Source organism: Sphaeramia orbicularis, chromosome 22 (assembly GCF_902148855.1).
Source record: "Sphaeramia orbicularis chromosome 22, fSphaOr1.1, whole genome shotgun sequence".
Lineage (NCBI taxonomy): Eukaryota > Metazoa > Chordata > Actinopteri > Kurtiformes > Apogonidae > Sphaeramia > Sphaeramia orbicularis.
The window spans coordinates 24,078,207-24,220,744 of NC_043978.1; the positions used below are offsets into that span (position 1 = coordinate 24,078,207).

Below are 142,538 nucleotides of genomic sequence, written 5' to 3' on the forward strand. Positions count from 1 at the left end.
GTATATTCAAGGATTTGGTTGTTTTAGTTCCATATCAGCCAACACAGTGGACGCTTATGCATCATCCCATACACTGACATTCATACCATTACTGTAACTTTGCTGGTCTAGATAAACCTGATCTGCAGTAAGATGTTTGAGAGTAAAAAAACTGCTAATTGCTATTAGACTGTAATTAACAAGTTTTTTTGGTTTTTTTTGCATATTATCTCCATGCAGGTATGTTAAAATGTGAGAAAACAGATTAGCAGCATTAAAAATGTTTTATTTCATAGTTTTGGCACAGTATATCATTAAATACATGTTTCTTTGGTTCTAAAACTAAATGCATGGAGTCCAGCTGAGTGGACATTTTTGTAACTCCATAAAAATAGGCTAACAAAAATCAATAGAATTATTATTTTTATGCCTAAAGAGGGATAAAAACACTAAGGAAAAAAATCGTGATTAAGGTTCTCATAATTCATGCATGAAAGGGTTAAAAAAAAGAGCAGCAAGGAAAACACAACCCTAGGGAACATTTTAGAGACAGTAACTGGATTATTACATGTAAAGTTATAGTGTTAAACATCAGTGCAATTCTTTGAGTATTAGATTAGGGCTTTTTAAGAAAACGGAAGCAATTATTTATCATAGGGCCATATATAATGAGATATCCTGATTTATATTTAAGAAACACATTTTTACTAAACAAGTACATCTTAAACTAATGACCCTTCCATCTTCACTAATAACAACACTCAGTTACCAAGTAACAAAAACCCAGGGATTAAACGCACCATCAATAATCAGGATGGAAGGATGGAGGTTAGTGACTTTCCATGGTTTGTTCTTATCATTTTGTTCTTTAAGGGGATTACGAAGAATGCATCACAGTGGCCAGTGAGTCAATGAGATCATTGATAAGGTTGATACCTAATCCAGGAAGTGTCCAGGTGGACACTGGTATATAAAGACGGAGGCAGAAGTCAGAGCTGGACCTAGCACTCAAAGCTGACCTCAAAGGGAACGGACCTCTCATCATGGTAACATTTCATCTTCATCTATGACTCACTTGTTAACAGTGGTTTCTGATGTTCTCTGTGTTCTGTTTCTGCATTGTTAGGTGACCACTGCTACAATGGGCTCAGTGAAATCAGCTGGACTGTCTGTTCTTCTGGTGTCTTTTCTTCTCTACGTCGCCAATTCTTACCCCAACAGTGACTTTTCAAACAGTAAGATATACTTATAAGTACAAATCTCTGTACCCAACACAAAAAAAGTGGGACATCTCAGGAAGTATTAAATCATAATATAATTTCCATGAAGAATGCCAGAAGTATTTACTGATCTAAAACATTTAATAACTTTTCAACCACTAATCCTATCAATATGTTTAACCCATAAGGACTCAGTGTTACTTTTGTGTCAGTTCCCAAAAGAACTTTTTTCTATGTTTAACCTTCCTTAAGCGATTTATCACCATATATTGTAATATTATCTTCTGTATGTGTGTTTTTCAGTAAAAATCAGATATTTTCCTACATTTCATTTACTGATCATGAAGATGTTCATAAAAGCTCTGACAAAAGTTGATGGTTATTATATCAAAAACAGAGAAAACTGAAGAAAAAGTGACATTTTCAGTCAAATCTATTATTAACTGAACATAAACCCAGTGTGTCCATCCACTGTCATTGATCCAACTCTATGAGTTTTACTGGTGAATCAATGTTGTAGAAGATGATGGTGTTTCCACGCTCACTATGGAGCCTCTGAACTTCGTATCTGATGACCATCAAAAGATGACAAACTGTATTTTACACCAATTATTTACATGTATTAATAGGATTAGTGGATCAACAGGTATTAAACAGTTTAGATCAGTAGATGGTTTTTGTCATCTGTCACTGTTTGGGTCTTTATGGGTTAAACAATTCAGGTAAAATACAGTTTCTCAGCTTTTCATCATCATCCCATCATATGACCCATTTGGACATTCAGAGACTCCGTCATCTTCTACAACATTGATTCACCAGTAAAACCCATAGAGTTTGACCAATGACAGTGGTTGCGGACACTTACTTTTTGTGTTCATTTATTGACATGTTTTGCAGAAAAAGTGATTTTTTTCTTCCATTTTCTCTATTGTGATATAATGTTTGAATTTACTCTGAGCTTTTATGAACATTTATATGATCAGTAAAATTATATACAGGAAAATACCTCATTTTCACACCAAAAATCTAAATAATGGGGCATAATAAATATAATATAAATAATGTTGATAAACCACTTAGGAAAGGACAAAAATCTATTTGGAAGTGACCTACAAAAGTAGTTCTAAATCATTAAGGGTTAAAAAACAAAACAAAACAAACAAACAGCAATAAGTTCTGAAGGTCACAGATTAGGATCTCAACATGTAGTGGAAATAAGAATACATTTATAAACAGCCCTTGAAGTAAAAAAAAAATTCTAAATGACAATTAAATAGTTCTGTATCTGTTCACCTGTCATTGTTATTATGCATTAAAGCCAACATATATATATATATATATATATATATTATATATATTATATATATATATATATATATATATATATATACAATATATATATCATATACATATATATATATATTATATTATATATATATATATATATATATATATATATATATACATATATATAATATAATATAATGTGTGTGTGTATATATATGTATATATATGTATATATATATATATATATATTATTATATTATATATATTATGTATATATATATAATATATAATATATATATAATATATTATATATATATACATATATATATATAGAGTTGCTGAAAACCATTAATTTTGGCTTCTCAGAACAACTGCATCTTCACTCTGGCTGCTGCTGCTGCTGCTGCTAATAATAATAATAATAATAATAATAATAATAATAATAATAAAGGTTGAATGATCATTGCAGTGTAACCTTGTGAAAGCCAGTGTACAGTCATTTCAACAGAACTCTTCATAATATGATATTTACATAACAAAAGCGGATGGATTCACATGTTCTTATCCTAATTTTTTATCACATTTGGATGCTAAGTTGCTTGTGCTCATGTAAAATCCAACATGTGGGGCATTGTCTCCCAGTATGTGGGATGTAGGACAAGTCTTTCGTAAAGTGGGACACCTGGTCACCTTAGTTCAGGTATCCGTAGTTTTGAAAATAGTTAAATATCAAACCATCACGTTGAATATTCTCAAGTGTCTTGTTCTCTTAATGTTTTCTAGTGGGCTGTGAGGAATGCACCCTGAAAAAGAACTTCTATTTCTCAAGGGATCGTCCAATTTATCAGTGCATGGGCTGCTGCTTCTCCAGGGCGTATCCGACCTCTCAGGGCCAGAATGACCATGATGATTCCCAAGAACATCACGTCGGAGGCAACGTGCTGTGTGGCAAAACACGGCTATGAGGTAAAAGTTAAGCCAACGTATCAACAGATGACTAGATCTGCAACAATTATTCTAGCAATCAATTAGTTGTCAGTTATTACATGGATCACCAACTATTCTCCTTGCTGCATTCATTTTGCAGACGCATATTCATAAACTATACTTCAAATACTATATTATACATTATCCCATATCCAGAGTTGATTCTATCTCCCCATACTGCTTTGCACTCCACGTTTGATGCAATCTCAAAATAGTTCATTGCCTTGTGTCTGTGACATGTGCAATGACAATAAAGTTGAATCAATTAATCAATCAGTCCATAATCAGTAATAAATTAATCAGTGGGAATTGTCTAATAAAAAAGTTTGAATATTTTTGTGGCAATAAACTGAATATCTCTCTGGGGCTGTGGACCAAACAAGACATTTTCACTGTTTTCACAACATTTATGTATGTATTTATTTATTTATTTATTTAACTACCAAACTAATTGATTAAAAACCTGCAACTTTATTTATGGCAACTGCCAAATTATTTTTTTTCCACATTTAACCTTTTTCTGGTGATTTATCAGTGTTTGTCATAATATGCATTTTGCATTTTTTTGGTGGCATCATACACAGTCGCAGAAAAAATATAAGACCACCCTTGTTTTCTTCAATTTCTTGTTCATTTTAATGCCTGGTACAACTACAGGTACATTTGTTTCGACAAATATAATGATAACAACAAAATAGCTCATAAGAGTTTGATTTCAGAGCTGATATCTATCCATTTTCCATGTCTTCTTGATAATAACCAAAATCACTTCAGTTCTTACATCAATAGCTATGGCATTGTACTGACAAAAACAGTGCTTTTGGGCATTCCATGTTTTCTTTTGTGTCTGTTTTAGTCACATGATACACACAGGAGTTAGTACATGATTGCATAACCATTGTTTTTGATGACTTTTGATGGTTTAATATTTTTTTCTGTGACTGTATTTTCCTATATTGAATTTACTGATGTAGATGTTCATAAAAGCTCAGAGTAAATCAAAATGTATTATTTCAAATAGAACAAACTACATGGGTTTTACTGTTGAATCAATGTTGACAAAAATGACAATGTTTCCACATTTGCTACGGAGCTTTTTAACATACAAATGGGTCTTATCTGATGTTGCTAAGAAAATGAATTTTATCTGAATAGTTTACATGTAGTGATAGAATTAGTTCCCTCAAAAGTTATTAAACATCTTAAGTCAGGAGATGCTTTTGGTCACTGGCACCAGTTTAGGTCATGTAGAATTAAACAAGTGATTTTGTTCAAAGAATGTAACAATAAAGGTATCACACTTCCAAGTCAAATCACATTACACTTTGTATTTGTCTGACATCACACAAAATGTGCCAAAAATGATTTGGTTATTTGACAAGGGATATTACATGTTCAATTTGGTTTTAGGATATTTTTTAATGATACTGAATAGGTGGAGTTGCTTGTTTTTATTTGCATTTATAGTGTTCTACAGTCTGTTTTGCTTTTTGTTTCAAAGTATGTGAATTTAACCCCACCACACGTCTACTGATAAGCAGAGATATAATGACTCTTCCTGTTTGCAGCTGGAAATTGACATGATAATGCTTACTCCTGCACATCTTCTTGCTGTTTTTATTTCAGACAGAGGTGGATGGCATTCGGGTGAAAAACCACACAGAGTGCCACTGCAGCACCTGCTATTATCATAAGATATGACAGATGGCAACTGGAAACCATTTTGCAGTACTCAGCTTGGCAGCAAATTGTGCACATGCTCTCCTCTGTTATAAATTAATTATCCTTGCATTGCCAGATAATATTTTTGTAGCAAATCTGTGTCCATGATGTGAAATTAGTCTACATTTTTGCATAGATAATGTTTGTATAGATTAAGCAATTAAAATGTGCAGCCGGAATTTGCTTTTTTTTTTTTTTTTTTTGTGAATGTGTCTCATATGTTTATGTGTGTGTTAAGAGATTTTGTGCTGATTACTGTGGTGCGTTAGAAATCAGTTAAAGTGCATTAACTCCCTCTGAATGTGTAATTTAACGAGGGGTGAAATAAGCCACAGCCAAGAGAAGGCAAGTGATTATAACTTCTGCCATTACACACTTGATAGTCACTCAATCAAACATGAAGGTTAGACAATAAACAACTTCAAGTATGAATTTGATTTTTTTTTTAGATTTATATATACAGTATATAAATGCTTATTTCTTGCATGTGTGGATTGAAACATTCACAAATGCTCATATGTTTTATTGATGAACGTGAGTTTAGGTATCTTAGGCTAAAGTAGAAACGTCATTAGTAATATACCTTTAACCCTATACAGACATATCAACTTATTTGGCCCAAAATAAAGACTTGACATCAGATTTACAGTTAATTTTTAAATATATGACAATTAGCATACAGTTATTAAAGTCAACAGATATTTTTCTGAATTTCAACATTTGCTTTGACATTGAAACAGCATCCCATAAGTTAATGATTTAAAAACAAATGTAAAACTGCTACTTCACAACTGTGCAAAAACCTACATTTTCAGCCACTTGAAATATACATTCACACTCAGAAAACGCACATTTTGTCTCTGACTGTGAACACATATTTCAAGTGTCTGTAAATGTATGATTTTGCCCAGTGCACTCTGTAGCATAGATGGGAATTTACATTATTGCTACCACTGTAACATCTTTTTCATCCATTTCCTGCTGTGTGAAAACAGCGAGTGTAAAAGTGCTGGTGCTTGAGCCATTTTTGTTTTGGGAATATTTTAGTTGCTGGGCAGAAAATGAGTGAAAATAATATATTCCATCGTGAAAATGTTTTATTTTGCCTCCGTTTAATGTATTTCACTCTAATTTTATGTTGTGCAAAATGAAAGGTCAAAATAAACTGCCTTAACCTTTTTCCCACACCATCTGTATTTCCACATTATTTTAGCTTGTAATTCTGTCTACGTGATTAAATTTGTATTCTTAATATTCTGTTGTGATCAGTTTTGATGAGCATAATTTTTTTGCTCTATGTCATTCAAACTATACTCAGGTTATACTTTATATTTTACATTTTTTGATTCTGCAAAAGCCCTTCTAGCATTAGTTACAAACACTTACTTACTTGGGGTTGCTGTTCTCAGTTTACCTTTGTATATATATCTGTCCCTATCAAATAAACCACAAATAAATAAATAACTACCCAACATTCAGCTCAGCTCCATGGTTCTGTAGTGGTATTATATGAATCCCATTCATTCACATTGTTAGATGTGATAATACGGTAATATAATGCTAAAGCAATAGAAAATAACATAACATGATGTGATGATTGATATGTCAGTGTAATGTGTGTGTAAGATATGTAACAGAACACTTTACAAATTAGATTTATTCTATAATCTGCATTGAAGTAATTCCCCCAACGCTGGCCCTTATGTTACACAGTAGACAGTCATGATTATTACAGTTATTACGCTTATGACATTTGTAAAATAAGATGCTTACTGGTCTGTAAACTTTCAGATCAGGCAGATAAAGCCAACACGTCAGCCTTGTCAGCAGATGTCTACTCTGTTCAACATTTCACACTGCAAAAAAAGTGAACCAAATTGGATCTTTTCGCACAAAAGCAATTAGTTTTAAGATTTATTATCTAATCTCTCAGTCTGGAAAGTCAAGTCAAACTTCTAGTCTTAATGGAGATGTATTATAACTGTGCTGGAGGGAGTCACTGAAATACTATGAAGTGTAGTTCAGATGAAATAATTCAGACTAAAATCTTCACATTACTAAAGAAAAAAAAACAAAAAACAGTTACCAGCTGTAATAAATGTCATCTGTTGTAGTCATCACAGAATGAGCAACTATGTCACTTATACAGAATATGTAATAAAACTGTAATAACACTTTCTTTAAAATCCAAATTAAAGCTTCCTATATTTTCTACGCTGATGCCTATAAAGTTGGGATAATTTTGTTTTCAGACACATTCCTCGTTTTATTCCTATTCATACACATCAATAGCATCCTTTGGCAAGGTGCAATGATCATAATGTGAGTCCCAGTTACACTTTATCTATCCAGAATAAATCACACTGTCACAATCATTTTAATATTTGTAAAAACAAATATTCCAACTTTATGGGTGACAGTGTATGACGTGTTCTCTCTGTATCTGCAGACATCAACAGTAAATAATGGACTTAAAGTTGAGTTGAGTTGACCCAAATAGCAAAATCATTATGGCTTACATCTGGCCCAAACTGGCATGCCATTTTGCAAAGTTCTGATGCATGGGCCCTAAATGGCCCAAATAGGTAAGCCAAAATCAAACCAGAGGAAGTCAAATTCACCCAAAGCTAATTGCGGACTTCCAAAATATAGCCAGGAAAAGCCCCAAATCCCCATAATCCAGCCAAAAAGTAGCCAAAACTGACCCAAAGAGAGGCCAAACGGAGGCCAAAAATTTACCCAAAATTTGTGTTGATCATGCTTTTAAAATGAATTGGGGTTTTCTTCTGGGCAGAAATTCCCCGCTCTTTGTGCAGTGTTTGGCTTTACAGTAATATGCCAAAACACAACCAAAAAACATCCATATATGGAATAATTGTTGCCGTTCTTTAGTCAATCCTCTGGCTTGCCATAAACAGGCCATACCATCCCTATACTTGATCCCGCTCTTTGCCCAGTCTTTTGGTTAACCACACATATGCCAGAACTCAGCCATACATTGCTGGTGCCTCCATATCTATTATGGATAACCTTAATCATACCACAGTTAAGCCTAAAGGTTTTCATAATGCCAAAAGAAAGCCAAATGTATGCCATAATACTGCCAAATATTTGCTATCTGGGGAGTTAGAGTTTGGGAACTTCTGCTTTACATAAATAAAGACATTTCCATCATGAGCTGACACAAAAAAGCCAAAAAAGGGATGTTTTAAAAATCCACCTGAATGTTACAACTGAAGTGTGTGATGCTCAAAATATCCAGGATGATCCCCAGATGCTCCAGTAAACATGTCCTTCCAGTCTTCAAACAAACCCATCCCTTGGGCCTGGACCTTGGTTCCTGGTTGAGGTTTGTGTGGTGGGGGTCCCTGCCTGGAGGGAGACTGCCTTTACATACATGATCTACAGAGTGAGGTGTTCACGGACACCCAGACATGCCAGACACTCTGCTAATGAGCCTGTCACCTCCAGATGCAGAGTGCTTTTGAGACCCTGTAGGGTCACTGATGTTTTGTTGACATCGGGGGTATGTGGAGCACACTGTGTGCTCTCCCCTCCCCCCTTTTGCGTGCGCGTGCGTGTGCGAGTCTGGCAGCGTAACATCTGTGCGTACGCGGTCGTGATTGTTGTGAAGATGGCGGAGGGGGAGACAGAGAGGGAATATGACACACGGAAAGCTATCGAAGAGCTCCGAGAGCGGTTCCAGGGTTTGACCACAGTTCTGAAAGAGAGTTCACAATCTCCGTTGGAAGCCTCCCTGCATTTCTGCCAGGAGTTTTGCCAGGTTAGCCTGTTCTCCTGCTGCTCATCCCGGGCAGCCTGCAGCCCCTCTGGCTTCCTGGCCGAGGATGCGCGTCTACGTTTGCTATAACAATGTAGCTATGAAGCTAGCTGCCTAGCTAGCAGCCTGGCATTTGAAGATGGGGGAAAAAAAACTCCAGCGAGCTTTTTAGCTTGTCTCTCAGTGATGTTCGTCTCTGGCATGCATTTATTTGCAAAGTGTGACTATACACCAGACGAGAAGTCACACCTATGTGTACGCACCGTGCACGTATTACTCGTATTTTCCAGGCCAGATAGCTAATAGCAGATGAATGTTGCTAGCTGGTATGCGGGGTCCCCCTGTCCTGTGCAATGGTCATGCTGTGCAAAAAATGGATAGCTACGTTAGCGAGATTTTCCTGGGCGATTGCATTAATATGCACTGCAGAAAACACTTGTATCTGCTGTAGAAAACACCATTCAGACGTTATAACACTGCATCTCTGCAATTGTGGGAGTTTAACTTGGTGTAAAAATGGGCTACTTTTGTGAAGCTGCTTTATTGTACGGAGAGATCAATGATTTTTTTTCAAGGTGCTAGCCCAGGCCTTTTGCACTAATTAATCAGGCTAACCACATCAGCTCAGCGGAGGTATCCACACTGGTCATATAACCAGCACCATTAAAATCTGTTAGATTGATCTTTAATTTTACAGCTGCCGATCTGCGACAGTGATTTAAAAGGGAAAGTGTGGCAGTGGTCACTGACTCCATTACATCTCCCCCCCCTCTCATTAATTTACCCTGACCACGTAAATATAAAGGCGAGGACTGCATTTACCTCACACATGCCTGAGATACAGCACAGATTACTGTCATTCCATCGCGATTGTGTCAGATTATAGTTATGTTTTCACGCTACATTAACCGGGAGTGAGGAATTCATGAGCTTGAAAGTTATTTGAGAAAGAGGGGACGAGCCCGGACTGTATCTGCTGTACTTGTGTGGGTTTGATGGAGAATGGGCTCACAAAACGCACCGATGCAGTCAGCAATGAAAGTATGAAATGAATGTGAAGCATTAGTGTGTGTTAGTGTGTGGAAATGAAGGGACTTTAAATCGCAGACGGTGGTAACTTCTGAGTATGAAAAGAAAAGAAAGGGAGGATAAAGAGGGTTTTTTTCCACTAGAGGCATATGTTTATTTGATGCTTTGCAGGCTCGTATTCAGCTGAGCTATGTAATAAATACTAAATAACATGTCAGATTTTTTTCCCCACATTTCAAGTGCAGTGTAATTTTAACAGTAACACTTTTTAATGTAAGCTTTATTATACTTTTGTTGTGTTCATTCCTCAAGGACGATGAAATAAGTGTGAAACCAATGCTGTCTGCTTCCATTTTGAAGTTAAAATGTGCTCTGCCTCCCACATCATTGATAAATGTGTTTTACTTTTTACCAAGTTTGTCCATATGTAATTATTTTCCTGCAATCTTTTGTAAACTACTATTTAGACTACTCTATTATAACTTGATTTTCTCCGGTACAGGGTTCAAATTTTGTTAGCACAAAACAGGATACAAATAAGATTTTTTTATTCTTTCATTGTAAACTTTTCTGAAATCAGTGAAAATAGAGCTGGGCGATTATAGGCAAAAAACTAAATATAGATTTTTTTCAATGTTATGGATGCTTTAGTGTGTTAATCTTTTCTCTACATGACCTGAAGATAAACCTTGCCTTAAAAAGAATCTTTATTTACTAAAACTATAAGCCATAAACAACTGGAAAACACATTCACACTTAATATTTTACAAGAACAAAACTTTTTGGGAATTTTGTTGAGCAAGAAATGTCTGCAAGGGAATAATCTCATTTTGTGATTAAGGCATTTTTCTTGACTTTCATAAAGTAAACCTTAATTATTTGCATTAATTCAATATATTCCCAAGCCATTACTGAAAATAAGGTTTCCGACACAACTGCCCAGAGCCCCATGGGGCATCTTAAATGACTTGTTTTATGCTTTCAGGTGTCTGATTAAACTTAGAGAAAGGCAGTTCAGCCTTTTCACAGAGGCACTGAGATGACTTTTTGTAGCTCCCACTCTTTGGGTATCAGCTGATATGATCTGCTACTAATGTGTAGTTAGTAATCTATATGGCTCACTGGGTTCGTCAGGCATCATTCTTTCCATGTAAAACAATGTCAGTTTTGTCTTTAAACATTGCTGTGGACAATGCCAAAACAAAACATCAGAAGTAAATTAACATTAGTGAGGCATATTATAGTTTTAAAAAGCATCATACACAACAACTAAAATTGCTCTTGGTGTAGCAAAGATGAAAAACCTCCAAGTGCAGATACTTGTTGTTAGTGTAAGAGGAGATGGATGTTTTTATGAATGTATTTTGTTGAACACTAATTTAATCAGTTACATATTTTGATTATTGGTCATTATTAAATTTTTAAGTTGGAATAGTATTGTTTTCAGAGTGTAATTTTTTTTGGCGATTGTTTAAACTGGAATAGTGACAAATTACACAACATGTAAGCAGAGAATAACAGATACAGTATATGAAGAGACTGACCTGTGGATCGGTGCCATTGTCACAAAACCCGATCCAGTTGTTTGGGTCAATATCAAACTGATATCAATATGGATCAGAGCTTTTTTTCCATTTGAAAAGCTTCAACATCAAGTTCTGTGGATATTTGCATAATAATCACTAACAGTTCTTTAATGAATTAGTTTTTCTTTTTAAAGACTAACGTGTAATCGATAAACTGTTGAACCAACACTCACACAGCACTTTTACAAACTGTCATTGTTTTCTGTTGTATTGTCAGTCTGATAGATTTTGTGAATGACTATAGTTTTTCAATGGTGTCCAGGTCCTTGTGGAACATGCTGGTCGTTGGAAAACCGATGAGGATCCGCTGCCTTTGCTCGAGGTCTACACTGTGGCCATCCTCAGCTTCGCAAAGGCTGCCTCCTGTCTCTCCTCCGAATGTGAAAACGTGCCACTCCTACTTGAAAAGTTAGCACTGTGAGTAAAAACTGTTGTCTTTGCCAAATTACATGACTTTTATTTTCGCAGTATCAGTATCTCTGTAATGAACCTAAGTATGATATAAAGATGCTCCCTCATTGTAAATAATCGGTTTTCTTTTATCAGAGTTCCCGCAGGGTCTTTACAAATCTACATTTAATACCTTAAAAAAGTCTTTTAAAAGGTATTACATTTAATGTGGTAGGTCTTAAGTTATGTTGCCACACTGCAAAAAAGGCTGGTACAAAAATAAGAAAATTAAACTCAATATTGGGTTTAAAATGTCTTATTTCAAGTAAAATAATCTACCAGTGCAGTAAGAAAATTGCACTTATCAAGTTTTCTTAAATAAGACAGTATTATCTAAGGATTATAGAATGCTAAAATTCTTATTTTAGCACATTTCACGCCTTCATAGTAAGATTGTTTTATGTATGGTATACATATGTGGTCTTATGAAGATGTAATGACTCAATAGATATGTATCGGCAAAACTGCATAAAAAAGTAAATATTTCTTGAGGGCAAACAGTTCCTGTGTCCTCCATATTCATTCCCCAACAATGGAGCTTGTTCTGTCATAAATATTACTTAAAATTAGTTGTAATATCAAAGTGGGGTAGCTCAAGATGAAAATTCTGGAAGAAGTCAAATAATCTTAAGATTAAGTCTCAAAGAGTAAATAAATCTAAAAAAAAAAAAAAGATCTTTCAAGATAAATATTCCAGATTCAATTCAGTTTATTTAAATCAGATATTCCTTTTTTGTAGTGCACAAATTTGTTCGATATATTGTGTTTAAATGTGGCCAGGTAATTACTGGAAGTGAGAATCTGTTGTTACCTGGTTGAATAAAGGTAAAAATAAATAAATAAATGTGTTTGTTAAATGTCAAAGCTGCAAAGAAAGTAACATTATTCTACTCAGTTCCACCGGTTACAACCCATCAATTTATATTGAAATTAGGACCCAATTATTGCTAACTTTGCCTCCACCGGTTAGAAATGGGTTGGAACGGTGGGAATCAAGACAGAGAAAATAATTTTTTTTCCTAAATTCAAGAAGTCACAGATTTTTCCAGTATTGCCGCAAAATGGGCATTAAATTCTAAAAGACTAAGTAGTCTTGAAAAGGTCTTAAAAAGTATTAAATTTAACTTGTAGAAACCTGTAGGAACCCTGTTTATACTTTAGTTGTAATAAGTACACATTTCAGAATGATCAGTAAGCAATGCATTTTGCACGGTAACCAAGAAATTTGCAACACCACATCACAATATTACTTAAAATATGGCTCAACATGCATCCCTGGATACAGGTTTTAGATACACTGAGATTAGTAATTGCTAAGATGCATACATATTATCTGTAATATGCACTGTATTGTAGGAATAAAAGAAAACACAGCCAAATGCCAAAGGAAATTAGAATATGAAGAATTTTTAAAGAACACAGCCCACAGGAAGTACTCAGCTATTGGTTCTCTGTTCTCCTGATGTAGTTATGAAGACAAAGTCCTTGAGGCTATAATACAGAGTAGAAATGTAGGCTACCTCTTAGGGAGTGTCGACATATTTGGGATGAGGATGCGTTTCTTGAAGTGGAACATGTACACAAGTGAAAGCACCATACGAGAATCGTTAATGTCAAGGATAATAATGAATGAATTATTAAAAATATAATCAAGCTAGTATTTATTAATTGTTCTGTTTGTGCATTATTGTTTTCTATTAATAGCCTCTGAAAACATAAGTGTCTGCTTTGGAAACACCTGCTCTGAGTTCTGTCCTGTTGATAAATCACTTTTTTTTTTTTTCTATTCACAATCTGTTTTGTTTCCAAACTGACTAAACAGCACCACAGGTTGTGACTATTTATTCTTAGCCTTAATTTGTTGAAGTGTGTGCCCATCCTTGACCTAAATCTGGCTTTAACAAATGACTGTGTTGAATTCACAGGAGCTGTGCGGAGCTGCTGCTCTTACTTGCCCCAGCATGTCCCTGGTGCCTTATGGGAGGAGTTTCAGTCCTCCATGAAGGTCAGTATCCCAGGGCTGTTAGTAGACTTTTCTGGCTTATCTCTGTAGCGATAAACAGTAAAAAAGGTTTAGAAATGTACTGGGTTTCATTCAGCACTGAAATATAATCATATGGTTTTACATGTTTATGCTTGTGGGTTCTCTCAACAACAAGTTTCAAAGAATGCAATGTAAACTTTGCTGACAGATTTCACATTATCTGTTGCAGTTGGCACACAGCCTTTTGCAAGAAAGTGGGAGCACGCAGCTTTGTCTGCTCTCAGTTCTGGCACAGCAGGATGGCGTCTGGTCCAACACCACACTAAGCAGCATCTTATCCAATGAAACCCTCAAACTGAGCAAGGTTGGTTCTCTTTGGATGTGTATTGGTTTGAAGACACACACTAACTTGTTCAATTTTAATTTCAAAGTGTCTCTTGTCTGAAATTGTCTCATCCTTTTGTTTTTTTTTTTCTTTTTTAGTTCATGAATATCTTGAGTTGGAGGGTCCCCACACTCCTCACCATGCGAATAAAAGCACCTTATCAAAGTGGACAGCTCTGACAAAGCTGCTGTCCTTGCAAAGATGTGCTCAGAGTATCCGGGATACGAAGGAAAAGGGAACTTCAAACAAACCTACTTGCTTTGCATCTGCATGACAAAAAGTCAGGAGCAGCTTATGGAAGAGGTAAGGAATCATGCGCTCTAAAACATTTGTCATTTAGGGCCTGTCCACACCAGTATGGGTATTTTGAAAGATAAACATTCTGGTCTCCATCTGGACCTCTCCTCCAACACCAAAGGATGTTTATCACCTAAGCAAAATTATCATTATTTTTTTTTTTCCCAAGTGAATTTTGTTGTATATCTATATAGATAATTTAGGAAACAATTACATCGGCTCTTATATGCAGTTGTCTGGCGTTGGTTTGTGTAATGAGCATACAGCTTCAATAGCAGACAGATATTTACTGGCTTCTTTACATTTGGCTGGGTCTAGTAAGTACAGGTTTACAATGTAACTCTGCTCAATAATTCACTGAGAATCACAAGGTCTATTGCACCAATAAACATAAGCAATAGTGTGTGCAACAGTTTAATTGGAGGTTGACTGGTAGTGTTTTATGGAAAGGCTGATTGAATAATGATTAGTTGACTGATATCAGCATCGCTGTAAAATACGATCAGTTTTTACTATAAGAGTGATTAATTTAGTTTATGAATTGTTAGAATCAGTTTCCACCATAAGAGACCAGATAATTATAGAACTGAACATGAATCCAAATCATTGAATATGAAACTCACAGTGCATCAATAATATGGAACAAACTGTAAAACATCTTGGCAATTTGAGAGATTTTTTTTTTCCCCTTCAAAGTCAGTAATTCCATTTGAAAGGCCTGATATTAGCCACTAGCAGAACTAAAAATGCTGATGCTATAATTTGAAAAATGTGCTATCAGCAACATTAATGTGGCTATCGGTAACTTTAAACAAACAGTATGCAGTTGAAACGCGTATTTCATACAGCAAATCTTAAACTGGCTGTGACATATTATAACAGTACTCTTAAGTTAAACGCTTTCTAGCAGCAAATGGACTATTGGACAGGACCCAAGTGATATCACACATTCTACCATTATCTCTCTCTTACAGATTGCGTCAATAGACTGTAAAGATGCTCTTGAGATGATCTGCAACTTAGAGTCAGAGGGAGATGAGAAAGGAGCACTCTGCTTATGTTCAGCTTTTCTCAAGCGACAACTTCTCCAAGGAGATGTTTATTGTGCCTGGTAAGTGTTGGTGTTTGCTTTGTCTCAGAGCACTTAGAAAATTACTCTTACTACAGTTGTCATGGAAAAATTAATTAGATTTACTTTTTTTTCTCAAACTAAATATGTTGTAAGCTCACCATTTCTGCTTATACTTGTCATGGCTGCAGATTTTGGGTCATTGATTTTGTGTGTTAAATATGCTGTATGCATTTTGTTTCTCTTTCCAGGGAACTCACACTGTTCTGGAGTAAGCTATTAATGCGTTTGGAGTCGTCTGCTGATGCATTTCTTGGCCACAGCAAAGACATGGCTCTTCTCAGCAGAAGTGTCTGTCACATTCTATTTCTCATCAAAGTAATCCAAAATGAGGTAAACACTAGTCTCAAGCTGAAAGTACAACTGTTAGACATCGCTATTCACGTCATTGTAACTATGTTGCTGTGTCTGTTATCAGTTCCTTAATGTTACTTTTTTTCCTTCTCTCAGGTTGGAGAAGTGGGACTTCCAGTGTGTGTGGAAATGTGCATTCAGGCTCTGAAAATGACCTCTAGTGACCATAAGGAAAGCAAGTCTACTATTGCAAGACCATTTCCTGCCTCTTGCCAACGGATCTTGAAGTTAAACGTGCATGCCAGTTGACTGAGTTTCTCCTCCAGCCTACAGTTGACTCATATTATGCTGTGGAGTCTCTATACAATGAACCTGACCAGAAACCTGAGGAGGACGGAAGTCTACCAGTGCCCAATTCTTTACGCTGTGAGTTACTGCTGGCCTTGAAGACACAGTGGCCTTTTGATCCAGAATTCTGGGACTGGAAAACACTGAAACGCAACTGCTTGGCACTGATGGGTGACGAGGCAGCTATTGTGTCATCTATTGACACACTAAACGATACAGATGAACAAGATGTGGAAAGTGCACTTGGCAAACTCCCTGAATACAAAGACTTGGAGGATTTTCTGTTAACCACTACAAACGAACTCAATGAAATCACAGATGAAAGAGAAAAAAACAGAGAAGCTAAAAAACTTCGGGAGCAAGGTTTTGTTTCTGCACGCTTCAGAAACTGGAGAGCCTACATGCAGTATTGTGTTTTGTGTGACAAGGAGTTCTTGGGGCACAGAATTGTTCGCCACGCTCAGAAGCATTTCAAAGATGGAGTGTATCTATGTCCAATTTGTGCAGACAGTTTTGAAAGTAGGGAGGTTTTAGAGCCACATGTAGCATCACACGTAAAGCAGTCTTGCAAAGAGAGGCTAGCTGCAATGAAGGCTGCAAGGAAGGTAACCAAACCACCTCAGTCGCCTAAAAGCCCATCAAAAAATACAAAAGTCGCTGCCAAGATGTGCATGAGCCCAGTCAAAATTGAATCTAAAATTGGCAACCAATCTGTAGAACCCACTGTTAATTTAGAACAAACTACATCTGACACACAGATGAGTCAAGACTGTTTCTGCCCTGTTAAAAACTGTTCCAAAGCATTCAAATTTTTCCGTAACCTCATGGCTCATGTAAGATCTCACAAAGATGACGAAGAGGCCATGCGGTTTTTAGAGATACAAAAACAGAAAGTGGTGTGCCAGTACTGCAGGCGGCAATTTGTTAATGTCCAACATCTTAATGATCATTTGCAGATGCACTGTGGTACTAAACCGTACATCTGCATACAGCTGGATTGCAGGGCCAACTTTAATTCAAATTCTGAATTGCTCATGCACAGAAAACTGCATCCAGAATTTAAGGCACAGTGCATGTTCCCTAACTGTGGCAAAATTTTCAGTGAAGCTTACCTGTTGTACGATCATGAAGCTCAGCATTACCTTACCTACACTTGCCAAACAGATAACTGTGGCAAGGTATTCTACTCACAGTCTCAATTCTTGTCTCATCAACAGAATCATTGTACAAACAATACAGTGAACAACTTGCCTCACACGAATCAAATTCCTCCTATCACTCCAGATGTTCAACCATCAGTTGGCAGTGCCCCAAGCAATGAAGAATCACTTTCTGCAGTAACTTGCCTTGAACGAATTAACACAGACACAAAGGAGGCATCAAAAGCAAACACCTCACCTTGCACATCACCCGAGGTTGCTATAGAACCCATTCCTGTGAGAGTAAAGCACTCGATTGAAAGTATGCTGAATCCTGCAGCAGATACTGAAATCAAAGAACCAGAGAAATGTTACACTCCACTGACAAACCCCATTCCAGCACCAGTTGAGCTGAAACCAGCACCAGAAGCTCAGCAAACTGACTATAATATAACAGAGGGAGGAGAGATTCCCCCCGTCTATTCTGTTCCAAGTGCAACAAATCCTGTGGCAAATCAACAGGGAGATATGCATAACAATGTACAAGGTACTGAATTTCAGAAAGCGTTTCCACAACTAATTTCCCCTATTCAAATCAAGACAGAAGTTCCTTCTTCGCTGCAAGGATATCCTCCCAGCACGCCTGCTGTAACTGGCAATGAAGAGAACTTGCATTGCTGCCCATATAGCGACTGCACAAGGGCTTACAGTACAAATAAAAGCCTGTCTAGGCATGTGAAGAAACAACATCCTGAAATATTTGAAGACTGGAAATTAGCAAAGAAATATAACAAAGTAACCAAGATTACAGCAAAAAAGACACCGGGTGGATCAGCTCCACCTAGTCATCCACAGAATATAGGAAACAGGCAACCAAATCAGCCAGGACTACTATGCAACAAACCTGGAATGCAGCAAATGGATTACCCAATGGGATGTTCATCCTCACCTGCCCAGTGTTATCCTGGCTCAATGGAACCTGTGCCTATCACTCCAATGGTTAACCCAACACTGTAACCCGTCGTGGGGAAGCCCAAACAATTCTGGTGGATTAATGCAGCCAGACATGTCCCAGTCATGGTCTTCACCTCCCATGAATAACTATCCAGATGCCTTCAACATGAATGAATATCCCCCCCGCAACTATCCTCCCTGGCAGGCAGACCCCTATCAAACCCCAGCCCCCCTCCAAACTGAAAGAGATCATTCAATGGCAGTAGTACAAGGCCCAGGTATGTCTCACGCTCCTTCAGATTCAAGTTAATGTCACAGTATGTATCAAGTTCCCTTATGCTTGACAATGGAGGGCAGATGCACAATGGAGGGCATCAGTATGGACTTATGCATCCTGAGGGCGGCAGAGACGGTGAGGATGTGAGAAAAGGCAGTGAAAGTATGACAGGGCAGCTAGATAATGGAAACAGTATTTCAACAATTGACAGCCTACCTGAAGGAAGCTACCACACTCCATATGCTCAGAGTGAGAACTCTTGTCTTACCCCGAGCTCTTCAGTTGATATTCCTATGAAATGTCTGAGCCCAGAAGCTCAAGTTGCATTAAAGGCCACAACTGAAATAATTAAAACAGAGAATATGGCAACTTACGAACAGATGGATAACTCCATGGATGGCATCATGAGTCCGCACAGTATTATTCACACAGATTACCCTTATGAAGAGGATTGCCCAAATGTTGAATGCGAGGCCTCAGATGACAAGAACAGTGACCCCGACTCACTGAAAGGAAAACGCAGCAGGTTGAGCAAGCGAACCAAATGGCCAGCAATCATTAAAGATGGAAAGGTCATCTGTAGGAGATGCTTCAGAGAGTTCACAAGCACCAAGTCTCTCGGAGGTCACCTGTCAAAAACGCTCACAGTGCCGGCCATTAGATGAAATTGACCTGACCGCAGATCTGCCAACATCTTTTCTTGATTTTCTTAATGATCCTCATGTCCCTGACACAAATGGAGCAATATACAATATGTCAAATGGTGATTTCTCACAAGAATCATGTAGCTTAACCACTTTGACTGCCCCTATGACGCTGAAACAGGAACCCTCAAAATACATACATAATGGACTATTCAAACTCCTCTGTTTCTCCTGAAAACCAGCAAGAGAAAGCAGTACAGCTGGGTAATCCAGCCCTCCCTGTACCTTATCAACAAGAGGATCACTTGATGGAAATTTCACATGCCTTTCAGAGGTTGGATTTGATTGAGGCTCAACAAGAAAAGATGCAGAGTAATCTGTGCTTAGGACAAATGGTTAATCAGTGTAATACAACTTCTGGCATTGATAAAAGCAAGTTACTGATTAAAAGCGATGACAGGCCCATTGAAAAGGTGCCTAAACCTTTTAAATGTGACCAGGAAGATTGCGAGTATTCATTTATGACAAAGGAAGCCTTATTCAAGCACTTGACTAAAATGCACGATTTTTCAAATGAAATGATTGAAGAACTAAAACGAACACCATCCAAACTTTCTCCATATCCTTGCCAGATTTGCCCCAAGACTTTTACCAGAACAACAGGTTTAAGAATTCACTATGAAAAAGTCCATAGATTATCAAAAGCAGAGATGCAAAAATTAAAAATTAGTGCCCGAAATAGGTGCGCATTCAGACTTAACAAAGATCAAGTAATCACAAGCCGTGTTACCAAGGATCCCAATGCTAGTCACATGACACAGTCAGCAACTACTATAAAACAAGAACCAGTTGACATTGCCATTGCACCTCAAACAGGCAATGAAAGCATCTCAGAGGTTTCTGAAATGACAACACCTATGGAAGTAATAGGACAAAGCTTCACACATGAGGTATCAACTGTTACTCGGCTGCCATCACCACCAAACTATTTGACTGACGGTCCTGTTGGTGAAGTGGCACCGTCAATTCCTGAAAATCCTCTAGAGCAGCCTAAAGCAGCTGATATGAACAAGAGTCCAAATGTGAAATCCAGCTTGAAAGAAAAACTCAGCCCAGGCGCAAAGGACAAGCGAGGAAAATCAGATGCATCAGCGAGCAAATAAAAGAGCCAAAGTCCAGCCCTCCATCGCATCCATATCCATGTCGCCGGAGAAACCAAGCAGCTCCAAAAACACACCAACAAAGGATGACCCCCAGAAGAAAGAAAAAATTCAGAAAAGGTTGGGGCTCAAAATGTGCGACGCGGACAATGCCTACAGTCCATATAGACCATATCGCTGTGTTCATGAAGGATGCTCTGCTGCATTTACCATTCAGCAAAATCTGATTCTGCATTACAGGGCTATGCATCAGGCAACCCTGCCACCCAGCAAACCAGAAATTGAGGTTGAAAAGCCTAGTGTTACAAATGGACAGGAGAGTATGAGCAAAGACAATGAAGTAAGGTGTCAAGTGAAAAACTGTTCAAGAGGTTTCATGGGAATCACAAGGTTAGTACAGCATTACCTCTTACTCCACAAGTTACGCGCGACAAAGCCACGGCAATGATGGCCAGCATGAGTATAGGGACTTTCAACTGTGACCGGCCAGAGTGTGGCCTCCCCTTCAATTCTGTAGAAAATTACATGAGCACATTAAGAATTACCACAAAGAAATTGCCATCTCTGAAAGTGGTTCAGGTTGACCCCCACTTCAAGTGTGAGTATGAGGGATGTGACCGTGTTTACACTACAAAATCAAACCTCCTCCGTCACCTGATAAAAAAGCATGAATATGTTTATGATCCTAAAGCTAGTGATGGAAGAAGGACTAAATCAGTGGGACTCTTCCCAGGTGTTAACAATGGGAAAGAGAATGTTGAAAACAAGTTTAAAATGAAGAAGAAAAACACTAAAAGAAAGACGGAAGTCCATTGAACATTGGACTAGTTTTGGAAAGCCAACACTAAAATCCCACGAGGAGGCATCAGCCATGTGCACCAAGAAGTCTGCCTTGCAGTATCCATGCATGATAATAGGATGTGATGCAGTGGAGCGGGCAGAAAGAAGCATATTTAAGCATTACACCACTCATGGCCTCACAGAAAGATACATTGAAGACCAGAGGAGCCAGTTCATTTTTTGCAAAAAGTACTCACGCGCAAGATTCAAAGAAGCAAACAAATCAGAGGGTGTGCCAAGTTCTTCATCAGAGGAGACGGAACCGGAACTGGAACCAGAACCAGAACTAGAACCAGAAGATGTCGAGAATCCAGTGACCAGAAACCGGAGGAACCGGTGGAGAGAATAGGCCAAGAGGACACCAAGCAGTCCAATGAAGAGAATGCAGAATCTCAAGCTTCCACCTGTCCTGGAACAGAAACAGGACCTAAAAGAGGCCGTCCTAGAAAACCTGCACACCCCACACCAGCTTGTCCAGAGCGGATGCAGACTCTTAGGAATCGTTCTACGGTCAACAACTCAAGAGAGAACTCAAATCCTGGGACTCCTACAGCCCAAGAACAACGTGAGGAAACAGTTGTACCAGGGTCTTTCAAGCCATTAGGACTTGAAGACTCTTTCCTTAAGTTCTTGGAAACGTCAGAGTCAACCCACACTTCCAAACGCAAATTAAATGACAGATCTAGTTCTGAACTGCCGTCCAAAAGACAACCATCTCTCAGACAGAAATCTACGAGATCTAAATTAATTTCTGAATCTAGAGGCTATGAAAGTCTAGTTGACTTCAGAAACCCCCTTAATCTCAAATCAGTGAGTAATGTCAAGATTGTTATGGATAAAGATTTTCAGACGGTGCTGATCTTTTGCTAAAGCAGCTACAAGATATGAAGCCCATGATCCTAATAAAACGGTGGCTCTATAGCGGATCATAGCCCGAGTCTTTTTCAATTTAATCTCACTCAGGATTTGAGAAGTATGCTGCAGAATGGTTCATTTGTTAATGCATCAAATTTCCAACTGTTAACACTCACGGTCACAGTTAACAATGAAATGGCCTATTTTGTACTTTAAAAAAATGTCTTGGATGATTTTAAGTATGTATGTTAGTTATAATAACCAGGTAATCTATAGGGCATAGATTTTAGACCACGTTTGTATTTATGCTTAGTACTGAAGATGTTTTTTTTTCTTTGCTAAATGGAGACTTTTAAAGAAAACTATGTTTTTATATATCCCTATGGGATTTCAAGTTCTGTTTGTATTTATTTCATCCTTTTTCAACACTAGTAGACCTATCTGTAATATTACATGTCTTCCACAAAGTGTTCAATAAAATGTTACTGGTTCTTTTGTAAAATGTCTAGATTTTTTGTCTATCAGTACTGTTGCACCAACAACCTGTAAAAGGGCTTGCATGGAAAAAAAAAAGCTTGATATTTTTGTACAGTATATAATATTCTATAGAAATTTTATATTCAATTTTGTTCTTATTTGTATAACAAGAATTGGAATAATGCAGTAAAAATTGAGTTACTGATTGTATTCTGCAGTATGACGTCAATTACAACAGCATATATCATTTACAGTGTGTTTAATACAGCCATGAATACATTAAAATCCTGAACATGAAAAAGTGTAAACTCCCAGTTCTGACTCATATTATTATATAATAATGAAGTATAACAACAGGGGCATTATGGTTTTTTATGTGCAAATATGAGGCAAAAATCAAGTTTAATAAGGAAACTAATTAAAGACGACCAAAGCCCAGTTTCTCAATAAGAAGTAATGTTTTTGAAATGTGTTGAATAGCAACCTAGGCACAATTAAATAAAATTTGAATGATTGATTGATTGATTTGATTGGTTTTCCCCTGTAAGTCACTTTGGAAAAAGTGTCTGCCAAATGCGTAAATGTAAATAATATTCAAGGACAGACAAAGGTCATGTTGAGGCACAATTATATTGAATTTCTACACAAAAATAATATGATATAATAAGCAACAATTAAAAGTAATTTACGATATACATAATGAAGGTGTGAATATTAAAATGAAGTTCTTAAAAATCTGATTCCCAAGTCTTGTACTGCGGCAACGGGTTCAGCAGTGGAGAAATCAAACTGATTAAAAAAAGTAAAGTCGCAAAAAGGAAAAATCAATAAATACATGGGAAAAAATAACAATGAAGTTAGATTTTTATCATACCTTTTAATTTTTTCCCGAAAACAGGGTATTTTGACACTGCAGTATGTTGTTGGTTTTTTTTCTTTATCATCACCAGAAATTTTGGGAAGATATAACTTTGGAGACTACAGGGTGTCCCATAAGTCTCCATACATAGGAGACATAATACATTCCATACATATATGGTTCTAACATGTATTTCTTTATATTTCTTCTTTATAGTTCTTCAGCAGTGGAGGACACGCATTGAAATGTGTTCCCAACAAAATGGCAGTCATATAGAGCATATTATATAAATAAAAATGGTTTATGTCAAGAAACGTTTATTTTTCCTATGTATGGAGACTTATGGGACAACCTGTGTTTGAGAACCTTCCACATGGCCTTTGGCTGTTTGCTCCTTATATATTCTGTTGTTTTTGAATTATTTTTAAACACCAAATGTAATAGAACAATCTGTTTGTAACATATTATAGTAGTATAATTAGTTATAACATATGTCATAACTATTGTCATGTTCACTGTTGGAAATATGTTACAAACAGATTGTTCTATTACATTTGGTGTTTAGTAAATAAATCACTACGTATACTCTGCACAGTCAAACAGTTCAAGCATCTCGAATTTCATGATCAGTTGATAAGAATCGTGAGCGATATAGCTGGGTTATTCAAAAATATTTTTTTGTAGGTTGGAGTCCTAGAACCATCATGAAATTTTACATTTTGTAAGCATATGTGATGGTCTTTCAGAAATAAGTTCTTTTGGTTGGTACTCCTTGTCATACCTGTGGTATTTGAAAGTGAAAATTAATGAAAAATGTTATTTTGCGATTTTATATATCATATTGGTTTGTGTTTAATTGGTCAATAAATATGGGGGTTCGTAAAAGTTTCAAGTTTATTTTCCAGATTTCACAAGGTCATACCACAGTCCCAATAAAGACAATGTTATTGATAATATACATATGCAATCTATATATGGTAGTCATTCTTTGCTGAAAATTTCATGCATTTAGCTAGAAAACTTACTGAGATATTGCACTTTAAACTTTGCAGCATTTTAAGACGATCGCGAAATGCACCAAAAACGGCAATAGGGGTACCCTGTTCATGAATTTTTTCTTCAAATGTATTTGATATATCAATCTGAAATTTTGGCTGAGGTGTTTTTTTAGTGTTGAACTTTATATGGTAAAAATTTCAAGCAAATCTAAGATGGTCGAGCAGGAGGCACTTGTTGAATTGAGGTGGAATGACCCTGTTCTCTTTTTTCTTATAGTGGACAATTTTTTGGCTGTTCTCTTTTTTTCTTACAGTGGATAATTTTTTGGGCTGTTCTCTTTTTTTCTCATAGTGGATAATATTTTGGGCTGTTCTCTTTTTTTTCTTATATGGATAATTTTTTGGATTGTTCTCTTTTTTTTCTTATAGTAGATACTTTTTGGGGGTGTTCTCTTTTTTTCTTATAGTGGATAATTTTTTGGGCTGTTCCTTTTTTTCTTATAGTGGATCATTTTTTGGACTGTTCTCTTGTTTTCTTATTGTGTATCATTTTTAGACTGTTCTCTTTTTTTTCTTATAGTGGATAATTTTTTTGGCTTTTCTCTTTTTTTCTTACAGTGGATAATTTTTTGGGCTGTTCTCTTTTTTTCTTCTAGTGGATAATATTTTGGGCTGTTCTCTTTTTTTTTTCTTATAGTGGATAATTTTTCGGGCTGTTCTCTTTTTTTCTTATATGGATACTTTTTGGGGGTGTTCTCTTTTTTTCTTATAGTGGATAATTTTTTGGACTGTTCTCTTTTTTCTTATAGTGGATCATTTTTTGGACTGTTCTCTTGTTTTCTTATTGTGGATCATTTTTTTGGACTGTTCTGTTTTTTTTCTTATATGGATAATTTTTTGGACTGTTCTCTTTTTTTTTTCTTATATGGATAATTTTTCAGGCTGTTCTCTTTTTTTCTTACATGGATACTTTTTGGGGGTGTTCTCTTTTTTTTCTTATAGTGGATCATTTTTTGGACTGTTCTCTTTTTTCCTATAGTGGGTAATTTTTTGGACTGTTCTCTTTTTTTCTTACAGTGGATCATTTTTTTGGACTGTTCTCTTGTTTTCTTATAGTGGATCATTTTTTTGGGCTGTTGCACCTCTGGGCCATTGCATTGGAGGGATATACATTATGTAAAATTTTGAGAAAAATGTAAAATTCTAATTTTGTTTGTAATACAGTATTTATATGGTAATGTCCATGCTTTTGACCACTCAATTTTAGAGAGGGTTGAATTCCATAATGCTTTACCTTGGGGGGGAAATTTTCAAGAAAAAAAAAAACTGTTGCAGGACTGTAGACACGTTGTGAAGCTGCAGAGATGGGACGTTCAAGATCAACAATGTTCAATACGCTCATCTCAGTAAACTAAAGAAACGTAACGTAAATCATTATTTGTGCATCCGGCCAGATACGCAGTTGCGTTGTTTTTAGTGTGGCTATGGCAGTTCATACACTTTATCATCCGTGGTAACTTATTAGAAATTGAAAGGACACACCCGGTTTGCAGCATTTTTATAAACACTTTCAGGTTGTGTTCTTGAACACAGCATTTTCCGCTTACGTCAATTTGGCGGGAAGTGAGTCTGTTGTACAGCGGAGCAAAATCTAAGGCGAAACATTTACTATTTCATTTACAGAGGGTTTAAAAAAAACAAATACTGGCATGTCTACATCATCTGTGTCTAAGGTACTGTCATATTTATGCGACAGCTTGCATGTTAACACACTTTATTCACAAACGTAACACAACACGACCATGTGGAGGTGGTGTTTGTGTGTTTGTTTCAGTAATGGAGGTTATTTTCTGCATTTTTCAGGGCTGTTTTGTGTTTAAACCGAGCACTAAAAAGAAGAAACACCTCGGACTGGGTGAGTAGTGTTTATTTACGTTCAATGTGCTGTCAGATAAGGTTGTAGTGACTTCCACACCTGTTGCCTTTCCCCCACAGAGGATCACTTTACCGGTGGCTGTGAAGGAGCACAGAACAGTGGGAAACGATACAAACTGTGCCAGGATCTGTGGGACCAAATAAAAACAGACACAGAGGTGAGACAGAAAGAACACTAACAGGGGGTTACCTGCCTTTAGAACACAGGTGTCAAACATGCGGCCCGGGGGCCAAATCCGTCCCGCCAAAGGGTCCAGTCCGGCCCCTGGGATGCATTTGTGAAATGCAAAAATTACACTGAAGATATTAACAATCCTTTTAGTTCAGGTTTCACATTCAGACCAATTCAATTTCATAATAACCTTTAAATACTAACAACTCAAATTTTTCTCTTTGTAAATGTAAATACAACCTGAAATGTCTATAATATTCTGCCTGTTACTACACTGAACAAAAATATAAACGCACCACTTTTGTTTTTGCTCCCATTTTTCATGAGCTGAACTCAAAGATCTAAAACTTTTTCTATGTACACAAAAGGCCTATTTCTCTCAAATATTGTTCATAAATTTGTCTAAATCTGTGTTAGTGAGCACTTCTCCTTTGTCCTTTGCTGAGATAATCCATCCACCTCACAGGTGTGGCATATCAAGATGCTGATTAGACAGCAGGATTATTGCACAGGTGTGACTTAGGCTGGCCACAATAAAGGCCACTCTAAAATGTGCAGTTTTACTGTATTGGGTGGTCCAGGGGGGTCAGAAAACCAGTCAGTATTTGGTGTGACCACCATTTTCCTCGCACAGTCTTCTTCATGAATTCTCTGAAACAGCTTTGGAGATGGCTTATGGTAGAGAAATGAACATTCAATTCACAGGCAAAAGCTCTGGTGGACATTCCTGAAGTCAGCATGCCAATTGCATATTCCCTCAAAACTTGTGACATCTGTGGTATTGTGCTGTGTGATAAAACTGCACATTTTGGAGTGGCCTTTTATTGAGGCCAGCCTAAGGCACACCTGTGCAAAAATCATGCTGTCTAATCAGCATCTTGATATGCCACACCTGTGAGGTGGATGGATTATCTCAGCAAAGAAGAAGTGTTCACTAACACAAATTTAGACAGATTTGTGAACAATATTTGAGAGAAATAAACCTTGTGTGTACACAGAAAAAGTTTTTAGATCTTTGAGTTCAGCTCATGAAAATGGGAGCAAAAACAAAAGTGGTGCGTTTATATTTTTGTTCAGTGTAAATATTTTGTGTATCTGTAGATCCACTGGGACCTGTAAGTTATAATGTACATGTGTAAATGATAAACTAAAGCATAGTAATGTTAAAATTACAAATTTTTATCGTTTTTTTCATGTTATTCACGTTGTTTGAAAGGATAGTTTGTAGATGTAAACATTTTCATCATATATTTTTACTTTTTTCACTGTAAAACATTGAGAAAAGTTTGGAGTTGACACTACGTATTATTATGTTATTATTTCACTGGTTTGGCCCACTTCAGATCAGATTTAGCTGAGTGTGGCCCCTGAACTAAAATGAGTTTGACACCCCTGCTTTAGAAGGTCTGTACTGCAGCACACAAGACATGTTGGAATTGGATTTATGCAAAATAATTGTGAAAAGCATCCAGTTTTATTTTTATTTATTTATTTATTTATTTTTGTAGATCATAAAAAATGCAGGATACTAATTTTGATCACTTACTTAGCAAAGAAATGCATATTTTTATTTTGGAAGAATGACTCCCCTCCATCTTTAAGATCTTCCATGATCAACTGTCTTCTTTTTTACCTTTAGAGCGGGGTTGTCAAACTCATTTAGTTCAGGGGGCACATTCAGCCAAATTTGATCTGAAGTGGGCCGTACCAGTAAAATAGTAACATAATAATATAGAAATAATGTCAACTCCAAACTTTCCTCTATGTTTTAGAGCGAAAAAAGTAAATTTACATTATGAAAAGGTTTACATCTACAAACTATCCTTTCAAACAATGTGAATAACATGAACAAAGTGAAAAAAATAAGTGTAATTTTAACAATATTCTGCCTCAGTTTATCATTTACACATGTACATTATAACGTACAGATCACAGTGGATCTACAAACACACAAAACATTTAATAACAGACAGAATATTGTTAAAATTATGCTTCTCTTAAGACATTTCAGGTTGTTCATATTTGTTCAGGTTATTCACATTTTTTGTGAAATTATACTTTGTTTTAGTGTAAATACATGAAAATACATTTACATTTACAAAGAGAAAAAATATGGAGTTGTCATTATTTATATGTATTATGATAGTATTTGACTGGTCTGACCCACTTGAGATTGAATTGTTCTGAATGTGGAACCTGAACTAAAGGATTGTTAATATCATAGAGTAATTCTTGCATTTCACAAATTCATCCAAGGGCCAGACTGGACCCTTTACCGGGCCAGATTTGGCCCCTGGGCCGCATGTTTGACACCTGTGCTTTAGAGAAACTGACTTTGGATAAATACAATCGGGGCCATCTCTTTAAAGAATTTTGGTTGCCTTTACTTTCTGGTATGGAGAAAGTTTGAGTTTGTAGATCATGAATACTGCCCTATTATTGCTATTTATATTACAGCATGCATAATTATGCTCATGCTTATGTTGTTACCCTTATTAATGTTATTGTGAGGATGATGTTTTTTTTTATTTTTATTATTTTATTTTATCATAATTTCTTCTTATTATTATTTTTATTTTATTATAATTTTTTTTTTTCTTTAGACATGTATATTTTTGGCCTGTTACTTTTGTGTGTGCTTAATTGAATTATTTCTTTAGGGATGGGAGGTGGGAAGAATGCACAAAGGAGAATTGTAAAAAGTAAGATCCACTATGACTATGTTTGTACTGTATCTGGAGGATTCTCTTGTGTGAAATAAAAAGATATTAAAAAAAAAAAAAACAAAGAAAAGCATCCAGTTAAATGACTTATCTCCCATCTGACTATTATTATTATTTTAGGTGTTGTTGGTTCATTTATTATCTTCACTTGCTTCATAACTTCTTGGGAAGGTGTGTACAATAACCATACTGACTGTTTTGCAGCATCTACGGGGGGTGGGGGTGGGGGGCTGAAAAGTTCATAGCCTGACTAAGAAGGAGTTATTCCACAGCAATCAAACTTGACATACATTAAATTCAACCTTTCCTGATACTAACTGCATGGTTTCCTTCCAGATAAACCACATTGGATAAATAATTTAGGACTTTGAAAAGTAGTACTACAGACATTTCATGAAAATGCTTGCTTTTCACCCCTCCCTCGTTCTCCCTACCCATCTTGAATTCAGCTTCCCAGTTTTCCATTCTTCACATTTTCTTTATTTTCATGACTATTTACATTGTAGATTCTCACTGAAGGCATCAAAACTATGAATGAACACATGTGGAATTATGTACTTAACAAAAGTGTGAAATAACTGAAAACATATCTTATATTCTAGTTTTCTTCAAAGTAGCCACCCTTAGCTCTGATGACTGCCTTGCACACTCTTGGCATTCTCTTGATGAGCATCAAGAGGTAGTCACCTGAAATGGTTTCCACTTCATAGCTGTGCCTTGTCAGGGTTACTTAGTGGAATTTCTTGCCTTATTGATGGGGTTGGGACCATCAGTTGTGTTGTGCAGAAGTCAGGTTGATGCACAGCTGACAGCCCTATTGGACAACTGTTAGAATACATATTATGGCGAGAACCAATCAGCTAGTAAAGACAAACGAGTGGCCATCATTACTTTAAGAAATGAAGGTCAGTCAGTCTAGAAAATTTCAAAAACTTTGAATGTGTCCCCAAGTGCAGTCGCAAAAACCATCAAGCGCTACAACGAAACTGGCTCACATGAGGACCGCCCCAGGAAAGGAAGACCAAGAGTCACCTCTGATGCTGAGGATAAGTTCATCTGAGTCACCAGCCTCAGAAATCGCAAATTAACAGCAGTTCAGATTAGAGACCAGATGAATACCACACAGAGCTCTAGCAGCAGACACATCTCTACAACAACTGTTAAGAGGAGACTGCGTGAATCAGGCCTTCATGGTCAAATAGCTGCTAGGAAACCACTGCTCAGGAGAGGCAACAAACAGAAGAGATTTATTTGGGCCAAGAAACCCAAGGAATGGACATTAGACCAGTGGAAATCTGTGCTTTGGTCTGATGAGTCCAAATTTGAGATCTTTGGATCCAACCGCCGTGTCTTTGTGCGACGCAGAAAAGGTGAACGGATGGATGCTACATGCCTGGTTCCCACCGTGAAGCATGGAGGGGGAGGTGTGATGGTGTGGGGGTGCTTTGCTGGTGACGCTGTTGGGGATTTATTCAAGATTGAAGGCAACCTGAATCAGCATGGCTACCACAGCATCCTGAAGTGACATGCCATTCCATCCGGTTTGCGTTTAGTTGGACCATCATTTATGTTTCAACAGGACAATGACCCCAAACACACCTCCAGGCTGTGTGAGGGATATTTGACCAAGAAGGAGAGTGATGGAGTGCTGCGCCAGATGACCTGGCCTCCACAGTCACCGGACCTGAACCCAATCGAGATGGTTTGGGGTGAGCTGGACCGCAGAGTGAAGGCAAAAGGGCCAACAAGTGCTAAGCATCTCTGGGAACTTCTTCAAGACTGTTAGGAAACCATTTCAGGTGACCACCTCTTGATGCTCATCAAGAGAATGCCAAGAGTGTGCAAAACAGTCATCAGAGCTAAGGGTGGCTACTTTGAAGAAATTAGAATATAAGAGATGTTTTCAGTTATTTCACACTTTTTTGTTAAGTACATAATTCCACATGTGTTCATTCATAGTTTTGATGCCTTCAGTGAGAATCTACAATGTAAATAGTCATGAAAATAAAGAAAATGCAAAGAATGAGAAGGTGTGTCCAAACTTTTGGCCTGTACTGTATGTTTTATATTTTATGCTCATTTCTGTTGCATGTCATTTTTAAATGCCACTTTTTTGTGTTTGTTTTTGATTTCCTTGTTGAATTATTCTATTTCAATTTCTATACTTATTAAATTCTCTTGGCATTCAGTATGGATGGCAAAGTAAGTTTTCATTGTACAGGGAAATGGCCAATGACATTCATTTTGTCTTCTGTTAATGTAATTATACCTTTTTTTTTTCCTTTTGTTAAGACAAGGTATAGTTTTTAGTTCTTACCTGCTTCTGAGGAAGACTGGAGTCACAGTTGAAACTGTCAAGCAGGTAGCATCTAAAAACTTTACCTTGTCTGAACAAAAGAAAAAAAGAAAAATATTATTGTGCAGGGAAACCTGTTTCTTTACTGTTCACATGACAGTAAAACACTTTGAATCTACTTGCACACAGATATGGTAATAATAGAGGTCCACAAAGATGTGAAGTTCTTTGTTATTATTAAAAATAAAAGATATTCTTGCAGGAGACCCCAAAACCATCTCTCCAGGACGTTGCTATGTTGAAGGTTCAATAATTAATGTAATTTCAGTAGTTTGTTCATACATTTATCCACTTTCTTTTACTGACACTTGACACATAGCTGGATCGGTGGAAGAAAATGGATAGATGGTTGAATTTACATAAGTTGCTGCAACTTCTTGGAAGCACCATTATACTGTTCAATGGCTAATTGTACTCTTTGCTGATAATTTTTGCATATTTTTTTGTTCAGTAAGGTTTTGAGTGCAGAAGTTTTACCTGAATTGATGCATTTTAACTCAAATGAAGGGTGTGATTCCTTCTTTCCACTGCTGTCTGAAGTCCCTGCAGGATGAACTTAACAGGAGTATCCTGGACAGTTTGCTGGACTTCACCAGGAAGTGCTCGTCCACCCGTCAACATGGCGACTGGGCTTCACAGATGCGGGCCAGTGAGATTCCCACAGCGGCTCTAGTGCTCGGTAATTTGGTGATGACACACTGACACCCGACACTTTAATAATTTTATGGTTCTATGAATAATCTGATAAAGCGGCTCAGATTCTCTTTTCTGTATCCTCATCAGGTGTGAATGTTCCAGACCATGACATGACCTTCCAGAGTCTGTCTGAGCTCCTGCAGCAGTTGGTCACTCCTCATGTGGCTTCTCTGCAGGCGAAAGAGTGTGGAGGTATGAAAGGGTTGAGGGTTTTTTTTTTAAGGAAGAAAGTAGTTTAGGAATGTTTTTTTCTAACAGTTTCTGCTTTCATGTCAATATGTGTGATCATTACTAAGCTCTAAACTTAAAACCATTCATTCATTCATTCATTTCATTTATTTGGTTCATGGTTGTGCATTTCATCAGCAGACATTCAATAGTCATCAGATGAACAAGCATGTACACACCCATGCTCGAAAAGGAGCAGGATGAAGAAATCTTGTATTTCCTGCCCCTTTCTAAATAATAACAGCCTTAATGGTTAGTTATACACAACTAGCTATAAAGTCATACTGTATAAAGGCTTTAAAACTTAAAGAGAGCTGTAACAGTCCATGATCTTTCTGTTGGACATTAGACCGTAAGAATGAAAGTGTCATCTTATATTGGGTCCAACTTGGTACAGGTCATCTAACGGTAACCATGGTCTATCAATGCTTAGATATGCATATAAAATGGTAGTTTCAGGACACCTCTTTTATGTCCAGGAGCGCCCATCAACAATGACCCTGTTTATTAGGGGTTAAATGGTACCGGTAGCCCATGATTCGGTCCGTACCTTGGTTCTCGGGCCACGGTTTCAGTTCAGTTTCAGTACATGTTTTGTGCATAAAGAAAAACTTTTTTTGTCTCCCAAAATTATATTTTATTTTGCTTGTCAGCAAAACCTGAATTTCACAGTAGGAACAAATTCTATCACTGTACTGAATAAAGTAATACTTTCTGTACTGAACAATAGAACCCTTTCTTATTCCTTGACTACTTGTATGCGGGGTGCGGGTTTGCAGGCAGACTTGTCTCTGTCCACTGTCTCTCCCTGAGGGGCTGCATGCTCACATGCATGTCCAGAGAGAGGGAGAGAATCAGTCGCAAAACCGAGAACCCGTAGTCCATAAGAGGGCGGATTGTCCCGTGAAAGGTGGACCAAACGTTACACGGTTTTCCCGAGTACCGTTACATCCTACTGTTTATATCAACATAAAAATCAGATAAGTGGTGTAATCGGATAATTGTAATAATCAGATCTGGCACTTTCCATGCACTTAAGAAAGTGATAATCAATAAACCCTGGTTTAGACGCTCCAGTCCATTTCGGATTTCTTTCGGAGTACATCGGAGCAGAGTCCGCTGAAGTTTGACTGCGTAACTTCCAGTTTCTACATTTTTGACTGTGTTTAAAATGTAAAAGAACAAAATAAATCAGATTAACCTGTATACATGTGGGAAGACATTAGAGCAGGGGTGTCCAAATCCTGGTCCTCGAGGGCATATCCTCAGGGATCCTGCATATTTTAAATGTTTCCCTCTTCCAGCACACCTGACAGTCATTATCAGGCTTCTGCAGAGCTTGATGATGGGCTTATCATTGAATCAGGTGTGTTGGAAGATGGACACATCTAAAACATGCAGGATACCAGCCCTCGAGAACCAGGGGCCTCATGTATAAAGACTTGCGTGGATTTCATACTGAAACCTGCCGTACGCCCAAATCCAGAAAAGTCCGAACGCACAAAAAAATCCAGATGTATAAAACTGTGCGTACGCCCGAATCCAAGTACACTTCCTTTATACATCCTAATCAGCGTGGAATTGAGCGCATATGTTGGAGTACCTGACTCCTCCCTCTCCACGCCCACATTTAAATATGCAAATCAGTATAAACGGGGTCTGCAGGTGGGGTTCCCTCTGGGATTCCCCTGTCTGCGTGATCAGACGATGACGTTAAGGTGGACACGAAGCGGAGGCCAAAACAGGCGGAAGGACAAGAGACGAACTCAGACCGTTTGAGGAAAGAGTCGCCGATATTGTGACACTTTTCTTACAGGGCTGATGCGGATCACCCCCAGATAAATATATATTTAGTATTTGTTATCTCACACATTAGTTCATTCTATGGGCCATACAACAGTCTGATCACAGCCAAACAAGATAAAGGTTCATGTGTAAGCATGTCAGGATATCAAAGAGGAAATCAATGACTTTGACTCATGTTTAATCACTCAAATTATTATTTCCAACAATGAGACAGAGGACTGTCAGACCCAGTATCATCCTCCTGTCACAGAGGCTTCTGTTGACTCCCCAGCGTTAGCCGGTCCTCCGGTCCACAGCCCACTGCTGATGCCCGTCCAACCGACATGGGTCTGTACTGACCCGAGTCACATTAGGACATCGAGAGGACAATCGGCGGAGTCAATGAGCGACTGGACCGACTAATAAATGTTCTCACTGACATGAACACTATACTTATCACCAATGAATTTTGTGGCCTTGTCTCTTTAGATGGTTGTTGCTTAATGTCCTCCCGGGCAGGATTGGCATTGATGGGTCCAGGGTCTGGTTGGTTCTGGTTCTGGTGGTGGATGTGCTGCTCTGACAGCAGGATGACGTGTCGGTGTTTTCACTGTTCATCTGTGTATCTCCGATGTGTCCATCAATCGGAGGAATGACCTTTTTCACATTATTAACAGTTTCCCAGTATCACTCTAAGTGTCGCCAATGGTTCCAAAGCACTAGAAACGTGCGTACGCCACTATGGAGTTGCGTGGAGGACCGCACATTTCCACGGTCATTTCACTCTTTATACATCTGAACGTGAGCGTGGAAAAGGGCGTACGCCAGGTTTTTTTTGCGCACGCATGCTTTATACATGAGGCCCCAGGATTGGACACCCCCTACATTAGAGTATTGAGGAGAAATCCAGGTGTGTTGATCTGATTTGTCATAATCGGACTACTGTCATTATCTGATAAAATTATCAGATTATCCTCTTTACATGGTCACCTGAATAATCTGATAACTCCAGAAATTGGATATTGATCGAGCAGGTGCGACACAGGTGTGCACATAAACAGGCTCAGTGGCTTTGAAAAGGAGAAAAATGCCAGATTTTACCATAAGTCAAATTTGTTGATTCCAAGTCTGAAATCATTTTGGATTTTGAATTATGCGCAAATCATATATAGCTTGTAGTTTTGTAAATTACTAGTAATCAAACTTCAGATGACTTTCAAAGGTTTCTGTTCAGATCATAGAGCTTGTTCATGCAGCAGGAAACTGTCAAATCCACATGATGACAGATGGTGCTAGAAACAGCTGTTCTAAACCAAGCAGATGATCTCTGATACGAAGGTTAATTCAGCTTCATTGGGTCTAAAATTCATGTCTAGATGAAAATTTGACCAATTTAGCACGTATCATCTTCAAATGGTGAATGCACAATGAAAGGCATGGCCAAGACTCTGAAGTATGTTATTTTACATGTTCGCATAATTTAAAATACTGCTGGATATGAAATTGGCCACTTTTTTTTTTTTTTTTGGATGATTTTGCCTATCAATATAGCTTTGAAGCACCTGATGAAGAGAGTCCTAGAGAGGCTGATGGGCACTACGTGTACTGTGGATGATGATGAAGAGGAGGAACCTGAACAGACCAGCACTGAAACACACAAGAGCATGCACTGCTCCCTTGGTATACTCTGTGACTGGTACAAGTCAAAAACAAGGGTAGGACATGAGTCACAGCATGTGGATTTGCATGGATGAACTTCAGACTGGCATAAACAAACTTCCTTTTTTTTTTTTTTAAAATCTGTAATTTCAGAAATCCAGCACAGGTACGCCTGGAAAGAAGCGTAGTTCTCCAGTCAAAGATGCTACAGCAGCCTCCTGTTGTGGTTATATTCAAGGATCTGGAGGCCTTTAACCACAGAGTTCTGCAGGATTTCATTCTCATCTGCAGGTAACTAGAGGCTCATTTTTAGCTTACCGGCCGATAGGCTGTAAGCTATTGTCGTCATGCGGCCTCCAGCGTCGTCGTCTGTCGTTGTCTGTTGTTGTCTGTCGTCCGTTACAAAAATTTCAATCGTCTTCTTCTCCGAAACTACAATTCCGATTGACTTCAAACTTGGTATACAGCTTTTTTATGATGATGTCAACAAAGTTAGTGAAATTATTTGGATCCGGCTCTAATTCTGGATTTGGTGCGACTTTGAAAAATTTCCCCATTTTAACAGATAGGAAGTGCCGGTAAGCTACAGGGCCATTGGTCCTTTTTCAATAACATTATTTGTTTGCTTTTTTTGGGTTTTTTTTAAATTGTATTCTTATCTTATTACTGGGACCTGAATACACATGTGCTTTATGCTTTATGTGCTAGATTGAATGAATGACAAAAACTGTACCTTAAACCTTAATTGCATCCACATTCACCAAAGAGGGAATTTGAGCTACTTAAAGGGGTCATTTTTGCTAAACCCACTTTTATTAGTCTTGGTCCATTTATTTGTGTATTTGGACCCTATAGTTCATAAAGTGTGAATTTGAACCCTCCAGGTGCTGCAAAGCTATCTTTAATTCATTTTGGCAAAAATCGAGTGGATTTCTACAACCCGTTTGAATTCCTGCTTAATTTGTTGTCTAGAACTAGTTACGTCACAACATTTGCACGTATAAGGTCAAGACTTCCGATGAACATTTCTCAGAGTGCGACATAATTGTTTGTCAGCAGCAGCGGTTGTAGTCCATACTGAAAATATGTCCCAACTTCCAGCCAATTGCCTAAAATGTTCAGTTGTTGGTTGAACAGGACAGAGCAGCACAGCCAGCAACCTGGAGGGGGTGGGGCTTGAAGTGGCTCATTTGCATTTAAAGGGCCAGCGCTGAAAACGACCTTTCCGGTGTCAGTACTCAGAAATAGGGTTGAAGATGGACCTGTGGAGTTGAATAAAAGAAGAATTCAGACCAAAGCATAGCACTAACAGTTTATGTAGACCATAAGGAAATGTTTTAAAATGCATAATTCTATTTAAAAAGCAAAATTTCACTACTTTAAAGCTGTGTTATTGAGCTAAAATTCCATAGTAACATTTCAGCATATTGTTGATCAAGTGGTCTGAGAAGAAGTAAGAATTCTGCCCTGGTCTGTGGACTGTTTTGGATTTTCAGCCCCTAAAACAGTCCACAGAACCAAGACTACCACAAAACAACACAACACAGACTTGTGTGAAAAGTAAAAAAAAAATCTTCTTTTTTCCAATACGGTCTTTTCATTTGGACTAAGAGGTGAGACCCTGATATGTTGTGTATTTACTCTCACATATTAAAAAATGACCTTATTATCCTTATTCATGAATAAAACCATTTCAGAAACCCCCTCTGATTTATTTTCCTAAGTGCCTCCATGTTTATTTAGATTACTCTACAGGTGACTTGAGTTTAGTAAAAACACATGCTGTTTATTTTCCCTTTCCACATGCGTCTTGTTTTTATTATACATCCATTCAGACTGAGGTTCTGCAGTGCGGTGCTTGTGTGTCTTCATTTTTTTAACATTGTTTTATTTATGTGGCTGAATTGTTCCCCGCTCAGTGTGAACTTGATTTCTGTTCCGCAGCCGCTACATTGAACGCCTTCCGCTGATGTTCATCTTTGGAATCGCCACGTCACCCAGCACCATCCAGAACATGCTGCCTCACTCTGTGTCCTCCCTGCTGTGCATCGAACTCTTCCAGTCTCTGTCCTGCACTCAGCATCTGGCCACAGTCATAGACAAGGTATAGATAGATAGATAGATAGATAGATAGATAGATAGATAGATAGATAGATAGATAGATAGATAGATAGATAGTCTTAAAGTCTTGAATTAAATTTCTACCATTAATCTCAATTGGCAATAAGATATACCTCCAATAAATATACAAGGGAGGGTCAGAAAGTTCTCAAACAAATGTAATGAAAAGTTTATTTATCAATATAACAAAATTATTTCAGATTATTTCTACATGAACTCCATTAGAGTCTAAACATTTTGCGATCTATGTTTCCATTGGTAGATTCCTTCTTTGCAGAATTACTGGGGCTGTGTTTGCCACAGTCTTTGTCTTTTTGACTCTCCCTCGTATTATTCAGGCATCAATATCTTTCTTTTGCATCTAGTATTGAATCTATGTTGAATTAAAAACATCCAGATCAGAGACAGGTGCCGCCATTCTATCACTCTTTGGTTTTTGGATAAACACTGTGTTGGCTTATGAAGTCAGAAAGACCATATTTGGACAAAAAGGCGGAGCTTTGACAATATGAGTGGTAATGGATGAGCTAAATGCTTACTAAATTTGATCAATCATTACATAAGAAAGCCATTTTAAAGTCTTATGACTGTAACTTGCATAGATGGATATCTCAAAAGGTGATGAAATTGGTGATGCACATGGGAGCTACAGTGAGAAGATTTTTTTTTCTAGCCTTGACATCAGATCTAGGGCAGGCTTTCTGCAGGTCATTAAAAAGCAATAGATTTTGTGAAAATTAAGGCCTTAAATGGCATTAAAAACATTAAATTCGATGTCCGGAGGCATTAAAAAATTAAATACACTTGATGGAAAAAAAAATTGTTATTCATGATTTATTTTGATTATATAAACATTTAATAATTTTGATCGGAAGTATAGTACATTTTGGCTATTGTTTATGGCTGATACACAAAGTCACAACACCGGATGCTTGGAATGCAATGTTCTGTGTGCGTGGGCATGCCGTGGTGAGAGAGCAGACGGAGTATTAGCAAATGTTGGAAAATGTGAAAGTGCAAGTTTCAGCAGAAGTGACTGGAGGAGGAACTATTCAGAACCTGGTTAAAGCCTGTTGACGGTAAACGGTCATAAAACTATATATAAACTGTATCTACAGTTGGACATGGACATTAAATTTGTTTAAAGTGGCATTAAAAAGCATTAAATTAGATTTGCTGATGCCTGCAGAAACCCTGTTGGGATGATTTCAGTGAATTAAGGTAAAAAAACAGACTTAATTTCTAAATTCAGTTCAGTTCAAAGCCTTTTATTGTCATGTGTACAGTAAAGAAACATGTTTCCCTGTACAATGAAAGTCTTACTTTGTCCACAATGAATGCAAATAGAACTTAAGATTTAGAAACATTGCAATAGAATTTAACTAGGAAATTAAAAACAAACAAAATAAATTGGCATTAAATCAACAGGTGTCATTTATTTTAATCTCATTCAAAACTGCTTGAGATTTTAAATGACTTTTTTTTTTTTTGTCTTGTCTGTTTCCAGTTGGTCCTGACTTCACACTTCCCTTTTAAACTCAACGGCAAAGTGATGCAGGTGCTGATCAGCATCTTCCTCTACCACGACTTCTCCGTGAGGAACTTCATCAAGGCGTGCAGGTACAGAGGAGCGCTTTCTCCACGCTCCATCTATCATTTGCTTATCGGCGTTTGTGCTACCCCCCGTTGTCTGCAGATAGAGGTCAGATATGCGTATTGTTGGAGTATAATCCGTGTTCTGTGTCTTCAGTTGGCTTTGCTGGAGCACTTTCACTCGCAGCCTCTCAGTGTGCTCTGCTGTAAAAGAAAGAGGCCTTGGCCAACGTGATGGAGCTCAGTCAGAGGGACCTGGAGAGGATAAGGCAGCTCCCGTCATTCAGGAGGTACATGCACACAATGACGTTTATTTATTTTGTTTATTACATAAAAAAGAAAAGAAAATCTGCTCTTACATGTCAGCAAATTAACCAGATATTGAATGAAAAGCAGAAAGAGGAACAATTTTATGTTTTCTGACATAAATACTTATTGTTCAATGTAGAAATTTCAAAAAGAATTGTGAAATCAGTCAATTTTTTTTTTTTTTTGTCTGTTTTGCTTTTTCAAATACATTTTTCGTTTGATTTTTTTTTTTTTTAATGGAATTTGCTTTGCAGTGGACTGGGTTATTATTACTATTCTTATTTTTTTCCTAGTCCCATAGAGAGAACTAAAAAGGAATGGTTGGGTCTCAGCAGGTATCTACCATTACTCACTGCTGCAATTAGTCATTTACAAAGTAATTTAAAAATCAAACAATTTATTCTTTATTTCTCGTTAAAGAATGAGAAACAGCCAAGTACTTTAGAAAAAAAAAAAGAATAGAAAAGCTTAAAATAAGGATAAGACAACTCCTGTCATTCAGGAGGTACACACACAGGATGTCGTTTTAATTTGAGGTTTATTTATTTATTTTGTTTATTAGATAAAAGACGCAGAAAAGAAAATCTGCTTTTACATGTCAGCAAATGGACCGAATTATGAATGAAAAGGAGAAGAAAGAAGAACAATCATATGTTATCTGACGCTTTTTTACAAAACACTTACGCGTTAACAGTGGAAATGTCAAACAGAATTGTGAAATCAGTCAATCAATTTTTTTTTTTACTTTTCTTTTTTTCAAATACATTTTATATTTGATTTTTTTAATGGAATTTGCTTTGCAGTGGACAGGCTTATTATTACTATTATTATTTTTTTCTAGTCCCATAGAGAGAACTAAAAAGGAATGGTTGGGTCTCAGCAGGATATCTACCTTCACTCACTGCTGCAATTAGTCATTTACAAAAGCAATTTAAAAATCAAACAATTTATTCTTTAATTTCACATTAAAGAATGAGAAACGGCCAAGTACTTCAGAAAGGAAAACAACTGAACAAAAAAGCTTAAAATAAGGATAAGGCAGCTCCTGTCATTCAGGCGGTACACACAAAGGATTTAGTGTTAACTTGAGGTTTATTTATTTATTTTTTTATTAGATAAAAGACAAAGACAAAGAAAATCTGGTTTTGAATGTCAGCAAATAGACCGGATTATGAATGAAAAGGAGCAGAAAGAAGAACAATCTTATGTTTTCTGACCCTTTTTAACAAAACACTTATACGTTCACAATAGAAATATCAAAGAGAATTGTTAAAATTAACCTCTTAATACAATCCTCCTCAGACCCAAGGAAGTTAAAGTTTTTGCTTTTTTTTCAAATACATTTTTAATAGATTTTTTTTTTATGGAATTTGCTTTGCAGTGGACAGTTTTTTTTTTTTTTTTTCCAGTCCCCTAAAGATAACAAAAACATTGTTGGTTCTGAGGATTATATCTGCCGTCACTAACTGCGGCAATTTGTCATTTGCAAAAAAAAAAAAAAAAAAAATTAAATAAAAATCAAACAATTTATTCTTTAATTTCTCTTTAAACAATGAGAAAGAGCCAAGTACTTCAGAAAGAAAAAAAACTGAACAAAAAGCTCAAATAAAGATAAAACATGTGTAATAATCAAAAATAACATTTTAGATCATTTTAACCATGCAAAAATATCCATGAAATTATGGAATGGAAAAACTAGTGTGACTTGATTTATTTCAGACTCAGTTTTATTGTCATTTGATCAATTGTACATGATAGAATGAAATATAGTTAACCAGGTCTCAGTTTGTTGCATAAGAAATATAAAGAATAAAATGTAATATAGAATATATAATGGTAATAGGGTAGAATAAAACTACCATAAAATGCAAAAAAAAAAAAATCTTAATTTGTACAAAATATTCTCCATTTCCTTGCATTATCAAACACTATGTGCCTTCGTATAACTTAATTGTTGTTGGAATGTAAATGTAAATAATTGTTTGCTTTTACCTGCATTTTTATCTGTTTCCAATGTAAAACACAGCCTTTAAATGTGCCCTGACATTTCCCAGGTACACAGAGAAGCAGGATGCCCAGGAAAAGGTCAATCTGATGACTGATGACACGCACTTAAAGGTAGAGTTTTTGTTTTATGTCCGTTGCTTACTCACGAGCGTACTTATCAGGACATAATTAGAATGAATCCTTTCTTTGTTTTGTCTGTTTTAGGAGGTGTCGGAAGCTGATAAAGGACCTTCGTAAATATCACAAGAACTATTACCCTGTCCTGAGTCTGCACACTCTGACCTCGTCATTACCTCGGTACCCCCCTCGGAAAACAGGCAAGAACTCCTCATATTTTATCATAATCGGACAAAAGAACACCTGGTTTGTTTTCACTGGAAACTGTCTTGATGTGACAAAAACAGGATTTCCGCTGGTCATTAAAAAGCAGTAAAAGTCATTAAATAGATTTTGAAAATTAAGGCCTTAAATGGCATTAAAAAGCATTCATTTCAATTTCCAGAGGAATTAAATAATTAAATACACTTGATGGAAAAAAAAAAAAAACATTGTTATTCACGATTTATTTTGATTATAAATATTTAATAATTTTGATATGAAGTATATGTGATGATTGACAGGCGGAACCCTTTAATTGTTTATTGTTTATGGCCGATACACAAAGTCACAACACTGGATGCTTGGAATGCAATGTGCTGTGAGCGTGCTCATGCTTTGGCAAAAGAGCGGAGGGAATATTAGCAAATGTCAGAAAAACAGGAAAATGCAAGTTTCAGCAGAAGTGATTGGAGGAGGAACTATTCAGAACCTGGTTAAAGCCACTGTGTGTTTGTGTATGTATGTGTGTGTGTGTGTGTGTCTTTGTGTGTGCATGTGTAATATATATATATATATATATATATATATATATATATATTATATATATAATATATATATATATATAAATGAAAATAAATTGAAAAATTGATCCAAAAAACATAATTTTTTTTTTTGGATCAATGTTTTATTTATTTTTTGTGCATCTCCAAAAGTACAATACAAAAAAAGATATTCACATTTTATGATACAAGATTTTGTGACACACAAAGTATAACCACCCTTCAGAACCAATGCCGACCCCCATACCGACCCAACCTGGATCTCAAAATGCAAAAACCACTAATAAAAACAAATACATGATATAGAAGAAAACAAATATTACACATATGTATGTATGTATGTATGTATATATATAGTATATATTATATATTAATATATATATTATATATATCTATATATATATATATTATATAATACACACACACATATGTGTGTGTATATATATATATATATATATATATATATATATATCATATGTGTGTGTGTATATATATATATATATATATATATATCTATATATACACATTGTATATATATATATATATATATATATATACACATATGTGGTATATATATATATATACACATATGTGTATATATATATATATATATATATTAAAACTGTATCTGCACTTGAACATGGGCATATAAATTTGTTTAAAGTGGCATTAAAAGGGCATTAAATCAGATTTGCTGATACCTGCAGAAACCCTGAAAAGGTGCCCTTGTGTTCTAGATCAGGGAGCTGCACTTAATATGTCTGGAGAAGACTGTATGGGAGACAGAGGAGTACCAGTCCGCCATGAAGCTCCTCAGGTAAAACCGGGATAATGAGCCTGTAACCTGTGAACACATGGGGCAGATATGGACATAATAATGGAATTATTAAAGTGGTGGATTCCCCGTCAGACCTAGCTCTGTGTTCCTTCCAGGATGTTGGCTAAAGAGCTGATCGCCTCCATCCAGAGGTGTTGTGGAACTCTGAAGCCCGTCAAATCGAAGAAGATGATGAACGCTCTCATCCAGATGGAGGAGATATTGACAAAAATAAAACAGTTGGACGGTAAGTAGGGAGATATTAGCCAGGTACATGCAGAGATGTTACAGTTTTTAATTTTATTTCAGTTTAAGTCATAGTTTTTCAGCAACGGATTCACATTATTCAGAGAGAGCAGAGCACCTGATGGGTGGGTCATACAAGTATTAGACCACCCTTGTTTTCTTCAATTTCTTGTTCATTTTAATGCCTGGTACAACTAAAGGTACATTTGTTTGGACAAATATAATGATAACAACAAAATAGCTCATTATAGTTTAATTTCAGAGCTGATATCTATCCATTTTCCATGGTTTTCTTGATAATAACCAAAATCACTTCAGTTTTTACATCAATATCTATGGCGTACTGACAAAAACAGTACTTTTAAGCATTCCATGTTTTCTTTTTTGTCTGTTTTAGTCACATGATACACCCAGGAGTTAGTACTTGATTGCATAACCATTGTTTTTGATTACTTTTGATGGTCAAATAATTTTTTTCGCGACTGTATGTTGTATTGATCCAAACTCTCAGCAGCAGGGAAAGTCATATACTAGAACACACTTAGGACTACTGAAACCAGCAACAAATCAACACAGACTGGATCACTCACTGAAGAACGTATACATTTTGGTGCTCACACACATCTGTACAGTGGTTTCATCAAGTTTTCTTCTTCAAACTAAAACTCGTAGCTGGATATTTGACAGCCACTCAAAATAACACCTATAATCTTCATGTCCTGCATTAGCTGATAGTTTACATTATAGCTCTGCTAGCTTACCTCTGTTTATAGACAGAAAACAGCCACAGGAAAACCACAAATCACCTCTGTTTTCTGTAAAATTTGTGTTGTCAGTAGATGCATTAAAGATGTGTTTGGAATCGTACAAACAAGGTCAGAACTGTCACAGTTTAGTCTGAACCGTGGATCAACAAATGGCAATTTGGCAAAGATAAGAACATCACATAATAACTGTATACCTTTATAAAACTCAGAATCAAACTCACCCATGTAGAAGAAACACTGTCATTTCAGCATCAAACTCTATTCTTTTCATTTAGAGCTGTGTCCTTTCTTTCTTTCTTTAGGATCCCCATTAGCTGTACCATAGCTACAGCTATCCTTCCTGGGGTCCTTACAATAATCTTTACAGCTAGTCAATGCATATAACATACATAATCATACAAAATAATTTTTCACATACTGCATAACATGAAAGAAAATAAATAACAGACAAAATACAGACATGACAACTCCTTTAGGTCAGCAGCGGCATAGTATATATAGTCCATACATTCAATTAACCCAAGTATCAATCATTTATGGTCAATAGATGCTTCTCGGCTGATTTCTTGAATTTCATTTTCCAGTTTTCTTGTGTGATGTGTTTCGGTAGTTTGTTCCATTCTTGCATAGCTCTGTATATTTCCATTCGTTTCATGGAGAAAACAACAGTGCTTCTAGTTTTTATCACTTTATTTGACTCTAAAAGTTGTTTGTTAGCATTTCCCATCCCATCTGGTCACTTTCTGATGTTTTGGTTAAAGTCCCTTTGGCGTTTTTTTAATATTTGAAAGCAGAAAACAACATATGGCCTTTTTAAATTACTTAACATTATGTCTCTTCATCTGTTGAAGTTAATCTATTCTGCACTTATTAAATATAAAAACCAAGGCCCACGATGTTTCTGCTTTAATTTTTTTTTAAATATCTCTTTCCTGCTAAACAATTGGCTTCTAATACAGATTCTCTCAAAATGGCAATTAATCAACTGAATATAAAGCTTTTATTAGTTACTACTTTTTAAATAAGAAAAAGTTGGCGCAGTATAGAAAATGCTAATTAAAAACTAAAGCAATGCTATTAAAATCTGCCTTGACAGGTTTCATTTATATTTTGTTAACTTCGTTTAATTTCTGAACATTACATCTATTTAAAATTGAAACAGGGGCAACTTAGGACAAATAAAATAACAAAGGGACATGAATTGGCAATTTATAATTAGGATTTGGTCTGAAAGCAGCATCCATAAATGTCAGATGAGTATTTTTTTTTTAACAAATGTATGAGAAACTTTTTGAAATGTTTAGTGATGATGATGATTCATTCATTCATTTAACCTTTATTTAACCTCAGAGATATATTGAGGACGCAACCTCATTTACAATATAGCCGCAACAAAACAAAACATTTGAAACATACAATGGACATATCAGAAATACCAAAAGTAAAAGTGACAAAGACAAATTAAAAACAGAAGTCTACTTAAAAACAGGAGCAGCTGGAGGTAAAATAAGGGAATTATGGATTTAAAACACAAAATATTTGAAACATACAATGCTGTATCACAGGTACCAAAAAGTAGAAGTGATAAAGATGAACTAAAAACAAAGACATCTACTTAAAAACAGGAGCAGCCTGAGGTAAAATAGAAGTGATTAAGGATTTTAATTGTCCTAATGATAAAAGTGTGGTTTTACTTCATTTCTCTCAACATTGAAAAATCTCCTTAAAGTTTAATAATGGGAGATTTCTTCGTAAGTGTGAGTAAGGGTTAGTTGTGGTAGAAAATTATTATTTACAGTCAGAGCATGAAAAATATTTTAGAAATTTAGAAGTAGAACAATCAAAATCATAGTCATGGATTAAAAAAAAAAACAAAATCAGTGTTGAGAGAAATTAAATAAAAACCCTTTGTGCACAGTAGGTTTTTTTCCACTGCTAGTTTTACTTTTGTTCCTAATTTTAGTTCGCTTAGTTTTATATTTTACTTTTGTGTCTGTTTTATGTTTACCCTAGTGCAGGGGTGTCGAACTCATTTTAGTTCAGGGCCCACATTCAGCCCAATATGATCTCAGATGTGCCCGACTAGAAAAATAAAACAGTTAAAAAAGTCCAATTACATTATGAAAATGTTTACGTCTACACAATTTCAGATTAACATGAACAGCCTGAAATGTCTCAAGAAAAATAAGTGCAATTTTAACAATATTATGCCTCAGTTTATCATTTACACATACATTACAACTTGCATTATAATTAGAATACACAAAACATTTAGTAACAGGCAGAATATTGGTAAAATTGCACTCATTTCTCAAGACATGTCATGTTGTTCAAATTTGTTCAGGTTTTTCACATTTTTTTGTAAAAGGATAGTTGGTAAATACAAAGATTTTCATGTAATTTAATATTTTTTTTACACTAAATCTAAGAGAATATTTACAATTTTCATTATTTATAGGTTATTATGACAGTATTTTACTGCTCCGACCCACTTAAGATCATATTGGTCTGAATGTGGAACCTGAATTATAAGAATTTTAGCATCCTTGATTGTTAATATCTTCAATGTAATTTTTGCATTTCACTAATTCAACCCAATGGGTGGGCCGGTTTTGGCACCTGTACCCTACAGGCAGTATCTACTTTAATTGTACAGCTGTTTTTATGTCTTTTTAATCTATTCTTCTATTTTAGTCTATCATTTTGCTTTTTTATTCTTCTGTACGACACTGTTTTTTAATTGTACAGCTACTTTTTATGTCTTTTCAATCTATTCTTGTGTTTTAGTCTTTTATTTGGTTTTTTTCTTGTACAGCTACTTTTATGTCTTTTTAATCTATTCTTGTATTTTAGTCTTTATTTTGGTTTTTATTTATTCTTCTGTACAGCTACTTTTTATGTCTTTTTAATCTATTCTTGTGTTTTAGTCTTTATTTTGGTTTTTATTCTTCTGTACAGCTACTTTTATGTCTTTTTAATCTATTCTTGTATTTTAGTCTTTTATTTTGGTTTTTATTTATTCTTCTGTACAGCTACTTTTTATGTCTTTTTAATCTATTCTTGTGTTTTAGTCTTTTATTTGGTTTTTATTCTTCTGTACAGCTACTTTTATGTCTTTTTAATCTATTCTTGTGTTTTATTGTATTTTGGTTATTTATCTTCTGTACAGCTTCTTTTCTGTCTTTTAATCTATTCTTGTATTTTATTCTGTATTTTGGTTTTTATTTATTCTTCTGTACAGCTTCTTTTCTGTCTTTTTAATCTATTCTTGTATTTTATTCTTGTATTTTGGTTTTTATTTATTCTTCTGTACAGCTTCTTTTCTGTCTTTTTAATCTATTCTTGTATTTTAGTCTTGTATTTGGTTTTTATTATCTGTGTAGCACTTTGGTCCACTGTGGTTATTTTAAAGTGCTTTACAAAAGAAGTACAGAGAGAGTTGATTTGTTAACCTTCCCTGAAAGTCACTTTGGAAAAAAGCATCTGCCAAACGTATAAATGTAATATAATGTAAATCTACTATAGAAAGTCTTCTCCTTTTGGTATTTTATATGAAGATATAATGTATGTCCTTGTCATGGCCTCGTAGCCTCTGCAGAAAACGCCCCCCCTGTTGACAACAGCATCACCTCCCCAGTAAAGAGTCTGAGTCAGAAGAAAACCGATCTGTTCCAGCTGCAGAAGGTAGCGACTTTACTCATTCTTCACCTCTGATGTGGTGTATTCTACCGTAAGTACATAAACCATCCGCTGCCGTGTCATAGACGCTGCTGGAGATGAACGAGACCCGCAGAACAAAGAAACTGAGCCCGTTTGAGACGGTCCGAAACGAGGCGCTTGAGCTTATCGACGGCTTAGTGAAGTGAGTTGAACTCGTGGCTCAGCCGGAAGAACAAATAAACAAACGCTGTCATTCACGTGGCTTCTCTCTTCCTCTCAGGAGTCATTTATCTCCGCCAGAAGCCCAGACGCTGTACGAGGTCTGCTACTACACCTCCTCTGCCACCGTGAGACGCCACCTCAACGCTACGCCTCGCACCTCCATTCAGGCTGCACTCAGTAACCCATACCACTACCTACAGGTACTAGAGGAAAGGAACAAATAGGAGCAAAACTATACACTAACTCAGGGTTGTACAGTGTGACATTTTCGACTAAAAATCACTCTGTGCGAAGAGAAATATGCATCCACTAGCACAAGTGCGAAGGAGTTGCGTTGGTATCATGCCGCTCTTTCTCAAACCTTGAACAAGTGCAAGTGCAAGTTTATTTGTATAGCACATTTCAGCAACAAGGCAATTCAAGGTGCTTCACACAGGACATTGAAATAAAAGAAACAAAAAGAAACACATTTAAAACATTATAAAGAAACATATAAAAGGTGATTAAAAACAGCAAGTAAGAACACAACACATAAAATCAAACTAAAATAAAATAGAATAAATAAAATAAAATAAAAACACACATATTAAAGTAAAAGTTGCAGTGCAGAGTTTCAAAGAGAATAAAATTTAAAAAGTCAAAAGCCTTTTAGTCAAAGGCAGCAGTGAACAGGTGAGTCTTTAACCTGGACTTAAAAGAACTCAGACTCTCAGCAGACCTTATACTTTCTGGTAGTTTGTTCCAGATATACGGAGCATAGAAACTGAACGCTGATTCTCCATGTTTAGTTCTGACTTTGGGAACCCAGAGCAGACCTGTACCAGATGACCTGAGTGGTCTGGATGGTTCATACTGGACTAGAAAGTCTCTAATGTATTTTGGGCCTAAACCATTCTGTGCTTTATATGTTAGCAAGAGAATTTTGAAGTCTATTCTCTGAGAGACAGGGAGCCAGTGTAGAGACCTCAGAACTGGGCGGATGTGGTCCACTCTCTTGGTCTTAGTGAGGACTCGAACAGTATAAGCCCCAAAGTTTTCAAGCAAAGTGAAACATATTAAGTCAAACAGAACTTTATACTTTTTGTTGAGTAAAATTTATTTTGAATTATGGGACTGATTAGAATTGTCTCTTGTCAATAAGCCGTATCTTTTTTTTTTTTTTTTTTGACACCTTTGCTTGTGTATCCTCTTTTATTTGGACATTTTACCAGGGAGTATCTCACACTTTTTTTTTTTTTTCCCACTTGTCTTGTCCAGCGTCTTAACAGCAGAATGGTAGTCTGGTTCCTTTTGGTGCTGAACAAATTTGCTTTGCCAAGGGTAACTTCAAAGTATATGAAGCGCCTTTTGATATTCTACTGTGTTTATTATGAGTTTTGTTGAACCACATTTCGATGCCGGACCTGACATGGGGGGTGGGGGGGGGGGGGGTAGGTAGAAGAAGGGGAGAGAACAAGAGAGAAGAAGGTGGCGAAGACCCTCACAAGAAAGTATCAACAATACAAACAGTAACAACCATGGAGACAATTATAATGGTAACAATAACTACAACCAGAACTGAGTAAACTGGGCAGAAGAGAGAGAAAACAAACAAAACAAACAAAACTAAAAAAAAACAAAAAAACAACAACAATGAAATACATAAGACCTATGAAATGAATATAAGAAAAGAAAGCATGAATAAAATATCGTATACCACATTCGCACAAATAATACCTATAACAAATTTATAATAATAATATTACAACAATATTATAACAAATATATATTATAATATTTGTTTTGCAAATTTGCTTTGCCAAGGGTAATAAGCCATATCTAATTCAGACCAGCACAGACTGTTCACCGATGCGCATTGAAAATATAGTACTGTTGAATTTTCATATTTAAAAATGTTTAAATTCATCCTGTTGTGTTCAGGTGGAGGAAAAATAAAGGTTAAAGAATCAGTTTAATTGTTAGAATTTCTGATCAGTATCAAATTAATTTAGCCAATAAACACATTAACTAACTGTCCAACTGTGTGTGCTACTAAATTTTTCTTCGTGCTACTAAAATTTTTAACTTGCTAGCACCAGCACTACCATCTAAAAAAGTAAGCGTACAGCCCTGTAACTGTCATCTTTACAAGTTCCAAATGTCAGAACAGAACTGGGAATGACAGCTTTTACATTTTGGGCTCCCACTGCCTGGAACAACCTACAGAAGGACATTAAACTAAAGGAACTGGTCTGTTTTAATACATTCAAAGTCATTTTAAATAAATGGGGAAAGGACAGAAGTGGATGTAAATATTTTTCTAATTGGTTCAGTTGGGTTTAGAGATGCTTTTTTTTAAAGAATATATTTATTAAATTTTCATTTTTCAAAACAAAATAGCTCAGCACCACAGCCAAAACAAAAATAGAGATGTACAGTCAGCATAGATATGGACTGCCATCATATACATATCTATACAATATGATAGAAGTCCATTTAAGAGCAGATGAAACCTCGAGATGCTTTTAAGGAACATTGTTGTTATACTTTTAGTACCTTTTAAAATAATAGTGATGTTTTATATGTATGTTCTTATCAGGTTTAAGTTTGTTTTTAGTACTGACTTTCACTGTGTTTATGTATATTTTTAGTGTGGATGTATGGCTGTGATTTCCATTTTGTGTAACTTCTGCAGCTGTCTTGACCAGGACACTCTTGAAAAAGAGATTTTTAATCTCAGTGAGGTTTTTCCTGGTTAAATAAAGGTTATAATAATAACAATAATAACACACAGATGCTTCTACCTGTCTCTGGTAAAAGTAATGGTACTGATTCAACTTCTTTCGTTTAGTTTTTTTATTTCAGACACAAATATAATACAAAACACTGGATAAAAAACAAAACAAGACAAAAAAAAAAAAAGAAAAGAAAATGGACTAACTGTTGTGCCTGAAAGGGAGTAGGAAGAAGCCCCTGCTTATCTAGTCCTACTCCCTGTTTCTAATCCTCAGACTGTTCGTACCTAATCACATGTTACACATAAGATTGTGATTATCCATAAACATATTACACACCCATACACATACAGCCACATACCCGTATACTTACACACCAAATTATGTCTACATCTATACACTGACCCACATCCACACACCCATTTAATATACACACCAGGGTTTCTGCAGGTCATTAAAAAGCATTAAAAGTCATTAAATAGATTTTGTGAAAATTAAGGCCATAAATGGCATTAAAAAGCATTAAATTCAATGTCCAGAGGCATTAAAAATTAAATACACTTGATGGAAAAAAGCATTGTTATTCATGATTTATTTGATTATAAACATTTAATAATTTTGATCAGAAGTATAGTGTGATTAACAGGCGGAACCCTTTAATTGTCTATTTTTTATGGCCGATACATGAAGTCACAACACCGGATGCTTGGAATGCAATGTACTGTAAGTGTGCTCATGCTGTGGCGAAAGAGCGGAGGGAATACTAGAAAATGCCGGAAAAATGGGAAAATGCCAGTTTCCGCTGAAGTGATTGGAGGAGGAACTATTCAGAACCTGGTTAAAGCCTGTGAATGGTAAATTGTCATAAAACTATATAGAAAACTGTATCTGCAGTTGGACATGGGCATTACATTTGTTTAAAGTGGCATTAAAAAGGGCATAAAAAAGCATTAAATTAGATTTGCTCATACCTGCAGAAACCCTGCACACAAAAAACAACAACCTGACAATCCAAGTACAATCACACCCTTCCTTGAGCAATATATTGTGACATTTCTTTGTACATTCTTTTTAATTTTTGAATGTTTGGACACCACCTGAGGTCTGCCCCCAACCCATTCCAAAGCTGAACCCCACACACCGATACACACAAACTTTTACTGGTTGTCAAGTAAAGTGACAAGTCAAAGTATAAAAGTAAAAAATTTTGGAACAGTTGTGAAGTATTTGTATTCCTATACTATACTACTACTACTACTGCTTTAACACACAATTCTATGCTCATCTGTTTTGGGAAGTTTGTCCCTTGGGGCTTGCAGTTGAGTTGCCGTAAAGTATATTGGTGCTGGGTTGTTTAAAAAAAAGAAAAACAGTAAAACAGGACTCACGTTGAAGTTATACCCAGTGTCAATTGTGTTTTATTTATCCCAACCACTTATATCCAGTGGACCTTCAGCACTCGGTTACACTATTATATATTAAGATAATGTGTATTTGTTATATTTGATGTGTAAAACCACTCTGTTCACTCTTTTTTTTTTTTTTTTTTAGAATGAAAGTCTGAAGACAGAGGACGGCTCTGTTTCCAACGCCGCTCCTGATATCTGCATCGCGTACAAACTCCATCTGGAGTGTGGCAGGCTCATCAACCTCTATGACTGGCTGGAAGTGAGTTCATGTTTGACTAATTAATCATCCAGTGTCACATGTCGGTGTGTGTTCACGCTGGTCACTTTTACACCTTTGCCTTCCAGACCTCCACTGTTTTTCTGTCTGTAGTTGAGGCTCCATTGATTTTAAGGATGTCGCCTTATTGATCTGCAGATAAAACACTGACTCGTTTCTGTTTTTGTGTGTTTGTTTTGTTTTTTTTTTTTAGGCTTATGCCACGGTGGCGTCTGCAGCCGATGGGAACGATCCGGATTCAGACACTTTCGGCAAAGTGGATGAGTCAAACAGTATCTTTTCATAACTTAATAACTTTTCATCCATGTTTTTGCCTTAATTTAATGTATGATGCATGTTTTGTTCACATCTGCAGCTAATTTCCAACGAACTACAATCAAAAAATGTAATCAAATTCTTGCCAGTAGCAACTTTTGTACACACTGATGTCTGAGCTAGATGAAAATTTAAGTCCTTCCAAATTTAATCAAAGTAATTTAATCACATAAGGATGTGGGGTTGATTTCCCATCAGAGTTGTTTAGTTTTGTATTTTTTTCAGTTTTTCAGCTTGGTTTTTAGTTTAAAAAATATAGACAAAAGTATTGGGACACATTCAATTCAGGCGTTCTGCTGTTAACAGGGCTGGGATACAAATATAGGAAAATGTCATCATACAATTTATATTACAGTAAATATCAGGGCAATTATAACTTTTTTTTTACTTAATTTTAGGGCAAATTTTGCTTACATCTTTTTTTTTTTTTTACTTAATGTTGACATTTTTTTCTCAGTTGTTTTAAATTAAGAAAAATCTGTCTTTAAACTTAAAAATAATATTGATTGATTTGATTTTTATTGTGATAATTGTTGACATGCTGAGCTGATATGAAGGATAACATCATATTTCTAATCAACAAGAATGGGAAGTCTTACAAGCTGTAGCTGTGATCTGTCCCAGTATTTAGTAGGGTTTTTTTTTTTGAGGAATTTTCCAATTTCAGTTTTTATTTAGTGTTTTTAGTTTTAGTTTGGGGAACTGAAAAAGTCAAGATGATTGATTATTAATTAAAGGTCCAATATTGTACAAAGACATGATATTCTTTTAGCAAACCATTAACATTCGGAGAAAACAAAACCACTGTTATGTTTGTTTTTTAGTTCATATTTTTTGTTGAGTTTAGTTTTTGAGAATTCCCATTTTAATTTTAGTGTTTGTTTTATGTTTTTATTATATTTTGTAGTTCAGTCCATCATGATTTACTTTTCCTCAGCTTGTTTTCTAGCGCTCGTTTCATCCAGGCTGTGTCAGAGCTGGAGTTTCTGGGCTTCATCAAGTCCACAAAGCAGAAAACCGATCACGTGGCCCGACTCACATGGGAGGCTGTTGAACGAGAAAAACGGACCCATACCTGGTTACTGCCTCTTTAGTTTTCTTCTAATCTTCTCTTTATCTCACTTGTCCTGGGTATTTATATGTAGCACTGTACTTGTATCTACTAATAAAACCGTTGTGAATATTGTGTTTTGAATTGATTCGCAGCTGCAGAATAAACACACCGTGGGTCGAGATGGTGAAATAAACCAAAATACTAAATACTGGTCATGCTTTAGTCAACTACAACCTCAATACAGATGTTCAGTACACAGTGAATTAATAAAATGAGCGTTTTTTTTTTTTTTTTTTTTAATTATATTAATTTCTTTTCCCCCCTAAGCTTCTTTCTATACTATTATTTAAAACCCTTTTCTGATTCTTAGCTTCTGTATACCATATCCTTTAACCTTTTACTTATTAGACTGGCAATTTTGTTCTCATTCTCTCTTCTTTTTTCCACCTGGGATATGCAAAACCCACACAAAGAAAAAAAAAAAAAATCATAAATAACCACACATTTATATGTATATGCGTACACAAAACACACTTGTAATAGCCCTTTGTTTGCACCCGTCTTGTTTAGCTGAACGTCTGTCTTATGAATTCTCTTTTGTTTGTCTTTGTTACCCCTATCACAATATTTTTGTGAGCACTAAATAAATTAAAAAAAAAAAAGAGAGCTTTAATCTGGGAACATCGGGGGTGTCAAACTCATTTAGTTCAGGGATCACAAACAAACCCAATGTGATCTCAATGGGTCGGAAAGTAAAATAATACCATAATGTCCTATTAATGATGTCAACTCCAAACTTTTCTTTGTTCTTAGAGTGGAAAAAGTAAAATACTATTGAAAATGTTACATCTACTTAAAAAGTACATGCAATTTTAACAATATGCCTCAGCTTATTTCCACGTGTGCATTACCAATTTACAGATCACACTGGATCTATAAAGACACAAACACATTTAATAACGGTGGTAATATTGTTAAAACTGCTGTTTTTTTTTCTGAGATTTCATGTGCCACATTCAAGTAGTACTCACATTTATGAGAAAGACAGTTTGTAAATGGGACCAAATGATTTTTTTTGCACTAAGGAAAAGTTTTGGAGTTGCCATTATTTATAAGGTATGCTATTATTTTACTGGACTGACTCACTCCCAGTCAAATTAGTCTGTATGTGGCCATGATGTAAAATAATTTCCACACCCTTGATTGTTAATATCTTCAGTGTAATTTTTGCAAATTCATCTCACTGGTCAGATTGGACCCTTTGGCGGGCAGTTTAGCCTAGGGGCTGCATGTTTGATGCCCAACCAAATAGATTAGTGCTTTTTTTTTTTTTTTAAGCAACAGTGTGTCAGGTTTGAGTAAACATTCCTATTTTATCTTCAAACTGGTTGATTTTTAAACATGCAAGTTCTACAAGCATCAAACCAAGACCAGTTCTTTAAAGGTTTTATTGTTTTTGTCCAATAAGTACATTGGTTTCAAATAATACCAGCAAAACAAAAGTCAAATAAATAAAACTTGTCGGGAAGAAAAGAAAAGCTCCAATCAGACCACTTAATGCTCTGGTTTAAAAAAAAAAAAAAAAAGCAATAAATGAGGACAGACTGCAAACGTATCCTCACTGTGTTTCTTCTTTACAGATTGACCAGCAAACCTTATGTAAAAGTCTACAGTGCTTTATCATATTTACATGTAACAAACAAAACGTGACAAAGCCTGGAATGCTGGGAAATCGTTAAAAAGTGAGATAGCTGTAGATACACATACGCAGGAGGAACAGAGGCCACTGGTAGCGAAAGGGTCCATTAATTTACATCAGGAAGCACTTAGCTGCTTACAACAGAGTGGTAACGATTGACAAACAGCTTCACTTAAAACCTTTGCCCAAAGACAGAAATATGGCACGGTAAGAAAAGTTCCATTTAAACTAGCTAAACTGAATGAGCTTCTTTTTTTTTTTTTCTTCTTCTTTCTGGAGATATCGTTTGCTAGCTTGCAGCAAGAGAAGGCCGTCTTGCAAAGACTCCGTGCCACACTCAGGAAACATCTGGAGAAGATGAGAGATGAAATAAAAAGACACAAACCAGACTTGTTACTTTAAACTTCAAAAGGTGGAGCTTAAACCGAAATCTAGGCCTTTTTCACATCAGCTATGCCAATTAAACAGGAATGTGGAGATAAGATAAAAATGAAAACAGTAAAACAACACTCACAGCTCGCAGGTTGCTCCCCGAATCGTCGCAATTAACTGATCGTGTGTGACTTCACAAAGGTGTCGTATTGTTCTGAAATGTACAGGAGACGAACGTTCACTCACTATTGTTCAGCTGTTTTTAATGCAAAGGGTGTGTGTTCGGCATCTAGCTTCTTATTTTACTCCTAATCGACACAGTACGGATCATTATTCGTCTTAAAGAATTAATTCACACCTGTAACCAACAATCGAAACATTAGGGCTTAATAATGAATACAGGGCTGGGTGATGTGGTCAGAAGATCATATGACAATCTATGAGGTAGAATACCATCTGCCATCTGAATCGCCCATTTTTTCCCACCTGTTTGTAAAATGAAGGTGTGTTACATCCAAACAACAACTAATTGCCCCTGTTTGTTCTTAGTTTCTGGAAGGCTCAAGCTGTGGTACACTCACATTTACCTCATTATTTGACTAAAAAATACAATTTTGCCATTTAGAAAGGGACATTATTGCCGTATTTAAACAATAGCAACAAAGAACCATTATCCTGGTATTTTGTCAATTTAAAACAAACATTAGTAAAAAAGTTCTGACAGTGATTACCCTGAAAAGAACATCATGTGACAAATTATGATCATCTACAAAATGAGATTGTGGAGATAATCACTGTCAGTGTTTATTATTTTGCTGATTAACATAAAAGCTGTTTGGGCCTATAACTAGCAGAAAAGTTATTTGTTGGATTATCTGTTCTTTTAGTTTGTTATTGTAAACTTTTTTTTATTCATTTTGTCTTCTTGACTTGAACAAAATATATCAATTTACATCTAAATAATACAAATATAAAAGTGGCTGTTATGATTTTCTTGACTAATCTGGTTATGTCTGCCTTCACACATTATCTTTTAATAAATATTTATTTGTTGCTTTTGTAATTTATTTATGTTTTACATTTACATTTATGCATTTGGCAGACGCTTTTTTCCAAAGCAAATTACAGGGGAAAACCAATCAAATCAATCAAATTTTATTTATATAGCGCCAGATCACAACAGAAGTTATCTCTTGACAGTTTTATATATAGTTGGTCAAAATCAGACTCTAAGCCAATTTACAGAAACCTAACAGAATCCTCCAGGATTCTGTTTTAAATAGTTTTCTAGCAATTAGTAGCCCTTTACTTGTTATAACCTACTGCAGCACTGGGCATTAGATATAATTTTATATCATGATGATTTTCCTCTGTCATCAGTAGTTGATTATCAACATAAAATTTTATATCATAACTACCGTTTTGTCTCTTTAGAGTTATGTAATTCACATTCTAAACTACAGCGCAAATAAAAATGTTTCAAAAATTTGTGTCACAATATCCTTCATTCATTTTGATGTTGAAAAATAGATTTTATTATATATATATATGTATTTGAATAGTGTCTTTGCAAAAGCTATTAATAAAAACTAAATGACAAAATCAGAGGACTATGAGTTTTTCTCTAGTTTCACCTTTTTATGTCATCTTCTCATCTTACTGTAATAGATTACAAAACCACAAATAAATTTCACTCGGGGCCAAAAATCAGCCTTTAAAGCGAATGTGATCATTATCAACTTCCATGAAACTTTCAATTATATTTTAATAACCACCCTAAGCTGTGTAGGGACTAAAATGAAAATTAGCTGAACAGATACTGTAACTCTAGTATGTTTGCAGTGATATGCAGTAATGAAAGTAAGAGTCACCCTCCTTCTCTTAAAGTGTACAAACCTGCCAATTTTGATGTCATGGTTTCTTCATATTCCTCTCGCACTTTCTCTCCCTTTCTTTGAGCAGACGTTCACAGATCATTCACAACTGTCTGAGGGTGATAATGGCTGTTCTTTTCTAGTGGAAGACACGCCTCCAGAAGATGTTCCTGTATAAATCACACATGAACCTATCAGAATCTCTGAGTTGATGGTACTTTTTTGCATCGTATAGTACATGTCAGAGATAATCAGATAGGCACACACTCTTCTTGTTTGTTTTGTTTACTCAACCTCACCTGGCATGCTGGAAACATTCATAGTAGATGACTGGGATGGGGACTCTGGAGAATAGCAGCACTCTGACTGTTGGTAACCTCCATCTAGATGCTTCCTCTTTTGAATGCGTTTGTACTCCTGCTTAATGCTGTTGAGGATTTGTTCTGGTGGGGGAGAAAAGAAGAAACAAACAATGAGAGACAAGGCACAACAAGCAGACAGTTTCAGTAAACAGTAGCCAAACTCTCATCGCATAGTATTATTACATTACTGGTTTGCAATGGTTATATTCAACATGTTGCTAATATGACTTAAGTCAGGGGCTGGTGATCAAACAGACTAACATTAGTGACATTACCTGCGCTAAGTCTCGACGAGGTTTCTCCAAATGGCGAGGGCTCCATGTTAAGGTACTTCCTGGGGGATGAGGATGAGGACGACGGGGGAACTGGGATGCATCTTCGTCTTTTAGGGGAAGCAGGACTCATCAGTGGGTCGAAATCCATGGTCCTCTTCAGGGTGGCTCCACACGCCATGACTTCAGTTTGTTAAAGGGAGGGGGTTGTTAAATACACAAACATGAAAATAATGAGCTGATAACATCAAATACTGAAAACAACTGCTAGCAAGTAAAACTCATCAGCACATAATGTCGCTTTCACTGTCATTTGTTGCGCTAAAATCAGTTTTCTTAGCCAGGGAAACCATGCCAACCACACTGCGCAGGAGAGGCTTTAAATATTTGCTAGCGAGCTAACGTTAGCTGCGCTGGCTAGCCAATAATCAAAAAGAAAACAAAGCTAACGTTAGCTTTGGCTATCTTTAGTGGGTCAGTGCGCGGTGGTGTACATTTCAGTAAAGCCGTTTCTTACCTTTTGGGGGGGAGGTTTGGTCTGTACTACTTCGCCGGGCAACTTGTTTTGTTCTCAAAGTTGCTTCCAAAAAGTTGAAGTGACGATCAGTCAGCTGCGGGCCAACTGTCCGCTGTTAGATAGGGGAGCTAGCTAACGCAACTTAGCTGCTTGTTTTTGATATGAAGCTGTCGGCTTCTCCGGCTCATGACGTCACGTGTGAAATACGATAAAATGCATGCTGGGAAATGTAGTTGAAACCAGCGTAAACGTTAAATAAGCTATCAAATCGAAAGATAAAAATGTTTAATTAATATTCACGTCATGTACTTAGTGATGTGTGTATTTTAGCCTGCGGCATTACACAAACTGCTGCTGTTTTATCACGGTTAAATAATAAAATTGTCACCATGACCACTAGAGGACAGTGTTATATATATTTAAAAACCCTGAAGATACTATGGAGGAATGGACTAAAATACAAGACAATATATGGAAAAGTACATCTTCACTTAGTTGGAGAGAATTTGCATGGAAAAGTGTGATTCACTTTTTTAGAACACCTGCACTAAAAGGTTCAAATGTAGATACATCATGCTGGAGACAGTGTGAGATAAAAAAAAATTAAAAAAAAATAAAAAAAAAGCTCATCACCATCATATTTTTTGGAGCTTTCCCAAATTATCTCCCTTTTGGGAAAAAAATCAGAAATAGTATTGACAAAGTCATGAAATAAAAACACCTTTAAATTTTGAAAATATGTTCTTTGGTAAACGACCAGGTTGTGTAAAAGGATTTTGTAAAACATATCTGTGGAATATCATGTTGACTGCCAGCAAAAAAGTGATCACTAGGAAATGGTTGACAGACAAAACATCCTCATTGGACGAATGGAAGGACCTTGTTAAAGAAATCACTCAAATGGAAGAACTCACCTTTACACTAAGACTCGACCATGACACATTCAAGGAATGCTGGAGACCATGGACAGACTTTATAAATACTTAAAAAGAACATACTTGACGCCCATTGTTCAATTGTTACTCAATCGTTCTCTTTGTTTTTTTGTTTGTTTTTGTCTTGTTTTATAAAAAACAAACTATCAATGTATAAAATATGTACATTTTGCGTTGTAAACCAAATAAAAACTTGAATTAAAAAAAAAAACAAAAAAAAAACAACTAAAGATGACAGGAGCGTTATGGGTTCCAACCTGGGGTCCTGTTATGGAAATCCACCACTGGGTCCCATTCTGATTAATGCATACTCTACTACTTCTACTATGATTCTGAAACTCCTCTAAATAACACATATGTTTACACAAAAGAAAAACATTTCCAGTAAACCACCAGGGATGTGCTGTTTTTTCTGAGATTTCACATTTTTATTGAAAAAAAAAAAAAAAAAAAAATGAAGTGGAATGAAGCAGGATATGTTGACAAAAATATGATAAAAAATAGACAAATTTCATTTATTTATTGAAGTCACATCCTCGTTTATACACAGCTCTGAGTACAATGGCACAATGGATGCTTCGTAGGAATTCAGCAGTATCGCACAAAATGTTCTAGAAGCACATACGTTAGCTTATAAGCAGTATGTAACATTTCCAAGTCACTACACAGAAAAGGAAAATTTTGCCATCCAAAGCCATTCAAACCACAAAACTAAAAACACAATAAATAAATAAATCAATAAATTAAAACTCTATATACCCTGACATTAAACACAGGCCCAGCTTCACAATATCATCATGGTCTTACAAAACCATTAGTAGCTGATCTCAAATCACTAATGAGTTGCTAATTTTACTTACAGGCAGTGTGCTGTTGTTTGGAACAGACATTTTGCATGAAGGTAGACACAGTTTCACCTTTCACTGCTGCCACAATATTGCTATGATGTGATATGAGGAAACCAAGGGGGAAAAGAATGACACTTTTTCCCTCCTTAAAGCTGAAATCTGCAAATTTGTTGCACATTTAAAACAACAGTAAACACAGACAGAGCATATATTGTTGCAGTTACAAATTATTTTTACTGTTACACTTGCACAAATCCAACTATATTATTATACATGGGACGGAAATAAATGAGACTGTCAATCATATTGTTGCGAAAATACTTAACTCAGGTCATCTGCACTCCATTTGAATGTGTATCTATGTGTATAACATTACAGATTTCAGCTTTAAAGCAACAGAAACTTATTCAGCTCTGTAGGGTCTAAGTTATGATTTGGCACATTTCACAGTCACATGGCAGTGCACTAGTAGGGTTTAGGACTATTCTACATCATGTTTACTTCACAGTTGTAACAGAGCTTCACACCCTGTCTTTTAGACCGGCTCTGCAGTCGAAGTCTCAGTCACTCCAGAAACCGTAACCTGGGCTACTTTCATTCTAGTCTTTCTGGAGCCGGCTCCGTCTTTCCCGGCCCCGCTCGCTGTGCCTCTCACGCTCCTGATGTTCCAGTCACTCTCGCCGCTGTTGTCCAGAGGCTGCGTCATTCCCCGGCACATATGGCAAAGGTTGAGGAAGGCCCTGCGCAGGTCTTTGCTCCTCATGGCATAGATGACAGGGTTCACTGTGGAGTTCAGCAGGTGAGCATACTGCAAAAGGCAAATATGGTCTTGATGAAGTCGTTCACCTTTCCAAAGAGGTCGTTAAACCATGATGGTTAGGAGTGGGCCCCAGCAGATGATGAGAGCCACCAGGATCAGAACCAGGGTTTTGGCCAGACGGAGGTCCAATCCTCGCCCTGCTCGGGCCTCACAGTCTGAACCTTTGTGCCTTCAGCGGTGTAGACAATGACACTCCGCTGGGAGCTGCGGCTCAGCATGCGGACAGCGTGGTTGTGAGACTTCCAGAGAATAAACATGTAGGCGTAGATAATGAAAAGGACCAAAATACTTGTCATACGATCCAGAACATCAAGTACTTCTGGTCGATTAGTGGGAAAATGTCTGAGCAGACGGAGTTTAGACGCTTGCAGTTCCAGCCTAAGAGCGGGAGCAGTGAGATGACGATTGAGATGGTCCACATCAAACTGAAGGCGGATGACTGCTTTGGTCTTTGTGACGATGCGTTTGTACGCCATAGGCCTGTGGATGGAGATGTAGCGATCGATGGCAGTGAGGAACAGACTGCCGACAGAAGCTGTGAAAGAGCCGATAACACCCGCCAGCTTAAAGAGGAAAATATTAGGACTGTCCTTCCTGTGGAGAACGTGAAAGTCCAGGAAGCTGTAAACAAAAATGATGCTTCCTATCAGATCGGCCACAGCCAAACTGCCTATGAAGTGGTAAGAAGGCCGGGACCGTAGAGTCTGGGAGTGTAGAATCACGCACAGCACCATGAGGTTCTCCAGGACTGTGAAAGTCCCTAAGGTGAGTGCGAGGATGGCGATTGCAAGCTGCTGACCCGGAGTCAGGATCATGAAACACTCCATGTTGTCCACAAGGTTCTCCCCACAGTGTGCAACCCCTTCGCTTTCCACAGAGGTCCCATTGGCCAGCAGAATGTCTGAAATGTTTGTGGGGAAAATAGGAGAAAGGCCACCGTAAATGATCTCCTTATTTCCCGGGAATGAGTTACTGATTGAGGCAGAGTGAGTTTTCTCAAAGTGGAATCCATTTTTAGTCAGACTCGAGTCAATGATTGGGTCGTCGTAGCTGGCGTCGTTCGAACCCAGATACTGCACACCTGTTGTTAACGTAGTCATCGCTGTGGCTGCTATCCGGTGCAGGGCCACTTTCATGGTTTTAGTGGCTGCGGGGATGCTCAGCGGAGAGGTGTGGTAGCGTTAAAGTGGCACAAAAGGACATCTATGAGGTAAGAAAAAAAAAGCACAAAACCTGTCCTTGTAAATGCATTTTAAAAACAAATACAGTTAAATCTGCTCAAATTGACATGTCAAAGTGAAATAACATCAGTGCTTATTGATGCCTACTACAGTGAAATTGAGTTATTGAGGGAATCTGTGCATCAGCCAGCTGACTCCATAACAGATGCATCCCAGACAATAGTGGGAAACTGAACAGTTGATGATTAAACCTATGATGCCTCAGGGGAAATGGTTGCATTAAGTATGTAGGACAGCCAGGCTTTCTTATTAATTAAAGAAGGTCATTAGGCATTAAGCTGCTTTTCACCAATAATCATTGGATTAATTAGGCATCAAGGGAGAAAACATGATAAAGAGAGCATGTATCTGTCCACTCAACCATTGTGTGATATTCTGCCTGTAATCATTATCATCATTAGCAGTGGACATGTCATTTGAACTGTTTATTATATTAGTACATAGTATGTCTTGTAATTGTCTCTGCAGATTAAACATTACAAAGCTAGTGCAAGTTTTGCAACATTAAACATATCTTTTGGATTCAAATATAAGCGCTGCAGACAGAAAGCGTGCTATCCAACGCCAATAATACTCGTAAAAAAAAAAAAAGAAAAGAAAATCTGATAAATAAAAGATTATTAAGGGGGGGAAAAAAAGATAAATACATACCTTGGGTTTCTGATCATTTTTTCCTGTTTCCCCGGTCCATTACGCACAAAAATGCCAACTAAAGTCGGATTCAGTTCCTCATTCACACTTAAAAGCAACTCCAGGAAAAATGCAACCAGTTGACATTGGAGTTTTTGTTGTTGTTTTGATGCCAAAGCCGGGGAATGATCCTGTGCCGACTCTCCAGACAGTGTGAGTGTCAGTACAGTAAGGCGCAGCAGCCGGTTGGGGTGTGTTGTGTGTATGGAAGCGGGCGGTTATAAGGCTCCGCTTTTGTGCGCCTGGTCACGTGGTCTGAGGTGTTAGAGCGCGGAAGTGCATCCCTGAGCATCCATCCACACCTATTTATGAGGAACAAAACATCTGCTGCAGACATGCACCGAAACACTGCCTCATAATCTCACATTATAATCCGACTGTCAAACAAGGAAATAAAACAATCAAATGCGCAAACAACCACGCGTTTAATGCGAATATTGCAGAAATTACGCGCAGACAGTAATATGCATGCTTCTAAAAGTCCATTCTGAGAAAAAAAAAAAAAAAAAAAAGAAGAATGCATTATTTATTTATTTCCTGCAAATGTGGGGGTCACATGCACTGACTAAAAGAGCCCTTTTCCTGTCCTTCGCAGCTGCGCAATTATTTCCACTATGCACTCCCAGCAGAGCTATCTCCCAAATTACATGTATCTTGTTGTGGAAAATACATGGCATTTGGCGATGCAACATCATGGGAAAACAATGAAAGGCACTGCACATGATGCCAATGCCTCCAGTTTTGGCAGAACAGAAGAGGCAGAGGAGTCATCCAACTAATTACTGAACACTTGTTAGGCTGTGCTTGAAGCACATTTGAGCAGCCATTGATCACTTTGTGGCAGAACAGTATATCCAATATGTGCTTTTTTATGAAGATAGTTTACACAGGCAGACAGTGTGAAACATCTTATTAATGTGTTTGTCAAAGTCATTAGCTGCAGATCAGATAATGTTTTTATGTGGTTTTGGCTTGAAAGCAGCAGCATCTATCATGTTTCAAAGCAGGGGGCACAAAACCGCCGTTCACATCCATCATAAAAATCACTGTCAACATTTTAGTGTTATTTTCACAAAAGTAAAATGAAAGTGAAATATCTCAAAGATGAAGTTGTCTGCTGTGAGAAAAGATGTGTAACAGTAGCTTGTAGAAGTGGAGTTTTTGTTTGTTTTCTTTTTATGGAGGTTGCTAATTTTTTTTTAATGTCTTTTGCAAGAGATGGACAGATTTACTTTTATGAGATTTCTCGTATAAAGAGTATAATCTTTCTGAATTATTGTAACATCCTTTGCAGAGAGAGTTTGTCTTCAACTGTGAGTTCATCCGCTGACATAAAGCTGTTTGTCACATCAAACTATGAACATATTCTGTAACGCCTCTGTGTATAATGCATCATAACGCATTAAGAACATACTTTTTTAATTAGTGTAAACAACAGCAGTGATAGGATTTGACCCATACAGACCGAGTGTTAAATATAGGATTTAACTGTATGATTAAAACAACTTGTCAAGACTAACGGAAACCCTAGACTGTTAATGTCGTCTGTGGTATTTTTGCAGTTTGCAAATACATAGCAGGCCAGACTGGACCCCATAGAAAAAAAATAAATAAATAAATAAATAAATAATAATAATAATAATAATAATAATAATAATAATAATAATAATAATAAATAAAAACAAGTGGTGCCAGGCACAACAAACCCCGCCCCTCACACATATTGTAGCTTATTTTGGCATCGATCCAGCTGATGTCAACATGTCTGTGCATGTGCTGATGTCAGCATATCCATTGTCTCTATATATGTGCCAAGTTTGAAGTAAGTTGAAACAAAATTGATGTTTTTATAGACGTGTGAAATGTCGCTGATTATAAGTAAATGTGTGTGTGTGGGGGGGGGGGTGGGGGGTGGGGGGGGGTTAAAAATTCATTAAAAAATTTGAACTTCGACCTACTATTCCCAAAATGTAATCAGATCTATTCTGGATCACTTGCAATCTATAAACCAAATTTGGCATGAATTCAACCAATAGTTTTGCTGCTAGAGTGTTAGCAATGAAACTAACAAACAAACAAACTGAGCCAAAAACAATACCCCTTGCATCCCCTTCGGGTGGTGGAGTAAAAATCATATTTATTCATGAGGTCAGTACTTAATATTTGCTGGTTGCTCCCTTGTTTTACTAGTATCAAAATGTGGTCAAATTCTGTATTTTAATGCAATATAAAATGATATAAGTTCATCTATTGGCTGCTAAAGTGATGAAATCCCAGTGTTATAGGCACATGTCATACTTTACAAGTTGTTTCACATAAATCACTATGAATAGTTATTATTAGCTTTTAACCCATAAAGACCCAGTGTTACTTTTGTGACAGTGACCAAATAAATTTTTCTTTATTTAGAATCTTTCTCAAGTGATTGATCACCACTTATTGTAATATTATACACAGGTTTTTGTTTTTTTTTTTTTTGCATTTTTAAGAGAAAATCACATATTTCCTCATACTCATTGTACTGATCATGTAGATGTCCATAAAAGTTTAGATTACAGTTGAGGGTTATTATATTAGAAACATAAAAAAACTGAAGCAAATCTATCTTTTTCACTAAAATATATCAATACTGAACATAAACCCAGTGTCTCCATCCACTGTCATTGATCCAACTCCATGAGTTTTACTGGTGAATCAGTGTTGTAGAAGATGACGGTGTTTCCACTTTCACTATGGAGCCTCTGAACGTCCAAATGGGTCATATCTGATGACCATGAAAGACAAACTGCATTTTACACCAATTATTTATATGTATCGATAGGATTAGTGGATCAACAGGTATTAAACACTTTATATTAGTAAATGATTTTGGCTGCCAGTGGATGTTTGGGTCTTTATGGGTTAAACTAAGTGGAAAAAATATGATTATGTCAATGCAAGAACAACACAAGACACTGTCATATTAATTCTAATAGGCACCTTTGATGATGGACACGTAATGTGTTTTCAGTGTACATGTTTATATAGAGTTACTGATGTCAGAATGACTTCTGATTATTGTCGTAAATGATTAGGAATTACCATGAGTGTTTTATGACACATTATAAATGAACTAATAATGCATTAGAGCAGGGGTGTCAAACTCATTTTAGTTCAGGGGCCACATTCAGCCCAATTTGATCTCCAGTGGGCCGAACCATTAAAATCATAACACAATAACCTGTAAATAATGACAACTCCAAGTTTTTCTGTTTGTTTCACAGCAATAAAAAACATTAAATTATGAAAATATTTACATTTACAACTATCCAAACAAAAAAGAAGTAAATAACCTGAAAAAACTAATATTTCTTAAGAAAAATAAGTGCAATTTTAACAATATTATGCCTCACCTTTTCATTTATACATGCACACACATTGCATACAATGTTACACAAACATTTGATAACAGGCGTAATAGTATATTTGGAACTAAACTATGAATAATTTATACAATATTTAGTGTCAGCTTATTATTAACACAACTTACAGATCAGAGTGGATCTACAAATGAAGAAAACATTTAGTAACAGGGAGGATATTGTTATTAATTTTACACTTAATTTTCATTTTGTCCACATTTTATCATTAATCATTTATCATCAGTAATCTTCTCTCTGTTAGCTCTAGTAGTTTTCATTTACGTTCCTCCAAGTGGTTGCTTATAACTGTTTCCCGAGTTCTGACAGACTTTGGAAAAACAGCATTTTCCCATAATGCACCATGGTCGTGGAATAATCTTCAAAAAACTGTAAAACTACATATATTCATTTCTATTAATGATTTAAAAGTATCACGGGGAAAGCAGTAAAGGAGGAATGTCACTGTTTTTCCTGATGCTGTTATGGTTGAATGGTTGTTATTGTGTTTCATTGTTCATTGTGTATCATGGATGTGTTTATGTTTTTGGACTTTGTATGGCTGCTACCTCAGCCAGGTCTCCCTTGTAAAAGAGATTCGTAATATCAGTGGGACTTCCTGGTTAAAGAAAGGTAAAATATTATTATTATTTTTATTTTTATTTTTACTTTTATTTATTTATTTTTTTTTAATTAAAGGGCTATTATACAATTATTTCACGTCCAATCATATTGGTGTACAGGGTGGGGAAGCAAATTTACAATATTTTGAGGCAGGGATTGAAAGACAGTGTATGACCAATTAGTTTATTGAAAGTCATGAGAATTTATTTGCCACAAGAAATTGACATAATAGAAAATGTTTTTATTCTATGTGTCCTCCTTCTTTCTCAATAACTGCCTTCACACGCTTCCTGAAACTTGTGCAAGTGTTCCTCAAATATTCGGGTGACAACTTCTCCCATTCTTCTTTAATAGTATCTTCCAGACTTTCTCGTAATAGTTTTGCTCATAGTCATTCTCTTCTTTACATTATAAACAGTCTTTATGGACACTCCAACTATTTTTGAAATCTCCTTTGGTGTGACGAATGCATTCAGCAAATCACACACTCTTTGACGTTCGCTTTCCTGATTACTCATATGGGCAAAAGTTTCTGAAAAGGTATGGATAATAGTGTTAGGTAGGATTATGACATCAATATATGTTTGGTTTCAAACAATTGACGTAGTGCCTGCTGAGAAAAAACAACTAAATGTTCATTGTAAATTTTGCTTCCCCACCCTGTATATGTGGCTCATGAACTAAAACAAGTTCATTAATATCCTGAGACACAGCAATGCATTTTTGTCCTCTGTAGGAGAAAAGAGTTTCATTTATTGAAAACAAAAAAACAAAAACAAAAACTGTCCACTGCAAAGGACATTCTTTCAAAATTCTAAAAATGTATCTGAAAAAGCTGTTGCATTGTGCTGTTTCCAATAAAGACAGTTATTTAATGTAACAAAGCCAAAACCTGTAGTTTCCTGAGTGTCAGGAAGATATCAGTGTAATTTTTGCACTTTCCAAATTCATGTCGTTGGATCGGAAACCTTTGGAGGGCCGCTTTTGGCTCGCGGGCCGCCTGTTTGACACCTGCGCATTAGGGACATGGGCTTCGAAGAAAGCAGTTCCAAGTTTGATTTTTTTTAAATATTTGTGTCCCCGCTTTTGCACGTCCACAAGGGATGTTACATATTTTGTGAAATCAGAGAACCAGAAGCGTTTGGGGGCGCTCCTGAGAGGACAGCTTGTTACCAGACGAGACTCTAAAACAGGCTGTCTGTCTCTGATGTGTTGGTGTTGAGGGGCCGGAACATGGGAGAGCGTGGGGAGGGTTGGAGGAAGGTCGGGTGAGGAGGAAAAGACGCATATGGGGAGGAGGAGGAGGAGGTTATGGCTGAACACTGACAGCTCTTAACTATTTCCTAATCTGCCACTTCTATAATCTGTTCCTGCCCAGCTGGAGACACTTCATATTGTATGGCCGAGCAAAAACGACACAGAAATCAGTGCAGAGAGAGAGCAGTAAACGGCCAAATATTAACTACATTCCATCAGTATTAGTTAAAACATTAGCATTTATTTATTTTCTCAAGCAGATTCTCAATCTCATGCAAAAGACTCACGCACATCCTCACCTATCATCAGTCATCAGCCGCGTCTAATTATTCACTTCATCAGGCAATTATATTTATCAACCTGGCATCATTAGGCAAATCAAAGTGGTTTGTCGAAGCATTTTCCACAGGCTTTTAATTTAACATTTCCATGCCCAGGAAAAAAAAAAAAAAAAACATCACAGAAATAAACAGACAGCGTGAAAGTGTGGTCATGTTTCTATCAGCTTTTTAGGACAGATTCTCCTCGCTCAGAAAAAGTTGTGATTTAATGCCTTCTGTGACTATTTTTTCTGCTTAAGAAAACCATCTATCACTCATTATCTATCAAAAAAATGTGAAAAATAAATGAAGGAAAACTAAACAAACCTGTAGAAACACCAAACATAGATTAAATTTGATTATATATTTATTACCTCTGCCAGAAGGTATTGTGATCACTGCTTTGCGTGTTTGTTTGTTTGTTTGTTTGTTAGCAACTTTACGGGCAAACTATTCCAACCATCTTTACCAAATTGTAACCACAGATAGGCCTAGGCCCTGGGATGAACCCATTAAATTTTGTTCCAAGTAGGCCAAAGGTCAAGGTCACAGCAAGGTCACAAAATCTCTAATTTTCCTATCTCTCATCATTGAGCAATTTTCAAAAATTCATGAAAAAATTCAAAATGACTTCGGTTAGCCTCCAAATTGATCCACCTGTAGCTGATAACAATATCTTGTATCTGGCACAAAATTGTCCACATCCACTGTGGAATGTGGACTCTGTGGACATTTCAATTTAACATTGAAAATCCCATTTACAACACATTTTTCATTATAACTCAACAAAAATTGATTGGAATTTAATATAATTTGACATACACATGACAGGTACCAAGCTTCAACTTTTTCTGTTGTATGGAACGACCTTGAAACTATTTAATTTAAAAAGAAATAGTCGATCCACATGTGCACACCATTCGGGGTGCTTGGTGGAGGTTTGCGTTCTCTGAACACTTGTTATTTTATTGTGTTTTGTTGCCATGCATGACCGAAACAGTGTTGAAACTGTTGTTTTTTTGTTGTTCTTTTTTTAATTCTGCAGACTTACAGCGTAATGGTGAGTGGGTAGGATCCCCTTCATGCACCATTTAGTCTTGTAAGGACCTTTTTTTTTGTCTCAGAAAAACACAGTGGTAATCACAAAGACTTAGCAGGTGGTTCAGTGAATGCTCACTTGCGCAAACACTATGCAAATGAATGCTACAGGCCTAGATGAATTACCGAGGCAGCAATGTGGAGCTTAAAATGTTTCTCTCTGTGCCATTGCTCACAGTTTAAAAGAACAACACTGATATGGTAGGTACCTTGTTGCCTTGCGGCCTCAGGTGGAATGTTTGCATCTGTCGTTGTGGCTGAAGGTACACTCACTCATAAGACGCTCATGCAACTCCAGCACCGCACCATCTGAGAGGAAGGCTCATAATCTGGGATCGCCTTGCGGTGCCACCAGCTGATTCACAGCCAGAGAATAAATCATTTGTCCAACGCCCAGCTGTGGAGCTCCAGAGACTGACGAGAAACCCAAACGAACCTGACGGCCATGACACCAACAGTCACTTTACCTGTGATCATGTGGTTTTTTTTTCTGTCAGTACAAAGAGGAATTGTGAAATTGAGCTTATTTTTAGCTTTTTACTCCCTTTTCCGCTATTTGTTTTTCAGTTCAGCTGGGGCTTTTTATATAACACGTTTGCCTCTTCTCAGTTTGCGTTAAATTCAGTGATTTAAAAAAATTAGCAAAGCCATAAGACTGCAAGTTTTACTTTGTGTAACAACTTCGGAATTTAGAAAAGTCAGTATGATAAAAGAAACATCTAAACACCTTCAGTTTTAAGATATGAAATCAATTCCCGAAAGACATGCATGTTTAATTTAACAGCTCATACAGAAAAAAATGATTAGACCACCCCTTGTTTTCTTCAATTTCTTGTTCATTTTAATGCCTGGTACACTAAAGGTACATTTGTTTGGACAAATAAAATGATAACGGCAAAAATAGCTTATAAGGGTTTAATTTAAAGGATAGGCAAAAAATAAGCTTTTGCATCTAGCCTATTCGTTTTTTGGTTTTTATGTTTATTACGGTTAATGTACTGATTACAATGTAAAACCAAAAATAAATTCATTCATTCATTCATTCATTCATTCATTCATTTCAGAGCTGATATCTATCCATTTTCTATGTTTTCTTGACAATAACCAAAATCACTTCAGTTCTTACATCAATATCTATGACACTGTACTGACAAAAACAGCGCTTTTAGACATTCCATGTTTTCTTTTCTGTCTGTTTTAGCCACATGATACACACAGGAGTTAGTACTTGATTGCATAACCATTGTTTTTGATGACTGTTGATGGTCTAATCATTTTTTCCATGACTGTACAGTTATTTTAAGCATGTAATTTGTTCTCACATCTATCTTGTAAATGAGATAAGATAAGGTTTATTTGACACATGCACAGTTATACATAGTACAGGGTTATTCAAAAAGAATGAACCAGTTTCATGACGCATTGCTTCAGTTCTCAAGCATCATCATGGAATGAGTCAGTGACCATTTGAAAGAGGAGTTTTCTAAGTTTTGAATGACCTTAAACATCAAATAACAACAGCGATCAACTCAGTGGATCGTGATATGCCGATACATGTCTGGGAGGAATTCTCTTATCGCATTGATGTTGTCCGTGCAGCAGGTGGTGGACACATTGAACACTTCTAAGACAGGAAATAAAAGCTGATTGTGCGTAGAATACTTGTGACTTGGCTGGAGTTTTCTATTGCTTTTCCTTATTAAAATATTTAAATCGGTTCAGTCAGTGAAATGTATTTTTGTACCTGCAGCCATTGGTAACATGGAAAAGAAGACATGCAGCATTCAAATTCAAAAGTATTGTAACGTGGTTAAGAAGAATGGCAGGAAGTTTGCTCATTAAGAATTGAGGAGTACAGGAAGTGCAATTATTTTGAAAAGTGCAAAGTTTATATTAGCAGAATATAAAAAACTACAATTGCAGATGAACAGGTAAGACATTGTTAAGCTTACAAGTCTCATGGTTTACATTACGAAAAATAAAAATAAACTTAAAAAAGCCAATAAACATCATCATACGTACATTAACCTAATTCACACAAACACAACAACCCTGCTGAACTCCTGCACATAAAATAGAAAACAATTATTCAAATTATCCAGTGCCCATAATGCAATGCAGCAAACACACCACAGTATGTGTGTGGGTGTGTATATATATATATATATATATATATATATATATATATATATATATATATATATATATATGTGTAACGTGAGGGTTTGTTGTTGGTTAATGGTTCATTCTTTATAAAATGAGACAGCAGGATGGAAATGGATTTCTTCTTAAACAGTGCCTTACTTTTCACATACCATAACTACTGCCACAACACTTCCTGACACATCATGTCACATGACTGAACTAACCAATCAGGAGCTAGCAGTACTTAGATCAGTAAATGTAAGTGATCCAGAAAGACAGATTCAACAGACCATCCTAGCCGCTTGTGCACTACAAATAAGAATAGTTAAATGTGTAAATAATAAGTCTGCAAACATAAATTTAATGTAAATAGTTGATTGGGTAAACACTGTCGATATATTTTTAAAAAAAATACATGAATCAACTCACTCCCTGTAATTCACTTCACTGCCAAACCTTACATTTATTCAACATAAATTACTTTAATTTCTGAGTTTTACACATATATAAAAGTAGCTCAGGTATGTATAAATATAGATAGTAGAACAATATGCTGCATGTATGAATATGTGCTAAATAAAAATGAGTAAAATCTGAAAAAAAAAGAAGAAAAAAAGTACCACTATTTAAATACTGGAATTAAAAACACATTAAATTGTAATTAGTAACAGTCTATGGGTTCCTCTCGCCTACCTTACACTTCAGTGAAAACATTTCATGCCAACTCCGGTACTTATCTATTGTTATTCTGCTCACTCCGTCATGTTTATTCACCCATTACTGGCAAATGCATCCAGCAAACAATTTCAGAGTGATCTCACATCCTGGAAAAGATGCCAGCTTTTAGCTTTATCATGAGATGAAGAAACTCCAGCACAAATTAGTTGACACTCAAGAACAAACACTTTGAAATTGGTTTGAGATATGTTGTCTTGTGTTGCTTGGTCAGTGCACACATGAATTGCATTAGTAACAAGTCCCACATAATAAATTCATTGAAATTCCCATCACAGCCTTCGGTGCACACAGGGATATTTAAATCTACGGGATGTCGGAGAAAGTTTTGTTGGAATAAACAGTGAAAATACGCCTCAGTGCTGGCACAAGTGTACATTTGCTTATGTGTTGGAGAAAAAAAGGCGTAGTAAATTAAATAATCAAAGTCATGATTTGGAGAAAATGCATTTGTGGTAAAGCCTAGTTTAGGTGGTTTCTCTTAATGGAGGCTGCGTTTTGTGTTTTTCCATATGTGGGCCATCGTGTTTAAAGATTCAAAGAACAAAACCATTTAAGTTTTGCATTATCACTTCTTGACAATTGCCCATGAAATATATCTGACAAAGAGACATGAATAATTATTATTCAGTTCTGAGAAAACCCCTTAATCCGACAGTCACTGAATATTTCATATGCAATCCTCTCGGTCCTACGTCTTGGTAAATCACAGGATGTTGAGATGAGTTTGAGGGTCATTCTATAATATCATATCAACAGCCAAGACCTTTTTTTTTTCTAAAGGTTGGACTTGGAGATGAGCATCACTGACAGATGGCATTTGTAAATGACATTTTGACTACAATATGAGGTTAAAGCTTTCATCAAACTACAGATGTAAAGCAGTGGGGGTTGCACTCATGAGGTAAATACTTCACAATTAAATCATGACAATTTGTCTTACAAGTACTCGTGCTTCAGTATTATATTTGGTTCTTCTCTTAAGTGGTTAAAGGTGCAATCTAGTTGTTAAGTCTGACATCACGGAAACATACAACTCATTTCAGGTCCAAACAATATATAACAGCAGAGCTTGTTTACTATAACTTATCACTATAATGAGGCATTACAATTCAGAGGAGAATAGATGAAATTATTTAACTCAAATATGATACTTTTTATTGCACTTGTTCATAATCAGTCTTTTACCTGTAATCAGTTATGATTTTGACTCATTAAGACCCAAACAGCCACTGGCTACTGGCAAATTCGTAGTATTTATACACAAAAATGAGCATAAGCTGCTGTTTTATTTTATCATGACATTTTCTGTAGTCATTACCAAACAAGCTCAAATGTAAAGAGTAATTTTGATTTCTGTTTATTTACACAAGGATGTCAGGACCCGTTTAACCCATAAAGACCCAAACATCCACCACTGACCAAAACATCCACTTATCTAAAATGTTTAATAACTTCTGAACCATTAATCCTATCAATACATTGAAATAATTGTTGTAAAATGCGGTTTGTCATCTATTCATGGTCATCAGATATCACCTATTTGGATGTTCAGAGGCTCTGTAGCGAACGTGGAAACACCATCATCTTCCACAACATTGATTTACCGGTAAAACCCATGGAGTTGGATCAATAACAGTGGATGGACACACTGAGTTTACGTTCAGTTAATGATATATTTTGCTGAAAAAAGTCATTTTTTCTTCATGTTTCTCTGTTTTTGATATATCCCTCAACTTTACTGTGAGCTTTTATGAACATCTACATGATCAGTGAATTAAATATAGGAAAATACCTGATTTTCACTGAAAAAAACACAAAATACAGGGTTAATATAATAATAAACAGAGATAAATCACTTAAGAAATGTTAAATATAGAGAAAAATTAATGTGGAAACACCATCTTCTTCTACAGCATTGATTGACCAGTAAAACCCATGGAGTTGGGTCAATGACAGTGGATAGACACACTTGGTTTATGTTCAGTTAATGATATATTTTGCCGAAAATGCCATTTTTTCTTCAGTTTTCTGTTTATGATATAATATCCCTCAAATTTATTGTGAGCTTTTATGAACATCTACATAATCAGTGAATTAAATATAGGAAAATACCTGATTTTCACTGAAAAAATGCAAAATACAGAAGGTAATATAAAAATAAACAGAGATAAATCACTTAAAAAATGTTAAATATGGAGAAAAATTAAACTGGGAACTGCCACAAAAGTAGTACTGGGTCTTTATAGGTTAAGTCTTAATGTTAAAGATCCTGGTCCATTTACACCATCGCTTCACTTTGTGCTCAGCTCTGTGTCAGCATAAACCTTCACTTTGTTGACCTTCCTCTGATCTGGACAGCACAAATTAAACCAAGATTAAATGAAAAATGAAGTGTAAGGAAGTAAAACACCTCATAAAAACCTTATTCTATATCAGGGGAATCATAAAGATCCAGCAAGGCAGATGTAGTGGGATCTTAGTAACACATGAGCTAAGGACAAACTTCATATTTTTTCTCCTTTGATTAAAACTTGTAACTTTTTATAGCACTATTCGCTTCCTCTGTTCTTGATCATCATAAAGAAAGTGATAGATGTGACAACTGGATGTGTTTTATGGACGCAGAGACACAATACAGCAGCAAATTGAATACAGAGGCAATTAGACATGTAGGATGGAAGTGGTAATTTGTTGACAATAAGTATGTTTAGTTATTTTTACCATTAGTTTTGAAGATATAAAGATGAAAAGAGGTGTAAAAATCATGTGTGTTTTCTCCAGTGATTTGGCTTCATAACAGACATGTAGAGCTGCTGTAAATGAGCCTCTACTGTTGTAACACTTTGACTGAATCCATTTTATAATGTGCATGTAAATATATGTTGCACTCAGGTCTCTTGCAAATGAGATCGTGATTTCAATGTGACATTCTGGCTAAAAAAAAAAAACAAAAACAAAAAAACTTCAAACTATCTCTCAAAATGATCTCTTTTTTTAATATGTAATGTAATGATCTTATCAAGAGGGACTGCAATCTGCTAGTCTTTGGATAAGATGTTAAAGATCTTCACAGAAGTTGTTATGGAACCAACAGTTTTCCTTAATTAGTTGTTTATTCAGGGAACTGAGACACGTCTCCCTTAGGACTCTGTCCAAACAGATCAGACTCTGTCTCTTTTGAAGACCCCAAGGCCATGACATGGAATCTTAGAGTTGTAGTCTAATTATCACTGGTAAAATGTTCACCTTCATGAAACAGTCATGAAAATCATCATCGGTCTTGTTACTTATGAACATAATGTATTAAAGACAACTACAGGAGGGCTGCAAAAGTCCAAATCACACATGTCAAAGGCCATACAGCAGATGTCAGAGCCTTCTAGTAGAGTTAAAATCTGGTTAATGGATCAATTACACTGGGTTACAAAAAAATGTTTTTTGCAAGTTGTCTAAGTTTTTTCAACTGAATTAGGACCATTTTGCACCGCTAAGTCCAAAAATAACATCTGTTTTCCTCAATCAGGTCAGGTTTTTTTGCTATTTTGATTTTGAAAAATTTGATCTTCTCACAAAATTGATTACATTTTTGTGACTTTATCAGTTGATTTTTTATATAGTTCTCACCCAAAATAGGTTTTAAGAGAAAAAAAATCATTTTCTAACAGGATTCCTGTTAGGTACAATGGTGTATTCACCACAGATGTAGCAGAATACGTCAGGCTTATTTTTGCAAGATCTTCTAGTTGAAGCCATTTCATTCACCTGTAACATTAAAAAAAACCATTAATCATAAATTGGCGAAAGTAAAATCTTCAGAACTCATTTATTGCAAGAAATATGAAATAATTTTGTATCATATGATGTGAAAATGCCCATAAATGTAAGCAAAAACGTTAAAAAGCCAATATGTAGCATAGTTCAGAAAGTTGACCTGATTGAGCAAAACTAATGTGATTTTTGGATTCAGCACACCAAAATTATCCTAAATCAGCTCAAAAAACTTGAACAATAAATTTGTTGTTGACCAGTGTAATTTACAAAAGGACTTCCAGTACTATTTTTTAGAGTCCAAATCAAGTAAATGAGGCCAGAGTGACTCCTGGAGAAAATTGTGGGTCAGTATTAAATAGAGATAAGTTCCGTCAAAGACTATGGGAGTCAGGCACAACAGGTAGAACAGGTAGATTAGATTTAAGCCTTTATCAGGCAAGTGACTGTTTTTGGTAGTTTCTGAATCCATTACAAGACAGTGACAGCAACAGTAGTTGCTTTTCCATTGACCCTCAAACTGCGCAAATATAACTTGCGCATAAAAATTTACCTAATGGAAAAACGACAGTTTCGCCAAAAATCTTATTTTTCGATTAAAAGTTTTTGTGCTGGCAAGAGGTGGTTTTTCGGGCATAGCGCAAATGGTATATCATGCAAAACTGCAATGGAAAGACCTTTTTTCGCAACTAGAGTCAGGTGAATTAAAAAACGGATGCTGATGCATGTTACAACAAGCGAAGAAGAAGAAGAAACATGTCGCGGTATGTGTGGACACACCAGGAAACCCAATCATTTTTTAATTTAGTACGAGATAGAGAGGTAATATATAATAATAATGAATATATCTGTAAATCAACACCATACTTACATTCGTCGCCATGTTTATGGAATGACTTATAAATAAATAATAATAATAAATAAAATAATAAAAATAAAATAAAATAAAAAATAATATAAATAATAAATAAACAAATCCTCGCATTTGTGATTTAATGGAAAAAAGAACATTACGCACTTTTGTTTTTTCACCATTTAGTAAATATCGGTAAAGTTTTGTGCAGATGTCCAGTGGAAAAGCGACTAGTTACAGTGAGGACAGTGAGTCAACAATCTCAGGTCCTATGTGGTCTACAGGGTCTGTAAGGTCCACCTCTGCATGAACAGTGAGTGTACCTGCTTTGTTAGGTACCATGAAGTAATGGTAAATGGTAAATGGACTGCACTTTTATAGTGCTTTTCCACACTTTCATGGTGCCCAAAGCGCTTTACAAAGCCTCACACTCACACACACACACACACACACACACACATACACACACACACACACACACACACACACACACACACACACACACATACATTCATACCAGTGGGCGGCTGCTGCCATGCAAGGCGCTGACAGGCCCTACTGGGAGCAATTTAGGGTTTAGTGTCTTGCCCAAGGACACTCTGACATGTGGACAGTCAGATGATAATGATGTTCAAAGGGATAATGTGACCACTTATGTTGGTCTAATGTTCTAAAAGTGATGTTCTAATGTTCTAAAATACATGTTCCTTTCACCTTACATGTGAAACTTCTTGAATTTTTTTTTTAATTTTATTTTTTTGCCACTTACAGGTAAAAAACAAATATGGTAACTTCACTGACCTTGATTTCCTACATAAAACTAAAACATTTTGAAAAATTTCACCAAAGTAATAAAGTCTTGTTATGTCTTCCAGTAACACACTAAGGTTGAAATTTTGAATTTCAGAGTATTTCTATGAGTGACCTATAAAGGGTTAAAGATATTTCCACATTGGCATCACCTTTAAGCTGTATGTCTTACCCCTTGGAGACAAGAGTTTTTGTTTTTTTTTGCAAATATCCTTAAATTTGTACCCACTTCTTCAGCACCTCTTCTGCTGCAGCGGCAACACAAAAGCATGTAACAGTCGTACATATTCAGCCTTTATACATGAGTTGTTTATTGCATTGACTAAGGAGAGACAGGATGTAGAGGTCAACAGTATGTTAGGATGTGAATTGTGTCCACACTTGATCATGTTTATACAGAACAAATTATGATGTGTCAATGTCTGTGATGTTCAAAAAATAACAGCACATGAAGACAGATTTGATTATAATCCTTGTCAGGTAGCGCTCATCTCATATCTCCCCCTCCTTAAGCAATCACAGCCATCTGGGCTGGAAAATGGATCGATGGCTACAGAGCATAAACAACCCCGCTGGCAGACAGCCACCAGCCTTTGCACGGAACCTGGTGAACACACACACACGATTCCTTCACTTCACACCTTTAACCCTCCAGCTCTTACTACTTCACAGCTCGTGAAGCTAATTGACTTCAGGCTGTATGTGGGCTAAACTTAGAATCAGAGGTGGATATGAGAGAGGATTACGTGGCAGCACCAGGACTAAAGTACTGAGAATACAAAACAGTATCACCTGTCTGAAGTGCTTGTTTTCTGATTCTCAAAGACAAATAGTTATTTTGATGTCGATTTTCTCTTTTTATATTTCTCTCCTGTGCTTGCTTCACAATATGTGTTGAATTCACTCATCTTTTGCAGAAATCTATTCCTTTATATCCAGACACGAACAATTATCCCATTTTATCACTGAGTTATAAGCCACAAAGACTATGAAAGCTGCATCGCGTCTTGTTAGCATTTCAGGTGCATCACCATGGAGACTGCTGTACCACAAGAGCACAAGGTCACCTGCTTTCACTACGGTGGTCGTGCATGTGTGTCTGCTTCTATGTGTATTCATTTACGTGTTTAACTCAGCCAAGGTAATACAAAAGAAATAACCTTGTTCTGTTCAGTTAATTCTGCCTTCCACTGGGCTCAAGTGAATGCAGTCAGGATTGTTGTGATCCTTAGTGCCAGATGGCTCTTTCTTAGTGATATCGTGTGCCAGTTGGTCCGTCATCCACACAACATCACCCACCTATCTGTCTTTGGCTTTGGCCAGAGCAGTACATATTCTACATCACTCTCTTAATATTTTATTATATTTAAATTGACAGTTTAAAGTTTGAGAAGCAGTGCATATTAATAGACATTCCTGTAAACGGGCCAGTTCAGATAACTGGCTAATTTTCAGCGACAGTCCCTGGGCAGGTGTCACGCCAATCACAGAAACCACATAAAAACACATTTCAGCTTCAATATGTAACATTCTGCTCATAGCCGTCCACTTAGACGAAATGAAGCTTGTGTTGGAGTCTGTTTTGTGCTGAAAGCTGGTCAGTTTTTTTTTTTTTTTTAAATTCTAGTTGACTGCATTACTCTGCTAACGGTAGTTAGTGCTGCTCACTGCTGCAGAAAACCAGAAGAAAGGCATTAGAAGCGCCAGAAGTCAACTTAAAGAGTTTCATGTAAAGTCCAACCCAATAATGTAGACAGAGATCAGTGTATTGTGACTAGGGATGGGAATCAAGAACCGGTTCCCAGTTGCTCAATTTCTCGGAATCGTTTGTCTGCCTGCTAAACGATTCTGCTTATCGATTCCACCTTCGTTGCGCATGCGTGATGACGTCACACGTACGCTGCATTGGTTTGGTTTAAAATGTAGCCAACATGGCGTCAAGGCAGAAACACTCTAAAGCAGGGGTCTCAAACATGCAGCCCGGGGGCCAAATGTGGCCCACCAAAGGTTCCAATCCGGCCTGTGTGATGAAGTAGCAAAGTGCAAAAATTCCACAGTCAAGGCTGTCGAACTAATTTTAGTTCACGTTCCACATACAGACTAATATGATCTCAAGTAAAATAATAATAGCATAATAACCCACAAAAAATAATGGCTCCATATTTTCTTCTCGGTTTGATGTGAAAAAAATAATATTACATTATGTCTGTAAATAATGACAACTTCAAATTTTTGTCTGTTTTTTAGTGCAAAAATAACATTAAATTATGAAAATATTTACATTTACAAACTATCCTGTAACAATAAAAAATGAATAACCTGAACAAATGTGAACAACCTGAAATGTCTAAAGAAAATTAAATGCAATTTTAACAATTTTCTGCCTGTTACTAAGTGTTTAGTGTCTTTGGAGATTCAATTCATAATGCACATGTAGAAATGATAAGTTGAGGCATAATATGGTTAAAATTGTACTTATTTTTCTTAAGGAAATTTCAGCTTTTTCAGGTTATTCACATCTTTTTTGTTTGGATAGTTTATGAAAGTAAGTATTTTCATAATTTAATTGGGATTTTTTTGCACTAAAACACAGACAAAAATTTGGAATTGTCATTATTTATTGGTTAGTATGTTATTATTTTACTGGTCCGCCCACTTGAGATCATATCGGGCTGAATGTGGCCCCTGAAAGAAAATGAGTTTGAGACCCCTGCTCTAAAGTATGGCTGTAATTCACATAAAAAGATGACACCAGGGTCATTTGTAACACTTGCAAAGCTGTCATTTCTTCAAAGGGGGGAAATATCTTCAATTTGCTCAAACATTTGTCCACTCAGCATGTAATTCATTTGCAGGAATGTCACGTGTTTGATACAGTACTTAGCGACGCTTGTGAATCTAGCAGCAGAGCAAACACCTCATCCTGGCCCAGTTCTGGTGGGGGGGGGGGGGGGGGGCACAAACGTCCTGCCCCCTCACATAAAAGTTTCCAAAGATAGGGAAAAGTAAAATGAGGTGCACAACAGCAGGCAACATGGAGGAATTAGAAAAGCGTCTTAAGTTTCACTTTCGCTTTGTACAGTCCTTATGGTGTGACACCCCCCCCCCCCCCCCCCCCCCAAACCGGCCCAGCGTCATCTGTTATTAGTATTTCTGCATACTGGATATGTTATATGTTATATGTTCTGTGCAGAGATGGAAATATAAAAGACAGTTAATACAAACAAACACGTTTGTACTTTTTTATTCCCTCACCCAATGACAATCGATAAGAGATTATCAATAAGGAATCGGATCGATAAGCAAAATCGATAATGGAATCGGAATTGTCCCTAATTGTGACTGTTCTCATTAATGTAGAAAAAAGAAACAGAAGTCAGATTATGCTGCATTTCAACTGATGGTATCACCTCAACCCAGCTGGGCTTGGGTATGGTATTAGTACACTCTGTCTCAAGTTTACAAGACAACAAAGTTGCAGTTTGAGGTAAAAGTGTTAGAGCAGGGGTCGGCAACCCGCAGCTCCGGAGCCGCATGCGGCTCTTTCATCCTTATGTTGCGGCTCTGCATGGCTTGGGAAAATAAATTATAAGTGTCCGATTGAAGTGTATGTTATTTGTCTCAAAAACGTGTATCCTGTCTTCTTATTAAGTCAAAGTTTTTAACTTCTTTCTTCAGACCTTGTGCAATATCGGTGATCAGCATTCGGCTTCTTCAGAGACGTTTGACAGCACTTGACGTGTCAGCCGGCATGCGCGGAATGCCCTGCGACACCAAAACTGCACAATATCTGAACAAAGTATTTTATTTGTGTTTGTTCGTTTGTTTAATTGTAGTTGTAAATTGTAAGATTATTGTGATCTCGAAATATTAAAATGAAATTATATATATATATATATATATATATATATATATAGTATTATTTTTCGTCGCTCAAAATATGCGTCACACTCTCCGACAGCCTGACAAAACGCCGTACATTTATCGAGACTTTCAACCCCAGGTAGGCCAAGTATGGAGAAATCTAAGAAAAGAAAAATATCTGAAGAAAATAGAACATTTAATGATGCCAGGTGCCATGGCACGACCAAGGTGCCGCGGCACCTCAGGGCCAATGCTAGGTGCTGTGGCACTGCAGTACTACAGCTCAGTGCCAGGTGCCGTGGCACCGCAGTACCAGGGCTCGGTGCCGGGTGCCGTTGCACCGCAGTGCCACTGCTCGGTGTCAGGTGCCATGGCACCGCGGTGCCACAACTGGGTGCCACCGGTGCCGCAGCACCAGCAGCACCTCGAGCCGAGGCACCACCGCGGTGCCACGGCACCTGGCACCGAGCCATGGTACGGCGGTGCAACGGCACCTAGCGTTGGCCCCGAGGTGCGCCGCAGCACCACCGAGGTGCGTCGCGGCGGCACCAAGCCGTGGAACCGGTAAAATCGTTGTATAAGCCGTAGTGTTTAAAGTGTGGGGAAAAAGTAGTGGCTTATAGTCCGGAATTTACGGTATATATAGGCTAACATCTTCATTTCAGATGTCAAAACGTGTTTGCGGCTCCCAGTGTTGTCTTTTCCATGGAAACCGGGTTGAAATGGCTCTTTGAGTGTTAAAGGTTGCCGACCCCTGTGTTAGAGTATCAGACTGTGAAAATATATAAATAGACGACACACCGGAAAGTCACAGAGGGGACTCCCCATGATCTGTTCAGAGTTGCTGAATGTCTGAAACTTCAATATGACCTCTTTAAATATATATTTTTTTCTTTTCTAGACTGAGGTAAAGTCTAGAGAGTAGGTAGTGGATACTTCACCAGCAACAATATCACATAATTCAATGCAGTTTTGACAACAATGGACAATGACAGAATGCGAACATGCCCCAACTGGCAAGGAAGTAGCAATGACATGTATTTACACCCTGAGCAGTGTATCTGAAAGATACATCTTATTGCTGTTGGGCAGAAACCTCTTATGTCCAAAACGATTATTTTTCAGGAAACTGGAAAAAACAATGTATATTCTAAATAAATAAATGGAGTTTAATGATGCAGTCACAAGCTGTTTTCAACACTTTTCATCAGTAAAATGTTTCTAAAACAACAAATCAATTTAAAGACTGACCAATAGTATCATTTGATGACAAAAAAGACCAAAAATGGACTTAACAGCGATGATCTGCTACTATATATTTACAAAAATGTAAATGCTATTATAGATATTGTACAATTTATAGTATGAGATTTCAGACAGACATATTTGTCCCATGACATGGTGACACACATAGGCTTTGTATGAACACAGGGATGATTTGGAATCAAGCAATTTATAATCTGCATGATTTTACATCCTGTTTAGTATCACTTTGATTTGCTTAGAACCTCAGTAAAGTTGACGCCGGAAATAGTATTTAAAAAATGACTGGAAAGACAAAAAATACCAGGCCAAAACAGCTTTAGTAATGTTGCCAACCAAGTTTAAAAACCACCTGTTCCTTGAAAAAACACAGGCCAGTGGTGTGTATGGATAAATATCTAAATATGTCACTCAGACGAACGATAAAATGAAAATAAGAGCTGCACAAACAAGTGATTTTATTAAGTTAAGATAAGATAAGATAAGATAAGATAAGATAAGATAAGATAAGATAAAGCCACTTTTACAGACATCCCGGAAAAAAGGTGAGATGGTGATCCCACCTTTTTTCACCATTGACCGATCTCCGCAGCCAAGCCAAAGGAGTAACAGAGGTGAGACAGGCTGGACTTTTACACATTGGACCTACGTTCCGGAATCAAGGAGGCGGTGACGCAGCACAGCAAATAGTATAACATTTAAGTTGCCTGTCAGAAATACCCTGAGCATAGCAGTGTTACTAACCTTTCCAGAGTCGGCCCATCTTTCACCGTTCCACAAATGTTAGCATGGATAGAGTCCTCCGCCCAAAGTGACAATAGGTTGTGGATCTCAGTGTCTCCCCAGTTTGACATCTTTCTGGTCACGTTGATATGTTTTTTTACTGTACAAAGCCCACGCTCATTTCTACATCCCCCCAGCACGGGGGTCAGACATGCAATACGTCATCAAAACGTTGCACCTTGGTTGTGGAACAAGAGGTGTTCCTTTTCCATAGTGTTCCAGAATCCTGATTCCACCTTTATCACAGCTCTGTTACTACCTCCAGAGCCATGACAGAGGTGGGACCAAATGATCCGACGTTGTTCCGGAACAAAGGTGAAATATTCCCGGAACAGCTTCCTGTTATGTTACAATATCATACTACGGCAGGTGATGACAAGGGTGATAGACCAGATTTTGGGATTGACAGTGCCATAATTACAGTATTCCAAGCAACCTGCTGTTGTGAAGTCCACAGTGAGGCAGAAACCTCTTATCCATTACCTGATGGTTTTTGAAAATAATGCCAAAAAGATGTTGTGAGGGACAGGAGGAAGTGAATTCAGTGGACAGTCTTTCTTTCACTTGTTGAGGTGCTTGACTCTCATCCCAGTGAGATTTCCTAAAATGAATGACACTACAATAACAAGCTGTGCTGTTGAAAGAGTCTTTTCAGCTGTTAGGAACAACAGAACCAGGGCATCAGTGGTGACATATAAACTGAACTTTGTCCCTGCAAGGTCATATGACCTTTGAGTCTGCACTCGCCTGTGGATTATTCCCCATGTACTTGCAGGCAATGCAAAGAACGTCAGCCAATGAGAGCGCTTTGTCACAGAATGTCAGCCAATGACAGTGCAGTGTCACAAAACGTCAGCCAATGAGATAGTGGTGTCACAGAACCAAGGTTAGTATCGTTAACGAAAACGAACGAAATGACGAAAACTAAAATTGAAAAAACATTTTCGTTAACTGAAATAAATAAAAACTCTAATTAAAAGAAAAAAACGATAACTAACTGAAACTGTATTGTGAGCTTACAAAACTAACTAAAACGTATAAAAATTATGGATACAATTCCCTTCGTTTTCGTCTTTGTCAACGTCGGATTGATATGAAATTAATTTATTTCGCTCCAGCAGTTTGAGCTGGTGACACCATACGACACTACACAGTCTGTCATGTGTGGTCACTGGTGGTTTCCAGTTGTCTTCTGGTCCCTACTCTACCTGGAACATACGGACTAAAGTTGGGACAAAGGAGCACAGTCCTGTCTGGGGTTTACTGTAGTGATACATGGGTCGGTTTTTTTTTTTTTTTTTTTTTTTTTTGGCGTACCGTGTGTGTGCGCGTGAGTGACAGACAGAGCAGAGCTAAAGGACAGAGTCAAACAGGACTAGCATCCAGGTTAAAACTGGATAGTTTATCACCATGAAAAGGCCTTCCAAGCCCTGAACTGCACAGTTTAGAAGAGGAGAAAAGAGGAGGATGAAAACTAATCCAATTACAGAGGTATGGAAGCTGTTATAATGTTAAAAAACGTTTGATGGTACTAGCAACAGCTAGCTGAACTGAACTGAAGCAAAGTTAGCTAATAATGGAACTGGAGATGATTAAGATATGAGAGATCTGCTAAGGTGTGGTTTACTGATGAGGAACTGGGTTATATATGTTTATAAGTGGTTTGTATATGTTTCTGTCTGCTTTAACTGCTGGTTAGCTGGTTTATAATAGGTTCCTATCTGGTTTAACTGCTGGTTAGCTGGTTTATATATGTTTCCGTCTGCTTTAACTGCTGGTTAGCTGGTTTATAATAGGTTCCTATCTGCTTTAACTGCTGGTTAGCTGGTTTATATATGTTTCTATCTGCTTTAACTGCTGGTTAGCTGGTTTATATATGTTTCCGTCTGCTTTAACTGCTGGTTAGCTGGTTTATAATAGGTTCCTATCTGCTTTAACTGCTGGTTAGCTGGTTTATATATGTTTCTATCTGCTTTAACTGCTGGTTAGCTGGTTTATATATGTTTCCGTCTGCTTTAACTGCTGGTTAGCTGGTTTATAATATGTTCCTATCTGCTTTAACTGCTGGTTAGCTGGTTTATATATGTTTCTATCTGCTTTAACTGCTGGTTAGCTGGTTTATAATATGTTCCTATCTGCTTTAACTGCTGGTTAGCTGGTTTATATATGTTTCTATCTGCTTTAACTGCTGGCTGCTTTGTGCATCTCCTGTCATGCTTTGCACATCTTCGCATTGTTTCACGTAAGTGACGTTGGGTATGGATTGCACCCCACCTCAACCTGCTATAGGGAATTTATACATTGTACGGTACATTGTGTCTCTGCTCAGTCCATGAGCCGCCCTAACCCGACCCCCAAATAAAGTGTCCAGGGTAGCCCATATCCACGCCTCACTAATTTCTTTGAATAGGATGATGAGGAAGATAAAATATATGAAATAACTAAAACTAATACTAAAACTAAACTAAACTAAACTAAAACTAAGCATTCAGAAAAAAACGATAACTAATAAAAACTAACAAACCTGCTCTAAAAACTAATTAAAACTAACTGAATAAGAGAAAAAAAAGTCAAAACTAATTAAAACTAAACTATAATTAAAAATCCAAAACTATTATAACCTTGGCACACAGATGACATTTCCTTCAGGAAGGGGGCACATGTGTAGTTTCAGTATTATTGCTTTAGGTAATGTGTACTGGTTTTAAGATGATGTTTCTGCCCTGTCTCTGTCTCTTCCTCTTTTTGTGTTTGTGGTTTATATGGCTGCCACAACAGACATGTGAGAGTCTAGTGCCATAACACTACTGAGCATGGGTGCCTTTAATGATTATTGTTAAATGATTAATGATGCTGTTTTATCCATCAGCTGTGTGAATGACAAAGTTTCATATTTCAACAGTGTAAATCCAATGTTTCTTTCATGGAAGCTGTGCACTGTTCCACTCCAAATGCATGCACAGTATATTTCATGAATGTTTCTCTTTATTTTTACTAATTACTTTAACTGAACAATATATGACAAAAGATGGATGTAGGCGTCTGATCCTTTAATAACTGAAGTGATGTTTTAGCCTATTTTACTTGTTTTGACATTTCTCCGAGCCCACCCACACTGTGGTTTCTGCCTCAACTACTGGCACAAAACCGACTCTAACACAAACTTCACATAAGTACACAAACACTTAGACGTATAACCTTGAAAACAGGAACAGCAGTACTGTGCACACTGAATAGGAAGCTATAAAATACTTTAAACCATAGATGTCAATGCATAAAACAGAACACATTTCAGGCTTTACAGAGCATGGTCACCGACTAGATTTTCTTTTAACTATAAAGATGAATTATTTTTCATGTATAGCCTTTCTCCTTTCTACGACTGACTTGTCCAAAACAGCAGAATTGACATATTTTGAACAAATCAAGACGCAATTTCAAACAATTTTCAAATGCTACATATAAATAAATGAATACAATATCTAGTTGATAGGCAGGAAAACACCATGAAAAATGAAATATGACTTCAAGAATCATTTCAGCATGAGGCTATTTTTTCTCAATCCTTAAAAATAGACTTAAATTCCCCCTAAAGTGACAAGTTCTGACAGTTTCAGTTTTTTCTTTTAATCTTTCCATGAAGAAGGAGCAACGTTTGAAAAAGATTTTTTTTTACCAATCTTTGTTTTTACTCAGGGAATTCCCCTTTGTAGGACACAAATGAGAGCTCAGACCATATTGGTATTGGGTTTTACAAATGTACGTGCAGAGATAAAATGGTATCAGCCCGAGAATAAATGAAAGTATGTCGATCAATGTGAGAGTCTGTGCACAAACAAATAATGCAACTTGGCAACAGAATACAGAGTGGTAAACTGTCCTTTATTGCTGACTACATCAATGTAATCACAAAAAGGTTAGAAATTTGGTCTTTCCTTGTCATTAAAGCTGCGTATGACGTTTGTCACCAGTTTTTCATCAAATCTATAAAATCCAAGTGATAGCCTAAATATCACAAATCTGTTATTCTTTCCGTGATTACGCACCTTAATCACTCCCCTCACGGTGAACAACAAGTGTACTCCACTGAAACCTAAACGAAACCGTCACTAGTTGCTTTTCCATTGGGCAAAACTGCGCAAAACTTTACCAATATTTACTAAATGTCAAAAAAACAGAAGTGCATAATGTCGGTTTTTCCATTAAATGCAATGATTTGTTTATTTATTATCGCAAGATGGCACGAGAAGTCATTCTATAAACTTGGCAACGAACGTAAATATGGTGTTGATTTACAGATATATTCATTATTATTATATATTACCCCTCTATCTCGTACTGAATTAAAAAATCATTGCGACATGTTCCTTCTTCTTCTTCGCTTATTATAATGTCCATCAACATCCAGTTTTTAATTCACGTGACTCTAGTTGCGAAAAAAGGTCTTTCCATTGCAGTTTTGCGTGATATACCATTTGCGGTACGCTCGAAGAACCACCTCTTGCCAGCGCAAAAAAATTTTAATTGAAAAATTTGACTTTTGGCGAAATTGTCGTTTTTCCATTAGGTAAATTTTGATGCGGAAGTTATATTTGCGCAATTTGAGGGTCAATGGAAAAGCGACTACTCTGTTTTTTTCTGAACACCACACAGCCGCAGTAGCAAGAGGCAATGAAGCCGTTTCTGTGTTTGTTGCCACTGCAGCCATAATGCAGCTGCGTGGAATTCCGACAAATCCCAAGTGGCAGTTTCGTTTAGGTTTTGGTTTGGTATGTAAACAAATGGACTGTTTATGGTGGAGTACACTTTGTAGTTGTTCACCGTGAGGGAAGTGATTCAGGTGCGTAATCACAGAAAGACTTACGGATTCGTGATACTTATGCCGCGTTTCCACTACGTGGAACCGGCTCGACTCGGCTCGGCTCGGCTCGACTCGACTCGGGTACCAGGTCCTATTTCTGGAGACCATTACCATTACAAGATACTACCTGCTTTACAGTACCGGGACGTCATAGCGATGCAGCGCATTACTTCCATGTCATCTGCTCAGCGAGTTGCTGATAAACTCGCTCATTACGTGTTCTCTTGTCAAGCTCATGCTGAATTTTTACGTCTGAACCTCCTCGACAAACCATGGTGTAGTTTTGTGGGCTGTCATCATGTGGATTAACCTACCACTATATTTACTATCAACTTCCGCATCTGTTTTTTGTAAAACAGCGTGTCTGACCAATCAGTGGTCTGCAGTGTTTACACGTCACATTTTAGTATCTGGTCCCCAGTCCTGGAACCTTGGCGGAGGTCATACCAAAAAACTAGTACTGGGTACCAGATTCCAGGTCCTTTTTCGTAGTGAAAACGCAAAAAGGCCGAGTCGAGTCGAGTCGAGCCGATACCACATAGTGGGAACGCAGCATTAGGCTAGCACTTTGGTTTTACAGATTTGATGTAAAATTGGTGACAAACGTCATATGCAGCTTTAAATTAAAAACAATTTCAGTTACTGTTGAACTTCTAACACCAGTTTTCTATTTTGATGATTTTTTGCTTTTACTATTGCTTTTTTCTTGCCTTTTTGTCTTGAAATATTTCTTGTATGTATACATTTGGTGTTGTGCTGCTACTGGAATTTCCTGAGGGCTCTGCCAAAGAGATCACGAATCTAATCTAATCTAAAATTTAAGAGAAAAGTAGATAGCTGTGTCATCAGCACAGAAATGGAAAGCAGCACTCAAAAGATTTCACACAGATTGTCAAAAAAAAAAACTGAGGATGACAGTGGACCCAGAGTGGATCTCTGCGGTACTCCTTTAGAAACAGAAAGCATAGAAGAAGATATAAGCACATGGTCACACTTTATCCACTTTGCTGGGAAACTGTGAATGATAAATGAATGTTTCTAGACAATAATATTTACGTCTTAAAATGGGTTGTCATGGAACTTTCTAGCACTCTGGACACAATTTGAAGCAAGAATACAAAAACTCACTGAATTGGGGTTAAGCATATATATTTTTTACATATGCAAGAATATATGAGACAACAGACCACATTCGTCCAAAGCCTTGCCCCCTGCTGTCTGACCAACAGAAGAATTTTCAAAGCTTATATATGTTTAGTCTTTTCGTATGTTAGGTATATAGCAATTGGTTAGTTACTTCTCAACTCCTCCTATGTACACATTTGACCTTAAACAGTAAAAGGAAGACACTAGGACAGTCAAGTCAGTGGTGTTTCCTTAAAAAGAGGGTGGACAGTAAGTCTCTGACTCATCAATTTGCAGGCAGTGAAGGAAACACCTAGCTTGATATGTTTGATAAGTTTCACAGCAGGTGGCCCTAAGTTATACAATATTTAAAATGGGAATACTGGACACTGCAACATTCCACTTTTCTTCATCAGGGTCCCGATGACTCATTTAATTTTATAAAAGTGCTAAATCCTTTTCTTTAAAAAGAGCTGAGCAGTTTACGTAAACTTACCTGCCTCAGGAGTAATCAGTGAATTTAATGGGGACTTTTCTGACTCAAACTTTGCACCCTTTGCACGCTAAGAGGAAATAATTGTCTGAGGTTTCTACTTAAAATAAACCACAGTGACCATGTTGAGTTCTGCAACAACTAGATATATCTGCCTACGCTTCCGTCAGACTATAGGCAGTGTTTGGTGCAGGGGTGTAGAACTGCATAGGGACGCTACGGACACGTCCCTACCAATATGCATCCACTACTGTGTTGTCACTATCAATACAAGCGCTGTCCGTAGTGTTTAGTCAATAATTATGGCACACAAAGGGTTAACAGTCGGTCTCTGCTAGAAGTCCCGCCTCTAACATAGATATCACTCTCCGATTGGCTCTTTGGTTTTGCTAATGTACATGTGATTGGCCTTCCCCACTGTCACTCCATCTACTTGTAAAAGGAACCTGCTAGTTGAACCGCTAACGTAAGTTGTCAATATGTTTGGCATTTGTTCTGCCTGGGTCACGTTAGCTAGACGGATTTGAATATCAGTGGTGTCGTTTACATGTACATTTGTACATGTGTTTGTTTGTTTATGCGTGCCCATGCGTGTGTGCTCGGTAATTAGGATTTGAAGAATGTCAAAGAAAAGAAAACTGACACTTGTTTAGGAGTAAAAGTGTAAGTTACTTCAAGGGTATAGAACTGCAGGGGCTCAATAATCCAGATACTGAATAAAAGACATTATTTAATGCAAAACAGAAACATTTTTTAAAAGTTATTTTACTTATTATTTTCATGTATTTCTATGGAAGAGAGCAACTTTTTAAAAAAAAAACACAAATAAAGAAAATTTGTGGGGAAAATACAATAAAACCTTAGATTGTACATGTGATTCTAGGTGTGATTTTATCCGTATTTTTGGGGAATAAATTACATGCAATAATTGAAAGTAAAAGCCTTTTTTGCTCAGGCATTAAATGTACCATCAAACTATATGATCATTGTATCCCTAATCTGTTCATATGTCATGCATCAACAAATTTATGTCAGGTGGCAGACAGTAGAGAGGAGGGAGGAGGTAGAGGAGGAGAGGCTGTAAATTCACAGGTGAGGTTAAATAATAATGGATTTGTTAGTCATGAGAATAACATCACAGAATGCATTAAATTCTTGTATTGTCTTTAGATATTCAGATATACATTATAAACATGTCCGTTACTGAATTTTTTTTCTGACTATGATCGTTTGCTTGTTTGATCAGCTCGACATGACGTGAAATTATGATTGCAAATGCAAAAAAACCCATCAACTTTCAGGAGTACTGCCTTGGAGCAGTTTTGTGTCCCCACCAATGTCCAAATCAAACTTACTCCCTTGGTTTGGTGACAGTTTTGGCTCATTAGTTGCTCTGAATTTGTGTCCATCATGGTCCAGGCCTCATCAGTCTCTTTTAAATACATGTTCATGGGTGAGGTCAAAGGTCGTGACCAGCAACGCCAAGAGTTCATTGTTAAGTTTTGATTGATTAATGATGTGTCACAGAGCGACACCTGTTCCCAAAAGGAAATCAGCATATTATCGATGTTACTGAGATTATTTTTTAAAATCACTTTCTCCGAATGTTAATTAATCTGTGTATCATTACGAAAATGTCAGTTTGCTTTGCCAAGTGTCTCTTTGTGTGTGTGTGTGTGTGTTTGGGTGTTAATGTCTGACAGAGTTGTTTGGACGTCTGTGGTATCAAATATGGTGCCTCATTTATTTCTATGATGGATGAGCTTTGGGAGCTTGGGACAAACTATCTAATATAACATGATTAAAATTGACGGGTTTTAGCTTCAATTCTAAAAAAAAAAAAAAAAAAAACAAATTCAAGTGACACCACAGAATTAGATACAATGCTTTTAAAACCTGCTTTAAGTGTTTAAACTGCTGAAGGTTTAACGCTTCAAGAGGTTTAATAAAAGCAGAAAAACTCACGTATCTTAGGTTGTAATTTATGTACTTTTCAATCACTTAAACAGATTGATAGTGAAGCATGTGATTATTTATGAATTTAAATGGTTTCTACTTTGTTGGATTGAGTGAAAATGGGTCTTAGCATGCTACTTCTGCTTCATCAAACCACTTTTTCTGTCTGACTTGAGCTGGAATTTCATTGAAAGCTTTTTGTGGCAGCAAAACGCAAACCACGCACACAAAGGGGCAGATAAATATGGAGAGGGGGGGTTGGAGAGATGGCTTGATGGTCGACTGAAAGGTAGAATTTGAGAGCGTCCGTGCAAAAAAAAACCTCTGTAAATGCAAAAATGCCCTTTTTTTTCCAGAAAAATGAGCCGTGAAAGCATCTGTCTACTCTACGTTAGAAAGGTTTTATAAAAAAAAAAAAAAAAAAACAACAACAGTGGTTTTGATTTTCTAGAGCCTTCGTAAAACATAATAGAAATCACATAAAACACCATCTGCACAAATCTGGGATCACATAATGGTTGAGAAGAGTCATTCTGAACATCATGGCCACGCATCTGCTGGTAAAAAATAGATACAAAGCTGAGGATTTTCACTGGGCAGAGTTTTTATTTATTTTTTATTTTTTTGAATCAAGCTGTTATTAAGCTATTATTGGGAAGAGAGGGGGGTAATCAGTGATTTCCCAAAAGCAGGAAACAGTTTTCACAATAGGGTCCAAATCTGAAACTGCTGCTTCCCAGTTTAATCAGGCAGTGAATAGCATCCTGCGGCGACTAACCTCGGTGTTCATCCTCTACGTGACGACTGTCTGATTGTTTAAAGCTGAGTCTATCTGTTGTTAAGTGAGGATGTGTGCAAAGTTCAGTCATTAGGAGTTAAAAAAAAAAAAAAAACATAATGCAAATAAAGATCCAGATGCTTCACACAGAGAAAAGACCCATATCTTATAAAGGGTAAACCATTTTTGGTATACCATTATGCTAATTTTCTTAAGTGGATGCCTGAATTTCCAAGTATTTTAGTCATTGTCATTACTATGTTTACTCTAGATCGACTCAAACTGACCCACCAAAGGTTCCAATCTGGCTCGTGGGATGAATTTGCAAAGTACAAAAATTACACTGAGGATGTTAATGGTTTATTTAACATTTTCGTACAGACTAATTTCATCTCAAGAGGGTCAGACCAGTAAAATAATAGCATAAAAACCTATAAATAATGACAACTCCAAATTCAACAATATTCTGCCTGTAACTAAATGTTTTGTGCCTTTGTAGATCCACTGTGATCTGTAACTTGTAATATACATGTGTTAATGATAAGCTGAGGCATAATATTGTTAACCCATAAAGACCCAAACATCCACCATCGACCAAAAGCATCTCCTGATCTAAACTGTTGATCCATGTGTCAATCATTACATGTAAATAATTGGTGTAAAATGCAGTTTGTTATCTTTTCATGGTCATCAGATATGACCCATTTGGTTGTTCAGAGGCTCCGTAGTGGACGTGGAAACACTGCACTGTAGAAATCAAAATCTTACTAAGTGTATTTTTCTCATTTCTAGTCAAAATATCTCATCACATTTAAAATCAGACATAATCACCTAAAGAGTTACTTTTCAGTGAGATATAAGAACTTAATATTAGACAATAGATCTTGAAAATCTTATTTCCAGAAATCTTACCAAGATAATTTTCACTTGTTCCATTGGCAGATTTTTTGCTTAATTCGAGATTTTATTTTTTTTTTGCTTATTTCTTTTTTTTTTTTTTTGCTCAATTCCAGATTTTTTGCTTACTTCAAGATTTTTTTCTTAATTCAAGATTTTTTTTGCTTAATTTGTTTTTTGTTTTTTTTGCTTATTTCAAGATTTTTTCCTTAATTCAAGCAAAAAAAAAAAAAAATCTGCCAATGGAACAAGTGAAAATTATCTTGATAAGATTTCTTGAAATAAGGTTTTCAAGATCTATTGTTTAAAAATAAGTTCTTACATCTCACTGAAAAGCTATTCTTTGGGTGATTATGTCTCATTTTAAATGTGATGAGATATTTTGACTAGAAATGAGAAAAATAAACTTGGAAGAATTTTGATTTTTGCAGTGTGTTGTCTTCCACAACATTGATTCACCAGTAAAACCCATGGAGTTAGATCAATGACAGTGGATGGAGACACTTGTTTTATGTTCAGTTAATGATATATTTTACTGAAAAAGTCACTTTTTTCAGTTTTTTTCCTGTTTTGATACAATAACCTTTGACTTTACCCTGAGCTTCTACATAATCAGTCAATTAAACATAAGAAAATAGATGATTTTCACTGGAAACAGTGCAAAATTCAGAGGATAATATTATAACAAATGGTGACAAATCACTTAGGAAAGGTTAAATAGAAAGAAAAATTCTTTTGGGAACTGCCACAAAAGTCACAGTGGGTCCTTATGGGTTAAAATGTTTATTTTTCTTAAAAAAAATTTCTGGTTGTTCACATTTTTTGAGAAAGGACACTTTGTAAATGTAAATATTTTCATAATTAATTTAACTTTTTTTGCACTAAAACAAAGACAAAAATTTGGAGTTGTCCACTTGAGATAAAACTGGAACAAGTTTGACGCCCCTGGTCAAGATCAGTCCATGTACAGCAGGGGTGTCAAACTCATTTTAGTTCAGGGGCCACATTCAGCCTAATATGAGCTGAAGTGTAAGTGTACCAGTAAAATAATATAAATAATAGGATAAAAACTGATAAATAATGCCAACTCCAATGTATTCTCTACGTTTTTGAGTGAAAAAAGCTAAATTCCTTGATGAAAATGTTTACATGTACGAACTGTACTTGAACATAACATGAATAAATATGAACAACCTGAAAGTTCTTAAGAAAAACATTTGCAATTTTAACAATATTACACCTTAGTTAATCATGTATACATGTGCATCACAAGTTACAGATCACAGTGAATCTACAAATACACAAAACATTTTATAACAGGCAGAATTTTGGTACAATTCCGCATACTTCAGGCATTTTTGTTCAGGTTATTGACATTTTTTGTAAAAGACTAGTCTGTAAATGTAAACATTTGTGTAATTTTACAGTTTTTACACTGAAACAAAGGGGAAAAAAATGGTTTTCATTATGTATAGGTTATTATGATAGTATTTTACTGGTCTGACCCACTTTAGATTGAATTGACCTAAAATAAATTTAACATTCTTGATTTTTAATTCCTTCAGTGTAATTTTTGCATTTCACAAATTCATCCTACGGGCCGGACTAGACCCTTTGGCGGGCCAGTTTTGGCCCCCGGGCCGAATGTTTGACACCTGTGATGTACAGTATTAACCCAGTGACATATCGACTGACGCAGTCTTTCTGACTTATCCTGGACACACACAGTTCATGCACAGTTCAGTTTTCCAAGTGAAAGACCACTGTAGCCTAGTGTTAACACCAGATATTCAATGTGACACTCACGAAGCCACATCAACACTAATGCAGACCTTCAAGCTTCAAGTTGTGGTGCGAGACGACCCTGAAAAACACAAAGTTAAAATGTTAAGTTCATCTGTGTGAGACGAAAGTATAGAGCAGTGGTCATAAATCCAGGCGGTAAAACCTTTTGTCGTAAAAAAGGGTTTATTTCTTCTTTGACATTTTACTCCTATTGACTTCTTAACAGGCACAGCGAGGCCAGCTCGGCAGAACCTATGTACATTGTGTTCAGGTTGAGGAGTGAGCAGACAGGGGCACATCAATCGGGCACAGAGGGAGAAAACATTCTTCTGAAATAACTGGACAGAAAAGGAACATTTATTCTTCTCGCTGCGTCTCGTCTGCTGGAGTCAGTAGTGAAAATATTCAACTCCACATGCAGACACTTTGAGCACAACACTGATAATCCATGACGTATGCACCCTTTCCTCTGAGCCTTTTTTTTTTTTAATCCAGCAAAAAGCATTAACCTGTATTTGCATTTATATAATTGTTGGGACCTCAGCTGGAGAGGATTTACTGGACCTCTTTGTATTATTTAAATACTTCTGTTAGATTCACACTACAGGGGAAAAGGTACATTCATCACTTCGTTCCCTCAGGTTTTTTCCTGAACTCAAACTACCATAAAGTCAAGCCCTGCAGACTTAAGAACAATGTCAAACTGTAGATCAGTAAAAAAGACTTATAGGGTGATAAAATCAGCGTTTATCTATTGCCCCAGCTACACTAAAGCACATATTTTTCTTTACTTTTGAGTGTCTTGCGCACTTATTTATAGCGTTAATGATAGTCGATGACACAATTGCAATCTACTGACCTTTTTTGAACATTTTGTCCTTATTTGTCATCCTTAAAATACTTGTTTTTCATAATATCTGCAAGGAAACTTCTATGTGGAGTTTGTCGTCCTTGACAAAGCAACAGCATTCAGTGAATTTTTCACAACATGGTTCTGTTGTATGGTGGAAATGTGGAACTTTATAGCAAAATACCACAAAGTATTACAAAGCGAATGTTGATGAAATGAAGGATTTCTGTCGACTAAAACACTAGAGGGCTTGGTGTTGTTTGGCATAAAGGTATAGCTTTACAGGACAAGTTATGTAGCTTTAGCTGCCATTTTGCTAACTCGTATAGAATAGAATAGAATAGAATAGAATAGAATAGAATACAAAACAATACACTGGAATAGAACAGAACAGAACAGAATAGAATAGAATAGAATACAATAGAATACAATACAATGGAATACAATACAATGGAATACAATACAATACAAAACAATACATTGGAATAGAATAGAATAGAATAGAATAGAATAGAATAGAATAGAATAGAATACAATACAATACAATACAATACAATGGAATACAATACAATACAAAACAATACATTGGAATAGAATAGAACAAAATACAATACCATACAATACCATACAATACAATACAATAGCCTTTACTGTCATTGTGTGTATAATGAAATTAGGAGCTACTCCAGTCGGTGCAACAATATTAATTAAAAAACAAGCAAACAATACTTCAGAAAATTAGTGTTCATTAAACTGCAGTTGAAAGAGGTTCTGACCCATGCCCAGTGCCTTTTTAGAACACTTGACTCAATTTCTATGACAACATATATACATTTCCATCCATATAAACAGAAACCTACCAGACTTTAAATAAGCAAGTCAATTTGAATCGCATATTATGCTTGTGTAATAGTCTGTATCAGGCTGTATAATACTAACCAATTGATCCATTGACCTTGAACTTAGACCTTTTGACCCCAAAATTTATCAGGTCAGGTCAGGTCATGGTCATCATTTTAGCTCTATTTGTTATCGAGTTATGATGTGAACATAATCACACACAAACACACAGACAGACCATCACATCTACAACCCAATTCCACATCCCAGACAGTCATTTAGTCCATATGTGAACCAAGGTTATTATTGTTAACAAACACTAACGAAATGACGAAAACTAGAATTGAAAAAAACATTTTCGTTAACTGAAATAAATAAAAACGATAAAAGAAGAACTGATAACTAACTGAAACTGTATTGTGTGCTTACGAAACTAACTAAATATATAAATTATGGATAAAATTCCCTTTGTACTTATTTTATTATCTTCCTGGCAACATGGGATTTATTTGAATACGACAGCGATAAAGATAAAAGATATGAAAAACACTAAAACTAATACTAAAACTAAGCATTTAGTAAAAATGAAAACTAATTTAAAAAAAATAGCAAAGCTGCTCTAAAAACTAATTACAACTAACTGAAATAGAGAAAAAAAAGTCAAAACAAAATAACACTAAACTATAATGAAAAATCCCAAACTATTATAACCTTGATGTGTACAAAGTTTTATAAATACACGCATACATAGATGTGAGATATGAGCACAAGTAATACACTTCAGCAGGGTTTTAGCACTGATTATACAGTCTGATATGATTTCAGTTGGGTTGGACCAGTAAAATAATAACATCATAACCTATAAATAACACTGGTCTACAAGGAAAATGCTTCCAGAATAAAAGTAATGAAATTTTACCACATGAGAGTCACTGATAAAGAAAAATCAAGTCAAAAATGCTGGTTGGCTGAACTTTCCGAGATACAGCCTTGGGTCAAAATGTGAAATTCAAGAATAAACGAGAGAATGGGTTTGACTCAAAAGGAATATTTGTCTCAGAGCTACAAGATCTACTTCAAAACACTGTCTGCACATTAGAATACATTCATTTTACAGGTTCTATTTAGTGGAAGATTTATAAAACTATTATATAAATGTACATAAACCAATATATATGCGTAATAACACTTAATCACATACCTTGAAAACATCAGCAAACCGGCACTTTTGTCATTTATTTTCCATTTAATCTTATTAAAATATGTAACATTTAGCACATTTAACCCTTTCATGCATAGTGGTCACTCCAGTGGACAGCTATTCTACAGCTGTTCTCTTGTATAGTCATGGATTTTGTTGTTCTTCTCTCTTTTTTTTTGTCTTGTTTTTTATTTATTTATTTATTTATTTTTTTACACATATCTTTATTAAAATTTTAAGACACTACATGTCTTTTCTGGCATGAATTGGTAACATTATGAAGATCTCTCCTGAGCATAAACCCCTAGAATCACAAGCCGTCCCCATAGTTTTCACACAATTTTTCAGTAAATACATGTTTCTGTGCATCCAAATTAAATGTGTGGTGTCCAGCTGGGTGGACATTTTTGCAACTTCATGAAAAATATGCTCGTAAGAATTTTTTTTTTCATTATTATTTGTTTATTTTATTTTATTTTCTTATTTTTTTTTCTTATTATTTTTTATTTTATTTTTTAATTTATTTTCAGAAGAAAATTCTCAATCACATGTGTTTTTCATGCCTAAAGAGGAATAAAAACACTCAGGAAAAAAATTTGATTAAGGTTCTCATAATTTGTGCATGAAAGGGTTAATCTCTGAAGCAAATCATTTCTAAAAAAAAAAAACAAAAAACTGTAGACCAGTGTAATATCAACTCTAAACTTTTCTCTGTGTTTTAGAGTGAAAAAAGTAAAATTACATTATCAAAATGGGTCCATTTACAAACTGTCCTTTGAAAAATCTGAACAACCATGAACAACCAGTAATTTCTTAAGAAAAATAAGTGCAATTTTAATAATATTATGCCTCAGCTTATCACTTACATCATTACATTATTATAATAATTACAATTTACAGATCACAGTGGATTTACAATAGCACAAAACATCTATTAACAGGCAGAATATTGTTAAAATTCCCAAGACATTTCAGGTTGTTCATATTTGTTCAGGTTATCTACATTTTTTGTGAAAGGATATTTTGTAAATGTATAGATTTTTATGTAACTTTACTTTTTTACATCAAAACAGAGAAAAATTGGGTTGTCAATTTTTGTAAGTTATTATGGAAGTATTTTACTGGTCCACTTGAAATCTAATTGGTCTGAATGTGGGCCCTGAACTAAAATGAGTTTGACACCCTTGACTGTTAATATCTCAGTGTAATTTTTGCATTTCACAAATTCATCCCACATGTCTAATTGGAGCCTTTGATGTTTTTGATTTGGTGTTGACCAAAACATTTATGTCAGTTAATTATTAGGTAATCAAACACTTTACAGACTGCAGTTAAAGCAGCATTTCTATCTCTGCCAAGTGAAACAGCGGAGGTTATGTTTTCATCAGAGTTTGTCTGTCTATTTATCTGTTTGCAAGATAACTCAAAAAGTTATGGACGAATTTTCAGGAAATTTTCAGGAAAGGTTAATACTGGCACAAGGAAGAAATGATTAAATTTTGGTGGTGTTTGGGGGTGGGGGTGGGGGAGGGGCTGATCTGCCTTGGCAGAGGTCCTCTCTGAGCACTTTTCTAGTTTTTTTTGTTGTTTGGTTTGGTTGTTTGTTAACACTGTAGCAGCAAAAGTATTAGTTGAATTCATACAAAATTGGGTTTATAGATTACCAGTAACCCAGAATAGGTCTGATTACATTTTGGGAACAGTAGGTCAAAGTTCCAATTTTTTATGAATTTTTCAGATCTTTTTTTTTTTTTTTTTTCCTATTTATTTACTGATCTACCTTGGCGGAGGTCTGTGCTGTCCGAGTGCTTTTCTAGTTTCAGTCTGGACTACAAATGCTGCTGCTGACAAACAATTATGTCGTACTCAGAGAAATGTTCATTGGAAGTCTTGACGTTATATGTGCAAATGTCGTGACGTAACTAGTTGTAGATGTAACAAATTAAGCAGGAATTAAAACAGGTTGTAGAAATCCACTTGAGTTTTGCCAAAATGAATATAAAGATAGCTTTGCAGCACCTGGAGGGTGCAAATTCAAACTTTTTGAACTATTAGGGTCCAAATACACAAATAAATGAACCAAAGACTAATAAAAGTTGGTTTATGACCCCTTTAAAATGGTGAGTCAGTGATCAGGATGGGGGTTGGGGGGGTGTTTGTTCGTTTGTCTGTTTGCAAGATAACTCAAAAAGTTATGGAAGGATTTGGATGAAATTTTCAGGAAATGTTGATACTGGCACACGGAACAGATGATTAAAATTTGGTGGTGATGGGTTAAGGGGGACTGATCTGTCTTGGCGGAGGTCTGTGCTCTCGAAGTGCTTTTCTAGTTAATCTGTTAAATGTTTGGAGTGTCTGGAATGCATTGCTGCCCCAAGTGGAGGAGTTTGTTTGTTCATGAGTGTTGGAGGACAGAGCACAAGCAGACTGTGCAGTGTTTGCAGTTATTTACCGTCTGATCTTCTGAAGAGGGAACTGTGTTGAAAGGTGAAACTCTCCTCTGGTCCTGAGCAGTGGGTGGTTTAACAAAAGAACAAGATCAAGGATACAGCAGCAGAAGTGAGTTTACGCCATAGGGTTGCTAGGCTGTTCCATGGAGACGACATGAGGAGCTCGAACATCCGATTTGCCAGAGGGGTTGCATCTCTTAACTAGCATGGGAACGCCTCGGGCAACCACCACAACCAAGATAAATGGAGGATAAGGATAGATGGGTGATTAGTTAAACCTACCTTTTCCAAATGTAGGGTCACAAACTAAAATGTGATGCAATTTTAGTTGGCCCTAATTAATTATTAAAATATGCTATGGTGAATTAAACAGAAGAGAAACACTTGTTATTCTGGTAAAGTCAGACATAAATCGCATTAATTGTGACTTCTTCTGATTCCCTCACTACTGATATAATAATAATAATAATCTTTATTCATATTGACTTTAAAAGCAACAGTTTACAAAGTACTTTCGACAGCAGATGGCCCAGTCAGACCATTAAATGCATACCAGTTGCCAACAATAAGAAAAATAATAGAAATAAAGTAGCTAAAATAAAGTAAAATCAAACAAAAATTAATAGCAATAATACGTGATGTGGATAAAAGGGTGATGAAAGAAAAAAAGGAAGCAAGAGAGACAGCATCACATCATAAAAACAGTAACAGTGGTTACAAACTACAGCAGTAAAAGGAGGAAGGGGTAAAAACCATACAGGCAATGGAAGGTACAAAGAGTAAGACTGTAGTAATTAAAATACATAAGTGATATGATGAATATGATCATAAGTAAATAAAATAAGTGTAATTCAAGGTGCTAAAGCAAAATAAAAAACAACTGAATAAAAAGGGATATGAATGTCAAAATCAGTGTTTTGAGAAGGGATTTAAAAGAGGTCACTGAATATGCACATCTTATCCATATTTTCAGTTCGATGTCATGATTCATGACACTGAAATGAAAATATGGGCCAGCAGAAATGCAAATCAGGCATGTAATGATTGGTGGACCACATTAGAATTTGATATAGATGGATGGATGGATGGATGGATGGATGGATTGATGGATATAGACGGATGGACGAATGGATGGATGGATGATAGACAGATGGATGGATGGATGGATGGATGATAGACAGATTGATGGATGATAGACAGATGGATGGATGGATGGATGGATGATAGATGGATTGATGGATGGATGGATGGATGGATGGATGACAGACGGATGGACAGATGGATGGATGGATGGATGGATGATAGACAGATGGATGGATGGATGGATGGATGGATGGATGGATGATAGACAGATTGATGGATGATAGACAGACGGATGGATGGATGGATGATAGATGGATTGATGGATGGATGGATGGACGGATGGATGGATGAATGGATGGTCAGATGGATGGACGCATGGATGGATGGATGGATGGATGGACAGATGGATGGATGGATGGATGATGGATGATAGACAGATTAATGGATGGATGGATGGATGATAGACGGATGGATGGATGGATGGTTAATAGACGGATTGATGGATGATAGACAGATGGATGGATGGGTGGATGGATGGATGGATGCACGGACGGACGGATGGATGGATAGATGAATGGATGGACAGATGGATGGACGCATGGATGGACGGATGGATGGACAGATGAATGGATGGACAGATGGATGGATGGACAGATGGATGGATGGATGGTAGACAGATTGATGGATGATAGACAGATGGATGGATGGATGGATGGATGGATGGATGGATGATAGACAGATTGATGGATGATGGATGGATGGATGGATGGATGGACGGATGGATGGATGGATGGACGGATGGATGGACGAATGGATGGACGAATGGATGGATGGATGGATGGATGGATGGATGGATGGACGGACGGATGGACAGATGGATGTTTTGTTCTGACTATAATTTCTAACCACACTTCTGTTGCTTTCTGTACCATTAGCACTAACTTCACACAATGACATGCAGAGTAATAAGTATTAGGCATCAATTCTTGCTGACGGAGTTCTTGTAAATGATTGCAGATCAATATTACAGGTGTGGGCTGCATGCTAACATTATGTCTGACTGATAAATGTTATTGATTCATATTGTCTGAAATAACAACAGGCAGTGGAATAACTAATTAGATTCATCATTCAGCAGAAAGCACATCACACAGCCGGTTCAAAGTGTGTTTAATCTCCATCAAACATGACATCCAAACAAATGAAACATTCCACGTCGAAGGATGGGCTTCTCGTAACAATATCATCTACCAAATCTTATTAGACAAAAACTAATTTCATGAGTGAATATTATCTCCCTCCAACTATTTGCTTTGTGTGTATGACTCATGCATGGAAAGATTTTCTTTTTGGCTTCAAACATTTGACCGCCTGGCCCCAAGGCAGCCGTTGTATTAATAATGGATCTAAATAAAAGCTTTGCAGAGTGAAAATCATCTCATTTTTCAACTGTTACACTCCCACTACAAATCACACCACTGAGCTCAGCAGAAGATTCAGGTCAAGATTGTAAGGACGTCTACTGAATTTGAGCTCAAATATAATCGTGTCTGCACATATGATACTGCTCCAGACAGCCACTGTGAACCCTTTAAACCCTAAGCCTTAAATGGTCCGCCTGGACTTTTTTTTTTTTTTTTTTTTCTTATTTGACTAAAAGTTAGAAAATATGCAGTGAGTGAGTCCATTCACCCATTTTAACAGAAACACATTTTTTCCAGATCTTTCAATATCTAGCATTAACCCTTTGATGCATGAATTATGAGAACCTTAGTCAATTTTTTTTTTTTTCCTGAGTGTTTTTATTAGGCATGAAAAACACAATGTGATTGAATTTTTTTAATGAACCTATTTTTTATTTTTTTTTTTCAGATTTTTATTTAGAAATATTGACAGAAGTTCAACATACATTTAAATTACATTGTGGTCACGTAACAAGCATGTGACCAAGGACCAGTCTTTCCATTCTCAACATTTCAGTTTTTCTTTTTTTTTTTTTTTTTTGTTAATAAACAAAACAAGTGAACAGTGAACAATGGATGCATTGTTACATAAAGAAAACACATACAAAAGACCAAGAGATGTTGACCTCCTCTCTCTAAATAAAAAAATTAAAAAATACATAAATAAAATATGAAAAGTAGAATAATGAACCTATTTTTAGTGGAAATTTCAAAAATGTCCCCTCAGCTGGACACCATGCATTTAATTTTTGAAGCAAAGAAACATGTATTTAAAACACAATGTCAGAAAGTGACTATGAAACTATGAAATAAAAACATTTTTAATGCAGCTAATCTGATGTTTTCTCACATTTTTAGCATACTCTGATACTAGTTATTACTAACTTTATGGTGATAATATATTTTTAAAAATGTTTTTGTTTAAAAAAACTTAATTACAATCTTATAACAACTAGGGCTGTGTATTGGCAAGAATCTGACGATACGATACAAATCACAATACTAGGATCACAGTTCGACATATCATGATATATTGAAATACTGTTGAAAAGGCAATTTTTTTTCTTGTTTCTTTTTTAAAAAGATTTTTTCCTGGAAGAATTGAATCACACCAGAAATATGCACAAATACTAACACATTTTTATTTGTAATGCTATATCACCAAATTTTCCTCTGTTAAATCTTAAATTCTGTTTTACAGACATTACAGTCTAAGATCCTGTTCAAATGTTCATATTCCATTAGTTCAGAACTAACATCAGAACATTATTTATGTGTGATCCCAACAAAGGAACTAACATCTGCCTCTCAAACAGTAAAAAGTCCTTTTAGGGTACTTCAGATAACCATTATTAATTAAAAGTGTTTGACAATAATAAATAAATATAAACAAAAAGAAAAACAAAAATGAACCTCCGCAATATCTGCATTTGAATAAATACCTAAAAATATCAATACAGTACTTTTTAATATCGATACAGTATTGTGAAATGAAATATCGCGATATATTGCAGAACTGATATTTCTAACACCCCTAATAACAACTAGCAACTGATTACACTCAAACATTTTATTACTGTGGATCAGGTTTATCAAGAACAGCAAAGTTACAGTTATTGTACAAATTGCAGTGGATGAGATGATGCATAGTGTCCACTGTGTCGGCTGATATGGAACTAAACAGCAAACTCATGAATATACAAGAGATCAGCTGGAGAATAACTGTCCACTGTAGCGACCAGTATGCATGAAGGGTTAATTTACAATTTACTGCATGTTATAATTCTGCTAAAATGGCTTTTTCTTCAGTTTCTAGCTCAGTGTATCTTTTGATAATTGGATTTTCTTTTCGGAAACAAATGAAAAACTACTGGTTAATTGATTTTTGTTCTAAAATAGAAGAATTAAAGTAGAATGTCATGGGTTTTCTTTTTCAAAACAGATAAACCAAATTTAAAACCAGATTGATTTTCATTTTTTCTTAATAAAGTTACTACCTGACAGAAATGGAAAAATGGACCAAAACACCCTTTTATTTTTTTTCATTTTCTGAGACCGGTTATTGTCATTTTCAAGTGCTAATGTCTAGGTCACAAAGAGTCTCAAAAGCTATGGGTGTAAATGTTGTTGTATTTGTTTAATCATAATTAATAATTTCACATGTTGTCCAATAATTTGGATAAATGTTAAAAGGTAATTTCATGAGTTTATATTTATATTAAAAACACTCGTTTTTTTGTTCTTTATTTTCAAAACCAGAATGAAAAACGGATAACGGTTTGTTTTTCCATTTCCCGATTTTGTGCTCAAATGAAAAATGGAAAAAACGGATAACAACCGTTTCATCCGATTTTGCTATTTCAATATATTAAGTTGTCTGACCTGGAAGTAGTTGTTACTAGGGAAAAAATAAACAAACGGAATTTTCCAAATTAATGAGATACTGTTTTCTGAAAAAATTTAAATTCGGCTTTGATTCAGAAAAACAGAGCCGAATTAATTTTTTGTGTGAATGCAATACACATTTGTATGTATCAAACAGCTGCTTAATTATAGCAAAATATTCCTCCAGTCTGGCCATGATTCTGTTTGTTTATTTTTTCCCTAGTAACGACTACTTCCAGGTCAGACAACTTAACTATATTGAAAATAGACAAAATCGGAATGAAACAGTCTTATTCGTTTTTTTCCATTTTTTCATTTGAAACCAAACCGTTATCAGTTTTTCATTCTGGTTTTGAAAATGAAAAACAAACAAATGAGTCGTTTTTTTTTGTTTTTTTGATTTTGGTTTTAAATTGAAAAATGAATCAATGAATGATACCCGGATTCTGTTATATAGTTAATATATGGTGCTGTACCAGCCCCAGAACCAATGTGTGTTACGTTGTGCTGCTACGGCAGAATTGAATGATACAGCTACATTGAAAAGCTTGGCTAAGAGGTATGGAGGAACTCTCGCTCATGACAAGCAGCCAACGAGGTATTTTTTTTCTTTTATTTGCAACTCACTTTGTTTATATTTCCACGTTTATACTTTTCAACTATTGTCATGTATAGTTCTTAATGTAAGCGTATGTGTTTCCGTTGCTGTATGTACACTACCAGCAAAAGTTTGGACTCACCTGGTGGTTTCTTTATTTTTATGACTATTTCCATTGTAGATTCTCACTAAAGGCATCAAAACTATGAATGAACACATGTGGAATTATGTAGTTTAAAAAGGTGGGACAAAACTCAAAGCATGTTTTATATTTTAGATTCTTCAAAATAGCCACATTTTGCTTTTATTACTGCTTTGTGCATTCTTGGCATTCTCTCGATGAGCTGGAAGGAGTTCCAAATGATGCTGAAGCACTTGTTGGGCCATCTGTGGTCCATCTCATGTCATTTAAATAAGAAGGTGAGTCCAAACTTTTGCCTGGTAGTGTATGTCTATCAGTTCTCACGGCATGAAAGATGAGAGAAGAGCAAAATAAATGCCAGTTTTAAAGGAACCGATCCATGTCTGTCGTGACGAGAGCTACAATGGGCTTGTTGGAATCTTCAAGTTCGTATGAAATTTGGAGTTCGTAGACTTTTGTGAAGGTAGCATTAGCTTTTTTTATGTCAAGCGTTTTAGAATGTCCCTCTTCTTCTGCTGCTGCTGAACCAAAACAGCTGCAACAACCACTTGAGCTTCCATTTCTTCATCTTGCAGCTGCAGCCCGTAGAAGTTTCAGCCTTGTGGCCTCATTACCATCTTCAACGCGATGATCATGACACAGGATTTTTAAGAGAGTACACGGCCACTGTCTATATACCAAACTAAATATTCTGAAAAAAAACCGGAGATCTTCCTACCAACGACTTGAGTGCCGTGAGTGCACATAGGGGGTCGTACGGCCACTTACACACAAAATTCATGAAGTGGCCATAGGTATGACGTAGGAAGGTCCCAAGGCACCCTTACGAAGAACGCGACAACTGTAACGATCTTCGTAGACACAAATTACATCATTTCTCACAGATGGCCTCAAGTTGCTCTTGCAAATTGAATGTAGCTGTACCACTTCATAATACGGCCATAAGACAACTAATGCTCCCTCCATGAATGTCTATGAATTCCAGATTTTGTACGAACTTGACGATTATACAAATCCTATCACTCGTAGAATCTTTGTGACCTAGGCATTAGCGCTCTTTCCTTGAAAATGACCAACATCCGTCTCAGAGAATGAAAAAAAAAAAAAAACCCTGTGTTTTTGGTCCGTTTTTCAATTTCTGTCAGGTAGTAACTTTATTTTGTATTATTAGAAAGAGAAAATGAAAATCAATCCGTCACTATCATTATCTGTTTTGACACAAAAAAAACCCCAAAAACGCCTTGAAATTCAATTTTAATTCTTCTATTTTACCCATAATGGACCCAGCATGACTTTTGTGGTAGTTTCCAAATTTAGATTTAACCTTTCTTAGTGATTTATCACCATTTATTATAATATTATCCTCTGTATTTTGCATTTTTTCGGTGTAAATCTGGTATTTTCTGATATTTAAATTACAGATTGTGTAAATATTCATAAAACGTCTGAGTAAATTCAAAGGTTATTAAATCAGAGATGCAGAAAACTGAAGAAAAAATCACTTTTTCAGCAAAGATATCAATAGCTGAATGTAAACAAGCGTCTCCATCCACTGTCATTGATCCAACTCCATGGGTTTTACTGGTGAATCAGTGTTGTAGAGGATGACAGTGTTTCCACGGTAACTACGGAACCTCTGAACGTCCAAATGGGTCATCTGATAACCATGAAAAGATGACAAACTGTACAGGGTGGGGAAGCAAAATGTACAATATTTTGAGGCAGGGATTGAAAGACAGTGTATGACCAATTAGTTTATTGAAAGTCATGAGAATTTATTTGCCACAAGAAAATGTACATAATAGAAAATGTTTTTATTCTATGTGTCCTCCTTCTTTCTCAATAACTGCCTTCACACACTTCCTGAAACTTGCGCAAGTGTTCCTCAAATATTCTGGGTGACAACTTCTCCCATTCTTCTTTAATAGTATCTTCCAGACTTTCTCGTAAAAGTTTTGCTCATAGTCATTCTCTTCTTTCCATTATAAACAGTCTTTATGGACACTCCAACTATTTTTGAAATCTCCTTTGTTGTGACGAGTGCATTCAGCAATCACACACTCTTTGACATTTGCTTTCCTGATTACTCATATGGGCCAAAGTTTTCTGAAAGGTATGGATAATAGTGTTAGGTATGATTATGACAATTCAATATATGTTGGTTTCAAAAACAACTGACGTATGGCACTGCTGAGAAAAAACAACTAAATGTTCATTGTAAATTTTGCTTCCCCACCCTGTATTTTACACCAATTATTTACGTGTATTCATAGGATTAATGGATCAACGGGTACTAAACAGTTTAGATCAGTAGAATGGTTTTGGTTACCAGTGGATTTTGGGTCTTTATGGGTTAAAACGAAAATCAATTAACCACTACTTTTTTTTTTTTTTTTTTGTTCTCGAAAAGATAATTCAATTACTAAAAGATACACTGACCCTTCTAGTACAGGCATGAGTGAAATTACCATAATGAGCCAATAAAACCTATAAAGCTCAATATGTCAGGTTTCAGAGGCTGTTAGAATGTTTCCAATTGCACAAACAGTGAAAGAGTTACAGCTGTCCAAACTGCATATGCACAGAGTGTGCCAGGTTTTAAAGAGTTAAATACGTTCTATGTAGTAGATACCTCTAGATTTCCACACCCCTGCAGCCTAATCCAACACACCATTCCGTCTGTTGTAGTACAATAAAATCCAGTTGTATCAGCTTAGGTTTAAGTGTTATTCATGCACAACAGGTCACGAGACTCTGAAAGGAATATTAATTGTGTTCATTATTCAGAAGTAGCTATGAATCCGAGAGAGCCGTGGCAATCACATTAGCCGATAAACACAGAGGACAAGGAAGACGCCTACGAGTTCCGTGGGAGAGCGTCCCATTAACACTCAAGCTTGTCTCCATGACATGTTGGCTGGCTCGAGCCATGTGAAGGGACAGAGACATGGCGAGATTTATGGCCAAAAAAAAAAAAAAAAAAAAAAAAAAAAAAAAAAAAAATAGCAATATCTGTGTGCATTAATTTACACATCATTATTATAATCTTTTCATAGAAACACAGACAGTTTACATGACATGTTTAACCTTATTAGTGTAATTTTAAGCAGCTTTTTCACACGTTCTTTCATATTTGCATATATTCACAACAGCGTACTTGTTTATGCTTCATAACTAAACTGTTCATTCTAACGCAGCGGTTTCCCCTGCATCCCTCTGAAAACTTATTGAAACAGACTTTGTTCTACTGTCACAGGATGTTCCACCGTTAAATGAATCCCTTCCTGTTTATCTCACTTTCCACAATATGTTAACCTTTGCTTCACTATATATTCTGATTTATTTAATGATTTCTGATTGTTTCCATTATCAAAGCTCCAGGATCCTATACAGAGGACAGAAAGAATATTTCTTCTCTTCAGACAGGAGAGAAAAATGAAATAATCCTGCCCCTTAGGACCTTTGCAAGAGGCTTTCGAAGACTACAAATTAAGCTTGCATTGTACCATAGAGAATATCAGACAAATACACATGTGTCAAATGAAAGTCGAGCTTAGATGTGGTCAGCAATGTGTCCAGGGTACATGGTCTTTATGTATCTTTAATACGTTTTCTCTTTTTTTTCCTGCAAATCCCTTGATGATATAAAAAAAAAAAAAAATGAAAAGAAAATGAGAGGTTCAAACCATCTAAGTCAAGATTTCCAGGTATCTGTACTACAGCCCATACAGACCCAGTGCTACTTTTGTGGCAGTTCCTAAATGATTTTTTTTGCTTTCTTAAGCCATTTATCAGCATTTATTACAATATTATCCTCTGTATTTTGGATTTCTCAGTGTAAATCAGGTATTTTTTAGGGGTTTTTTAGGGGTCTTTCCATGAAACTGAGTTTATTTTGGTATTTGGCACTTTGCCAGCTTTTTAGACCCAATATTAAAAGAGTAATTTAGACATATTTCTCACCAGGATGTACCTAATGATGACCTCAGATAAATGTAAAAAAGATGTACTCTTGCTCTGAGCCATCCCAAAATTAATGAATTTTCAATAAAATACTGGGGCTGAAAATAGGACCAAAATTGTATGTATGTATGTATGTATGTGTGTTTGTATGTATGTTTTTGTTTATGTATGTATGTATATGTGTATGTATGTATGTATGTATGTGTGTTTGTATGTATGTTTGTGTTTATGTATGTATGTATGTGTGTATGTATGTATATACAGTATGTACGTATGTACGTATGTACGTATGTATGTATGTATGTGTGTTTGTATGTATGTTTGTGTTTATGTATGTATTTATGTGTGTATGTATGTATATACAGTATGTACGTATGTACGTATGTATGTATGTATGTATGTATGTATGTACATATGTTTGTATGTATGTATATATGTTTGTATGTATGTATTTATGTTTGTATGTTTAGTATGCATGTCTGTATGTGTGTTTGTATGTATGTTTGCCTGCATGTTTGTGTTTATGTATGTATGTATGTTTGATTGTATGTATGTATGTACAGTATGTGTGTATGTATGTATTGTATTGTATTGTATGTATATACAGTATGTACGTATGTATGTATGTTTGTTTGTTTGTATGTACGTATGTATGTACGTATGTATGTATGCATGTTTAGTATGCATGTCTGTATGTGTGTTTGTATGTATGTTTGCCTGTATGTTTGTGTTTATGTATGTATGTATGTATGTATGTTTGTTTGTTTGTACGTACGTATGTATGTATGTATGTATGTATGTATGTATGAATGTATGTACGTATGTATGTATGTATTTTTCTGTATTTATTTATCTATTCATTCATTCATTCATTAAAAATAGTCACTCAGTCAGTTAGTTTGTTTGTTAGTTCATTTTTTTAGTTTGCTCAGTTGTTAAAATAAGATTCCAGTGAATGAAGCCTGAAACCCACGGGTATTTCTTCCATGTGTGGTGTTCGCATTTCTGTTTTGATTTCCATGTTAACAGATGGAGTTTTATGTCCAATGTCATTGCGCACTTCATCATTTACACAATTAATTCAATGTAGAACGTATGGCTGGAAACAGCACAACAGCAGTAAACATGCTGTTTATGTATGCAAGCAACACAAACCCTTGTGGAGGTGATGCAGGCAGTGCGTTGGCATGAACGCATGGCTAATTTACATCAGAGCATCCTAGATTAATTTCTATGACCCAGACACATCCTGGGCACTCAGGCACAAGCAGTTTTCAAGTATCTAATGAAGGTATTTACCATATACATACACGAAGAATGTGAATACACACTACATTTGTGTAGCTGATGTTCATTTCACAGGTATGACCTGTAAGTATTTTAATGGTCATGTTTACTTCAATAACTAATACCGAACAGCAGAGACAACCAATCAAGTACAGTCATCATGGAGCTTATTTCAAGGTGGCTGCACCCTGCCATTGATAAACCAAAATACAATAAAATTTTATGATAAATCAGAGTGAACAAGTGCTGCCAGGCACAACAAACCCCGCCCCTCGCACATGTTTCAGTCATTATAAGTAAATGGGAAGATTTTTAAAAAATTCAAAAAAATGTTTAACTTTGACCTACTGTTCCCAAAATGTAATGAGATCTATTCTGGGTAACTAGCAATATATAAAGTCAATTTGGTATGAATTCAACCAATAGTTTTACTGCTACAGACATGTGAAATTTTGCCCATTATAAGTAAAGGGGGAGAAAAAAAAAAAAGATTTAAAAAAATCATTAAAAAAATTAACTTTGACCTACTTTTCCCAAATATATTGAGATCTCTTCTGGGTCACTGGCAATCTATAAACCCAATTTGGTATGAATTCAACCAATAGTTTTGCTACTATACAGACATATGAATTTTCGCCCATTATAAGTAATGGGGAAAAAAAAGATTTAAAAATTTATAAAAATTGAAACTTTGACTTTTCCCAAAATGCAATGAGATCTTTTCTGGGTCACTGGCAATCTATAAACCCAATTTGGTATGAATTCAACAAATAGTTTAACTGCTACAGACATGTGAAATTTTACCCATTAGAAGTAAAGGGGGAGAAAAAAAAAAGATTAAAAAAAATTCATAAAAAATTTTAACTTTGACCTACTTTTCCCAAAATATATTGAGATCTATTCTGGGTCACTGGCAATCTATAAACCTAATTTGGTATGAATTCAACCAATAGTTTTGCTACTATACAGACATGAATTTTCGCCCATTATAAGTAAATGGGAAAAAAAAAAGATTTAAAAAAATTCATAAAAAATTGAAACTTTGACTGACTTTTCCCAATATATAGTGATATCTTTTCTGGGTCACTGGCAATCTATAATCCCAATTTGGTATGAATTCAAACAACAGTTTTTCTGCTAGAGTGTTAACAAACAAACAACCAAACCAAAAGTTTAGGTAGTTAGTGTTGCTACCATAGTGAACAGAGGAACTGTGACATCACTTAATAGCAGGGACTTGGAGGGTCACTGGTTCAAGTCCCATCCTATTCAAGTTACTGTATATGGACTGGTAGCTGGAGAGGTGCCAGTTCCTTCCTTGACCAAGGCACCAAACATGTGACAGCCCACTATCCTGACACCTGCCTGCACATGAAGTGTATGTATACTGGACCTGTTGTTGCACATGTATGTACTTTGGCCTCTGTGTGTGTCTGTGTGTGTATAAAAAAATAACAATAATTTCACCAATAAGTAAAGGTATTTCTTCTTGAAAGTTGTAGTACTGCTGACGGCCACTGGGGGCAGATCCAAAAAGCCCTTACATTACTAATTTACTTCTTTAAAAACACAAAGTCAAACTTTTTTTTTTTCTGGGTGTGCAGTGCTTGATGAAGTTTATCATTTTACTGAGTTAATAAGCTAGCATGTAGCATTAGCTGCCCTAGAATGCCTTGTGTTACTGTAGCGCCACCCTGTTTGTCCAAATATGGTCTCTGCCAGCACCACAAAGCAACATGGTGATGGCCAAAACTCAAAATACAGACTTCAGAATGGCAGTTCCCATCTTGCCCACCTAACTGAAAGTTAAGGGAAAACTTTCTTCCAACAGAAAAATATAACAGACTACACTACTATTGGGTCTTATTTGTGATTGGGTGGGCAGTCTACAGCCCGCCCTATTCCATCAGCGATTGGTTGTCATTGTTGTTTTGCATCCCCTAAGTCAGTGGTTCCCAACCTGTTTTGACTCGTGACCCCATTTTAACATCACAAATTTCTGGCGACCTCAGACATTCAAAACAGAGACTTTTTTTTTTGTGAAAATTAATTTGTTTTTGTAATAGTTTGCTATAGTATGTTGCAAATAAATGTTAATTTTAGACAACGTTTAGTCTATATAATGTATATTATTCTGGACGGAGGCAGAAAAGCCAGGTGTAGATTACTGCACAAAGTGAGAATTTTATTTTCCTTGGTCAGGATATGTACAGTCAGTCCAGCTTGGATTTACAAGGCTGACAATTAATACTGAACAAACAAGAACTCAAACTATGAATTATGAAAGAGCTGCAGCATCTGAAACTGACCACAATGAACATTTGACAGATAAACAGTACCACAGTGTTTCAGTTTCAGCTTCACAGTTTGTCATGTCTTTTATATATTGGGATTGTCTCCCTCAACTCACCATATATTTTTTATTAGGTTTTTTTTTTGTATCAATTACTAGATATTTCAGGCGACCCCATGTGGGGTCCCGACCCCAAGGTTGAAAAACACTGCCCTAAGTGCTTCATTCTCTCATGCAGCAGCTCACTGTCTGTCGTCCGTTTCTGAGCTGTGGGGAAATAAACGACCCTCCTCAGTCTGTCCTGCACCTATCGAGGTCACCACTACACCTGTCGGCATTTCTATTTGATATATCGGAATTCCACTGTATTTGTGACTTTTTGACGTGCTCTTGGGCTAAGCACTGTCTCACACACATCGGGCAACACAACACCAGTAAAACACACACACGGTCTCTCAATCGCCGCCCAACAAGGGACAAAAACTGAGTGAGGGGCAAATGATCACTGTCACTAAATGATATAAATTATTACAATAACTTTGTCCTGTTGGTTTATATGTATATAGTTCTGCTGACATTTGAGTCTAGAGTTTAGGGTTTTAGATGGAAAAAGACAGATGTGTTGTTTTCTTTGTTATTTGTCACTTTTCAGATTGAATTTTCAGTGTGAGTTGAAGAGTAGACTGCCTTCTTTTTGTATAAATTCTGGCCACAGTGAGAATTATTTATTTTATCAGTATTCAGTATTCATTCTTTTGTTTTTCAGGCTCATCCAATGAAAAGAAATATGCATGAAGGACTTTGAAAATCAATTTTTATTTTATATTAAAGAGTACATGAACACAGATGAGCTGCCCGACAATTGAATTTCTCTCTGGGATCAATAAAGTGATTCTTATTCTTAAATAAACCCCCAAACCACTTCTTTTTAGTGCTGTCAGGACTGCAATTCAGCCTTCAGGCCACTATTCGGCTTTGCTATCATCTGTACATACCAACCAAGTTGCCCACCTGTTATTTCAACCAGCCCACCCTAATATGACAGGCCACAACCAGCCCTGGCTCCCATCAATATTATTATAACCTTTATTTAACCAGGATAAAATATTATTATTATTATTATTATTATTATTATTATTATTATTATTATTATTATACAAAAAATGTTTACATTTTTCTTCTGCTCAAAACAAATAAATGAATGAATGAAAAAAAGCCTGTTTTGTTTAAAATCATTGCTTCCTGGTGCTGACAATTAATACTGAACAAACAATAACTCAAACTATGAATTATGAAAGAGCTGCAGCATCTGAAACCGACCACAATGACCACAAGATAAACAGTACCACAGTGCAGTTCAGTTTCAGCTTCACAGTTTGTCATGTCTTTTATGTATTGGCATTGTCTTTCTCAACTCAACACATATTTTTTATTAGTAAATTCGAATTTTGATCAATTACTAGAAATTTCAGGCGACCCCATTTGAATTCCAGGTGACCCCACTTGGGGTCCCGACCCCAAGGTTGAAAAACACTGATCTTTGGTAACAACAGTAACTACCCACAGTGGAGTTGGCTAATATCAACAACACAACAGACTCCACCACTAATGTTCACATAAGCTCACAAGCCCATGAAGTGTTAAATGTTAAATTTAACCCATCCACTGACCTTACATAAATCATTGTGTGCATCACTTTTTTGTCAGTAAAGTGAAATTAGGCTCCTATAATTAATATCATTATACTGTATTCCACTGGTATATGTTTATATATAAGGTAATACTTGTCCTCTTGCCTGTTTACATTTGTGCATTAATTGAGAGGAGAAATTCTCTCTGTACAAATGACCACATCTTGGTTTCTATTCCATTCATCCATACAGAAACAGGTCAAAGGGCTTCTGTTTACTCTGCACCTTATGCATGGAGTCAGCTACAGAAAGACTGGAGACTATTCATTTCTGTGTGAGCTTTTAGGTCCTAACTAAGAGTTCTTAATGCCGACTCCATTACTTGCACTTGTTTTTTTTTTTTTATTTGCATGTTATTTTTACTAACTGTTTCTTGTCAAATGTGTCAGATATATGTGTTTTAACTGTGTAATCTTATAACTGTGTGTTGTCTTTGCTGCTGCCCATCTTGGCCAGGACTCCCTTGTAAAAGAGGTTTTTAATCTCAATGGGATATTTCCTGGTTAAATAGAGGTATAAATAGAGGTTAAATTAAAAAAAAAAATCATAAAGGTACACACAGTGCTACTACGACTACTATTACCCTTCAGCTCCACTTTGCACATCCTGCTGATATTACTCCTCTCTGGTTCTACATATTCTTCCTGTACAACCGACTGCCCACAGAGGCTGATGTTATTCAGGCAGACAGCAGCCTTTTCAGCGCTGTCAAACAAAGAAAGGGCAGGGGGTCTGAAGCAGAGAGGGCAGCTCTGTGGAGTTCAAGAGAGGAGAAAACCAAACCTCACTCTGAGGTGCGCATAAAAAAAAAAGTGTTCTTCTAAAACAGGAACCTGGCTTCTGTTTTAGGACACCTTTGACTTTGTGGTCATTGCTGTTTTTGTATGCGCTAGTCTAATGCATGCAAAACAACACTGCATTATGTGCACACCATGTGATACCACTTAGTTCTTCTGCACAGCAATAATGCTTTCACTGCCGGTGTCAGGTTCTTTCTGTATCCATTACAAGCAATTCACTTGGTGTTTGATGCTGAAAAAAATATATCAGTATCTGTGTCCATGAGGATTTTTCTCAGCAAATGTAAGTGTTTTAAAGACCTGAATGTGAGGTGAAGCTGCATTACATAATTTCAAAGACGCAGAGAATTAACATAAACATGCATTTATATTAAAATGTGGATTATAGGTTTTAAGACGCACTGTTTAATTGTATTCACACACATGAGAAATCCCTTCCACCATAAACCAGCAAAAAAAATTGCAAAAAGGAACAAATGTTGTAGAGTGTAATCCCACCCCCACTCCACCCCCTGATGATGCAGGACGACTTGACAAACTGAGGTGTTAATGTATTCCAGCTTGGAGAACGCACAGGCACACTGTGTGCACTGATGACAGAAGCAGGACTGTCAAGTTACACACATGCAGAAACACATTTCACAAGCCCTCGGGGGAGATGTTCCAACTACCAAGCGGCTTGCTGTGCGATATCGATAACACTGCGGGGCTGGGTTTTCCGGTGACTCCTCTGAGAGTGCATTTTGTTTAGAAGTGATCCTGACAGGACAGAGCAAGCATGACTGACACACTGTCACCTTCCTTCAGTCAACTCCAACCTCATGTTTAAAATCAGGCTCATCAACGGCATGTCAGGGTTTATTGTTTGCCTGCAGGAAATCAAATGAACCGGTGGAGCTGAGGTTAAAACTGTAGTACATCGAAGGCACAAACGCATTAATATGTGGACCACACACTCTTGCAGCGGTCACACTCACACAGAGAATAGCGTTGTTTGTTTCATCTCCCCTTCCAGAGACATGCTGTCATCAGGAATGCATCCATTCATTGGAGCTGTCGAACCAGCCTGCTTTTTGCTTTGGGGAGCCCTGCTGTTGTGACGCCTCCATGCATATATCATAACTCATGCATCGTTCTGGCTTGTTGTGATGGTGGCCTAACTTAAAATATAAACACAGCTTGAAATATTGAGTGCTTGCGAACTCATGTCTCATGTTGAGACAGTATCAGAGTGGACAGGGTGGTTTTATTTGTTGCATCATTCAGGTTTCCTCTTATTTCTGTTTCTAGTTGCCTTTATCTTCTAAATCTCATGTGGTCTTATCAGCAGCGCCTCTGTTTCATCATCAGCCACGCTTTCTGTGATGCAGGATGTCAAATGAGCAACATCTTAGATAACAACGCAACTGAACAATTAAGGGAAATATAATTGAAATCCCAATACGGCCAAGTGCAATATGCATAATGCCAGAGCTGCAATTTTTTGATAAAGCTGAAACGTGCCACAGCATTATAATTGAAGCTGTGTGGAGCAACAGAGATTCCCAAGCCTAAAAAAAAAAATCACGTTTTCCAGATGGAAGTGGAAGTGTTTGTTTGGTACACACTCCAGCAACAGCACGGCGACAATGAAATGCAAAAATTACCATTTTCCTACTAAAAGCGTGACTCATAATACAGTCGCAATTTCTGTCAAAGTAATTGCGCCTTGGTTTGTTTGCATATCATTCAGCCCAAGATAATAATGTAGAAAACATTCACACAGGAAAATATTTGAGGTACAACAGTCTACGTCCGTCTTTTGTTCTGCTCAGTTGTTCAGTAGAGCACATTAAGACTCAGTTGAATTTAAAGGCACAATGTGTAACGTGTGATGGAGTGCAGGCTATGTGCTTTAATCACTTTTTCATCTCCGCAGGGGGAAAGGATTGTAATATATCGTAAAGAATGAGCACCGTCCTTGACATTCTTGGTTCCTGTGATAACAGCCTGTACACTGATTTTTATCACAATCAGACAACTTTATTGATCCCAAGAGGGCAATTGCTCGCAGGCATACACAATGTAAGCGTCAAAACGCACAATAATCATATACGCAACCAGTCAGATAATATGTGAATTAATGTTCTAAATTAAAATAGAATTAGAGAGGTAGCTGAGAGGATTTCTAGAGGGAAAAAAAAGAAGCAAAAATGACCAAATCTGCGACAACACAGAAATAACGTAAAAGACATATCGCAGAAATGATGCAACAGATAGAGAAAACAGGGCACAAGATAAAAAAAAAAAAAGTTTTTCCCTTCATTCATTTCAGTTTTGGTTGTACTGGTGTCACACTTTCATCTTTTCTCCAAGAACAAGTTGATCTATATTGTCTGTTTTTTTGTACTGCTACATCTGTTGTGTGAAATTTACTGCTCTATTCACCAAGAAATAATGTTTTTTATGATGAGTATTCAGACGATGAAGAAGGTTACCAGTTTTGATGGTGGGGAGATGATTATCGAAAATCCCCCCTGAAGGCTTTAAAACGAAACTAAAAAGTCTGTCTTGAAAATGTTAGGGGTAGAAGGCACAGATTCACAGCCACACTATGTTTATACACTGTCACAGTAAATGTGACATTTATTTTCATTCAGAGTTGCATTACTTTTTCCCCAAGATCTTGATTGATGATGGAGATTGTTGGACCGCTGCCTAAATTCTTCTCCATAACATCCCATAAGTTCTCAGCGGGGTTCAGGTTTGGTTTCTGTGGCAGCCAATCCATGTGTAAAATGATGTCTTGTGCTTCCTGAACGACTCTGTCACAAGAGGGGTGTTGTCATCTTGGAATATGTTTGTGTCATCAGCAAAGAAAAAATCCACTGAAATTCAACCCTGGTCATTCAGTATATTCAGGTTCAGCTGACCGCATTTAATGGACCAGATAATAGGACTGCACGACATTGGAAAAAACTGACATTAACCCTTCAATATATTGCGATGTGAAAAAATACCGAGGAGTATATAATAGCTGTGTGGTGCCGATGTAAATGCTCAAACAAACAAGTGTTCAGAGAACGCAAACCTCTGCCAAGCCCCCCAAACGATGTGCATGTATGGATCGACTATTTCTTTTTAAATTAAACAGTTTCAAGGTTGTTCCATACAGCAGAAAAACCGCGGTCAAACATGGTAATACATAAAAAATAACAAAAGTCAACAGAGCATAACGGAAGAGAAATGGAGCAGAATGATATTTCGTAAATAGTTGAAGCTTGGTACCAGTCATGTGTATGTCTAATTATATTAAATTCCAATCAATATTTGTTGAGTTATAATGAAAAATGTGTCGTAAATGGGGTTTTCAAAGTTAAATTGAAATGTCCACAGAGTCCACATTCCATTGTGGATGTGGACAATTTTGTGCCAGATACAAGATATTGTTATAAGCTACAGGTGTATCAAATTGGAGGCTAATCGGAGTCGTCTTGAATTTTTTATGAATTTTCAAAAATTGCTCAATGATGAGAGATAGGAAAATTTGAGATTTTGTGACCTTGCTGTGACCTTGAACTTTGGCCTACTTGGCCCAACCTTTAATGGGTTTGTTCCAGGGCCTAGGCCTATCTGTGAGTAAAATTTGGTAAAGATGGTTGTGATAGTTTTCCCGTAAAGTTGCTAACAATCAAATAAACAAACACACAAACAAACAAACACACAAAGCAAAGTGATCACAATACCTCCTGGCAGAGGTAATCAGTTGTGTTACCGCTCGTTGTGGCAACAGGTGTAAGGTACAATCGACACAGAACGCATGTTTTAATACAGGAGGTCCTCGGGTTACGCAGTACTCGACCTACGCTGTTTCGACTTTACAACGCCTGAGTTTCGTCCGCCAGTTTGTCTCCAGCCCCATAGTGTAGAGTGTCTGTGTTTGTGCTCTGTAATTTTCTCGGTATCCTCGCCTTTTTCACCCTCCTTTTTCACATCATGACCCCAAAAAAGAAAGCAGGATCTTCTAGCGATGCTGGTCCAGCCAAGAGGAAAGCCATTACAATGGAAACGAAGCTGGATATCATCAAAAGGTCGGAGAAAGGCGAGACGCCGACGAACATCGGTAAAGCCTTAGGCTTCAGTCGGTTGACTGTGGTGACCATTATTAAGGACAAAGCCCATAATACGTGTATTTGGATGTTTATTTAGAGATTTAGGGGGTATTTAGGGGGTATTAAAGGGTTAATTCCGACTTACGTGGAAATTCGGGTTATGTCGCCAGCGTAGGAACGGAACTCGTTTGTAACCCGAGGACCTCCTGTATCATCCTTCTTGTAGCTGAAATAATTCCAGATAACTGACGTTGCTTTTCTTTTTGGCACTAAATCTTCATTTACAGTGATTTTCTCTTGTTCGTTGCTCATTTTTCAGTGTTGTTACCAGCGACTAACTCCAAACTGACTAAGAAAGATGTGACTGGTGGATCGCTGCGTGCAATGTGTGTCACATACCTTTGAAATTAGCTGAGAACACATCGAGTTCATTTACCTCCTACATTGCAGGACCTGCGATGTGACTATTGCACACACGTACATTGCGATGTCGATGTTCAAACGATGTATTGTGCAGCTCTACCGGATAACGTTGCTGAACCTAGACCTGACCAAGTGGACCAACCCCAGATCATATCACTGCCCCCACAGGCTTGGACTGTAGGCACAAGGCATGATGGGTAATCCCGTCATTCACTTTTTTCTCACTCTGGAACAGGGTCAAGCTGTACTCATTAGACCACTTTTGTGAAATACATAATTTTGACTTTTTTTTTTCTTTTTTGAAAGACAGTCCAATCTTTATTAAGCAAATCAAAGCCTTTTTTCCACTTATCCTCACTGATAAGTGGTTTTCTTAAGGATACATAGCTGTTGAGTTTTAATGCCTTCTGTTTTCTTTAAAGGTATGTGCATGGAAATGCTTTTACTTTTACCATTAAACATGGCCGTGAGTTCTAATAGTTTTTTTAACCACACATTTAAGTGATATTCATAATCATTTCAGGTTTATTTTCTACCAGATCTCTGCCCTGAGGATGATGGTTCAACACCCTTCCAAATTGTATTACTTCCACCAAGGACAGCAGAGGTTATGTTTATATTTATGTACAGATTTTGATGAAATTTTCAGGAAATGTTGATACTGGCACAAGGAACAAATAATTACATTTTGGTAGTGATTGGGGGGGGGGCTGATCAGGTCTGCACTCTTTGGGTGCTTTTTTATTTAATGCATGGGACAGTTTTTAACCCAGTTTTTAGTGGTTTAAGCTTCTCCTTTGTTCTTTCCAATAATTTGACACTTCTGAAACTTTTGACGAGCTGTTTGAGACATGAGAATCTACTCGCTGCATCAGTTGAGGTTAAATAACTTGTTGCAGCTTGTTGCAGCATTAATCACTGCAGTAATTATCCTTTTTGGCCAGGCTGTGTACATACGAAGAAAATACAAATAAGAAGATAGATTAGAAATAGATAACTTTTTATTGTCAGGTCAGGTCTGAAATATTTCCTGCATCTCAGAGGCTCTATTTACAACATCACAACAAAGACATTTAACGCAACTTTACAATACCATGACAACATTTAAGGCCCTTCACTTTATATTTAATCAGATATTGAATTCCCAATTTAATTTGAGGATTGACTGTCGGAACCTGAAATGCTCAAGTCTCAGTGTAACAGTTATAGGTCCACAGACTTGGAATGAGATCGAGAGCACCATAAAAGAATCTGCATCCCTGTCCATATTTAAAAAGCAATTAAAACAAAAACTGCTTTTGAAATATGTTTAATTTAAGCCTGAGTCATTGCATTTTTGCCTCATGTGCCTGATGTGCTGATGTGTTGTTACTGTCTAAATTCTATACTGTCTGTATTTATGGAATTACTTTAGGTTGTTTTAAAGAAAGGGTTAGGTTTTAGCTCAGGTAGAAATAGGGATTGTCTTCATAGTCAAATGTCTTGGGCCCCCGTTTATAAGTTATAGATAGCTTCTGGGGTTACCCATTTTACATAATCATATCTTGCAGTAAATTATGAATACAAGTTACATATGTATTTTTAAATGATTTCTAAATAAAATGTGAACTGAACTGAACTGTTGCACAATGAATTGCGATGAGGCTTGAGAGTCTGGTTTCGACTGGCTCGATATGTAAAGTGTCATGAGAGGACTTTTGTTATGATATCGCGCTATATAAATAAAATTTGATTGATTGATTGATTGAATCACTTCAAACATTATCAAAATATGGGATCTTTTATCTGGAGATTAATGGAAACAGTTTAATATTAGATCAAATTCAATGTATGCATTTTTCTATATTATTGTGATAGTTTTTATGTTTTACAAAAAATATGCTGACAAATTTACCTCATGCCAGCAGTTTCAGAGCCCTAAATTAGAAGAGAAAAACTGCAGGTAAATCTATTATATTTATTATTATTGTCACTAAGTCACAAAAATGCAAAAACCAAAACATTTTTCCATTGTTTTTTCCTTAGTGAGACGATTGAAGGGACATTGAAGGAATAACCCAATAAGTTAATAGTGTGAAAATAAACATGTGTGGCAGGGCAAATCCCTGAATAATACAATGGGTGACACATGGGTGCCTCCCTTCGATGTCACTTAATTGATACACAATGGAGAGTGTCAGCGTCATCAGCGGGGCGTAAAGTTGGCTGACAGACAGGCCATGTCAGGAGGCAGTGTCGGTGTCAGCTTGCTGAGCGCTGTTCAACATGTCTCCTCCTGTGACTGACAACCGCCTCCAATTAACCTCCAACTCAGATATAGACAGAAAGCACATACATGTACACCTGCTCTCTCTCTCACACACACACACACACCCACACACACATATACACAACTCTCCGAGTCTATGACAGCTGCACTGCTTCGTCTTTATTCATTCATCACTAATTGACCTTGTTTTACAGGGACAGATCCCAGTTCAGCCAGAGCAGAGTTTGCTTTCTGAATGTGTATCTGTGCATATACCTACAGGCACTGCATGAATATTTATATGTAGTAATAAAATAACCTCCTGATAATGTTCAAGGTAAGTGTCTTCTGCCTTTTGTATTTTATCTTTTTTAATTGTCCAAGGTAAAACATCAATAGCAGCCTGAGAGCATACTGATTTATTCCAAATGCAGATCGTGTCTATAGTTAAAAATGAATGCAAATCCATGTCAAAAGAGGCTTTTATACAAAAACGATGTCACTCTGGGTCCCTCTAGTGTGGTAACAGAGAGAGAGGAATTTCAATGGCTCTGCTTGTTCTCATGCGTTGAATAGAAGCCTGATGATGGACGGCTTTGTATTTTACTAAGAAGAAGACGTGACAAAGGTTGACTTAGTACTTGGAAAGAAGTGCAACATTCATCTATTCAAGTTGAGTCAAACATAATAAAAATGTATTTATTTATTATTTATTACATTTTAACCAAGGTCAGTAGAAAAGTCTAGTTACATAACAAACACAAGGCTAAAGTAATGAAAGAGAGAGAAAAAATGAGTATGTTTTAATCATTTAAAGTCAATGACTACAAATGAAGTCTAAAAATTTATAATATTTAGTTTGATTTGAATTTACACTGAACAGGTTGAAGGATACTTCTATCTTTGCAAAACCTCTTGAAGAAATGTAACTACATGTATGTAAATACTGCTTTTAATTTTAATTAAAGAAAAAACTGTCAATCTATGAGTTGATATACAACATTTTATTATATATATATATTTATATATTATATAAACTGGAAATATTATGTAAAAAAATGCTAAATGAGTTGGAAAAATCATTGACACATGCACTTTAAATGAATTAAATAAATCAATTTCCATATTTAACTGAACTCTGTATTATATCATTATATCTGTTTTCTGCTGAAATTAGTTAAAATGTAATCAATAATTTGTTTAAATGTGTTTAATTCAACATAATCAAATACATTTAGTATGAATTAAAAGTGCCTTATTAAACAAATGTTGCTTTTATTTATTAAGTATTGACTCTCCCTATAGTCTTGGTATAGATTTTAACACAATGTCCACCTAAGTTAAAAAAATAAACACATTTAACATCCACAACAACATATTTTATTTGAACGTAACATTGTTAACTTCAATGCAAAGTAAACACAGTAAACATATAAGACATTTAAGACACATGTATTATTGTTGCCTTATGTGTCATATATTCCACTGTAAATCAAAATATAGGATATTGGGGGGAAAAATGGCGCTTAGTTGAACATCAAGTTATCGTCTTGCGCTCTTTCAACATTTCATACACAAAAACCCTGACTATTCACCAAAACAACAGTCAAATGACTCATTAGCAGTCTGAATTAATGAAAGTGGGTCTAAAACATGTGCTAAAATACACAGAAATGCAGAACAGAATGTAATTATTACCAGCAGATGGCGATCCAGCTTCAGTCAGACTCATGTGGTATCAGGATTATACAGGGTAAGGCGTTATTTTATTGTGATGGAATAAACGGTGTAAGATCAGGACAAATTTACAGTTTAAGTGAAGCTGTAATGATGTCAGGTATCCTTCAGTAAAACCAAACACGGTGCAAGAAAATTATTACTCCACGATGAAGGTCAAAAGGCCAACACTTGTAGCAGCCGATGCAGAACTGCAGCAGATTTAATACAGAGAAATGAACAAAATTGGACAGGTTCTGCAGCAGCTCATCCACTGGGTCGGAGACTTTGTCCTCCACCTGTTGGCCAACCTGCCCAATCAGGTGAGAGCATGACGGCACCACAACAGATCAGTCAATGAGAGCGCAAACACATAGAAACATCAGCCAATGAGAGCGCAGGTATACAGAAACATTAGCCAGTGAGAGCACAGGTACACAGAAACATCAGCCAATGAGAGCGCAGGTACACAGAAACATCAGCCAGTGAGAGCACAGGTACACAGAAACATCAGCCAATGAGAGCGCAGGTACACAGAAACACCAGCCAATAAGAGCACAGGTACACAGAAACATCAGCCAATGAGAGCGCAGGTATACAGGAACATCAGCCAATGAGAGCACAGGTATACAGAAACATCAGCCAATGAGAGCGCAGGTATACAGAAACATCAGCCAGTGAGAGCGCAGGTATACAGAAACATCAGCCAATGAGAGCGCAGGTATACAGAAACATCAGCCAGTGAGAGCACAGGTACACAGAAACATCAGCCAATGAGAGCGCAGGTATACAGAAACATCAGCCAGTGAGAGCACAGGTACACAGAAACATCAGCCAATGAGAGCGCAGGTACACAGAAACATCAGCCAGTGAGAGCACAGGTACACAGAAACATCAGCCAATGAGAGCGCAGGTACACAGAAACATCAGCCAGTGAGAGCACAGGTACACAGAAACATCAGCCAATGAGAGCGCAGGTACACAGAAACACCAGCCAATAAGAGCACAGGTACACAGAAACATCAGCCAATGAGAGTGCAGGTATACAGAAACATCAGCCAATGAGAGCACAGGTATACAGAAACATCAGCCAATGAGAGCACAGGTATACAGAAACATCAGCCAATGAGAGCGCAGGTCATTAGTGCTTATCAGGTGCACCTGCTATGTTTTTCTTTACCTGGCTGTAATTGTTCAGTTGAAGTCTTTAAAAGGAGATTGTCCCTCCCACCTCAGTTTGCCCCACCCCCCATCTTGACCACTGACTCCCATTTTAAAGGGGTCATATTTTGCTAAACCCACTTTTATTAGTCTATTTATTTGTGTATTTGGACCCTAACAGTTAAAAAGTTTGAATTTGAACCCTCCAGGTGCTGCAAAGCTATCTTTATATTCATTATGGCAAAAATAAAGTGGATTTCTACAACCTGTTTTAATTCCTGCTTAATTTGTTACATCCCTAACTAGTTACATCACAACATTTGCACATATAAGGTCAAGACTTCCGATGGACGTTTCTCCGAGTATGCCATAATTGTTTGTCAGCAGCAGCGGTTGTAGTCCACTCTAAAACTAGAAAAGCACTTGGAGAGCTCAGACCTCCGCCGAGGCAAAACAGTAAGTAAATGGGGAAAAAAAAAAAAAAGATTTTAAAAATTCATAAAAAATTGGAACTTTCTCCTACGTTTCTCAAAATGTAATCAAATCTATTCTGGGTCACTGGCAATATACAAATCCATTTTGGTATGAATTCAACCAATAGTTTTGCCACTAGTCTTAACAAATAAACAACCAAACCAAACCAAAAAAATCCTATAAAAGCACTTGGAAAGCGCAGACCTCTGCCAAGGCAGATCACCCCCCCCCCCCCATCACCACCAAAATTCAATCATTTGTTCCTTGTGCCAGTATCAACATTTCCTGAAAATTTCATCAAAATACTTCCATAACTTTTTGAGTTATCTTGCTAACAGACAAACAAACAGACAAACCCCGATGAAAACATTACCTCCTCGGCAGAGGTAAATATGTCCAAACTTCGAGCTAAAAAAGAAAATTAAAAAAATTCATAAAAAATTGGAACTTTAACCTACTTTTCCCCGAATATTATTATGTATTATTATGTTTACTCTGTTGTTTTGACTTGGTATTTTTATTTCACTGTTTTTAATTGTACAGCTGCTTTTATGTCTTTTTAATCTATTCTTGTATTTTAGTCTATTTTTTTTTTTTTATAATAATAGCTTTATTTGTACAGCACATTTAAAAACAAAGTTTATAAAGTGCTTTAACAGAGGGCACAACAGCAGGATACAAGAAGTAACTAAAAACACTAAAACAGAAGCAACACAATAAGAGAGATGTGTACAACAAATGCAAAAAACACAACACTTCAAATAAATTAAGTGAATGGGAGGAAAGAGGGCAGGGATAACGTAACATGAGGCTGTCAAATCAATGCAAAAAATGAAGAAATTAGATAAAACATCACATTTTTATTTTGCTGTATGACACTATTTTAATTGTACAGCTGTTTTGTGTTTTTTATCTATTCTTATATTTTTCTTTCATTTTTGGTTTTTCCCCTGTAAGTCACTTTGGAAAAAAGCATCTGTCAAATGCATAAATGTAAATGTAAAATGTAATCAGATCTATTCTGAGTCATTGGCAATCTATAAGCCCAATTTGATATGAATTCAACCAATAGTATTGCTGCTGGAGCGTTAACAAACAAACAAACAAACAAACAAACCAAAAACAATACCCTTTGCCTCCCTTTAGTAATAACTAGTGATGTGATGTTCACGAACGAATCGAATCTTTTGAACGGCTCTTTGAAATGAACGATGGGAATCGAGTCTTTGTAAAGAGCCGTTCATTTTTTTTTTTTTTTTTCAAGGAGGGAGTGTCCAGTTGCCTGTCAATTTAGCGTCACAGGGGACTGTGCAGTGATATATATATGTATGTATGTCATACATACAGCTTTTTATAATGTTCAAAATATGTAAAACATTATTTATATTATTTCTTTTTCTACAATCCCTTATTTTTATATACAGAGTAGAAGTGAGAGAACTCCTGATGTGGTATCATTTTGATATTTGCATTAGAGATATCAGGTATTTTGCAATGTTATTTGAAGTATTTTATTTACACTACAGTTTTTTTTTTTTTTTTAGGTATTTCAGTACTGTAATTGCAATGATTAATCACTGTTGTGTTTTGTGCATTTTTTTTCCATATGTTTACACACATTTATTGTTCTTGTTTTGAGAAGAATAAAATGTTACTTCAAAACAAAATGCTTTATTTTCTTCTTCATTTTTAGGCTACAGACTAGTCCACATAATATACCGTGATGTTTTTTGTCAAATTCCAGCATTTGCCTAATGTCACCTCTCATGTCATGTATTTAGCCCACACATTTGAACTAACTATTCTTTTTTAAGGTAAGATAATATTTACTGCCGCGCCACTTAAACACCATTAAAATGTAATGTCAATCATCACATGTAGCCTATTTAGTCATTAAAACACTGGTGTTTCAAAATAATGCAAAAAACACAAAAGAGCCAGTCTTTTGAACGGCTCTTCTCAGTGAACGGCTCCCTTCAGTAATAACTCCATCCACTTCCGGTTTGTTTCAGGCCGAGGTCCAAAATATCCGGAGAGAGTGGGACATCATACAGACTGTCTCAATAGATGATCTCTGTAAGTTTTCAAACACATGAAGAAGAAAAAAAAAAAGCGAAGAAGAAGAAAAAGTCCAAATGGAGGAAGCGGAACATATAAAAGACTCTGTCCAAACATGCATAGACAGTCATAAAGACCAGCTGTACAGTCTGAGCTTGGACATCTGGAGCTGTCCTGAACTCTCCGGTGAAGAGACCCACGCACACGACACGCTGGTCCGCTTCTTCTCCACGGACGCTGCGTGGACGGTGGAGGGGTCCTATAAGCTCCCCACCGCCTTCAGAGCTACCTGGGGTCCGGGTAAGGGTGTGGGAGACGGAGACGAGGTTCCGGTGGTGAACGTGGGGTTCCTGTGTGAGTACGACGCACTGCCGGGGATAGGACACGCGTGTGGACACAACCTGATAGCAGAGGTGGGGGCTGCGGCGGCTGTGGGCCTGAAGGGGGCTGTAGAGAAGCACACTGACCTGCCTGTACGAGTAAAGGTAAAGCAGACAAGGAGAGGAAGTGACCCACACACCCCCTACTACTGGGGTGTCAAACTCATGCTAGTTCAGGGGCCACATTCAGCTTAATATGATCTAAAGTGGGCCGGACCAGTAAAATAATATATGTAACAGGATAAAAAACTAATAAATAATGTCAACCCCAATGTTTTCTCTGTTTTTGAGTAAAAAAAAAAAAAAAAAAAAAAGTCAAACTCTGTAATGAAAATGTCAGTGAACTGCACTTGAACATGATATGAACAAATATGAACAACCTCAAGATTTTAAAGAAACATACAGGGTGGGGAAGCAAAATTTACAATGAACATTTAGTTGTTTTTTCTCAGCAGGCACTACGTCAGTTGTTTTGAAACCAAACATATATTGATGTCATAATCATACCTAACACTATTATCCATACATTTTCAGAAACTTTTGCCCATATGAGTAATCAGGAAAGCGAATGTCAAAGAGTGTGTGATTTGCTGAATGCACTCGTCACACCAAAGGAGATTTCAAAAATAGTTGGAGTGTCCATAAAGACTGTTTATAATGGAAAGAAGAGAATGACTATGAGCAAAACTATTACCAGAAAGTCTGGAAGTGAAGGAAGCAACAAAAAAGGTACCAAAGCTTTTATTAAAGCTCTCAAATCCAAAATCCTAAAGGATCCAACCAAATCCATGAGAAAAATGGCAATTGAGCTTGAGGTAGACAACAAGACCGTTAGAAATGCAGTAAAATATGATTTGAAGTTAAAATCTTACACAAGAACACCAAAACACTTGTTGACAACAGCTATGAAGGAAAAGAGATTGGAAAGGTGCAAGAAAATTATTACATGGTTCAAGAAAAAGTCCTCCATTGTAACGATCTTTTCAGATGAAAAGATCTTCACTGTCGATGCTGTTCTGAACCGCAGAAATGACAGATTTATCGCAAAATCTCCTTTGGTGTGGCGAGTGCATTCAGCAAATCACACACTCTTTGACATTTGCTTTCCTGATTACTCATATGGGCAAAAGTTTCTGAAAAGGTATGGATAATAGTGTTAGGTATGATTATGACATCAATATATGTTTGGTTTCAAAACAATTGACGTAGTGCCTGCTGAGAAAAAACAACTAAATGTTCATTGTAAATTTTGCTTCCCCACCCTGTAAGTGCAATGTTATCAATATCATGCCGTAGTTTATCATTTACAAGTCGTGTATTACAACTTACAGATCACAGTGGATCTACAAATACACAAAACATTTAATAACGGACAGAATATCATTAAAATTCCACATCCTTCTCTAAAGACATTTCAGGTTGGTCATATTTGCTCTGGTTATTCACATTTTTTGTAGAAGGCCTAGTCTAAATGTAAACATTTTTGTGTATTTTGACTTTTTTTTCCACAAAAGAGGAAAATTAGTGTTTTTCATTATTTATAGGTTCTTATAATAATATTTTACTGGTCTGACCCACTTTAGATTGAACTGACTTAAAATGACTTTAACATCATTGACTGTTAATATCTTCAGTATAATTTTTGCATTTCAGACATTCATCCCAGGGGCCAGATCGGACCCTTCGGTGGGCCAGTTTTGGCCTCCGGGCCGCATATTTGACACCTGTGCCCTAGTCAGTTCAAGTCCTGATATATATATGATTAGGAATCCTGCCAGGGCAGATAGTAATTTTAGTTTGTCCTAGGACAAACTCCAATTACTATCTGTCCTAGTAGGATTAGGAATCCTACTGGATTTCAATCTCTACTGTGACATATATATATATGTATGTGTGTGTGTGTGTGTTTAAAAAAAGAAATCCAACATAACATACATCCTATGTCAAACTGAAATTCTATCAATTATGTAAATATTATATTATTATTACTTTTTTTGTGTGTTTATCTTATACTCTCCACCTGTATTATAAGAACTATAAGTGTAAAAACTCCTCACACATCAATTCAGGCTTAATATTCTAACATTTATATCCTCTATTTATCATATTAGACCAGTGTTTTTTAACCTTGGGTTCAGGACCCCACATGGGGTTGCCTGAAATTTCTAGTAGTTGAGAAAAACAAAAATAAAAATCTTACTAATAAAAAATATATGTTGAGTTCAGAGAGACAATCCCAACACATAACAGACATGACAAACTGTGAAGCTGAAACTGAAGCACTGTGGTACTGTTTATCTGTCAAATGTTCATTGTGGTCAGTTTCAGATGCTGCAGCTCTTTCATAATTCATAGTTTGAGTTCTTGTTTGTTCAGTATTAATTGTCAGTCTTGTAAATCCAAGCTGGGCTGACAGTACATATCCTGACCAAGGAAAATAAAATTCTCACTTTGTGCAGTAATCTACACCTGGCTTTTCTGCCAGGCAAACTATTACATGATCAAAAACAAATTAATTTTAGCAAAAAAAAAAAAAAAAGTTTCCGTTTTAAATGTTTGGGGTTGCCAGAAATTTGTGATGTTAAAATGGGGTCATGAACCAAAAAAGGTTGGGAACCACAGGGTTAGACTATTAACTAATCATTTACTTTAATTTACAAACACAAAATTGGAATTTTACTCTTAAGTGTAAACACTGGTTCAACCAATTTGAAGTTTTTGTAGAAATGTGTAGGCTTATAGGTGTCTTAAATCATTTATACCAGTCAGTCATAACATTATGACCTCTGACAGGCGAAGTGATGTTAATTTGGATTATGTCATTCCAGTGGGGCCTGCCAGTGGAGCATTGTGACACAAATCGCTGGGTCAGAACATCTCCAGATCTTGTTGGACTTTCCAGAACTGGTCTAAACAACAACAACCGGATCTGAGCCAATCGAGTATCTATGAGATCAGAAAATTATTACCACCTGTCTAATATTGTGGAAGTTCCATTTTTTCCACTAAAACTGCTCCGACCCAAGGCCTAGACTCCACCAGACCTCTGAAGGTGTACTGTGGTATCTGGACCAAGACGTCCAGATACGTCCAGATCCCTGAGGTCCTGGAAGTCGTAAAATGGGAGGGATTGGACTTGTTTATCTAGTATGTTCCACAGATGATCAGTTGTCCTGATATTGGGATGTCCTTCCTTAGTACATTTTCAAGGTTCAATTTATTTGTCATTATATGTATTTATATGAAACAAAATCAGTACTCAGGACCAGCAATGTACATCGTAAAAATTCCTATAAAATTAGTTCTATATTAAAATAACAACAGCAAAACCTGATAATTAAATAATGCAGTGTAAGATTAAAATGAGCAGTTGGTACTAACCACTACAGACCAGGAAAAAACAACTAGACCTGCAGCAGTTGTGGAGATGTTCTGACCCAGTCTTCCCCGTTACAATATGGACCTGGTCAAAGTCACTCAGTTCCTTACATTGCGTATTTTGTTCCTTCCAAACACATCCGCTTCAAAGACTAAATGCTCACTTGCTGTCTGATATATCCAACCCAGTGAAAGGTCCCACTGTAATGAAATAATCAATATTATCACCACTTTTCCTGTCAGCGGTCATAATGTTATGGCTGATTCATGTATATAACCTGTATTTAAGTGTTGTGTGCTATTTTCCTTAGGTGTAGATTTTGGTGAGGATGCTGGACACTTATCCCTCTCAAAAAAACACAGAAACACTTCCAAAATGAAATTCAAGGTCTCGGAGTCTTTATCTTTTTTAGTGCTTTTTCATTTTTAAAATATGACATTGAAACATTTGTACAAAGTGTTTTTCATAGCTCTCATTCTCTAACTGATTTGACCCATGTTTTGATCAGATCTCGTCTAGAAGTGTTAAAGAATTATTCTGCTTTTCAGTCAGCTTAAACAGAAGGTTTTGGACTTTAACAGAAATATCAATGAAATACAAAGTAGTTATTAAATAAGAAGGGTCACAGTGAAGTACAATTAAATGGCATTGGCATGAATAAGCGACATTGTCACAGTTAAAGTGATTTTTGTAGTTTGCTTTACAGTAATATTGACATTTTTACAATAGGCAGATACATAAAAGGTAAAAATCAGTGCATCGAAAAAAAAAAAAATTAACATTGACATTTGACTGTAATTTAACCCTTTAACCCCTGACGTGTGTGTGGTGAGCGTTCTGAATATATAATTTATTTTTGAAGATTCCAAAAACTGTTTGCCCAATAGGAGACATTTTAAAATGTGCTGATAGAATAGACCTTGTTCTTTCCATGGACATCTGAGCATGCTCAGTACCACCTGTGGAATGGAGGGGGTAAAACACAGAACAGTGAGACCGACTCACTGTAAAAATAGATGGTTTGGGCTTTTTTTTTTTTTTTTAACATAATTTTCCTTGTGTTTTTTTGTTTTTACTGTTGTTTGCAGTGTTGTGGGGATTTTCTTTTGTTTTCTTTAATTTTTTTTCTGTTTTTTTTACTGAGTTTTGACCTTGTAACTGGTTTTTGGAGTTCAACCAGGTGCCAAAAAGTAGCTGGACTGATTTAGGAAAAAAACAACCCCAAAACAAAAACTACTGGGCCACAATTCAAATACTTGTTGTCAGTGTGTTCCAGTTCACAGTTCATGTTCAACATCCTAAATCTCTTATTAATGTACTTTCTGAGTGCATTATTATTAAAAACCTGTCAAATTTAAATTCCTCTCTTTGTCTTTTTCTATTACTTCACCCTGTTTTGACCCTAAAACACAAAGTAAAACAAAACCACTGAAGAAAAGGAACACAAACACATACTCACAGCAGCTTTTATGACACTGAAACAGACGTTAATTTACAGCAGCACGTTTACCTGGAATAATGTCTCAGGGGTTAAAGGGTTAATGTGTTCCCAAAGTTCAATTTAAATCTACACCCATGGATACATTGAAGGATAAACTAAAATCAAACCCATTAAATGACTAAAAATGATGGAAGGAGAATCTGAGAAGACTGACAAACTTTACTTCTTTGGATTGGTTAAACTGTTCTATCACAGATAACTGTTCTGGGGACTCCTGCAGAGGAGGATATTGGAGGAAAGATCGACCTGCTGAACGCCGGAGCCTTCGCAGACATCGATGTGGTCTTCATGGCTCATCCAGCTCAGCAGGATGCGTCCTTTCTACCCTGTGTAGCACTCGATGGGTATGTGTCTGTCCACAGCTCATATGGATTCAAGCTCTGTGTCTCATTTTTGTCCCTTTTTCACTTATATTTTAGCGTTTGTATGGATTGAATCAATTTTTCCAAAAACTTCATAGTCAGTGTTTTACAGGCCAATAGTGAAGTACCACGGTAAGGCGTCTCATGCTTCTGCGGCCCCCTGGGAAGGCGTCAATGCCCTGGACGCTGCTGTGTTGGCCTATAACAACCTGTCTGTACTGAGGCAACAGCTGAAGCCAGAGTGGAGAGTTCATGGTGAGGAACTGGCAGAGACTACGGCTTTAAAACAAGTGGGGGCGGGCACAACAAACACCGCCCCTCGCACGTATTGTAGCTTATTTTGGCATGGATCCAGCTGATGTCATCATGCATGTGCTGTTGTTAGCATATCAGCTGCCTCTATATACGTACCAAGTTTTAAGTAAATTGAAAAAAAATATATGTTTTTATAGGCATGTGAAATTTCGCCCATTACAAGTAAATAGGAAAAAAAAAAAAAGATTAAAAAAAAATTTATAAAAAAAATTGTAACTATAACCAACTTTTCCCAAAATGTAATGTCATCTATTTTGGGTCACTGGCAATCTATAAACCCAATTTGGTATGAACTCAAGAAACAGTTTTGCTGCTACAGACATTTGAAATTTCGCCTATTATAAGTAAATGAGGGAAAAAAACAATTTAAAAAATTCATCAGAAATTTGAACTTTGACCTGCTTTGCCCAAAATCTAATCACATCTGTTGTGGGTCACTGGGAATCTATAAACCCAATTTGGTATGAATTCAACCAATAGTTTTGCTGCTAGAGTGTTAACAAACGATCAAACAAACAAACCGAACCACAAAAAAAACAATACCCCTTGCCTCCCCTTTGGTGGGGTGGGGTAACAATCACTATGTCGTAGTACAGTGATTCTTAACCTGGCATGCATGACTCCCACCACGGGGTGCCAGAGATCCCAGGGCAGGGCGTGAGGCTTTGTCTGCTTTGAGGTGACAAGTTGTGAAAATTATATTTGTTCATGTTACAGAACAAATACTTAATGAATCCACTGAAAACATATTTTGTCTGCATTTAAAATGTCAAACTATTTAGTAGCCTCTTGACCTCTGAAACTTTGTGACCCCCACAGCCAGAACGACAGTCTCGTCAGGTCAGATAGATCATTCATCTGAGTTTTTTTTTTTGTCAGTGTATAATCATATGTATAGAACACCATGTCTGAGAAATGTAAAAATACAGATTACTCATCAGTATTAAAAAAAGAAAAATCGAGAGTTGACTTTGGTTTTATTGAAGGACTAGATAGTTTTGGTTGAGGGGGGCTGGCTTGTCTTGGACACAAGTAAGAAAAGAAAAAAAAGGTTAGGAACCACTGTCCTAATATATAACATCTCAAAAGAACATTAAGTAGACCCGAGTAATGTTAGTTATAATGCTGCTAAAGATGTACTGTATGTGTAAAAAGCACATACACTATATGGACAAAAGTGCTGGGGCACGTTGAATTCAGGTTTTTCTTTAATAACAGGTGTCTGGGATACAAAACAATGTTTATATCACAAATCAGCATGAACAGGACATCTTACAGCTGTAGCCATGATGTGTCCCAATATTTTTGTCCATATAGTTTATAAATATCAATATTTCCTTAAAGTTTACTGTGAGATTTTTCTTTCTAAGTGAGATGTGAAGAAAGTAGACGGTTAGTTGTGGTAAAAAATTATTATTCACTGTCAGAGCATGAAAAATATTTGGAAATTTGCAATTAATTCATTTAATTAATTTATTTTGTATTAGTACATGATGACTTATTTAATGTATTTTTCCAAAACAACATTAAGTTCCCCCTGAGCTTCTTCCAGTACCCCTTTGAGACAGACTGCTCTAAATAATGGTTTTATGGCTTCATGCCATCTCACAAATTATTTTGGGTTCCAAAACACAGGAGAAGTAGATTTTTGTAAACATCTGAGGTTTGTCTACTTATTAACGTCTTTAATTTGTTTTTGTTTTTTTCCGCTGTGGAAAAGCAGTTTGCACCAATTTGAAAGATGCACCCTAATGTGTAATTAGAAGTACATCACAACATGAAAGTGTCTGTGTTAAAAATGAAAATAAACAGGCTCTAATCACACAGTTTTAGCCTCTAAATCCACATTTGCTCTGCAACCGTTTAGCATTAGCTCGTCTTTCAGTATGATCATTTTCTTCACCACAGGCGTCATCAAACACGGAGGGCTGAGGCCCTACATAATCCCCGCCTACACCGAGTTAGAGTTTTATCTGCGCACGCCGTTGGTTAAGGACCTCAGTGACCTGAAGGCCAAAGCTGAGGCTTGTTTCAGGGCAGCCGCTACTGCAACTGGTTGCCAAGTAAGATTACACAAAAGTTTTATTTACCATTGGGCTTCCCACTCAAAACATAGTAGATCCTATTATATCCCTCCATGTGGATTTACCCTGAAGATGCACAGATGTACAGACAATGTTTGGATGTTCATATAGAGAAAAGCAGTGTCTGAACTGACTGTGCTGTTACGTAACATTGTCCTTTTCAACATATTCCTGTAATTACGCTCAGAGGCCTGTTGATGTTATGTAATTCAGTGTATCTTAGGGCAGCTGTTCTCCTATGTTTGCACTTAATTTAAGCAGGTTTAACACCACAGAGCATGCATCGTTTCACATATTGGTTAAAGATTAAAGCATTTTTTCAGTTTGCTGTTCTTCCGTGTGTAAAATCTAACAGGTTGATGATGTTTTTAGGTGGAGATAACCTACCCGAACCCTGCCTACTATAACATCCTGCCTAATGACACACTGGCAAAGCTGTATGAAAATAATGGAAAAGCTTTGGGGATTCAGTTTCCAAAGCAGCCATCCAAGTTCTCTGGTAAGTAAAAGTTAAAACAAAGAAAAAATGTTGTTAATACAGAGTTGAGAATTCATCCCTTTTGTGTATTGCCCAAAATCAGTAAAAAAGATAAGCCAAATAATTGAGTTCTGCTTGGCTACACTTGTTAAAATGAGAATAAATATAGAGGCCGTGAAACGCTATAATGGGGGAAAAAAATGCTTAAATGATCAAACAAAGAGAAAGTTATTTAAGATAGCCTTAATATTCTTAAATTAAAAAGTTTTGCAAGTATTCTCACTTAAAATAATAAAAACAATCTTGCTTCTTTGCTGAGATATTACGCAATCCATGGTTTCGAGTTTGCTACTCATTAACTCTAGTTGGAAGTTAGCTATGTTTTCTTAAAATGTAATGACTTCTCTCTGAAAAACGTTGCTTCAAAAGGTTATCTTTCTCTTTAGAAAAAAACATTTCCCAGAAACTAGGCTTTTTAACTTTTTATGAAATTATTTTTGCACTTTCTTTCGCTCTCCACTGTCTCTTGTCTAAACAGAAGAAGAAGGTATTTAAAAAAATGAAAGCGTTACAGCCTATCTTTGATCTCGTTATTTGCTTTCATGTTGCCCACAGAATCAACAAAGAATGGTTATCACAGTGAATTTCTAATTATCTGGCAGGTTCCACAGACTTTGGCAACGTATCATTTGTAGTCCCTGGTATCCATCCTTTCTTCTACATCGGCACTGAAGCACCTAACCACACAGAGGAATACACCGAAGCAGCAGGTACGGCATTACGCCTCTACTGGGAAGCCATGTTGTGTCTCGTAATGAAACCGAGCTGCCCTGAGATCCGGTTTTCCTCCCTGTCATCTCTTTCCAGGTCACATGTTTTTTCTTTTTTTCCAGTTGATAGTTTGGTTTATGGTTTATTTTCCCTGCTCTGCTGCGCTTTCTTTTCTGTGCCAGGAGCTGAAAAGGCCCAGTTGTACACCCTGAGGACAGCCAAAGCCCTTGCCATGACAGCTGTGGATGTAGTGTGTTGCCCTGATCTGCTGAGGCGAGTCAGAGAGGACTTCAGTCAGGCCAAAGTGAAACAGGAGAAATGACTAGAAGGCAGAGATCCAGTACTGTGATTATTATGGGAACTGATAGACTTAGCTGCTAGGTTCTAATTCTAATAGTTTATTTATTTAACCAGGTAAGTTAGTTGAGAACTGATTCTCATTTTCAAAAGAGACAAACAACTAATCACTCTCACATTTACACTTATGGGCGATTTAGATTAACCAATTAACCCACTAGAGCATAAGTGTCAAACATACGGCCCATGGGCCAAAATCGGTCTGCCATAGGGTTCAATTCGAATTTGTGAAATGCAAAAATTACTCAAAATCTTACAAAAAACTGACAATATTAACTATCAGTGATGTTAAAACCATTTTAGGGACTGGAATGAACTAAATTTACTCTTGAACATATAGGAGCCTGAGATCATGTGCATAATGAGGCACCTTAAACAATGAGATGGACCATGTTTATACTGATTGACCTACGTAGGATTGTATAATTGTATTCTTTAATGTCAAGGCACTGTTCGCTTGTTGTCTGTTTTGTTCTTTGTAGAGGTTGTTTTATTTTGTTTTTATACATTGCTGTCACTTAGGTTACTGGCTTCATATCTTTTCACACACAAAGGCATGTTATATACATGTAACCTGTGACTGAAAAAAAAAAAAAAACTCAATAAAATAAGTAAAAAAAAAATAATTTAAGTACTGGTTCCACATACAGACCAATATGATCTCAAGTGGGTCAGAACAGTAAAATACTATCATAATAATCTATAAATAAAGACTACTTCAAAATTTGCTCTTTATTTTAGTGTAAATTTTTGGTCTTTTTTTTTCATAAAACAATTCTGTTGGTCTATTGGACAGTTTTAGAAATATTTAACCAATGAAAAGTGCTGAAAACAGCGTGTGACTACATCTCTTAACTCCATTCATTTATTTAGAACGTAGGTGTCAAACATATGGCCTGTGGCCCAAAACTGGCCCCCCAGAGGGTCCAAACCGGCCGGAGTGATTAATTTGTGGAATGCAAAAAATTACTAAAAATGTTACAAAATATTGTTAAAAATATTTTAACAATCAATAATGTTAAAATCATTTTAGTACTGGTTCCACATACAGACTAATAGGATCTCAAATGGATCAGACCAATAAAATACTATCATAATAACCTATAAATAATGACTCCTCCAAAATTTGCTCTTTATTTTACTGTAAAAAAAAGTCAAGTGACATGAAAATGTTTACATTTAGAAACTATCTTTTCACTTAAAATGTGAATAACCTAAACAAATATGAACAAACTGAAATGTCTTAAGAAAAATAAGTGACATTTTAATAATATTATGTCTGTTACTGTTTTGTGTAAGTTGTAATGCACATGTATAAATGATAAACTGAGGCATAATGTTGTCAAAACTGCACTTAGTTTTCTTAAGAAATTTCAGGTTGGTCATGTTATTTACATTTTTAAGGAGACTTTGCAGATGTGAACAGTTTCATAATGTAATTTTACTTTTTTCACTGTTATTATTTTACTGGTCTGGCCCACTTGAGATCATATTGGGCTGAATGTGGCCCCTGAAAGACAATGAGTTTGACACCCCTGTATTAGTGGATGGTGGGAGGAAGCAGAAAGTACCCAGGGAATCGAACTCAGGACTTTTTTGCTGTGAGGCGACAGTACTAACCATACAGTGAAATTCTCATTTGGAGGAAGCCTTATCCCATACACATCTTCAATTTCACGCAAGTTAATGAAAAACCTTGACGTCGGTGGAGTGATATTACCGAAAACTCACTTCCCACTTTTGAGGTTTGCGTCTCTTAATATTAATCACTTTAATGCACCGTTTCATGTCACATATGAGCAGTTAATGGTATTATAGGAAGATGCAGTTTGTATGCTTTCCAGTGAATGCTTTTTATCCATCAGACCCATGCCAGATAAAAAGAGAAACCCCGCAGCTGGTAAGAATCCAATGTCTATTAATAACTGTAAAAGCTCATCCTCCAGCGCTGTCTTTAAATATACTGTAGAGAGTGGGAAAATGGGATAAAATATCGGGGACCAAGACTCATAGAGGATGTAAAGGAAAAATGTCATCGAATGCATCAACTTTAATGTGTTTTAGCTGATTTTACTTCATGTTTGAGACTTAAAGCAACATCCATGCAACTCAGTGCACCTTAGTTTTTGCAAACTCAAATAAGCTAAGCTCAAATAATTCCACATTTTCCAAAGCAAAACATTTATTTATTTTTTTCCCCACCATAACATCTTTCCAGTTAATTCAAACATATTTATTTTTGGTGATTATATCATCTAATAAAACACCAGAAGATATTTGTTCCATATTTTAAAGTATAAAGTTGTCTCAAGCTGAAAAAGACAGTAAAACTAGCAACTAAACAGGTCACAGTGAACCTCAAAGCCTCACAACACCAAACAGAGGAGATGAGCTTCAGTTGTATATAAAAAAAAAACCAAAGAAATTAGGACATTAAAAAATCATAATCAGTGTTTGGGAGTTTACTAAACATTTTTTTTATACATTTGTATTAATATTGATTTGCCTTAAACTTGTTCAAATCACATAAATGCAACGCAGACAGCAAAAAATAACTGCATTGATACAAGGATCACAAGAAAATATAACATACTGAATCATACGAACGTGCTGCAAAGAAAAAC

The 142,538-nt window shown here is 36.4% G+C and overlaps 3 protein-coding genes and 3 pseudogenes across 3 annotated transcripts; 4 read left to right on the forward strand and 2 right to left on the reverse strand.

Moving 5' to 3' along the window:
- The first annotated feature begins 1,111 nt into the window (after positions 1-1,111).
- On the forward strand, positions 1,112-5,174 carry LOC115413839 (glycoprotein hormones alpha chain-like). The gene is given in 4 exon segments (XM_030126953.1): positions 1,112-1,214; positions 3,270-3,375; positions 3,377-3,452; positions 5,100-5,174. Coding segments are annotated over 4 exon segments (351 nt in total). The 5' UTR covers positions 1,112-1,120.
- A 3,646-nt stretch (positions 5,175-8,820) lies between these two features.
- Positions 8,821-22,690, forward strand: LOC115413944 (zinc finger protein 292-like; annotated as a pseudogene).
- Positions 22,691-26,287: 3,597 nt separating this feature from the next.
- On the forward strand, positions 26,288-54,664 carry LOC115413226 (origin recognition complex subunit 3-like). Its single transcript, XM_030125960.1, is given in 23 exon segments — positions 26,288-26,414; positions 26,545-26,596; positions 26,677-26,774; positions 32,408-32,546; positions 32,651-32,755; positions 36,128-36,291; positions 36,389-36,441; positions 36,443-36,526; positions 38,180-38,339; positions 39,864-39,969; positions 40,099-40,158; positions 40,161-40,239; positions 42,313-42,381; positions 42,473-42,566; positions 42,568-42,582; positions 43,881-43,960; positions 44,077-44,207; positions 48,563-48,657; positions 48,738-48,835; positions 48,914-49,055; positions 53,121-53,237; positions 53,449-53,519; positions 54,508-54,664. Coding segments are annotated over 23 exon segments (2,193 nt in total). The 5' UTR covers positions 26,288-26,390.
- A 1,870-nt stretch (positions 54,665-56,534) lies between these two features.
- Positions 56,535-59,907, reverse strand: LOC115414222 (akirin-2-like; annotated as a pseudogene).
- A 1,253-nt stretch (positions 59,908-61,160) lies between these two features.
- Positions 61,161-64,328, reverse strand: LOC115414221 (cannabinoid receptor type 1B-like; annotated as a pseudogene).
- A 65,930-nt stretch (positions 64,329-130,258) lies between these two features.
- LOC115413791 (peptidase M20 domain-containing protein 2-like) lies at positions 130,259-140,549 on the forward strand. The gene is made up of 7 exons (XM_030126884.1): positions 130,259-130,772; positions 135,743-135,891; positions 136,022-136,164; positions 138,133-138,287; positions 138,681-138,807; positions 139,449-139,556; positions 139,740-140,549. Exons 1-7 carry the CDS (start codon positions 130,365-130,367, stop codon positions 139,877-139,879), a joined length of 1,230 nt encoding a protein of 409 aa, XP_029982744.1. The 5' UTR covers positions 130,259-130,364; the 3' UTR covers positions 139,880-140,549.
- The last annotated feature ends 1,989 nt before the right edge of the window (positions 140,550-142,538 follow it).

What these genes read in the sequence shown, in the direction of transcription:
- LOC115413791 (XM_030126884.1), top strand. Translation starts at nt 130,365, where the DNA reads ATGGAGGAAGCGGAACATATAAAAGACTCTGTCCAAACATGCATAGAC. An exon ending in CTACTGCAACTGGTTGCCAA is followed by an intron (nt 138,288 to 138,680) that starts GTAAGATTACAC and finishes TGATGTTTTTAG; the next exon opens with GTGGAGATAACCTACCCGAA. An exon ending in GGAATACACCGAAGCAGCAG is followed by an intron (nt 139,557 to 139,739) that starts GTACGGCATTAC and finishes TTTCTGTGCCAG; the next exon opens with GAGCTGAAAAGGCCCAGTTG.